At 40.3% G+C, this 109884-nt stretch overlaps 2 protein-coding genes and 3 long non-coding RNA genes across 6 annotated transcripts; all 5 read right to left on the bottom strand.

The window, feature by feature from the left end:
- Positions 1-3349: 3349 nt before the first annotated feature.
- Positions 3350-97844, bottom strand: LOC120433554 (platelet endothelial cell adhesion molecule-like). Its single transcript, XM_039599898.1, has 18 exons — positions 97739-97844; positions 95289-95324; positions 94684-94950; positions 93922-94188; positions 93765-93799; positions 80306-80435; positions 79924-79959; positions 79453-79719; positions 78684-78950; positions 78283-78561; positions 76429-76713; positions 41706-41822; positions 41551-41566; positions 41337-41422; positions 41115-41165; positions 4141-4200; positions 3693-3752; positions 3350-3591 (listed from the first exon to the last, which is right to left on the bottom strand). The coding sequence occupies exons 1-18, from the start codon at positions 97773-97775 to the stop codon at positions 3503-3505; spliced, it is 2385 nt and encodes a 794-aa protein (XP_039455832.1). The 5' UTR covers positions 97776-97844; the 3' UTR covers positions 3350-3502.
- Positions 38014-40687, bottom strand: LOC116309437. The gene is made up of 4 exons (XR_005612437.1): positions 40655-40687; positions 38623-38682; positions 38169-38228; positions 38014-38025 (listed from the first exon to the last, which is right to left on the bottom strand). It is a non-coding gene; the product is annotated as an uncharacterized LOC116309437 (long non-coding RNA).
- On the bottom strand, positions 61609-64890 carry LOC120439158. Its single transcript, XR_005612424.1, has 3 exons — positions 64767-64890; positions 61874-61909; positions 61609-61714 (listed from the first exon to the last, which is right to left on the bottom strand). It is a non-coding gene; the product is annotated as an uncharacterized LOC120439158 (long non-coding RNA).
- LOC116319896 lies at positions 72038-74821 on the bottom strand. The gene is made up of 3 exons (XR_005612426.1): positions 73400-74821; positions 73233-73298; positions 72038-73096 (listed from the first exon to the last, which is right to left on the bottom strand). It is a non-coding gene; the product is annotated as an uncharacterized LOC116319896 (long non-coding RNA).
- Positions 88148-93664, bottom strand: LOC116328437. Of its 2 annotated transcripts, none has more exons than XM_039609903.1 (6): positions 93521-93664; positions 91297-91575; positions 88813-88929; positions 88590-88658; positions 88380-88430; positions 88148-88282 (listed from the first exon to the last, which is right to left on the bottom strand). In XM_039609903.1, the coding sequence occupies exons 1-6, from the start codon at positions 93594-93596 to the stop codon at positions 88191-88193; spliced, it is 684 nt and encodes a 227-aa protein (XP_039465837.1). In that variant the 5' UTR covers positions 93597-93664; the 3' UTR covers positions 88148-88190. The 2 variants fall into 2 exon arrangements, with proteins under 2 accessions (XP_039465837.1, XP_039465838.1); XM_039609904.1 differs by having other exon boundaries at positions 88813-88926.
- Positions 97845-109884: the final 12040 nt, after the last annotated feature.

Here is a 109884-nt window from a genome sequence, read left to right as displayed (position 1 = left end):
CAGTTACTGAGTGCAATAACTTATTGGGTGTTCTTTCTAAGCTGAGACAGTCAAAACTTCATTAGAATATTATTATAATTTTAAATTGATGTACTGTAATTATTAGTGTTTTTATCTATTACCTTTGATTCATCATATCTGCTGTCTAGTGATGGGTAGATGAGGCCTCGTGAAGCGTTTCAGCACATTCCCCAAACTGTGTCGACACAGTGTTGCTGTTTTGCTCCATACTGACACCTTCTGGACCTTAAATATCATTGCAGACAACTTACTTGAGACTCACAACAGACACTGATTCAATGACCTAGTCGTACACTGTAAGGTATTGTAATTTCCATGGAATCATTTTATATCTTTTACATTGCAAATATTGTAGACATCTTTAAAATATATTGTGAATGACATTAAGTGAAAATTAAAATGAAAGTATTGTGAATGTAATATTACCCATTTGACTCAGAGTTTATTATAAAATTCTATTCAGAAAAATAGGTTTATCCAATGTTTTTGCATTCAGTCTATTGCGTTTTTTTTTTTTTTACACCATTTCCCCAGCTTTGGAAAACTCACAGGCACAGATGAAGCTGGGGTACACAAAAGCTGTAAAGTCAGGTGGAAAAAGTTCTGATAAGATGTCTTCCTATTCCCCCAGTACGTTAAAGGATCCTCTGATCTTGGAATGTTTCTCTCCGACACTCTCCACCATACTAAGGGGTTGGCAGTCCCTTATAATAAAATTCAGGACTGCCTGATCCCGAACAGTCTTCCTAGATGCTTGATTTGAAAATAATAAAACACATATTAATAAAAAAAAAAAAAATGATGATAAAGCTGTTCAGTGTCAATATAGGCCTGCCCGAGTTCATTCTCGGTGTTTGTCTCCTCATTTTCATGTTTGGCTCTGTAATGCCTAAACACTGAGGAGGTGCTTTTGTTTGTGTAAGAAACACAGAACAGATGCGACATTTAACCTGCATAAAATGAAATAAATAATTTATACTGCAAGTCACATTGCTGTTTTTCCTATTCTGATAGATTACACTGAAACAAAGACAAACCGTTACCTTATTTGCAGTTAAAAGATCAAAATGATCCCACACACCAGAAACAATTCTTTTTCTTTCGGGCTCCATTTTGTTATAGAGAGATGTGTTTTTTTGTTGTTGTTTTTTTATCTTTGCGAGAGTAATTTAGTGTTTTTTTGGTGGCGACTCATTCCATTGACAGATGCGGATGCGGTACTTTTTAAACACAGTTTGGCGCGTTGGCAATGAGCGATACAGCGGCTGTATCGATCACGTGACTTTTTCTTAAAGCGACGCACGCACCGATACAGGCATCGCTAGGTGAGCTTGATACATGCGTCGGTGCGTCAGTGTTGCGGGACCCATCACTACAAGAGAGTAATCTTTGGTTACCTCTGAAAATCAATATCTAGGCTCCAATTTTTAACAGTAGAGTAAATCCTGTAGTCAGACTGTACATAAAGTTTTTATTTCTGTCCTTCTCTTTCCATGTACAGTTGTGGAGTTTATGAACATTCCCCACTCTGAGCCATGTATGATGTGATACCACTTTACTTACTTTACCATTTTAGAACACAAGTATTCAAGTCAATTTGAATCTATTTTGTTTATTTATCAACAATTCACATTAACAGTTGCCTCAAAATGCTTTATTTTATAAGATAATCACCTTAAAATAAAAAGTCCACTTTAAACAAGCACCTGGTAACAGCTGAGAGGAAGAACTAAGTCTGACACTGACAGAAAATAAAACATGTGGATGGTAACAGTCATGTGTGAATTAGATCTGTCTGGAGCAATGAAGTGCAGAAACAAGACCAAGTGTGCAAACAACTTCAACATGTTTTTTAAACAAACACAACAAACGAGACTGTAGATGTAACAATATGTGAAGTTCATACAAACTGATTGAGTTTTCTTATAGGAAACACATATTCATATAACACAATTGCTCTCTCCAAGCAGCTTACATAAAATAAAATTTAAAGTTGATCTTTAAACATGGGCAATCGGGGCGATCGTGGCTCAAGAGTTGGGAGTTCGCCTTGTCAATCGGAAGGTTGCCGGTTCGAGCCCCGGCTTGGACAGTCTCGGTCGTTGTGTCCTTGGGCAAGACACTTCACCCGTTGCCTACTAGTGGTCAGAGGGCCTGGTGGCACCAGTGTCTGGCAGCCTCGCCTCTGTCAGTGTACCCCAGGGCGGCTGTGGCTACAATGTAGCTTGCCATCACCTGTGTGTGAATGGGTGGATGACTGGTTGTGTACAGTGCTTTGGGGTCCTTAGGGACTAGTAAAAGCGCTATACAAATACAGGCCATTTACCATCTTTTCCTGAAGCTGTTAAAAGAAGAAAATCAACTTTATAGAAAAATGTCAAGTGATGCTTAATTCATCCAGGGGAAAAAAACATGTATGCTTATCATACACATTGACTGATTTTAGAAACAACACAGGAAACGTCTGTAAACATGCACTGCTCAAAAGAAATTAAATGAATTATTTTTAATCAGAGTAAAACATCAGATCACTCAAACGTCTATCCGCGATGAAGTAGCAGAAAATGCAGTTAACACTGGGTACACTAGAGGGGCAACAATGAAACGACCCCCCAAACAGGAATTGTTTTACAGGTAGAGGTCACTGACATTTTTTTCCCTCCTCATCTCTTCTGACTATTTTTTTCACTATTTTTCCATTTGGCTAGTGTGATCATCGTTACTGGCAGGGTGAGATGATCCCTGGATGCTACAAAGGTTGTACAGGATGTCCAACTCCTCTAGGATGCCAATTCAATTCATGCTCAAGAGTTTGTCACCCACTGCCAGACCCTATTGTGCTGTGGGTCCTGGGTTCCTCCTGGTATGACGATGCCCAGCCTCATGTGTTGAGAGTATGCAGGCAGTTCCTGGAGGATTAAGGAATTGATACCACTGACTGGCCCCCACACTTGCCTGACCAAAATCCAACTGGGACATTATGCTTCTCTCCATCTGACGCTGCCAGGTTGCAGCTCAGACTGTCCAGGAGCCTGGTTCAGATCTTGGAGGAGATCCACAGGACACCATTGTCTCATTATTCGTATGCTCCAACATTGTCAGGCATGCATTTTTATTTGTTATTTATGTATTGAGCAATCTACATGTAATAACACTTGCAGTTCAATGAAAATCCATGTCTAAAAAGCATCCTAGTTTCAAAGCCAGATCATCAGTTGGTGCTATTATGATGAAAGAAAGTTTGTTTGACTTTATTTGTTTTACAAAACAGTGCATAATCTCATTTTCTCCAATGATCTCTTTGATTCTAATGGAATTAACTCAGTTTTGTCACTGATCCAGTTGGTTTTGCAGATCTTGTTATTAATCTGAAAGAAACGGTGCAGCATAATTCAGTCATTAAAGGTGATTTAGAACTAAATTTACTTCCTTTAAAAGTTATTTGAGTTCATCATTACAGCAACAAATCACAACATGTAAGCTATTTTATTTCTGCACAGTTACCCAGAGCTGTTTGTGATTTAACTTCAGAATAAACTGTTTCATCAGCTGCTGCAGGAGCTGGTTTCCCTGCAAATAAAGAAATGATTTGTCAAATGTGATTTCAAGCACCTCTTTGTTCAAAGTGACAACTTGATTTATTTATACAGTTTTCCTTGTTGTTTACTTACCTTTGTGTCTCTTAGGTTTTGCTTTAGTGTAATAGACCTGTGCGTACAACAGGCTGTCATCTAAAAGAGGATGGACAGATGAGCAGCATTAGAAACCTTGAGTAGCTTCAATTTCCTTTATATTTTCTGTCAATCAACACCTACAATAACTCATCACATGAAATGACTGAAGGAGGTTTTGAAGCTCTATTGAAGGTGAGATTTTATTACAAGCTGTTACTGTCATGTTTGAAAACCTGTTTCTTTCTCTGCTGATGTTGGCTCTGATTTTAGTGTCAGATCACTTCAACCTTCCTCCACCCTGGTTATTAAGGTCAGTGACTCTATAATACAATGATATCTAACTGAAATCATTGCTTAAAACGATGAAATAATGGTGTAGTCAATAATAATTGCTTGCTACATAAAAAACAAAACAAAAAGATACATATTATATTACTTTACTCACCGTTGTCTTTCTTGGTTTTAGCTCTATCGTGGGAGACCTGTGCATACAACACACTGTCATCTGAAAGAGGACGGACAGATGATCAGGATAAAAAAGCGTGAAGCGTGTTAAATTTGATTACATTTATATATCTGTCAGTCAACACCTCACTGATCACCTAAACGTATTGAAGGTCTATTAAAGATCAAATGTTTCTGTCATGTTTAAAAACATTTGTCTTTTTATGAAAACCTGTTAGACCTCATTTTAGTGTCAAATCAGCTCAACCCTCCTTTATCCCTGCTCAGCACGACCCTTCCACTGAGCTCAAATCCAAACTTTAGGGTTCACTCTTCACTTTTCCATCTTTTCCATTCCATACTCCTGCAACAGTTCATGCCATTTATGTCCTTTGAAAACAAGATAATGTGCTCTCATCAACAGACTCCTCAAATGTTTCTTCTATTCTCTCTTATCTCTGTTGACAACAGCGCTGAAATTAATTTCACATAATTCTTCTAGGTTAAAATATTAGAGTAACAATAATAATAATGATGTTTATTACATAACTTGGCATAGGAAAAACCAAAACAAATGTAATTACATTAAAAAAAACTATAATAAAATAAAGAAAAAAAAATAATCTCTGAAATGTAAAAACAACCAAACAAAATATAAGCATATAAGCAAAGAGTTAAAAAAATGAAGACATGAGGTTGATTTCTGGTTGTTGTTTCATACTGTTAGTAGTGACAGGAACACCAGCAAAAAGTGAAACTAGAGAATAATCAGTGAGGAGGAATGAGATGGATTCATAAAACAGATTCACAGTGGTTTACGTTTTGTAGGACAGATTGATGTCCTTAAAGTTGAACTGACCCTGTGTTGCACTGGAAGAACCAAGCATTCAGCTTCTTTTTTTCTTAGCTGTGTGCAGTGCAGCTGATTTCTTATACTAACTATACCATGTTTAAACATAAATAATCACACAGTCTACATACTTCTGTGCTACTGTATCTACTTTACCATTTTGTGTGTCATGAAGGTCTTTGATTGATTCATAAACACAAGCATCACCTACAAAAACAAGCCAATGTTAGGTTAAAAATTGAAATTCTTATGTATGGGTTTGATTATCTTCTAAATCAGCAAACTAGAAACAGATATATTGGACTTTGAGTTTTAAAATTGTCAGTAAATAAATTGATGAATAAAGCAACAACAACAAAACTTGTCATGGATCAGGCTGACCTTGGAGAGTAGAAGCATGTTGACTGTGTTGAGCTTCATCCTTGATCATGTGGTTCATAGCAGAGCTCTGATTTGTGCTCCGAGTCCTGGTAGAACAAAAAACGCAGTAAAACTGTAGGTTTAATAAGAAACACAGGATGTGGTTCTAGTACTGGAGAGGGGAGATTTTAACCAACCTGACAAAGAATGAATCTGTAAGAAAAGACAGTTACATTTTTTTTATTGTAACCTGTTGTGGTGCAGAAATAGTACATGCAGATGTAACCCAGTGAGTTTACACGACTCAGTAATGCACTACAACATGTTATTGTTAATTTTGATTCATCATTACTCTGTTAATCACAGAGTTGAGCTAAAGTAAATCAATAATAAAGGATAAATAATATAAATATAAAAATAAAACCCCAAAGAGTATATTTAACACCCCCTACTGGTTAGGAGGTAACAAGCCCCGCCTTCCCCTGCTCTGTACCGTCACTTGTGCTCAGACACAGAGAGACGGAGGTGCATGAGACCATCGCTGATTTTCACCGCCAAGCTTGTTGCTGGAAAATAACCATAAACTTGATAAATTGAGCGAATATCCATACCGGAGATCTGCATTGACCTTGGAGAACCGGACCTGATCTGTTGTGAACATTTTGGACTTTGAAACCATCGCGATCTGCACGGATGCGGATGAAACGGACAAGATCCTCTCTGAGAGTTGAACATTAGAAGCGTGCTGGCTAGGTTTTTTTGTGGGATTGTAAGACCTGGATTTCTTCCTGACGAGGAAGATGGCGAGCCTTTCCCTTTGAACCGAACCACAGCCATTCCGAGTTGGCCCAGAAGGGCAGGTTGCTCTTCTCTCACGAACAATTGCAACAGTGCGGTAGGACAAAATCGCACCAATCACAGACTTTTGACCTTTTGGATTTGACTCGACTGAACACTGACTATTAAGCCGGCAAGACTGACATATCTGAGCTCAGATAAGATTCTGATTGTTATTATTAATGCTGTCACTGTACTTTATTTTATGTTTTCATTCCTGTTTATGAAGTGCTGTTAAATTGTTGCTAAATAGTTTAATACAATTCAAAGCAACTTTACCTGTGGCTCCAGTCATTCTTCTCCACGCAACTCACTTTATCCCTCCTACGAATCTAGCTATTGGCCCATTCTCTCCATCTTGCTTTAACTTCCCCTACCCTATCCTGTACTTGGCTACAGAAAGTGGCGAGCCAGCCAGGAGGGTTTGCAGAGTTGTTAGTCCACCCAAAATTTGATAAAACATTTAAGAGTGCCTGGAGCTTCACAGTGACTTGTTTTTTTTTTACTACTGGTACTTTTACGTGTCCTAACAATGGAAGTTGTGAAAACAGAGAATGTTAAAGTTCAAAATGCTGTTTTGGTCAGTGGTTTAACTAACACAGACATTGATAAAGAAATAATTGAGTTTTTAGAAGCTTTCGGTCCTGTCAGTAGGCAGATTAAGCTACCAACTGGTGGTCAGATTATTGTGGAGTTTCAACATGAGGCTACTGCTAAAGAACTAGAGAAAAGATATTTGCCTTATGACAGACCTTGCACTGTGAAACCAGAAGTTGTCTATCACATTCGAGACCTAGCCAGTGCGTATAGCATTGAAACCAGCGCATCAGCCACTGTAACTTACCTGTCACAGCTTAAAGATGTGGCAGCACGAAGCAACCGATCGTTTAAAGACCTTTTGATGGATGAACTAGCCAAAATTGGGGAGTCATTGGGAGGGGATGTCCACACAGCTGAGCCTTCGACTGAACAAGAGCCAGTGCCCCACAGTGATGAGGCTGTACCTTCTCCCCTTTAACACCCAATAGCGACCATGTAAGTGCCTTGAATGATACTCACTCACCTGCAGAGGCCGAGAAACAAACCCTCAGATTCCCCAAACCTTTAAGCGCACCTGAAGTGCAGCGAGTTATTGTAGAGCACATTGTTAAAAGCAGTGAAGTCGTTCCCCACCAAACTCGCAATACAGACTGAAACCTTTTTCAGGAAGAGTTCCACATCCTCGTTTGAAACTGACTATGACACTTGGCGCAGCAGTGTCGAGTTTTGCTTGACTGATCCCTCGCTCACCGAAACTCAAGTTGTGCGAAAGATTGTTGAAAGTCTTTCACCCCCTGCAGCGGACCTGGTGAAAGCTCTTGGGCCAAAAGCAAGCCCCAAAACTTACCTTGAACATCTTGATTCTGCCTACGCAACTGTAGAGGACGGTGACGAACTTTTTGCTCGCTTCTTAAACACCAATCAAAATGGAGGTGAAAAACCCTCACATTACCTGCAAAGACTGCACACAGTGTTAAACCTAGTCATAAAAAGAGACGGGATTGCTTCTAGTGACATCAATAAACAGCTCCTGAGACAATTTTGTAGAGGGTGTTGGGACAGCTCACTGATTACAAACCTTCAACTTGAACAACAGAAAGATGACCCACCTCATTTTGCGGAGCTACTTCTCCAACTGCGCACCGAGGAGGACAAACAGGCAAGTAAAGCAACCCGCATGAAACAACATTTGGGGATCCAAAAGACTCGTGTGTATTCTAACATGCAAACCACATGCTCTCAAGGTAGGAACGATTATGAGCATGAAATGGACCGCAATTCGTCTGATCTCCAGAAGCAAATTGCTGACCTCAGGTCTCAAATCGCACAGCTCAGAGCTGACAAGACAGAGAAAAGATCAAAGAAACCTCAAAAGGAAGCTAAAAAGAACACAAGTACCAAAACATAGGACAAGCCGGAACAGATACCACAAATCGCTGCAGTGTCAGCCAAACCCAAACCTGGATACTGTTTCAAGTGTGGGGAAGATGGTCATATCGCTTCCAGCTGTAGTAATGATCCCAACCCAGCACTAGTAGCAGCTAAAAGGAATGCCCTCAGACAAAAGCAGCGAGAATGGGAAATATCCAGACCAGTCCATGAGTCCTTTAATTTAAACTAGAAGGAGCCCCTGTCGCGGGACAGATGGGTGCTAAATCTGAACAAAGTCCCACTAAGAAAAAGACAACAAAAGTCCAAGGTGAAACAGCTAATGTTCACTCAGTGCCTAAACTTCCCAAAAGACTTGTGGGTAGAAAATGCACAGCCAGAGTTGTTATCAACGGCGTTGAATGTAGTTGCTTGCTCGACTCAGGCTCTCAAGTAACCACTATTGCCAAATCCTTCTATCAAGAACACTTACCTGATCATCCTATAAAACCCATCAGTGATCTCCTAGAGGTCGAAGGTGCGAATGGTCAGACAGTCCCCTACTTGGGATACATTGAGACGAGTATCATGTTCCCCAAAGATCTCGATCAGTCAGAGCTTGAACTATCTACTCTTGCCTTAGTTGTCCCTGACATTTGCTCAAACTCAGACACACCTCTACTAATTGGCACAAATACACTTGACCCCTTATATGAGCATCTTTGTGAGAGCACCTTACCTGACTTTAAGGTACTCCCTTATGGATACCAACAAGTGCTAAAGACATTAGCATCCAGAAAAAAACAAACTGACAGTGGCAAGATAGGCTTGGTAAAACTTCGAAGTAGAACCCAAGAAGTCCTTCCTGCAAACCAAAAGCTACTACTGGAAGGTTTTATGCATGCAAGTCACGCTAAGCCTGAACAGTGTGCACTTATTGAACAACCCACTACCGGCTCCCCACCTGGTGGTGTGTTTGTAGATTGTTGCCTTATATCTCTGCCAAAGCACGGACCTTATAAAGTTCCTGTGTTGCTGAGAAACGAGACTAACCACGACATTACATTGCCCACTAACTGTGTAATTGCTGAGTTAGTTGCCCCTGACTGTGTCATGCCATGTCCTGAGCCTGAGAAAGGTGACCAAAAGGTGTCTGCAATGTGTAATTCTCAGCAGCAGACCTCAAACTCAAGGCCTCCTCTCAGTTTCGACTTTGGTGAATCACCACTATCTGAAGAGTGGAAAGAGAAGATAACTAAAAAGCTAAACAGTTTCTCCGATGTTTTCTCACACAATGATCTTGATTTTGGGCATGCCACACATATAAACCATCACATCAACTTAAAAGACGAAACCCCCTTCAAACAGAGATCTCGCCCGATTCATCCCCATGATTACGAGGCAGTTAAAAAGCACTTACAAGCCCTCTTAGATGCAGGCATAATCAGAGAATCTGAATCTCCATTCTCATCACCGATAGTGGTGGTCCGCAAAAAGAATGGTGATGTGCGGTTATGCATTGATTTTCGGAAGCTTAACTTGCAGACCATCCGCGATGCATATGCCCTGCCAAACTTAGAGGAGTCATTTTCTGCTCTTGCAGGATCTCAGTGGTTCTCTGTGATGGACTGTTGTGAGATTTTATGTTTTATGTGTTTTTATTCATTGTTTTATTATCTTTCATTAACAAGCATATCATGAAGTGTTCATATATTTCATAAGATTTGCTGAACTTTTCCACTGTTGTGCAAGCTGACATTTAACTCTACAACACAAATAAGTTAGACAGGAAACAGATGCAGCACCCAAACCACAAGAGTTCAAAAGTGCACCACGTTTCCTAGAAGAAGCCAGATACACATGTGACTCACACACACCCACACACACAACCATTGGTTTAGAGGAACTTGTAAAAGAGGAAATGTGATGTACTTGCATACGTGATGTAACCTATAAATAAAGAACTGATGCCGGCACTCAGTGTGGGGGTTCCGCCAGAATCCTCACCCGTGCACGCCGCTGTTATTATATTCTAACTGTCTGAGTGTCTTTATTCAACCTGAAGAATGTCTTATTAAAAATAAACTCTTGACATTTAATTGGTCCTCCGAGCCGGATGTAGGACATCAATTATAACTAATTTTATGCTCCAACAGAGTGACCTCGTCGCTTCCTGACATCGTGGAGAGCCGCGCTGAAGTCTGTCGACAGCCTCTTTCCTATGAAGGAGAAAAGACCAACTACGTGAATTCGGGGTTGGCCAGCGTTCTTAGTAAGAGGTCCACGATCCTGGGGAACGAGGAGGAATCTCTGACCGCACTTATATCATCATAACCAGGTGAATATTAACACTCAAAGACACATCGCGAATAATCGCTCTTTTAGATTGACACTTTTCTAAGGGAAAAAAACTCGTCCTGTAGGGACTGGCAGTTTAAAAAAAAAAAAAAAAAGACTCGCTTGTAAGACGAAACTGGCAGTCCAGAGGAGACTCGTTTCGCAATAAAAAAAGCTGGTAGTCTAAAAGACTCGCTTGTAAGACGAAACTGGCAGTCCAGAAGAGACTCGTTTCGCAATAAAAAAAAAAGCTGGTAGTCGACAAAATTTACTCCGGGAGTAAATGGGAAAAGGAAAGTGTCAATTAAAATAGGATTACACTGCCGCGTATGTGAATTGTTTGTATTTAAAAAGAGGAAGTGAGTGTCATTTGAAGAGGGACAGTAGGACCCTACACCACTTCTATTGTTTTCCTGTGTCGACTGAAATACTGGTGAGGAAGGGAAAAGGTTGCGCTTCATCGCGTAAAATTAAGGCCGCCCTTGACATTAGGACAAGGGTAGAAGGCTGCCTTAATAACCTCCCCTAACTCTAATACCAGAGAAGGTCACACAGTTCTGTTTGTAGTATTAATAACACAAAATCAAAATGGGAAATAAATCAACAAAACCAGAATTGACAGCAGATGAACAATGGTTAGAAAAGAAATGTCCTGGCGCTGGACAAATAAGTTCAAACCGCTGGAGGAATCCTGATAAACTAAAATGTCCAACTTGGGAAGGGAAATGTAGTCCCACATCAGTACAACAATTAGGTAAATGTTTACAGGAAGAAATAGGAAAATGTAAGGGTAAAAAGAAAAACCAATGTATGTCCGAGTACATAACTTTTTTCGTACCATGGCAGGAGGAGAGTAAAAGACGTGAAGAGAATAGAAGTAAAAAACAATCCAAGCAGCAGGATAAAGATCAAAAACAGGTGCCTATACCGCACCCAGCGTGTGTTCAACCTCCTCCTTATCAAATACCTAGTCAAGCTTCCGCCCCACCACCACCACCACCACAAAACCCAAAAAATCCGTTCCTGCAACCATCGGGCCCGTATGGGCCAGCCATTCACGCATTAAATCTTAGAAAAAATAATTATCCCACGCCACAAGAACAGGAAGACATAGGGAAAGACCCGTCAGGCAGGGATATGGGAGGCATTGTAGACCCTCCAGGCCCTTACGATGGGGGCATTTTCCCACTGATAGCAGTACCAAACCCCAGGTACGGGCGACCCACAGGCCCGCCCGGAGACAATGGTGTGACACCCACTGACAGGGACAGAATCATACACGCCTATCATCCCTGGAGTGCAGAGGATAGGAAGAATGTGTTAAAAGACGTTCCTCCCCTATCAGAGGGTTACCAGCCTTGGGCTGATGCTGTGACCCTAATAAGAACCAACTGGAGATTAGATGGTAGAGAAATGCTCCAGGTTCTCCAGGACCTGTTAGGCCTCCAATTCGCTAGAGTGCGAGGCAACTACACAGGTATGACTCAGGATGGCACCAGTGCAATACCAGCCCAGTCAAATACTCTCAGAGATGCAATAGACGGAGTCATGGAAAGGGTCCGCACTCAGCTCGCCCCAAAACCAAATTATGGGAAAATCGGTGAAACAAAACAAAAGCCTCAAGAATCACCAGGCGACTACTTAGATCGCCTGCGTCCGGTTTTTAGACAAAACTCAGGCTTAGATTATGCGGAAGACCTAAATTCTGCTTACCAACAACAACTTAAAAATGCATTCTTAAACGGCCTACTCCCTAAAGTAAGAGCTATGGTAGACAAACAGTGGATCACACAAGGCACAGGCAACCTAGTGGAGGCCTGTCAATATGCTGAGCATGCATTTAAGCAAATCAAAAAGAAAGAAGGAGCAGAGACAGGAATTTTTACAGTAGATGGAGAAACTGGGCTGATAGCCTTCTCAGGGGCTCTCAGACACCCAGGTCAAGGGACAGACAGAGGTAGACGAAGGCACAGAGCAGGAGACCGTAGAGATGATAAAGAAAGAAACACAAAATGTTATAATTGTGGAAAGGAAGGACATTTCGCACGTGACTGCAGACAGAAAAAGAGACAGTATAATGACAGAAGTGACAGAAGGTATGAGCATGAGAAACAGGACAGAGAAAATAGTATGTGACTAGATGAAGGGAAAGCAGAAGAGAAACCACCCACTGAGGCCGAAGTAGACGTTTTTAACATTCAACAGCTCCTACTCGGCTCAGAACATAAACCAGAACTCGTGATACATGTAAATGGCCAGCCCATAACCATGTTGTGTGACACTGGAGCGTGTATGACTGTCCTACACGACACACCTCCAGGCGTCACCTTCTCACAAGACGCACGCATCGTGACCTCAGCCACAGGACACACCGTGACAAAGCTATTAACAAACAAACTGCATTTCCTACACACTGACAGCGGCAGGTCCTGCAAAATACAGTGTATCCTTGACCCAACCTGTCCGGTCAACCTACTAGGGCGTGACGCACTGACAAAACTAAACATAGGCGTCGTGCCACAACATGACGGCATGCGCGCACAATTAATGTTAGCAGATGTAGAGACACTTATACATGAGGGCGAGGGAGAACCACATTACTATTGGACACTGGATCTCCCTGTTTCTGACAATTTACTTCAAATAGCTAGACGCCACTTACCTCTTTCGTCAGAAACAGTGCCAAGCAACGAGCTACATAACACACTGAGGTATAAACACGCCCCAGGCCCAGACCCACAGTATGATGCTCAAATACACAGGTTGGGACCCCAAAAACTAACTTTACAGCATCTATATGTGACCAAAAGCGGAAACGCTGTATGCTCAGTGATCCAGCCACCTAAGGTCAGAGATTTAAATAGAATGCCCACTCCACATGTTTCAGTAGCAAAAAATCCCGGAACACAGTGGAAAGATTTAGGCATGATTTTGAGAAGAGTGCAAGATGACCGCTATGAGAAAACTGAGGAAACACATGAAGGTTGGTTACAGGGTCGCAGAACAGGATGTCTGAGATACACCCTAGGGTGGATCCTGACTACGCAACCAAGCACACACCTAAGTGAATCACCAAGCTCGTGTTTTCTGGTTCAAGACACAGAATGACATACATTAGTGTCTGCAGTGTGTCCAGAAGTTGCTGAACTACCACAGTCATTATGGTCAGCAGGCCCTACTGATGTAGGCCTCATTAAAGGTGCTGACCCAGTTAAAGTCAAAGTCACTTCAAATCACAGGCCAATGAAACCACAATACCCACTGTCTGCTGAAGCAAAAGCTGGAATTCGCCCAGTTATAGCAGACATGGAAAAGGCAGGAATTTTAGTAAAGACAAATAAAACGACCTGTAACACACCCATCTTCCCAGTAAAAAAGGCAAACACCGGCAAATACCGACTAGTGCATGATCTAAGAGCAATCAATGACATCACAGAACAAATACCACCAGTAGTGGCTAATCCGCACACCATCCTAAACCAGGTTACGCCTAAAGAACAGTGGTTTTCAGTAATAGATCTGTCAAACGCGTTCTTTTCCGTGCCACTACACCCAGAGTCACAAGAATTGTTTGGCTTTACATTTGATGGCCAAAAATACACGTACACAAGGCTGCCACAAGGCTTTCAAAATAGCCCGACACTGTACGCAGAGGCCCTGAAGAAGTCAATGTCTCTTTGCACTCTGCCTGCTCCAGGACAGTTCCTACTTTATGTAGATGACATTCTGGTAACCGGAAACACGCAGGCAGACTGCAAAAACAACACCCTACAGGTGCTGAGACACCTAGCAGAACAAGGACACAAAGTGTCACAACACAAGCTACAACTCTGGCAACCAGAAGTGACCTATCTAGGTCATAAACTGACAGGGCAAGGACGCAAACTGTTAGACAGCAGAAAACTAGCAGTACAAAGTGCCCCAAAACCACTCACAAAGCAACAAATGATGAGTTTTTTAGGATTATGTAACTTCTGTAGAAGTTGGATTCCGGAGTACGCTGCCATGGTCCAGCCCCTGCAGAATCTGATTTATGGAAAGAGCTTAGCTTTAAAGGATAAAATAGAGTGGACAGATGAGGCGGAAAAAGCATTTAAAAATCTGAAATTAGCCCTGCAGACAGGCACCGTCCTAGCTCTGCCAGACTATGAAAAACCATTCCATCTACACGTAGATGGTGGCTCAGGTTACATGAAAGCAGTACTAACACAAGCTTTCGGAGACAAACAACGACCATTAGCATTCTACTCATGCAAGCTAGACTCTGTAGCGTCAGGTCTACCAACTTGCGTACAGGCATGTGCAGCAGCAGCAGAAGCAGTAAAGAAATCAGCAGACATTGTTTTAGGACACACACTGATTGTGAAAGTCCCACACGCTGTAACTTCAATACTGCTACAGGCTAATTTATCTTATCTGACTCATGCAAGACAACTGTCCTATGTAGGCATTTTGCTTTCGCAATCACACATCACCATCGAGAAATGTAGTCAGTTAAACCCAAGCACCCTGCTTCCAACAGAAGCAGATGGTGACACACATAGCTGCATGCATAAGCTAGATGAGGAAACGAAACCTAGAGCAGATATATATAGCTTACCACAGCCAGATTTCACAAATCTCTTTGTAGACGGTTCCGCAACAAAGGACGAAACAGGAAGAAACTGTGTCGGTTATGCAGTAACCACAGTGGACACAGTTATAGAGGCAAGGCCCCTAACTTCCTCACACTCAGCACAAAGTGCAGAGTTAACCGCAGTTATAAGAGCCTGTGAATTGTACAAAGACAAAGATATTAACATCCACACTGACAGTCAATATGTTTTCGCTGCAGTACACCATTTTGCAAGAATATGGCAAAACAGAGGCATGATAACGTCCACAGGGGCACCGGTTCAACACGGCAGCCTATTGAAACGACTACTAGAAGTCATAACATTGCCCAGAAAATTAGCCCTGTGTAAATGTGTAGCACACCAAAAAGACAATTCTGAAATTACAAACGGTAACAACTTCGCAGACAAGGCAGCCAAGGCTGCAGCGCAAAACACAAATGACATATTAACCCTAGAATCATGTACTTTGATCCCTCTAGAAGCGCTAAAGGATGAACAAAAAGCAGCATCACAAAACGAAAAAACATCATGGCTAAAAGCAGGCGCAATACTGACAAATGATATCATGACATGTAACGGAAAACCAATCCTACCAAAGTCCCTACACAAAACAGCAGCATTAGTGACACATGGGAAAACCCACGTGTCAACAGGCGGGATGGTAGAGATACTCTCTAAACAATTCTACACAAAAAATTTTGAAAACTCAGCAAAAGAGTTCATAAGAACATGCATGATATGTCAGAAACACAACTCACAGGGAAACATAAGACCCAAGAGAGGTCATTTCCCTACACCACCACATCCATTTCACACGATCCACATGGACTTCATTCAACTTGACAAACACCAACAAGTAGAATACGCACTAGTAATAATAGACGTGTTCTCAAAATGGCCAGAAATCTACCCAGTGAAGAAAGCAGATGCAATATCAGTGGCAAAATGCTTATGTAACCATTTTATCCCAACATACGGAATCCCAAGCTTGATAAGATCTGACAATGGCACACATTTTGTAAATGAGGTCATATCAAAGGTCTCAGAAGCTTTAGGATTCAGCATAAAACATCACTGCTCATATCACCCACAAAGTGCAGGATTGGTAGAACGAACAAATGGCACAATAAAGCAAAGACTAAGAAAATGCATGGAAGAAACAGGAAGACCATGGCCTGAGTGTATAGGCCTAGTAAAAATGTGGATGAGACTAACCCAATGCTCGCAGAAACTGACACCATTTGAAATTGTACACGGTAGACCTTTTCCTCTGCCTATCACCAGTGAACCAATAGACAAATCAGTTAGAGAAACAACCCTAGCAGAATGGATGACAAAACTGCTAGAGAACAAAGAAATAGTTCTGAGCAACCAACTGCCGAATGATTCTTCTCCAGTCTCTTCCAGGTTGAAACCAGGCGACTGGATCCTGATCAAGGTACTCCAGAGGAAAAACTGGAGCTCTCCGAGGTGGGAGGGCCCTTATCAGGTCCTGCTCACAACGCCGACAGCGTGCAAAATCGCTGAAAGACCTTCGTGGATCCACCAGAGCCACGCCAAAAAGTACAAGGGGACACAAGCCCAGACGCCAGTCCACCTATCATCTAGTGATCTGTAAGTGGAGGAGAGGGCAGATTGGGTATACCCGCCCTCTTGACTTCTCGCTTTCAGTCGACACACTAGGTGATCTGGTGAACTTGGTCGACCAGAAGAAACCCCATTGTAGCCCCGAGCACCGACTCTAGCCCCACCTGCCCGGTAGAGTAAAGGAAGATCAGTCCAACCTGCAAAACCAGAAGAGCAACCCATCACTCAAGTAACTACTCAGACACCCACAAACAATGCCTGACATAGACGTGCAAAATGAACATTCAGACATTTCAGATGGAGAGGGCCCAGTCCCCAACAGGACTCGGACGACGATGCTGGTCAGAGGAATGCCAACTAATGATAATCATAACATTATGCTTCCTTTTTGTAATTTCGACGTTTCTTGCAATAGCCATAGTATGCATGAATATTGCCTGCACAAGTAACACCTGTAACTCATATTGTCCAAAAGGTTACTCGCCCACAACAGATGACTCAGACCCATGTAATGAATGGACACAAAAACAGACAGTAAGTCGTGAAAAACGCTCCATGAAATCACACCTACAACCCCCAAAAGGTAATTCATGGTATGATCAACTTAATGCATCAGCTACTGATGCCAATAGAATAAATTGTGTGGTGTGTGCAGAAGCTCGCCCAAAATTAAAGATAGTCGGCTACCCTATCCCAAATGGTTCATTAACAGACGGAAACGGGGTGGGCTGGGGAGCCTGGGCAGCAAGAATGAATAGCGGAGCTAATATGACACAGGTACATCCGCTTGACTGTCTACTAATGCATAATTATGTACCCCATAACAAAACTGAAATGGCATTCCTTGTAAACCTACTACAAACTCTAGAAACAGTAATAAATACAAGTCTGCGTGCATGTGCTCCAAAAGAACCAATAAAGAACTTAATAACACTTCCGGTAACGCCGCCTGAACTAGCCCATAACATGACCATGGTCTGCCTATGGAGACTTAGAGTCCCAGAAAAGCAGGGTGTATCTTTTGTTTATCCAAATAAGACACGTCATTTCGATACTAACACAACACATTGTAGTGAAATATGGTCCGTGGTTGGGTATGGTAACGAGTACTCAAATTGGCGTAACTGTAAAAACGAAACCGTATGTTCAATATTAGGTCCAAAGATATACAAGGGGTCTAACATACACCTGCGCGCACCGAACAACACGCGCAACGACAGCCATTGGGGCAGAGCTATAAAAAGTATACTAGTGCCAAAACTGACGAGACCAATTCCTGGCCTATTGTGGCTGTGCAATGGCACCCTTAAGCAAAGGCTGCCTGCTAACTGGACAGGAATCTGTGGCATAGTAACCTTAGCCCAGGAAATATTAATCCAAATCCCAAAAACACATAGCCACGCTTCCCCGCGCTCACGCCGGAGCCTAGTGGAAGACTCAGGCAATAAGGCATGGATCGACGCAATAGGAGTGCCCAGAGGAATACCAAGAGAATATAAGGCCCAAAGTGAAGTGGCCGCAGGTTTTGCCTCTCTACTTCCAATTATTCAAGTAAACAAAAACGTAGCTTGGATAAATTATGTTTATTACAACCAACAACGCCACCTCAACCTGACCAACCAAGCATTGAAACTTCTAGGAGAACAACTGTCTGCCACCTCACTCATGACTGTCCAAAATAGAATGGCACTGGACATGCTTTTAGCTGAACGTGGGGGTGTCTGTGCTATGTTTGGAGATATGTGTTGTACATTCATCCCCAACAATACAGCCCCAGGAGGCTCCTTTGAACAAACTATGAAAATGTTACAAGATTTACAAGTTGAACTGAAGGAAAACGCAGGAACATGGTCAGAACTAGACGAGGCTTTCCAGAGCATGTTTGGGGGATGGGCAGACACAATCAAAGTCTTAGCAACCATTTTATGCAGTATTTTAGTGATGTTGGCCGTTATTGTTTGTTGTATTGTACCATGTTTCAAAGCTTTGATTAAGAAAGTTGCTAAAGACACTGCAACCGGAATCTTCCTGGCACAAGCTTATAGCCCGATAGCAACTGAGGAAGAAGAAGACTGTGTTTAAAAATTTCCTGTACTTCACATGATGTAGCAATTGAAAATGCGCGAGCAAGTGATTGTTACTGAAGTCTATAGAGTATGGATGAAATATATTAACAACAGGAGGGAATGTTGTGAGATTTTATGTTTTATGTGTTTTTATTCATTGTTTTATTATCTTTCATTAACAAGCATATCATGAAGTGTTCATATATTTCATAAGATTTGCTGAACTTTTCCACTGTTGTGCAAGCTGACATTTAACTCTACAACACAAATAAGTTAGACAGGAAACAGATGCAGCACCCAAACCACAAGAGTTCAAAAGTGCACCACGTTTCCTAGAAGAAGCCAGATACACATGTGACTCACACACACCCACACACACAACCATTGGTTTAGAGGAACTTGTAAAAGAGGAAATGTGATGTACTTGCATACGTGATGTAACCTATAAATAAAGAACTGATGCCGGCACTCAGTGTGGGGGTTCCGCCAGAATCCTCACCCGTGCACGCCACTGTTATTATATTCTAACTGTCTGAGTGTCTTTATTCAACCTGAAGAATGTCTTATTAAAAATAAACTCTTGACATGGACCTTAAGTCAGGGTACTATCAAATCGAAATGAGTGAAGAAAATAAGCCAAAGACAGCCTTCGTGTGCCCCTTCGGGTTCTACGAATTTAATCGTATGCCCCAGGGAATAACAAATGCCCCAAGCACTTTCCAAAGGTTTATGGAAAAGTGTATGAAAGACATTAATCTGAAAGAAGTGTTAGTCTTTTTAGATGATTTGATAGTCTTTTCCAGTTCCCTTGAAGATCATGAGACCCGACTCATTCATGTTCTTGAGCGACTCCGAGAGTACGAGCTCAAACTCTCACCCGACAAATGTCGTTTCTTCCAAACATCAGTCCGTTATCTAGGCCACATTGTATCTAGAGACGGCGTAAAGACTGACCCCGAAAAAACTGAAGCACTCAAAACCTGGCCGAGACCCCAAACCTTAAAAGAACTCCAATCGTTTCTTGGTTTTACTGGTTATTACCGGAGATTTGTCAAAGATTACTCAAAAATTGTCAAGCCCCTCACCTCCCTCACAGCTGGCTATCCTCCGAGACGAAAGCATTGCAAAAACCCACCCAGTGATCCAAAGTATCTTAACCCCAAAGAACCCTTTGGTGATCGTTGGGGACCAGAGTGCCAGAAATCGTTTCAAACGATTATTGAAAAACTCACCACCTCACCAGTCCTTGGGTATGCCGATGCAAAGCTACCTTATCTGGTACACACAGATGCCAGCACAACCGGACTTGGGGCAGCTCTTTATCAAGTGCAGAATGGAACCACACAGGTTATAGCCTATGCAAGTCGTGGTCTATCCCGTAGTGAAGCTCGATACCCCGCCCACAAGTTAGAATTTTTAGCTTTAAAGTGGGCCATAACTGACAAGTTTCATGACTATTTATATGGGAACACATTCACAGTCATCACTGACAATAATCCATTGACTTACCTTCTAACTACAGCAAAGCTTGATGCCACAAATTATCGCTGGTTGGCTGCATTGTCCACCTATAACTTTGACATTAAGTACAGAGCTGGGAGACAAAATCTTGATGCAGATGGACTATCTAGGAAACCACATGCCAAACCTGAAGACGATCCAGTTTTTACCCAGGAATGTCAGCGCATTGATAAGTTCAGATCCCATCTCTTGTCCTCAGTCAAAGATGTCGAGCTCAAACTTCAATCTGATATCGTGATGGCAGCCTGTCAAAGACATATGGCCATGGACCAGACTGAACCCTCTTGTGCTCTAGTCCAGTCACTTGCCATGTCTGCAGTTGCCATCTCAGACATGTTCCAAGAAGAAGGCATTGATAACAATCTCCTAGCCTTACCCAGATACACCCATACTGATCTTGTCAACCTGCAAAGAAAGGATCCAGCCATTAGTGAAGTCATCAAGCTGCTGGCAGCTGACTCATGTCCACCAGCCAATACTAAGTCTGAGTCTCGCGATGTTCTCTTATTGTTAAGGGAGTGGAAACGTCTTGACCTTCAAAATGACTTGCTGTACCGGAAACGCCAGTTGGGGCCAGAGACCTTGTTGCAGTTAGTCCTTCCTGATTCCTTACGCCCTACAGTTATGCTTAATCTTCATGACAACATGGGGCATTCGGTCACGTTTCTACTGGCCAAAAATGGCAATTGATGTCGAAAAGAAAGTGAAAGCTTGCGAGAGATGTGTCCGTAGAAAAGCCCTGCCAGATAAGGCTGCTCCTCTGGTAAATATTAAAACTTCCAGGCCCATGGAGCTAGTCTGCACGGACTTCCTCTCAATAGAACCAGACAGTAAAAACACTAAAGACGTCCTAGTGATCACAGATCATTTTACAAAGTATGCTGTGTCCATTCCAACCAAAGACCAGAAAGCCACCACCGTTGCAAAGAACTTATGGGAGAACTTCCTAGTTCATTATGGCTTTCCAGAGCGACTTCATAGCGATCAAGGGAGAGACTTTGAATCGCGTACAATCAAAGAACTGTGCTCTCTGCTCGGTATCCGCAAGGTCCGAACAAGTCCTTATCATCCTCGTGGCAACCTTGTTGAGAGATACAATCGCACGTTACTCAGTATGCTCGGTACCTTGAAAGACACCGAGAAACACCACTGGCGTGACTTCGTAAAACCACTTACTCACGCTTATAACTGTACAAAAAATGATGTAACAGGCTATTCTCCTTATGAGTTAATGTTTGGTAGACAGCCTCGCTTGCCCATTGATATTGCCTTTGGCCTGCCACAGCCAAACAAGCCACACTTGACTCACTCTCAATACGTCAAGCAGTTGAAAAGCTACCTCGAACAGAGCTACGAAATAGCCATCAAAAACTCCCAGAAAGTAGCAGACAAAAACAAGAAACGATTTGACAAAATCATCCATGAATCCACACTAGATGTGGGAGATCGAGTCTTGGTTCGGAATCTCCGCCTGAGAGAGAAGCACAAATTAGCGGGCAAATGGGAGCAAACAGTGTATATTGTTACCAAACAAATGGAAAACTTACCAGTATATACTGTAAAACCAGAAAACGGAGATGGACCCAACAGAACGCTCCACAGAGTTCTGTTTCTTCCCTGTGGATTTCTCTCACCAACAGAGCATGAACCTGAGCAAGTCACAAAAACTAACAGACCACGCACAAGACAAAGTTCAGCTTTGGAAGTTGACTCAGACCAAACACTTGAGGAAGAGGAAGATGAGTTTTATTACCCTGAACCTCCACAAGTGAAAGACAGACATTTTTACCAAGTATGTGCCATACCACCAACACAAGGATTCAAACAAAACAAAGATCCTGTAAATGATAATGAACGATCTAACACATTACCGGACATGACAGACTTACCTGGAAAGGAAACTGAGAACGAAACTGAAGCATACTTACCTGAGCAGGAAACTGAGAATGAAACTGAAACATACTTACCTGATGGCGGAATTGGAAGTTCAACTAACACCAACTTACCTCGAATGGACAGTGAAACAGACCTACCTTCGACAGAACGTGAAAGTGAAGCAAACTTACCACGAAGTGAAAGTGACACAATTCTACAAAACAACACACCAAGTGAGACTGAAACAGATACTCGAAAAGACAAAAATGTTTTGTCGACCAGTTTGTCAGATTCACTGTTGTCAGAGAACTCAACTCATCAACTTTCACCTGGAAGAGAAGTCGAAACCAATGTTGAACCTGAAATCTTGCAAACAGAAACACAGATCAGAAGATCTGAAAGAATTCGCCAACCGTCCCAAAGACTCACTTATCCTCAGCTAGGTAACCCACTAGTAACAGTGGTTAAATCACTCTTTCAAGGATTGAACAAAGCTTTCATCGACTCCCTTGCTAATGATGTTGACTATTCCACTAGAGCCATGCACGGGGACGTGCATGGGATTTAAGAGGGGAGGATGTAACCCAGTGAGTTTACACGACTCAGTAATGCACTACAACATGTTATTGTTAATTTTGATTCATCATTACTCTGTTAATCACAGAGTTGAGCTAAAGTAAATCAATAATAAAGGATAAATAATATAAATATAAAAATAAAACCCCAAAGAGTATATTTAACACCCCTACTGGTTAGGAGGTAACAAGCCCCGCCTTCCCCTGCTCTGTACCGTCACTTGTGCTCAGACACAGAGAGACGGAGGTGCATGAGACCATCGCTGATTTTCACCGCCAAGCTTGTTGCTGGAAAATAACCATAAACTTGATAAATTGAGCGAATATCCATACCGGAGATCTGCATTGACCTTGGAGAACCGGACCTGATCTGTTGTGAACATTTTGGACTTTGAAACCATCGCGATCTGCACGGATGCGGATGAAACGGACAAGATCCTCTCTGAGAGTTGAACATTAGAAGCGTGCTGGCTAGGTTTTTGTGGGATCGTAAGACCTGGATTTCTTCCTGACGAGGAAGATGGCGAGCCTTTCCCTTTGAACCGAACCACAGCCATTCCGAGTTGGCCCAGAAGGGCAGGTTGCTCTTCTCTCACGAACAATTGCAACAGTGCGGTAGGACAAAATCGCACCAATCACAGACTTTTGACCTTTTGGATTTGACTCGACTGAACACTGACTATTAAGCCGGCAAGACTGACATATCTGAGCTCAGATAAGATTCTGATTGTTATTATTAATGCTGTCAGTGTACTTTATTTTTATGTTTTCATTCCTGTTTATGAAGTGCTGTTAAATTGTTGCTAAATAGTTTAATACAATTCAAAGCAACTTTACCTGTGGCTCCAGTCATTCTTCTCCACGCAACTCACTTTATCCCTCCTACGAATCTAGCTATTGGCCCATTCTCTCCATCTTGCTTTAACTTCCCCTACCCTATCCTGTACTTGGCTACACAGCATTCAGGATACATCTGTGATTCTCATTAATAATGGTCTCACCCTTTGACTGTTTGAAGCGACACAACAGCAGCAGAAGAAGAATCAGTAAAACTCCACAAACGAGTCCAACGATCAAAGGAGTGAGAAATGAAGAGCTTTCAGGCTCAGGTGCTGCTGTAATAATAACAGGTTTTAATTAGATGTATTTATACAGATTATCAACATAATTTACATGGGAACATTTTAAAACATAAATACTACTTACAATATTACTATTCCTAATAATAACTGAAAAATATTTAATTTGCTTTACTGTCATCCTTCTCTGTGGTGATTATTTGTCTAAATAGTGATACAAAAGAAACTTCTGAATATCATATTACCTGTTCATCACTTATATGTCATATTATTTTGATTAGTTTGTCATTTCTATAGATAATCATATGAGAAAGCTTCTAATCTGGAGCTGTTCAAGCTTGAACAAATGTACACAACCACTCAGCCCCAATCTGTAAGACCATTTAAACATTTCTTTTATCCATGTTATTTATAGTCATTCCTGTTCATATTGTAACTTGAGCAGAGATCTTTAACCCAACAGCATATTTTGATTCAGGTGGTGGTGATCTATTGTGTGAATAGTTTACTCATTCAAAAACATAATGTCAGTTTTACAGAGACAAAAGTTTGTATTTCTTTTCATCACTTTGTATTTATACTGTAAAGCTGGCTATGTGCTAATAAACAGCCTAAAAATGTTTCAGCTCAGAAGAACAATTACGTTTGTCTACAGACAGTGTGAATTTTTATTAGTAATGATAGATAATGGTAGATAATGGGCGAGCATAGAATTAGATTCATGTCTTCATGTATTCTAAATTTTGTATAAAGAACATAATGAATAGTGACAAATTGAAGTGATCACTCCAATCTGTTGAACACTTGTCTGCGCTCTCCCTTTACACCTGTAGACTCCATCATGGGTTTAAAAAGCATATTTAACTTCCTGAAGTTATTTTTCTTTGGATGTTTTGCATCCATGGAGAAGACACACTCAGCGTCTTCTCCATGGATCTCACATCTGATAATTATCTTATCTATCACATTTTGGGTTCCTAGAAGAATAAAAAAACTCACCCCTGTGATCAATCCTGACTGACTGGCTGTCCTCTGTGTAGTAAACTGGGTTTCCTCTTCCTCCTCTGCACCTGTAGAGTCCTTCCTGTGAGACACTGATTTGTCCATTTGAGTGGAAAACTGCATCTTGTGTGGTCAGAGGTTTAGACGAGTTCTCATCTCTGTACCAGTAGTATTTCCATCCAGATGATGATGATGATGCGTTCACAGAGCAGTTCAGGGTCACACTGCCCTCTACTGGAAGGTCTCTCGTGTCAGAAGTTATTTGGGCCTTTGGTTGATCTGCTGTTGAGTTTAAACAAAGACAGAAAAGAATTATATGAATATATACACCACACACAGGTTAAGATCACGCTGCGCTGATGTTGTCTGCATTAATGTTAGCTCTTGTATACCTCCTCTCCAGTTTCCAACAACATGTAGGCAGGAATAAGACCAAACTGAAATCGTATGACTACTCTGACAGAGGCCTACAACGCATTTTATTCTTTTAGTGTTTATTTAGATTTACTGTTTCATTATGATTCTTCTCTGGATTTATAAAATAGTTCTTGTGCTTATTCTGCATGATTCCTTCTTATTACCACAACAGAAGACTCATGAAAAGACAAGGAACGTCTTACTAATGGAAGTTTATAATTCCCAAATCATGTAGCTGCACAGAAAAATTTGAAATAGGAAAACTTTAACTATGAGACTTTTAATTTCATGCTTTCATAAATGATCAGAAAAAAAACCCACATCACTGTTCAACTCTACAACAAAATGTATTAATTTATCCACCACTGCTCATGCAAAGTTCTTAAATAAAGTGTTTAAAGCATCCATTTCATGACAAAGAAAGAAGAAAAATCTTCACACAGTTCACCTCGGTTGGCAAAACAAACCACAAAGTCAGTCACTAAAAATGTTGATTGATACCACAAAGTCACTCTCTCTCTAGGATGCCTCATCCAATAGTAATGCAACTGAACAAGCAAAACATTGCATTACTTCTTTTAGCTCTATCAATCACAAAGACAACCAGTAATTAAAGAAAAAAAACAATTATGCTGTTCATGCTTGTTCTGATGTACACAATCACTCAGCCCCAATGTGTAAGACTATTTAAAGGTTTCTTTTGTCCATGTTACTTATAGTGTTTCCTATTAATATTGTAACTTGAGCAAAGGTCTTTAACCCAACAACATATTTTGATTAAAATCTTATTATCTCTAAATAATGGCAAATATAATATGGCTAATATACTACATCTCTTTGGATTGTTACAATAAATCTGCTCATCATCTGTTCATCATTTAAGTTCCGACAGTACCCATTACTCTTTATGTATTTATTTGCTGGGGTACGGACATCTACAACTGATAGGTTCAGCCCCTTTCCATAGGTGCAGAGCAAGTGCATAAACACACCACAAGCACACACCATGAACAACACAGGTAGCTCATGAATGATTGGCAGGTTCAGCCCACACATTCTGTCCACTTTCTATTCCCACAGAAATGACTTCAGTGTTTGTTTGCAAAAATAATTTTTTCACCTAATTTTTCCACCAATTTTCTGTTTATGTTTTTTTGTCATTATTGTCCTCAGGTGATGGAGCAGCAGGTCAGCATTGGCGTCTCTATACCAGCTGAAAGTTGATGACACAAAGTGGTGACAAACTGTCTACAATGAGGCTACTATCAGCTGCAGCTCTTTGTCTGACTAACAATGGAACATACTTTGTAGACCATTGAATTCATCCTGTGCTGACCATTATGACATTTGTCAAATGGAGATCACACAGCAAACATGACTTACTTGATCCTGACAATGTGAAGGCTTCACTCCACTCTGTTGAAGAATATGAGTCATCTCTGCGTCGACTCTTACACATGTAGTCTCCACTGCTGAACTCAGAAACTCTGAATGTCACATCATTATTGTGTGTCCACTGTGTGGGTGTCCTGGGTCCTCTCCATTCATACTCCCACTCAGTGGTTTCACCTCCTTCCTGCACCTCACATGTCAGAGTGATCGTCTCACCTCTGAATATCTGAGGCCAGTTGGGTTGTTTTACAACAACTTTATTGGAAACTGTTTACACATATTAACAGTTGAGATACAAATAGAAACATGAAATCAACACAGAAAACTTAACATTGTATGTTTGATAATCATGAGTGAATGTATATTTCAAACTAAATGACTGAACTCACAGGTTTTCTCAATGGTGACATCATCACTTATATCAGTGTAGTAAACTGGGTTTCCTCTTGTTCCTCTGCAGCTGTAGATTCCTCCTTGAGATACTCTGATATCTCTGTTTTGTTGATCTCTGATTTGAACTTCAGAGGTTTTTTGGGTTCGTCTGAACCACTCATATTTCCATCCATCAGAGCTCTGCACAGAGCAGGTCAGTGTCACACTGCCCCCTACTGGTATGATTGTTGTTCCTGCTGTCAGTGTGGCCCTGGGTTTATCTGCTGTTATGAAAAAGGAAGAAAAAAATATGTGTGATTCATTCTAACAACATAAGAACATTAAAAACAGTTAATATTTATATTTATATTTGTTGATCTCTAAATAACCACATTTATTTTTTTTTTTCATCCTCTGGCCTGTAGATGTCACAGTTAATGTAAACTAATGCAGTTCACTGTTGAAGGAAACACGATGATGGGTTAAAAGGGATCTTCCTAGTTTTTTGGTTTAGATAACAGAAACATCATCACTTTAAACTTTATGAAGCTTCTTCTTTTTTTTTTTTTAGAAATGTAATTAAATGTCACTTCATCCATGATTGCTGTTTTAAAACACACATACTAATGACAAATTGCCAAGTCTGTCAGTATTGACGCACTGACTTTACAGTGGTCGTGGTTAAAGCTCAAGTTTCAATGACAAATTTAATTAAATGTACTACATTTTATAATTCAGTTGAGTATTTGAATACAGATCATACATTTATGCTGTCAGTCACTGAAGACTTAGCTAATACAGTTATAGAGACAGTATTACTGTTCTTTGTGTCACGCGAGCTCACCCTGCTGCCAGAGCACTGATATTCACCACTGTGACCTGTAGATGTATTTTATAATTTGTGGTCTTTTTTTGACCTGTAGGACAGAAATTCTTGACCATCCTTCTTGATTTGGTATTCCCAGTCAGTGCCTTTTTCTTCATTCATGTCCAGAGATGGGCGCGTTACTGTAATCTGATTACTTTTTTCAAGTAACGAGTAATGTAAGGGATTACTATTGCAAAAACGGTAATTAGATTACCGTTACTTTCCCGTAGGAAAAATATTTTATTTTATGTGCTGGAATGTGCAGAAAATAGGTTTAAATGTTAAACAAATTTCTTCCAGTCAGAGAATGTTGCATATAATTTAATTTTTGCTTGATGCATAAAGTTAAAAGATTAAAACTAATAAAACAAGTTTTAAAAAGAGACTTTTCCATTTGATTACATTTTGTATGATGGATTATGCAGAAAAAGTAGAATTGGGCTGAAAGATCTATCGCTTTATCACCTATTCAGGTTGTAAATTGTGTTTTTAAAAAGTAACTAAGTAACTAAGTAATTAATTACTTTTGAAAATAAGTAATCAGTAAAGTAACGGGATTACTTTTTGGGGGAAGTAATCAGTAATTAGTAACTGATTACTTTTTTCAAGTAACTTGACCAACACTGTTCATGTCACATTTGAAGATAACAAACTCTCCAATGAAAAAACTGGACCAGTTGGGTTCAATAGATAGCACAGCATCTAGAATCCAACACAACCACAAAGTTAACAAAATTACTATTCAAGGCACAAACTGTGTTTATATTCATAAAATTATAAATATGGTGATGAATAATTAAATAAAAACAAAAATGTGAAGTGATTAAGACTGAAACAGTAGTTAAGATGAATCTTTACTGAATAAATAAAAAAGTAAAACTCTTCAGTCACCTTGAGCGTGTCCAGTGCAGAGAAGCGTACAGAGCACTACAATACAGACAGAAACTTCAGACATTATCAAACTAAAGACACTCACATATGTCTGTGTAGGTTGTCAATCATACAGGTCATGGTAGTGTATTTATGCCATATTTGAGTGTCTAAGGAGCTTGGTGAGAAACTGATTGGAATTCTTTAAGTTTCCTGAAGGTGTTTCATGTCTCTGCTGAGAAGCTTCTTCAGTTCTAAAACCAAATGGTGGAGAATCCCAAGTATTTAAACCCTAATGGTGGAATCCCTTAAGAAGGCTGTTAACTCAATATTGATCGTGTGCCTCATCACATGAGCCAAGGTGGGAAAAACACTATGTGTCATTGTCACCAGAGGTTTGACTTTTTTAATTTTTAAAATCCTGTCCTGTCTGAAAGTCTTTGCAATCAGAATTACAATCTAAATACATTTTTCTGTCAAACACATTTTGCCTCTCCAAGGTCAGCTATGAATTTTCTACAGGCTCCTCTGGTTCATATGTTTATCTGTTTATTACTTTATATCTATTTGTGTTATTTCAGTTATTACATTATATGTATACAGATACATTAATAAACAATCTTAATGTGGTGTGTGTGTGTGTGTGTGTGTGTGTGTGTGTGTGTGTGTGTGTGCGTGTGAGAGGGGTGGCCGAGTCTGACTGTGTATGTGTCTCAGTCACAAATTGTGCTTGATAATGAGGGTGGGGAGCCACAATAACAGACAGACTGAGATGGATCTGGGAGAAGTGGCCCATTTGCAGCCCCCCAGAGTACCAAAGACCTTCAAGGTTTCAAAATTATTTTGAGACCTAGCTTCACTCTATCCATGTGTCCTACTGAGGTCACCTGACACAAGATGGGAGTAGGGATTGAAGGATTTTCAAAACTGCATTGTAGGTGGCAGACAGTAAGTAACACCACTAGGGTTTTTAGGATTTGCATTCTCTATCTTTTGGTTTCAGAACTGCAGAAAATTCTCAGATGAGAGGTGAAACATCTTCACAAAACTTAAAGAAGCCAAGTCACCTTTTGTCAAAGCACCGTAGACACTCAAATATCTCATAAATCAAACACTTGTGGTTGTACCAGTGTCTACTATGATTTATATACATCAAATTATCACTGATGGAGAAACAAAGCTTTCTTAGATAAACTAAACCAGCTCCACTCTGATCTGAGTCAGTGCACTAAAATCTAATCCAGTCTACAAACAACCATGTTGGTAACAAACATGAGAGTCCTCTGATCACATGACCTGAAATGGTACAAATGACTGATGCTCTGTTCTTCTTACTAAAACATGTTTATGGATCAGTATGAATCAAACAATAGAAGTCAGTGATGTACTCACAGAATAGGCCCAGCTCACAGAGCAAAGTGGCTCCCATCCTCACATCCAAATAGGTACATAAAAACTGGAAGAACAGACGTTTGTCTTTGGAAATGCAAACTTGAAAAAAAAGTAGAATCCTAGGATTCAAACGAACAAAAAAAGGGAAATAAAGATCCCTATAAAGATTGTTTGTTTCCATCATGATTCCTGCCACATATAAAACACCAGGACAGGAACAGATAATGTACCACACACAACCATAAATGCTGCCAACTTATGTAGGTTACATCATAGGCTTTACGAAGATTCACCAGAGAAATCTAAATCAGCCATTATTCAGAGTGTCTACCATAAGGCAAAGTAAATGCACACACACACCATATAAAGACTGAATGCACTGTATGCTGACATGTGAAATTCACTTTGTCATAAACCATTACTAGCATCACACAAGTGTCTCATCTTTGCTTGCTAGCTTTGTTTGGTAGGAACTTTATCACCAAAAAATAATTACCCTCACAAGGGTTTGCTGTTGGGTCATTGAGGTAACTCTACATTTGAAGTCTAAAAAAAATACATATATTAGATGGGTTCAAACTGACATAGAGGTATAACTGCAAAGATAAAAAAAAATATTAGCAAGCAAGAGATTAGACTTATATTTCCCTCCTGCCATCGATGTGATCAACCAGTAGGCTACCTCTGCTGCCAAGAGTCATAAACTGCTGGTGCACACTAATCACCAGCACACAAAATCATTACCAAACACAGCAGCTGTTGGTAATCCTGCACTTTTTCATGCAAGAGTTAAAACTATGACTAAAAATACTTCCCTTTTGATTTTAAGCTGAGCTTCATTAATGTAAAGTCTCCCACAAACATGAACTCTTTTATAGTTCAGTTGTAGTTTTTCATAAATTCATCCTTAGGAAAAGAGTTAGCTGAAGCAAAACAGAAATTGAGTCCTTAACCAGAAGTGAACACGAGGTGAATTCCTGCCCACTCTTTCAGCTTATCGCTGTGCCCATAAAAGTAGCTGCAACTGTTGTAATCCTAAAGATTTTTTGATTTGTTTTGTTTTAGTTTTTTAGCACTTACCACTGGTCCACCAGTTCAAAAGGTTCAAAGGGAAATGCTGCTGAAATTTAAAAAAAAAAAAAAAAAAATTGGCGAAATTTAAAACAGGAAGCTGTTCAAACTACAGGACATAATTATTTAGTTATAAAGCACAGTGAAGCACAGTGAGCTACAAATGACAGAACACTTTTATTGAAATCCAAAACCCATTTGATTAAAATACCATGTGTCTCTTCTATATACTGTTTGTACTGAGAACAATTGGAATAAATCCAGATTTTACAGCTGTTTTGCTGACCACATACATGTGTGTGTACTGTGTTCATTTCTGTGCGTCTCCATGTGTGTGCAAGTATATGTGTGCATGAGGGTGGGAATGCATGTTTGTGACTGTGTGTTAGCTCAGATCTTAGACCACCTCTCTCAGAACCTCACCCGCTGATGCATTGGTCGTTCTCAGTGTCCAGGGCTGGGTGCTTTTAGTTTCTTTTTATTTTGTTTTCCTGTGGAAACTGTCAGATGGTTTTGATTACTTCTGTCACAAACGAAATTATATCTTAATGTTAGTTGTTTTGGGGACTTAATGACCTGAATCAGATCTGTGTCTTTTTACACAGCTGATATAAAGCTGTGCATAATCTGTGTCACGTGGTACCACATCACCATCTTGTGCTTTTACACTGAGTTTCAATAATTCCTGGCAATGCTTCGCTTAACTGCCACAGCAAAATCTAAAACATACAGCTCTGCTATCACTTTTAACATAAATGAAGACAGAAAACTAAACAGCAGTGGCGTTTGTAGGGTTACTGAAGTGGTGGCTAGCACCACAGCTATGTTAGCATAACATAAACAGTGAAGCTGGAGGATGAACGATAACATTTTTCCACTCAATGAAAGTTAACGTGAGCGTTCCTGAAGGTTAGCGACAAATGTAATTGCATGGCAGGATGCTGTAAACCGACCAAACTATAATCAGGAGAACAACTGAGATAATCCATCCACAATATGAGGTTAGTCATTAATATACTGCTGTATGGGCTGGGCTGTAGTTACATCGTAAGGTTTTAAAAACTGAGCTTTAAAATGAATAGTGGTAATGAAAACCGAGAGAGGTCGACAGTGATCAGGGACTGAATTTAGGGGCTTGTTCCAATTAAATAGAACAAGATACAAAGCATTAAAACATGTTAAAAACACAAAGCCTTAATAAATGCAGTTTTGACGTGGAAGAAGGGTTCATACGTCATCACTTAAAGACCGGATATCCCACCTGCTGTGAATGTTTTAATGCAGTACAGTTCTTCTTCTTATTATTACTTTTCACATCCTGTTTATGACAGTTAAAATAAACATATTCATATAACAAATAAATTTGTCTCATGTAAATGTATATGGTGTTAAATAGGCCTATACTACTGTACTTTAATGTCGGTCATAAGGGTGGTACTTCAAGAACCATATATTTTATGAGGTGGTACTCATTGTGAAAAGTTTGAGAACCACTGGTCTAATATAAAATATTTGACAAATCAAACACGTGCATCATAAATAATGTGATTTCCATGTCATATAGGTTGGGGCCTCCTCTGGTGCTGCAAGCCAACAAGGTGCCAGTAGAAACTGTGCTACTGTTTTCCATAGACAAAGGAAGGGGAGGGAGAGGTGGTGTGTTGAGGACAGCAAGAGAGGAAAGACAAGAGTTTGGAGAAGAGAGTAGGAACTTTAAATGGAACTCTGACTAGAAAAGGAAGACCGCAAGGAGATATGATGGAGGAAGGTAGATATATTGTACCCCAGGAGGACCACCTGTGTGAGTCAGCATACAGCCGAGCACCCGGCTTGAGAAAATACTTCACATCTTGTGTCATAATCTAATGAGTCAAATCAAACACAAAGCATAATTATAAGCTCAAGTACTTAAGTCACCAAGACTGAAAAATAAAGGTTGGAAATACAGAAATGTTTAAAATGTTACTGTGATAGAGTGAGTAGTGCAAGAAATGGAGCTTCCTACAACAGCATTTAAGTAATTTAATATTTATTATTTTAGTAGAAAAGCGATTAAAATAATGAGAAAAATGGGATACAGTTCAATGTGAAAAACTACTTAATACACTTTATAATTATATATATACAATATATTCATATTAAAACACTTCTACAAAATTCAAACTTGCTCATTTTTATATGTTTCTTATATATTTACACACAGAATTACTCATCATGATACTCATGAGCATGTTTATACTGGTGATCATGTCACATGATCACCAGTACAATTACGATACTTAGGAGCTTAGTATTGTTAGAGTTGGAAGTGTCTTGGTAATTTCCCTTTAGTTTGATATTAAACTCTGAAACATACTGTGAACATTTACACAATTATGCAAAAGCTGGCAAGAAAACAAACAACTGACAAGAAAAGTAACATGAGGTACAACCAAACGATCAACATTTATTAATTGATCATTTATAAACAAAATGTCGTGCAGTCTTGCAAACCTTCCCTATCACTCTCACTGCTGTCCTTCTGTCACAAATCACCCCTGCCCACTCTTTACCCACCCTTGCTGCACTCTCTTCTTCCCCTCTCATGCACTGTCCACTTCACCACATCTGTGACTCTTATCTTTGGCCTTCCTCGCTCTCTTTGGAGCTCTCAGTTGAACTTATCCACCTTCACTTCCTCTACTCCTTGTGCAGCGTCACTGTTAAACCTGTCTCCTATTCATACACATGTGTTCTGTCTTGCTTCTACTGAATTTCATTCCTCTTCTCTCCGGTGCATGCGTCCTCCTCTCCAGCCTCTCTTCCACCTGCTCCCTACTCTCACGACACATCACAATGTTGTTTGCAAACACCATAATCCACAGAGACTCCTGCATGACCTCATCTGTCATCCTGTCCATCACCCCTGCAAACAAGAGCTGGGCTTAGAGCTGATTCCTGATGTAATCTCACCCCGAGGTTGAACTTAAATTACAACCACACACCTCACTGACACTGCTGTCTCACTGTCCTCATACATGTCCTCCTCCACCTTCACATACTTCTCTGCTGCTCCTGACATCCTCATGCAGTACCCCACACTCTTGGCACCATATCCTTTCTCTAGATCCACAAAGACACAGTGAAGCTCCCTCTGACCTTCCTTATACTTCTTTCTCAGCATGAAGCCATATGCTGCCATATCACTGACTGTCACCTCTCTTCTTAACCTGGTTTTAACAACTCTTGCCCACAGAATCATTAATATCCAGCAGCTGTAAAAATGTTGATGTTTAAAAGTTTACGAATTAATGTTTTTTTTTGTTGTTGTTTGTTTGTTTTTCATGTTGTGGTCCACCTTCTCTTGTTTTGTTGATGCTGTGCCTCTCTTTAGGGACCTTCAAAAGTAAGTAAATAAATAAAATGAAATAAATGAAAACAGAATAAAGTAAAACTAACTAAAGAACAGGTTTAATGATACTGAAGACGTGTTTTTAAAAGGGCTAAAGATGATTTTCATTATTAGGACATTTCATTAAAGCTCCCTTGAAGTTAACACACATGTAGCCCAACACATATGTGTGATACATATTTTGTCCCTGAAACAAAATATTTGCTACAGTTAATATTTGTACCTGTAGCTGAGTTTGGATCTACATTATGGTAGTCAGAGGTTTCCTCTGGATCATCACGCTTTCCTGTAACATTAACACAGAAAATGTATGTGGGTATCACGTCTCTGAGGGGCCTTTAAAATTTAAACAGTACTGTATGCAAATTACATTTTATTTATTGAAGCTCATAATGTTATATATATTTAGAGGTATGATTTCAGAAGTGCACATGCTTTTGGCTGCATGATATATTTGCTTTTATATTTCAAAATCTGTTTTGTATTTTCATATTTTTTGTACTCACTTCTCTGTCCAACACTTCTGAGCTGAAGAGAGATATTTCTGTAGTCATCTGTCCGTCCACCTAAAATGAGGACAATTGCACTATTTTAATTTTTATTTCTCAGTAAAAGTACGATTTCAATCTAATCTTTAATAAAAAAATAAATTTAAAAAAACCCAAAGAAATATCTTATACTGTACCAGTGTTTTCAGGAGGTCTACATGACTCATAGACGTTCATGTCACCTTTGGGTCAGTGAGAATCAAGACAATGACAAAATAATCACTCTGTGTGCAGTAAACTTGCAGCTATATTATAACTGTGAACATGAGTATAGAAATGTTCAGCTATAAATGCTCTTATTTTGTAACAGGTGTGTGGCTGACCGTGAAGAAGAGAGGAATATATTTGCTGCTGATTTTCATCCTGGCTCATAGTTTGAACTGTAGCAGCAGTCTGACTGGTTTCCTGAGACTGGGCTGGTCTGAGGTTTTAAACAGGTTCAAGTTACAATGAATGTGTTACATAGTGTTTGTTCACTGAAGACAAGAAAAGAGTGATTTACCAACCTGATACAGAATGTACCCTTAGTGTTTTATCTATTAACTTTGAATCATCATATCTGCTGTCTAAACACTTTCACAATCCTGCTCCTTTTTTTTACAGCCAAGAATGAGACAATCTTTCTATATTCATAGAATAACCAGATGATGTATTTGTTGTAAAACTGAACAAATGAACAAACAAATAAATAAATACTGTATCACTGAGTGTGTTTGATGAACAAGTACCCTCATCAACACCCAAGGCATCAGCAGTTGCAAGATAGTAATCTGTGTATTTGTTGGTACCTCTGAATATCTAGGCTCCTATTTGTAAGAGTAGAGTAAATCCTGTAGTCAGACTGTACATAAAGTTTTTATTTCTGTCCTTCTCTTTCCATGTACAGCTGTGGGGTTTATGAACATTCCCCACTCTGAGCCATGTATGATGTGATACCACTTTACTTACTTTACCATTTTAGAACACAAGCATTCAAGTCAATTTGAATCAATTTGGTTTATTTATCAACAATTCACAATAATAGCTGCCTCAAAATGCTTTATTTTATAAGATAATCACCTTGAAATAAAAAGTCCGCTTTAAACAAGCACCTGGTAACAGCTGGGAGGAAGAACTAAGTCTGACACTGACAGAAAATAAAACATGTGGATAATATCAGTCAGGTGTGAATTAGATCTGTCTAGAGCAATGAAGCGCAGAAACAAGACCAAGTGTGCAAACAACTTTAAATTGTTTTTCAACAAACAAGACTGTAGATGTAAAAATATTTGAGATTAAATATCTTATAGGAAACACATATTCATATAACACAATTGCAGCTCTCCAAGCAGCTTACTTAAAATAACATTTAAAGTTGATATTTTCCTAAAGCTGTTAAAAGAAGAAAAGCAACTTTATAGAAAAATGTCAAGAGATGCTTAATTCATCCAGGGGAAGAGAAACATGTATGCTTATAATACACATCAAATGATTTTAGAAACAACACAGGAAACGTCTGTAAATATGCACTGCTCAAAAAAAAGTTAAAGGAATTATTTTTAATCAGAGTAAAACATCAGATCACTCAAACGTCTCTGCTCGATGAAGTAGCAGAAAATGCAGTTAACACTAGGTACACTACAGGGGCAACAATGAAACGACCCCCCAAACAGGAATTGTTTCACAGGTAGAGGTCACTGACATTTTTTTCCCTCCTCATCTCTTCTGACTATTTTTTTCACTATTTTTGCATTTGGCTAGGGTCATCATCGTTACTGGCAGGGTGAGACAATCCCTGGATGCTACAGAGGTTGTAGAGGATGTCCAACTCCTCTAGGATGCCAATTCAGTGCATGCTCAAGAGTCTGTCACCCATTGTCAGACTCTATTGTGCTGTGGGTCCTGGGTTCCTCCTGGTATGATAATGACCACCCTTATGTGTTGAGAGTATGCAGGCAGTTCCTGGAGGATTAAGGAATTGATACCACTGATTGGTCCCCACACTCGCCGGACCAAAATCCAACTGGGACATCATGCTTCTCTCCATCTGAAGCTGCCATGCTGCAGCTCAGACTGTCCAGGAGCTCAGATGCCCTGGTCCAGATCTGAGAGGAGATCCCCAGGACACCATTGTCTCATTATTCGTATGCTCCAACATTGTCAGGCATGCACACAAGCACATGGAGGCCTCTGTCAGTGCGCCCCAGGGCAGCTGTGGCTGCAATGTAGCTTGCCATCACCAGTGTGTGAATATGTGTGTGAATGGGTGGATGACTGGATAATGTAAAGCGCTTTGGGGTCCTTAGGGACTAAGTAAAGTGCTATGCAAATACAGGCCATTTACCATTTACCATGGAAGCCAAACGGACTACTTAATATCATTTTGAGTTGGTGCAATGAACATTTGACCAAACAGACTAACCTGCTGCAATATTTGGTCACTTTGATGTGTCTTTGCATTTAGCTCTCTGTAGGTTGATGATTTTCAATTGTTGTTTATTTTTATTTTTTTATTTGTAATTTATTTATTGAGCAATCTAGATGTAAAAAACACTTACAGTTCAGTGAAAATTCATGTCTAAAAAGCATCCTGATCTCAAAGCCAGATCATCAGTTGGTGCTATTATGATGAAAGAAAGTTTGTTTGACTTTATTTGTTTTACAAAACAGTGCATAATATCATTTTCTCCAATGATCTCTTTAATTCTAATGGAATTAACACAGTTTTGTCACTGATCCAGTTGGTTTTGCAGATCTTGTTATTACTCTGAAAGAAACGATGCAGCATAATTCAGTCGTTAAAGGTGATTTAGAACTAAATTTACTTCCTTAAAAACTCGAGTACTTGAGTTCATCGTTACAGCAACAAATCACAACATGTAAGCTATTTTATTTCTGCACAGTTACCTAGAGCTGTTTGTGATTTAACTTCGGAATAAACTGTTTCATCAGCTGCTGCAGGAGCTGGTTTCCCTGCAAATAAAGAAATGATTTGTCAAATGTGATTTCAAGCACCTCTTTGTTCAAAGTGACAACTTGACTTATTTATACAGTTTCCTTCTTGTGTAAAACCCAAAGCAAAAGAAATAAGGTACTTATTTTATTACATTACTTACCTTTGTGTCTCTTAGGTTTTGCTTTAGTGTAATAGACCTGTGCGTACAACAGGCTGTCATCTAAAAGAGGATGGACAGATGAGCAGCATTAAAAAACTTGAGTGGCTTTAATTTCCTTTATATTTTCTGTCAGTTAACACCTACAGTAACTCATCACAGGAACTGACTGATGGAGGTTTTGAAGCTCTATTGAAGGTGAGATTTTATGACAACCTGTTACTGTCATGTTTGAAAACCTGTTTCTTTCTTTCCTGCTGTTAAATCTCATTTCAGTGTCAGATCACTTCAACACTCCTCCACCCTGGTTATTAAGGTCAGTGACTCTATAATACAATGATATCTAACTGATATCATCATAACCCTCTTAAAATGATGAAATAATGATGTAGTCAATGATGATTGCTTGCTAAGTAAAAACAAGAAAAAAAGGTACGTATTATATTACTTTACTCACTGTTGTCTTTCTTGGTTTTAGCTCTATCGTGGGAGACCTGTGCATACAACACACTGTAATCTGAAAGAGGACGGACAGATGATCAGAAGTGTGTTAATTTTCATTACATATATATATATCTCAGTCGACGTAGTTAAATTAAAAATAAAAACTATACCAAAAAAAAGAAAAAATAATAATCTCTGAAATGTAAAAACAACCAAGCAAAAAAAAAAAGCATATAAGCAATGGGTTTAAAAAATGAAGACATGAGGTTGATTACTGGTTGTCTCATACTGTTAGTAGTGACAGTAACACCTGCAAAAAGCAAAACTAGAAAACAATCAGTGAGGAGGAATGAGATGGATTCATAAAACAGATTCACAATGGTCTACGTTTCGTGATAGGACAGATTCATAGCTGGACTGGCAATCGGGCATACCGGGCATTTGCCCGGTGGGCCGATGGTGATTTTTCGTTTTTATTGGCCGATGGGTTTTGTTTTTTGTTTGTTTTTTCGTTTTTTCCTCGTAACGGTATAAATACTGAAAGGTGGTGGATTGGCCAGATGCTGGGAGATGTGTAAAAATAACTCAATTGTTTGGTGGTGGCTATTGCGGAGCTTCCACAGATTCAGTAACATTAGCAAGTGGTGGAGGCCAGCAGATGCAACACGCTGGCAGGTGGATGACGGAAAGGCAGGAGGAGCAGAGACCCGAGGCGGTGAACTGAACTTCAGGTAAGAAGTTATGACCTGCAGTCTATCTGGGTCAGATATAAACCAAGTTTAGGTGGAGTTTATTTTCGTTATGCTGACTTTTTACAGTCAGTTACAATAACTCGTACTGTGTATTAGCTAGCATGACGGAGTTTATATACTGCTGGGCGGGTGCTGTGATATTATTGATGTTGAACTTGTTTTATCTTATTTTATTTATAAGGTTAGTTATTAGAGTTTCCAACCGTCCCGTAAAAAACGGAATCGTCCCGCATTCAGAGAAAATATTGTGCGTTTGGTACTGAGGTGAAAAGGAACACAGTTTGTCCCGGACTTGGCTGGGACAAACTGCTACAATGAAAAAGACACAAAGCTGGAGTTATTCTGCGTCTTTACGCTGCACAGCTGCCTCTTCTCCTCTCATTCTCTCCCCTTCTGTTTCTACTTCAATCATGAAACTGATCAATGATCAGCTGATCGGCTTTTCTCTCTTGTTTGTTTATCGCCCACTTTGCGCCAGAAAGAGGAAACCAGCGGATGTCGCGTTAAACAACAGCAGCACGTTTAAGCTTGATCAGCTGTTGTTAGAATTTATTTAATATTAATTTCTAGTATCAGCTGATGTTTGCTGGAGCCACAGCTGTAAAGCTGCTGGTCATGATATCGGTTTGGTTATCTGGTGAGAGGGAAACATGCAGATGAAACCAGGAGATGTCCTTACTGAATCATCAGAGCGTGATGGAGAAACAGGTTTACCTTTTAGGTGACATGAATGAGTTGAAGGGAAGTTATGAACTGTTTCTGAGAGAAATAACACCAGCATCCTTTTCACGTAGCTGACAGCTGGTAACTGTGCAGGGGCGGGTCTAGCAAAGTGTTGCCAGGGGCCAGGTAGGGCATTAACAGGGAAAGGGGGGCACAAAGAAATACTTTCTTATTCTCATTTAAAATGTCTCACTTTTAACAAATAATTATATGAATCTTACAACAAACGTTTTCATCTGATGTAAAATGTATAGAAATCCATTATTGTACATAGTAATTTTTTCAGGGTCCCATCATAATTTCTTCAGAAGTAGCTAAGTACTGTATATGATGCCAGTATTTTCCCACATTTTCTAGATTCTGTACCAGTACTGTGTGTAAAATGCCATCAAAAAGTCAATGAAGTTTTATTCTTTCTCACCTGTCTTTCTATCTCCTTTCACTTTTTAAAGGTTGCCATGTTAGAAAAAATATTTTGCCCTGCCATGCTGTTTATTGATGTGGCAAATGAATGGTTTATGAAAATATATCGAAATCTGTCATCGGTAATCGGTAATGATCATGTCTCACCTCTAGTCTTCTCTGTTTTAATTTCAGGTTTTCACCACGTGTTGTAGATAGTTCAGGAGGTTAACTCGACCAAGCAGTCTACTTTCGGGTACTGTTTAGAATACCAGAATAGGGAGGATGGTGTAGGTTTAAGTTTATTAGACTGATACATATATACCAACAAGACAGTGTACATCACTGTGACAACAGCGTTTGTTTTCATTCAAAGGATTTATGGTTTTTCCTATAATACCTGGTGGGCCGGTCTCTAGTCAAAATGCCCGGGCTGATTTTTTGTCCCAGTCCAGCCCTGGACAGATTGATGTCCTTAAAGTTGAACTGACCCTGTGTTACACTGGAAAGAGCAAGTGTCTAACCTCTTTGTTTTCTTATCTGTGTGCAGCTGATTTCTTATACTTCCATGTATAAACATTAATAATCACACAGTCTACATACTTCTATGCTACTGTATCTACTTTACCATTTTGTGTGTCATCGTGGTCTTTGATTGTTTCATAAACACAAGCATCACCTACAAAAACAAGCCAATGTTAGATTAAAAATTGAAATTCTTATATGGATTTGATCATCTTCTAAATCAGCAAACTAAAACAGATATATTGGACTTGGAGTTTAAAAATTGTCAGTAAATAAATTAATAAATACAACAACAACAACAAAACTTGTCATGGATCAGGCTGACCTTGAAGAGTAGAAGCATGTCGACTGTGTTGAGCTTCATCCTTGATCACGTGGTTCATTGCAGAGCTCTGATTTGTGCTCCGAGTCCTGGTAGAACAAAACAAACAAAAAAAAAATAAAATAAAATAAAAAACAAACAAAAGTAGTAAACCTGTAGGTTTAATATGAAACACAGGATGTAGTTCTAGTACTGGAGAAGAAAGATTTTAACCAACCTGATAAAGAATGAATCTGTAAGAAAAGACAGTTACATTTTTTTTATTGTAACCTGTTGTGGTGCAGAAATAGTACATGGAACATTCAGGATACATCTGTGATTTTCATTATTTACATCATATTCAGTTTAGTATCAGATGGATAATGGTCTCACCCTTTGAGTGTTTGAAGCAACACAACAGCAGCAGAAGAAGAAGAATCAGTAAAACTCCACAGACGAGTCCAACGATCAAAGGAGTGACAAATGAAGAGCTTTCAGGCTCAGGTGCTGCTGTAATAATAACAGGTTTTAATTAGATGTATTTATACAGATTTAGCACTCACACATACACACAGGTAAATGCATATAGTCACTCACGTGCACTAACATAGACACACGGGTAGGTGCACAGACAGGCACTCACGTGCTCGCACATACACACACAAACACAGAGTTTGCAACACACCATGGGGGTTTTATGATGGGGTCACTTCTATAAAGCTGACTGTAACAAACAAAGGAGTGGAAGATCTGCAGAGGGACACTGGCCTTGCACGTCTCCCCTTCTAGAAAATGCATGCTTAACTGAAGATGAATAGGTTTTGTGAAAATGACTACTGAGTTCCAGTGCCGTCTCTGGATGCCCGAGGAATAAAAAAGAACTGGGGTGAAACTGTTTCGTAACACTTACTTGACAATGTGAAGGCTTCACTCCACTCTGTTGAAGAATATGAGTCATCTCTGCGTCGACTCTTACACATGTAGTCTCCACTGCTGGACTCAGAAACTCTGAATGTCACATCATTATTGTGTGTCCACTGTGTGGGTGTCCTGGGTCCTCTCCATTCATACTCCCACTCAGTGGTTTCACCTCCTTCCTGCACCTCACATGTCAGAGTGATCGTCTCACCTCTGAATATCTGAGGCCAGTTGGGTTGTTGTTTTACAACAACTTTATTGGAAACTGTTTACACATATTAACAGTTGAGATACAAATAGAAACATGAAATCAACACAGAAAACTTCACTTTGTATGTTTGATAATCATGAGTGAATGTATATTTCAAACTAAATGACTGAACTCACTGGTTTTCTCAATGGTGACATCATCACTTTTATCAGTGTAGTAAACTGGGTTTCCTCTTGTTCCTCTGCAGCTGTAGATTCCTCCTTGAGATACTCTGATATCTCTGTTTTGTTGATCTCTGACTTGAACTTCAGAGGTTCTTTGGGTTCGTCTGAACCACTCATATTTCCATCCATCAGAGCTCTGCACAGAGCAGGTCAGTGTCACACTGCCCCCTACTGGTATGATTGTTGTTCCTACTGTCAGTGTGGCCCTGGGTTTATACACTGATAGAAAAATGAAGAAAAGAAAACACACAGCCATTGAACAACATTTTAAAATATGTTTTCATTTTATTTAAATTCCAACTTCCAAGAGGAGATATGCCGAGCACGCATCATTCTCAGGGTCTCCTCTCATCCTGCCAATAAACTCTTCCAGCTCCTCCCCTCTGGAAGAGGCTACAGGACCCTACACCCTAAAACCAGCAGGTTTATGAACAGCTTCTTCCCCACAGCTGTCACATTACTGAACTCAGTCCCCTGCTGAGCCTTTCCATCCACATCCCCTTTACCCCCACCCCCAGTGACCATGATCATGACTGTCATTCATTCTCAACATTCACCATATGCTTACTGCTATAGTTTAGGATGCTGACATAGTATAGTCTCTGGTATAGTGCGTACACTGTTCACAGTCTGCTCAGAGTGCTATGCTTCCACTACTATGAATATATTCATAGCACTCTGTAGATCTGTTTACCACATGTAAATGGTAAATGGCCTGTATTTGTATAGCGCTTTACTAGTCCCTAAGGACCCCAAAGCATCCAGTCATCCACCCATTCACACACAAGTGACAAATCAAGAGCTTTCAGGCTCAGGTGCTGCTGTGGCAAGCTACATTGTAGCCACAGCCACCCTGGGGCGCACTGACAGAGGCAAGGCTGGCGGACACTGGCACCACCGGGCCCTCTGACCACCACCAGTAGGCAACGAGTGAAGTGTCTTGCCCAAGGACACAACAACTGAGACAGTCCAAGCTGGGGCTCGAACCGGCAACATATGTAGCGCATATGTAGGTCATCCGTATATTTGGTCTCTCTGTATATAATCTGTTCATAACTATCCCACCATTTATTTATTCTACCCTTATCTGTATATATCAGTATATCTGTACATTTGCCTGTAGTACATCTGTATTTTTGCTCTCTATATCTGTATATTTGCTTAACTTTTCTGTATATAATTGCTCTTACTTTTTAACACTTACTACTCTTGCACTCTGAACTGTATTTCCTTACCCTGTATTTATACATGTGTAATGACAATAAAGTTAAAGAGTCCTAATCCTAACTTAAATTTAAAAAATTTTCCCTACAGTTTAAGATAATTTTAGTTTTTGCTAACATGGTGAGAGAGCTACAATTTTGAGGTTAGTCAGGTAATTCAGGTTGTAGATCTCTAAATAAACACAGTATAAATGTTTGTCCATTCTTTGGCCTGAAGAAGTCACACTGAATGTAAACTAATGCAGTTCACTGTTGAAACAAACACACTGATGGGTTCAGAGGGATCTGCCTGGTTTCACATTTAGACAACAGAAACATCAACACCTTAAATTTTATGGAGCTTTTGATGTTTCTTTTTTTCATTATTTAAATTGAATTTCATTCATACGGTGGCCCCTAGAGACAAAACACATGCAAACGCCAAAACACTTACAAAATCCAAAACACGTACAAAATTTGAGTTTGCATGTGTTTTGGAATTTGTGCGTGTTTTGTCTCTAGGGGCCACTGTACATTCACAGTTATTCTTGTAATACATTAAAACATGCACATGTTGTAATCACAAAAAAAAACAAAAAAAACATATTGTCTGAGTATTTTGGTTGTAGTGTCTACTATGAACAATGTAAGGTATAAATGCAATGGTCATGGTTAAAGTTTAAAGTTTCAATACACCAGAAATAAAATAGTTTAAATGAAACATTTATTAAACACGCATTTTTATATAATTCACATGAGCATTTTAACATGAATCATCACATTATTAATCACTGAGGACTTACCTAATACAGTTATAAAGACAGCACTACTAATCTTTGTATAATGTGACCACTTCCACCTGCCAGAGCACTGGTATTTACCACTGTCACCTGTAGAGCTAATTTTCAATCTGTGGAGTTTGTATTCGCTGTCGCGGACATACTCTAGACCATCCTTGTTGATAGTGTAGTACCAGTTAGTGTCTTTTCCGTAATTCATGTCACATTTGAAGGTAACAAACTCTCCAATGAAATAACTGGACCACTTGGGTTCAATAGTTAGCACAGCAACTAGAATCCAACACAAACAGACAATTAACAATCTGAAGCATGCATTTAATGCTCAAGGCAAAATGTTGATTGATTGATAATACTTTATATTCCCACAAAATGAAAATACAGTGATAAATAAATAACAAGAAACACAAATAGAATCTGCATTAGAGTCATACAGCTTGAGAATAATATTTACTAAATAAAAAAGAAGCAACAGAAAAAGGAAAAACTGTTCAGTCACCTTGAGCATTTCCAGTGCAGAGGAGTGTACAGAGCACTACAATAGAGACAGAAACTTCAGACATTATCAAACTAAAGACACTCAGATGTAACATAAATAAAACATTGTTGGTAATGATTTAGCTCATTTCTTGAGGCACATGATCAATAGTGAGTTAATTGTCATGATCTGGGTGAGTCTGACTAATTTTCCACAGCATCGGCCCTCCTCACCTGGGTGGAGCCCTCCTCGCTCCTCCCTGCCTACCGTATCAGCGCCTGGATACATCTTTCCAACTCTCACCATAATCACGCCTCAGGATTCTAGTCTACTGCTGCTGGTAAAGCTCATTCTCGCAAATTGCCATCCATACCTGCCTGCCTCCCTGCACACCCACATCGCACTCTGTACTTACCCGGATCTAGTTCACCTCCTCCTCCAGCTAATCTCCACCTGCAACCACGTAGGACCACTCAACTTTGAATCTTGGATTCCTTCACTATTCTGCGGACTACTCTGATTATTATCTCTTCTATTTCAGTGTTCCTGTTCTCCATAGCTTTCATTGCCCTGTGCCTGCCCCTGCTATTCCTGTGACCTGATTCAGCTTGTGCTCTGGCCCTTCTCACAACACCTGTTTCATTTAGCTTTTGCTCAGCCTTCTCTGTTTAAGACACCTGTAAAATAAAACTTTGTTAAAAGCCATTCAGCCTCCGGTTTTGGTTCTGCACTTGAGCTCAATCTCTATTCTCAGCCCATTGAGCCTTGACATTAATGACCTTCTTAAGGAACAATCCCACTTGGGTTTAAAGTGCAGTCGCTTTCTTACCAAGCTTCTTCAAACACTTGGAGTTTTTCAATGTCTACTATGATCTGAGTCAGTGCACTAAAATCTAATCCAGTCTACAAACAACCATGTTGGTAACAAACATGAGAGTCCTCTGATCACATGACCTGAAATGGTACAATCCATCATCTTTGGGCAGCCGATGAAAGACTGGGTTCCAAAAGGGAAATTATCTCCCCAGTATTTACTTTGTATATTAGAAAAAAATCTCAAAAATTGATGTCATTGACAAATTGCAGTGGGTCACTTCTGTCAACAAGAATTTGTCTAGAAGGTGGTATTTGTTGATCAACATTGACATATTTCATAATTTATATGTCTTCTACATTTAAACCTGCCTACTGGGAGGTTTTTTTTTACATCTCCATTTATGGCTGGACGAGCTCTAATCTTCTTTTAGGAAGCAAGTTTTGTTTAGTAAAGAGTAGGAAGGAGACTTCTATTAGTCTGCATTTAAATGCTGTTTAAATCTAGCACTGGCTTTAATAACTTTCCTTATGTGTTTCAATAGTGTCTACTATGATTGGTTACATTCTATATTATGATGTAAAAAGCATCAAATTATCACTGATTGAGGAACAATACTTTCTTAGATAAACTAAACCAGCTCCACTCTGATCTAAGTCAGTGCACTAAAATCTAATCCAGTCCTCTGATCACATGACCTGAAATGGTACAAATGACTGATGCTCTGTTCTTCTTACTAAAACATGTTTATGGATCAGTATGAATCAAACAATAGAAGTCAGTGATGTACTCACAGAATAGGCCCAGCTCACAGAGCAAAGTGGCTCCCATCCTCACATCCAGCAGTGACACGTCTGAAAACTTCTACAACTTTCTGTAAAGAGAGAGAGTGAAGCAGCAGCACAGCAGATACCAAAGAACTGTGAAGGAAACAAAGACTATTTAACTTCTTCTCTCTGCTTCCTTCCTTTTACACAAAAATACCAACTTAACATAGTCTGACTACAGCATCATGTGATGCATTTATACTCTCTGCTGCAGAAACATATCAAGCAGATTTTCATCAGAATGGCTGTAAAAACAAATATACTGAAACAAAACAGTAATAGACAGTTATATTGTCTAAGTTTTATACTACAGTCTTCAGATTGCTAACAAATATCTATCTAGCATTAGATAACAAAGTTACATGTTAGTAATAAGTTTTTCCTGGTTGCTTAGAGTGCTGTCTATGGACTTTTTGTATATACTGTAATAACTACATTAGAAGGCTTGTGCATTACATGCATTAAAATTTGACTGAAGTCTGACAGAAACAGCGACGGACATTTTGTTGCCTTTGTCTTCTGCTCGTATGCTTGTTTTGGTTATTAGGAGCTTTATCACCAATAATAATTACCCTCATAAACACTACATGCATACATCATTCAGATGGGTTTAAACTGCAGTAGATGCATAAATGAAGATGACTGATTAAACACCACCAAGAGAATAAACTTTTACCATTCGCTTCCTGTCACAGATGTAGTCATTGAGTTTGCTGCTGCTCCTTTACAAGGAGATCACGATACACTAAATATTGATGCACAAAATCATTACATTGCTTCAAATATACATTAAATACATTGGAGGTGAGCCCCCATACCAGCTGATAAACAGAGATGTCATACTCACTGACAGCAAATGTTCACAGCAGGTGTTGGTAATCCACACACTTTCTCACACAGCAGTTAAATCAAGAACTAAAAATACCTTTATTTTTATTTCATTAAACTAATGTAGATTCCTTTAACGTATCTTTCCAAGTTTGGTCATAAATTCACTCACAGAAAGTAAGCGTGCACATGTTAAAATAGAAATGTGTCCTTAACCAGAAGTGACCGTGAGACGAGATGAAGTCCTGCCCCCTTTCTCAGCTCGTCTCTGTTTTCTTACAAGTAGTTGTCACTGCTGTATTAATAAATAACGACAGTGCCTTTTAGCTACACTTGGTAACTAAAAAGCACACGTACACACTTAGTTACTCATTTCCATGGATACATGTTTAGATAGCAGAGCACAGCTGCAAACACAACAGCTGTTTATAGACTTGAATGTGTTTTACAGAATTAACGCTGTAATTCAAATAAAGGAAGCAATAAGAGGAAGCAAGCAGTTCAGCAAGGCAGAGTTACCATGGCAATCTGATAATGTACAGTTATTGGTGAAATACAGTTGTGCTTACTGCACCCCTAACTTCATAAGATGGTGGACTCCAGCTCATATTGAGGCGATTTGCTGCTGAGTGTGAAGAGGAGGGAATGAGAATCAGCACCTCCAACTCTGAGCCATGATTGACAGTGGAAAATTGTTGAAGTAGTAACCATGATTTAGGGATGAGTTCTGGCCCACAGCACAGGATTTGAAGAATCTTGTGGCAAGAGTGGAGTGGGAGATTGGCAGGTGGATTGGGTGATACTGGGTGACATCTGCAGTTATATGGATGCAGGACCAGTGTGTTGTGGTGAAGTGAGAGCTGAGTGTGAAAGTGAAGCTGTCTGTTGGCAAGTTGATTTATCTTCCTACCCTTGTGTGGTCACAAGCTCTGGGTAGTGACAGAGAGAATGAGAAGGCAGAAATGAGCTTCCTCTAAAGCAGAAGTATTCAACAAACGTTTAAAGAGGTGCAGTTAGAGAACATTTTGAAGCAAATCATAAATCATAATGTTATATACCCTAATACATACATATATATAATAATAAGGTTCCACATTAATCAGTGGGACACCACTAGCAAACATGTTGCATGTGTGGGGGTTCCCAGCCAGAGTTGCATGATCTCCACACTGGTAAGGCAGATTCTCTGTAGCTCCTCTCCCTGTACTAACTTATAAGTTTAAGTTTGGTGTTGCTTTACTAAGTGTTAGTTCTTAGAGCTAAATGTCCCCAAAGTGCTTTTGATTACTTTTAAAGGGAAAAATAGTAATTGAATCTGACTTTCATCCATTATACCACCCATTTATGTGTTTTTCACCTGTGCTAAACAGGGATGAAGAGAGGCCTGCTGCTGTGTGTTTCCCTGATTGTGCTGCTGCATTTTGTCTTTTAGAGTTTGTAGAGTTTTTGTTTTATGTGTATAATGAGTTTGTCATCTAAAGCTGCACATTAAATAGTATTTTCAGCCATGTTGGGAAAATTTACTCTTGTATCTATAGGTGTTTTGTAATTGATTTAAATATTATAAGTGATTATCAGTAGTTTTTTTCTAAGTATACTTTGCTTAAATGAGTTGATTGGCCTTATCGTATCATGTAGGATGTTAACTCGCATCCAACTGGTCTGTGTGTTTCTTCATATGGGACATTCCTTCTGGTTCTTCGTTTGATTATTATTTATGATGTTATTTATTTATTTATCTCCTAAGTATCTCTAGAGCTTAGGTCTCTGTTTCAGTTTCTGGTTATTGTCACTAGTATTCTGCTTCTGATTTATTTGTATCAATTCTTATTTTCCTAACCTCTCATTTGTTTCCTTCTGTTTCAAGTTTGCATGTTTGCATGTTTAACTTCTCTATTTGTTTCTGACTTGTGTTTTGCATTTAATTCAAGGCAAGTCAAGTCAAGTCACATGGCTTTTATTGTCATTTCAATCATGTACAGCGTTCCTCCGAGACCCTGGTGTTACACATGACATATAATAGACAAACACAGGACTATGTTAAAGTGCAATGTGAAAAAAATTGCAAAAATAAACAATACAAGACAGAACAGCACGATACAGACACAAGACAGTGCAATGGAAATGTGCAAAATGCTGAGTATTATTGTGCAAAAGTAACTTGGTGTCAGTAGGTGTGTCTGCGTATGTGTGTGTGTGTGTGCGTGAGATACTGCAGATAAGTGCTTAGTAGTGACGTGTATGAAGGTGTGGATGTGTGTGTGTCAGTCCAGTCACTGAGTGTTCAGGAGTCTGACGGCTTGTGGGAAGAAACTGTTCCATAGTTTTGTAGTGAGGGCCTGGATGCTCCAGTACCTCTTTCCAGAAGGCAGCAGGGTGAAGAGTGTGTGTGTGAGAGGTGTGTGGGGTCCTCCACAATGCTGGTGGCTTGCGGGTGGAGCAGGTGGTATAAGTGTCTGTGATGGAGGGAAGAGGGGCTCCAATGATCTTCTGACTTAAGATTTGCGTGATTGAAATCTCCGGTGATAAAAAACAGTCCATCAGAATGCTCGCTGATCGCCTAGTACAGCTCACAGAGTGCCTCCCTAGTATTAGCGCTGGGTGGGATGTACACTGCTGTCATGAGCACAGCAGTAAATTCTCGAGCTAGATAAAAAGGTCTGCATCTAACAGTCATAAACTCTACCAGCGATGAGCAGTAATTACAAACAAGCAGTGTTGGGAAGGTTACTTTTAAAATGTATTCCACTACAGAATACCGAATACATGCCCCAAAATGTATTCTGTAACGTATTCCGTTACGTTACTCAACGAGAGTAAAGTATTCTGAATACTTTGGATTACTTAATATATTATCATGCTGTTTACAACTACCTGAATGTACTATTGCTGTGATTTATTACTGTTACTGAAGGTCCATGCTCCGAACAGTAGTAAAGGGACCTCTGGCTGTCACGGTGGGTTCCGTGTCGGGCTGGTAGCGAAAAATAGCTTTACTTTGTTGTCTGGGTCACTTTGCTTCCGAGAGACAGAGAGAGGCGTTGAAAGGCTTCTCCAACGGAACTTATTTTTTTCCGGAGGAAAACACGAACACAGTGTACAGTTGAGTCTTAATAGTTTACTTACAACTGGGCTCGTCAGGCACTCTTCTTGGCTGCAGTGGTTATTATTATATTTACATGCTTCCAGCTCCGTTTTTGCTCGTGACAACTCTGACTTTTCCTTTTCTCCTCCCTCGCTCACAGACACATAGCGGGTACGGTAGTCCATTCTCGCTGCAGCACGGACTACACTGCCCATCAGGCTACATTCTTTAGGGCCATGCCTGTAGCATTCTGCCTATTAGCTTAGTACAACAACAACAACAAAAAGGCGCTCTCTCACCCAGGAAACACGCAGAGAGAGAGCGTCACCCTGTAACCATGGCAACCGTAACGCTGCCGCCTGGAACAACAGAACATAGCTGTCAAACAAACCCAAACAGTCCTGACCCGCGACAATATGAAACAGGGAAGTACCGCAGTGTAATCCATTTATTTCAACAAAGTAACTGTATTCTGAATACCACCTTTTAAAACGGTAACTGTAACGGAATACAGTTACTCATATTTTGTATTCTAAATACGTAACGGCGGTACATGTATTCCGTTACTCCCCAACACTGCAAACAAGCACAGAGTTCTTGCACCATTTCAAGCTGATGTAGACACACAAGCCACCACCTCGAGTCTTACCACACAGAGCTGCATTTCTGTCGGCACGAAATGCGGTGATCCTCTGAAGCTGAACGGTGGTGCCCGGGACTCTGTCGCTGGGCCATGTTTCTGTGAAAACAAGGACGCAGCAGTCTCTAAATTCCTGCTGTGTGGTCAGCTGGAGTCGGATGTAGTCCAGTTTATTGTCCAGTGAGCAGATGTTTGAGAGCAAGATGGATGGAAGAGCCGGTCGTCTTGGATTTGCTTTTAGCCTAGCACGGACCCCGCCGCGCTTGCCGCGCTTCCGCTTCCTTGTACACCGCTTTCGGCGACCCGTCCCCTGGCCACTGGCATCAGGCGGTAGCAACCCAAAGACGCTCAGCGCTTTCAGCAGTTCCGGGGTCAGTTTTTGTGTGATGCTTGTAATTTATAAGTGTTTGCTGTTGGTAAACCCGAACACCGATTGTTCTTGTTGTGGTGTCCATGTGGCTCAGAGGTCATGATGAAAAGGTGATAGAAAAAACACAAAAACGACACTGTTTGGTCCGGGGTGGGCGCAGCGTGCTGTTGCCGCGTCGCCATCTCACATCTCATCTAATTGTAATAATAATACTTGTAAACTTGTAATAATTCTAACTTAAACACGTTGTGGTTGTGGATATAGTTTCATTATTCCTCATCCTGAACAGAAACCATAGACTGGGCAGCATTGTTCCTCTTTGTAGCAGTCCTGTCAGCAATTTTTCTTTTCGTTTATAAAAATAGAACTTCCAAGCAAATTGTTTCTGTGGGGTCCTGTGTGTTTCCCCGTCCTTCACTCGTGTTCATTTGAAGAGGAAAAACCTTCCACAGGACATGAAAAGATACAAATAAAAATATAATTCAAAGCTTGTAAATTGTCTTACAGGAGTAATCAGGTCTAAGTTATCCTCAACAACAAACAAACTACGGTAGGAAAACCGCGTGGCTCTGCAGCGTCTTGCCTCTGCTGTGCTCCCCCCCCCCTCAGCACCGTGTGCAGTTATTTGCATAAATCCATGATGCAGAGTTTTAAACTATAAACCTAGCCTTTAAAGTGAACATATTCAAAGTTTTACTTTAGCAAGCCAAAACAAATACAATAAAATAATTTTAGTTTCACTATAAACATGAATTTACTTACTAAATTACTAATTACACAAAATAAGTTTAACAGTAAATATAAATTGAACTATATTAACCTGGCTCCCACACTGTGTGTCCTGCAGTGTAGACTTGCCTTTCTTAAGCTTAACATAGTTTCCTTGTGTTTCTCTTCACTTATTACAGCAGTTCTGGTGAAATCACACTTCTTATGCTGACTAAGGCTGCACAGAAAACGTGACATAGCAGGAGATCAGGGACTGTCATGGTGCTGCGTCTTCACACCCAGCTTTAAGTTACAGACCAAGATTCATATTCTTCAGTATCCTGAGTAATTAGGCCTAATTTTTGCTTCATGCATTTATGATACCATATTATGTTTTTTGTGTTTACGTCATCAGGCTATAGTTTAGTTCTTGGTTATAGTTTGTTTATGTTCTGCTTCAGTTTAATCTTTCCTCTGCGTTATGGATTCAGCCAGACACCTCCAGAAAGACCCTTTATATTGGTTCTGATTAGTATTAAGCATGATTAACTATCAGAACCCTACTTAATATCATTTATTCTATTTAAATTCATACATGATAATGATACACAGACTTCCACACTCTTATCTTCACCACATTCCTGCAGCCAGTCTCACACACAGAGACTAATCTGCTGAGGTTGGAGGTGAATGATGCCAATGCACACAAAATCCAGACATTAAATCAATTTTCAGTGATCAAACTAGGTTTTCTTATTCATCCTATTAATTAGGGTCATACTTCAATTAAAATTAGGCATGATTAATTATCTGGAGAATAGCATATAGATAAACATATAGATGTTAAATCCTCGTACTCCACTTTTGACAATGTGTTTCACATACCTTGTTAAGTCTTTGTCTCTGTGGTAGGTTTTTTTCATATATGTTAGTTGATAGGTTTGTAGCTTGAACCTATTCGCTGGAACGTTGAAGGCAATGTAATTACACAGCAAGCAAGACACGAGTAGGCAACATTCTTTATGTTTCTCGTGCACGGGAGAGAACTGGACAGGCGCCGTTCTTTCGCTTGACCCCAGTTGCTCTCGTCCGCTCTCCCGTAACACTGCTCTTTTATTGTGGTTACATGAATATGCATAGGTTCATTAACATATGATATCTTATATAGGTATACATGTGAACAAAGAATATGTTGTGTGTGTGTGTGTGTGCGTGTGTGTGTGTATCTGTGTGTGGGGGTCAAACTGTGACCCCAGGAAGACTCCCCAGAGCCGTCCATCTAAACAAAAGGCTCTTACACTCAAACAGATATACGTGTGTTTGCTATACCATATATCAGCAGGAGAAGATACGACCTCACCTAGGAGGTGTGTGATCTATGCCAGAACACTCTGAAGAGGAGTGAACGCACTCCCCTCTTCATGCTACACAGAGTTGTTACAGACTATTAAGGATCAAACCTCCTATCACTACACAATCAATTATATACTTCTAAGCATATATGAGTAAATATTTCTAAGCATAAATGACAATAAACAATACAAATCTAACATTTCCCCCCTTTTGACAATTATGCTAGAAAAGTACCCAGTTATGATCACCTCATGTCTGACAGTGTCAATGCAGCCATTTTCATACTCAACATATTTAAACGTATACAGTCTGACAAATGTATTAGCAGTTATCCAATTTCTCATTAATCTCATTCAATGGTAAACTGCATCCTACAAGTGAACAAATGAATTGTTAACGGTCAAAAGAGAAATTAACATTTTCAAGATCACTCCAGCTTGGTTGTGCTCCTCCACAAGACATGTAAATCACACGTCTCTCTGCAGAGTGGTTTAAGTTCTGCAGGGCGTCATAAATGTCTCTCCCAGTTGTTTCCATCACTGTCCATAGGATCAGAGTCCAAATGTATGTAGAATAGACATTCAAACATACCAGGTGGTTTAATTGTTTGTCAACATGGGTCTCAGCTATCTTGAAAGCTGCAGACCTCGTCACCACTCTAATTTTATGGCCTCTACCAACCCCCATCACCTCACTTCAGGCCTCCTTGTCCTGTGGGGGATACATATCCACCATTGCCCATCCTCTGCAGGAAAACCCTCTGTGGAAAGGGTGCTGGGTCCAGTTATCTTACTGCTGTTATGATTCCAGCAGTCTTCAGAGTGTCATCGTATGCACAGTACAGTGACACAGCATTAGGTGATGTTCATAGGAAACTGCTGTCATCACCCCCATAGCTTCTGGTTCCCGTGCTTTTCACAGAATCATGATGTCATCCTCGAACTCTCCCTGTGCTGTCGATGGAGCTTGGCACGCTCCCCTCATCCTTCAGGTGCCCGTCTGTCCTCCACAATCTCCTCTGTTGGCCTCTGGAAAGCCCCCTTGGCACAGCTCTCATTCCAACGCAGCTTCGTGGTCCTTGCTGTGGCTGTGGAATCTGATCTCCCAATGGGCCCCAAACAGCTTGACCTTTGACCTCACCCACTGCCTGGACTGTCCGCTATGCCTGGAATGGGTTCACTTCTCACTGGGCCTCTGAAGATTTCTCAGGAGATTCCTTTCAGCAATACTCTGACTGCTGCACCTGTATTTCCTTGCTAGGAGGAAAAACTCCTACTTGGAAAGCATGTCAATCATCATCAAACCACATTCTTTAGTTCAATGAACTTCACTTATAGGCCATCAAAAACCTCATCTGAACATAGATTTAATATCCGTCTGAACTGTTAATCACACAAATCACACAAAAATTATAAAAACATAGTTTAGAAAACATAGTTTCATGTAATTCTGGACCCCTCCTCTTGACGCATGGACACTCCCATGAGTCAACTCATCAAACCTAGAGTCCTATCTGAAAGAAAAAGGTTAGCTAGATCACGTCCCAGGCAACATCAGGGCGTCTCCCCCTTCTGGAGCAGCACCACCCCGGACCTATAACCCTGCAATAAAAGATGTTTGTGTGTTTTGAAAACCTGGCTCTGTCTGGAGCCATCATACACACCATCATGGCCTGGAAAACAAGACCTGGAAGTGAAATCAAACTCCACACTTATAAACAATTGTATCATTAGAGTAATAAAGCATTCAGCATCAACAGGACAAGTATCATGTGCAGGTTTTCTCAAATCAGAAAAATACAATTATTGCCATAATTTGCCTCAGACATGGATGATCCCATGTACTCAGTTAGCATTAATGGAATCGGTGACTTCCCTTAAGCAAAGTCACTCCATGTATTTAACACTAGGAGCTCAGTAGTGGCCAGCTAATGAGCCCCATATCAAACTATTCCACAAACACTGCATCTCTTATTTGCTTTCTCATGTTACTTGTCCGTCTCTGCTGAATCCTCTACATGCACTCTTAGACAAACAAACATTAGCAACACACATGAACAATCCTGGAGGTCAGGCACAAGTTGACAGGTTCCAGAGGTGCTGTAAAAAGACCATAAAGTTAGCCATCCATAGCTGTGGAAAGAAGTGACACTAGTTTCAACACAGGAAATGTCTCGCATGTTATTCACATCGTCAAAGTAACCTTTAACATTTTCCCAACAACACAGTGTAACAGCATCACCAACTCATAACCTGTAAACACAGTTTTCTTCAGACATGGACCCAGAAATCCTGTAGTAGGAAAACATCAACCAGCTATCCTGGTATAAATCACATGATCAAATCACATGAAAAACTGTAATGCTGTAGAAAAGTTAGCGCTGCGCAGCTGTACACACACTTTCTCACAGTTACCTCCGTGAACAACACAAGGTAGTGAATAACACCCCTGGTAGATGCAAAGACACAGAAGGTGGCATTTAAAAGGTTAAATCATCACGCAACCTCGATGTTGTTGTCATCTTCCTGCTCCTGTAAATAGAAACACACATAGATTCATCTGCACCTTTGTCAGGTGGGGGTTAACTTCGCACAGTGATGTCAGTCAGTCTGTCAGCTTCTGTCCGCTTTTACCAGTCAGTCAGTGTTTTTTCCTTTTTTTTCTCTTCCACTCATTCATTCATTCATTCATTCTTTCTTTGCTGACAGTGGAACCTATCGTCGCCTTTAGCATCCACTCACAGCAAAATGACGTCATTTCAAAAAGAAAAGAATTTAGACTGGATTTTCTCGTTGAATCCTTTTGGACAGGAACTTATTTTCTAATTGTCCCAGATAAGTGACTTTCTCCTGAGCCCATTTTAATGTGGAGAAACTTACTTGTAACAATTTTCTCGACGTGTCGTATAGCGCTTCTGTTCTAATCGTGCAGATCTGCTTCAAACAGAGATCATCAAACAAAACTTTCAGTGCACTGTGAAAGTATCAAAATAAAAAGGCCTCGTTAAGTCATGACACATGCTCCTCATCTCAGGAGGGTAAATCATACCATTTGCATGGTTCATCATACCATCATACTAATTGGCAGGCTCAACTTCACAACAAAAGAAAAATCATCAGCTAGATAAACTCCAAACCAACCATCAGCCACACAACACACAACATAAGCCTCATGTCTCATTAGCTATGAATTTAATCCCCAGGACTGTACTTTTTACTCATTTAGGCCACAAATTTTATTTAATTTTCCTTTTTCCCCGTCATCATAAAACATGTGACATGTTGTCATGCATTTCACAAAAGAAGTTTGTTCTTATGTATTCAGAGTTGTGTATCTGGGTGCAGGATTCACTCGCACATCACAACAGGAAACTCAGTGTTTTAGAGTCTCCACTCTAACAAACTCCAACACTTCCCATTCACTCGTACTAGAATTCAGTCACCTTTCATTAATCTAAGAACCATCAACTAATTTGCATATCAGCTATTAACCCACTAAGTTGACAGGACAACAGAAATGCATGTTCAAAATATTATCACAAAAATAGAATTTCCCTCATACAGTAAATTACTTGTGCTGCATCAATCAGGCAGAAAGCATCTCCCAATTTACTATATTAACAACTAAATTTATTGTCTGATCACTGGTTGGTCAAACCACAATTTTTTTTTTTTTTTTTTTTTTCCCCACAAAAGTTAAACTGTTGTCCTGCAACATAGTTAGTTAATTGTCAGCATTGGATAAATTCAGCATTTGATAACAAGCGTCTGCTAAATTGAAACTATTTTAATACTGATGAGAGATAACAAGCTGATTTTCATTGCATGTATATTTGTGTTATTAGGCAGGTTTAATCAATGTTTCTGGAGCTGCATCTCCAGCAGGGCATGTTCTTAAAGCTGCCTTTCCTACACACTTCTCTGCTATTAATTGATCATTTTTCAACTAATATGCTATGAGTCCACTGGTCTTTGCATCACACAAGATGATAAACAGACTCACATGCTCAGGATGGTGTCTAATCTTCATGAGCTCTCTTGTGTTTGTGATAGTAAGGTTAATGCATGTTCTGCTTGTGTGTGTGATTTTGTATATGTTTCTTTTTGCAGTGGTTCAGATTCCTTCTCAACTTTCCACTTAAGCAGTCAGTTTTCTTTTCCCCAGGTTTGCTAACCCAAATTTGATTTCCCACATTAAACAACAGCATTCCTCTGTGTTCTCACCTACTGCTCTCACTCTGTTGTCCTCTCCCACTTCAACAGTCCAACAGCCGGGAGTTCTTCTTCAGCTTTGTCCTGTGTTCCACTGTCTCTTCTTGCAATTTTACTCCAAAGGCGGCAAGTGTCAAACAGTCTCCTCAGCTCTCTTCAAAAGCACAGTGACTTTGCAGCTTGTTGGAAACACAGTGTCATTCATCCAATCAATCAGGATGATGGTTTGCTCTTCTTCTCCGATGCTGTTTGTCCACACTGCTGCTGCTTGCTGGGTCTCTTTGCTCAGGACTTTGCTGCTGTCTCTTTATCTGCCATGTTATTGCTCTTTGGAACTGCATTCCTTGTCTTCAGGGAGGAGTGAGAGCTCGCTTGTGAGGATGAGGAACACATGGTGCTGTACATAAGTTAGCCAAAAATTGCCCTGAACATTTCCAATAGTGTTAAACTATAACTTTCTTCCAACTGCTGCATGTGGAAAATCGATCCAGGTCTGCTTTTCATCTGAAAGTGACAAAACTAAGACATTTTCATTATTATCATCACTGCTTAACCAACACACAGAACTCTCCCTTCTTAAAAGCAGAAAATGAGATTGTAGTTGTTCTTGGCTGATAAACACAGAACCTTTTTCCTATAATTATTTTTCATCTACAATATAAATTTTGTCTCTTTTTTTTTTACTCTCTTTTTTTCTCTTTACACTAGCTGGTGACCTGCAGAATCACCGCTCTCACAATTGGAGACAATTACGTTTACACAGCGCACACACACACTGTGACGTCAGACACATTCACACTCACTTTTTTCATCTGCATAAATAAATCATATGGCTGATGATATGTGCCATGGTGATCCATAAGTATGATCACACGTTTATTTAATTATTTTTCAACCCAACAAAACAAATAAACAAAAACATGATGCTGATGCTATGAACACTCTACACACATGAATCAAGATACAGGAAAACTGCTGCGCATCTGAAAGACGAAGCTGAACTCACGGATACGCTACATACTCGAGGTATCATAGTTCTGTTTCTCTCTCTTTGATGAGTTCTCAGCCAGCTCCCGATCTGATAATGTGTAGCTTGCTCATCAGCTCAGAAGAGACCGCAACGCAACCTCACACAGTGGTTGCGTGCTCTGCCCACAGTGGCAAAGACTTACATTTTCATATTAAATTCAGCTTCTCCATCATGTAGTTTTCAGCTGTTTCACACAGGGTTCAGCATATTAGTTGTTTTCACAGGTGTGCTCTATATCTCAACAATGGCTCATATTAGGATGACAGTTTTCAAACAGGTCAAGTGCCTCTATGCACGTAATTAGGTAAAATATTTGCCTATTTTACTTCATCTCATATGTCATTGTACTGAATTTGAGCCACCCTAAGCTTAATGCAGGTTACTTTTAACAACCGGTTAAATTAATGGTCTGGAGCACAGGCTGTTGTTGATCAGGGCAATCTAAAGAATCATCTAAACATTTTGTGTCAGCACGGGGTGGGGGAAAGCCATTCACCAGAGCATAGCTTAACTGCTACTGATGTGGACTGGCCTTCTCCACACGCTCTTCAAGGCTGCTGTTTTCCTGAAAACTTCTAACATTTGACATTCTCCAACGACTAGTTTACGCTCATTACAGTTATGAGCATATAAATACCTCGCACTGCCGGGAGTAAATTCTTGCATGAATGTGTCATCTCCCTGTGAGGCAGTCTTACTTGCTCGGGAACCCATTATAACAACAACCGTGTCACAAACCACGCCTGCTCCGCAGCATTCACACAACAACAACAAATATCCTCGCTCACAAACAACAAAAATTAGGCCTATTTTCTCAACGCAGTCTCACACAGTGGCTGCGTGCTTCACCGCACACAGTGGCAAAGACTTTCAACGCAACCTCACACAGAGGATGCGTGCTTTGCCACACACAGTGGCAAAGACTTGAAACTTACTCGGTGTTGCTTAGCGTGTAATATCAGCCTCGGATCCCGCCGATTGTCATTTATCGAAGAGAGAAAACAGACAGCTAATCCACCGGCCCGATGACAAATTCTCACGTTTCGCTGACGTCAGGGTTCTCTCCTCGGTGAATGCCGACTCCAGGGATCCGGCTCGAAGGACCAATTAATGATAGGTTTGTAGCTTGAACCTATTCGCTGGAACGTTGAAGGCAATGTAATTACACAGCAAGCAAGACTCGAGTAGGCAACATTCTTTATGTTTCTCGTGCACGGGAGAGAACTGGACAGGCGCCGTTCCTTCGCTTGACCCCAGTTGCTCTCGTCCGCTCTCCCGTAACACTGCTCTTTTATTGTGGTTACATGAATATGCATAGGTTCATTAACATATGACATCTTATATAGGTATACATGTGAACAAAGAATACGTTGTGTGTGTGTGTGTGTGTGTGTGTGTGTATCTGTGTGTGGGGGTCAAACTGTGACCCCAGGAAGACTCCCCAGAGCCGTCCATCTAAACAAAAGGCTCTTACACTCAAACAGATATACGTGTGTTTGCTATACCATATATCAGCAGGAGAAGATACGACCTCTCCTAGGAGGTGTGTGATCTATGCCAGAACACTCTGAAGAGGAGTGAACACACTCCCCTCTTCATGCTACACAGAGTTGTTACAGACTATTAAGGATCAAACCTCCTATCACTACACAATCAATTATATACTTCTAAGCATATATGAGTAAATATTTCTAAGCATAAATGGCAATAAACAATACAAATCTAACATTAGTGGTCAGCTTTACTTTCCCCATCGTTTCCCCAGTTAGTCCCAGCTGTTCTTCCGCCTGTTTCCTCTTCCCACATTACCTTTTGCGCATTCATTGTTTGAGTCTCCCCTTGTTTCTCACCGCATTCGCCCGTCTTTGGTTGTGTGTCTTCTGTCTGATCTGTATCAGACCCCTACTGGTATGATTGTTGTTCCTGCTGTCAGTGTGGCCCTGGGTTTATCAGCAGTTATGAAAGAGGAAGAAAAATAAATATGTGTTTTTCATTATAACAACATAGGAACATTAAAAAACAATACAGTTATATTTATATTAATATTTGCTGATCTCTAAATAACCGTAGTCTAAATGTTTGTCCATTCTATTGCCCTGAATGTAAACTAATGTTGGTTAGTTGGTTTAGATAACAGAAACATCACTTTAAACTTTATGAAGCTTTTCATGTTTCTTCTTTTCTTTTAGAAATGTAATTAAATTTAATTTCATCCATGATTGACACTGTTGTTAAAGCTCACACACATACTAATCACAAATTTCAGAGTCTGTGAGTATTGTAGCACTGACTTTACTGGGAACAAAGTAACAGGTACAGTGGTAAGTTTCACTGACATTTTTTTTCAATGACAAATTTAATTAAATGTACTGTTCTATAATTCAGTTGAGTATTTGAACAGGGATCATACATTTATGCTGTCGGTCACTGAAGACTTACCTAATACAGTTATAGAGACAGTATTACTGTTCTTTGTATCATGTGAGCTCTTCCTGCTACCAGAGCACCGATATTCACCACTTTAACTTGTAGATATAACTTCTAATTTGGAGTCCCTGTTTACCCTGTAGGAGACAAATTCTCGACCGTCCTTCTTGATTTTGTATTCCCAGTCAGTGTCTTCTCCTTCATTCATGTCACATTTGAAGGTAACAAACTCTCCAATGAAAAAACTGGACCAGTTGGGTTTAATAGTTAGCACAGCATCTAGAATCCAACACAACCACAAAGTTAACAATCTGAAACACTTCATGTGCCATTCAAGGCACAACCTGTGTGTATATTCATAGAATTAAAAATATAGTGATAAATAAATAATAAAAAAACCAAAAAAAACCAACAAAAAAGTCAAAACTGTTCAGTCACCTTGAGCGTGTCCAGTGCAGAGAAGCGTACAGAGCACTACAATAAAGACAGAAACTTCAGACATTATCAAAGTAGCAACACTCAAATATGTCTGTGTAGGTTGTCAATCATACAGGTCATGGTAATCTACTCATGCCATATTTGAATGTCCAAAGAGCTCGATGAGAAAGTGACTGGACTTCTTTAAGTTCCTTGAAGATTTTTAACCGCTCTTTAAAGAAGCTTCTTCAGTTCTAAAACACTGTGTGAGTTGTCCCTTAAGGTCATTAATTCAGTATTGATCATGTACCTCATCACATGAGCCAAGGCATAAATAACAGCGTGTGCCATTATCACCAGAGGTTTCCATTTATTTATGTTTTTCAATCCTGTCCTGTTCGGCAGCTTTTGCAGTCAGATTTTTGATCTGAATGCAGTGTTGTGCCAAACACATTTTCTTTTTTCGAAGATCAGCTCTATAAATTCTCTACAGGCTCCTCTTGTTCAGGGTTTATCTGTTTATTTCTTCATTTCTATTTGTGTTATTTAAAATTATTACATTATGTAGTGCTATTGCTTTATGACAAGGTCTAAGGCAGAACAAGCAGGAGAAAAAAACAAGAGAGAAGGGACAGGGGAAGATGTAATAAATGGACAGAGTACAAATAGAAATTTATAATGTAACACCAGCCTTGCCTCATTGGCCTATTGAGGTCACCTGACCCAAGATGAGAGGGGGGTTAAGGCTCCTGGGAAGGGATCTCAAAACTGCATTGAAGGTGCAGACAGTAAGAGACACCACCACAGGGGTTTAAATTCCTGCGACTCTCCATCTTTTGCTTTTAGAACTGAAGAAGCCTCTCGGATGAGAGGTGAAATGTCTTCAAGAAACTCCTTAGACACTCAAATATCTCATAAAAAACAACTGGGGTTTTAACAGTGTCTACTATGATTGGTTACATTTTATATTAAGAATAAAAAAATAAATAAATTAAAATTAAAATAAATCAAATTCTCACTGATGGAGAAACAGATGTCACAGTCCTGAGTCGGTGACCCAGTGTTCTTTGTTATTATTAATCCTTGGTTTCATCATGGTTTATCATTACTAGTCTTATTGTTTATGGTTCTCTACTTCTAGCTTTAGTTGTTCTTTGTTTTGTGATTTCTAGTTCTTGGGTTTTGTTCCTGTGCCCCTCATGTTTAGTGCAGGTTTAGTTCTGTCTTCATGTTTATTTTCATGTTCCCCAGTCAGTCGTGTCTCATGTCGCAGTTTGTCACTCCTGTCCCTGTGCTCTGTGTTCCCTCTGTTCAAGGTCATGTCTCTGTGCCTGTTGTGTGTTTCCTCTTTTATTTTGATAGTCCCTGTCTTGTGTGCAGTGTGTCTAGTTTCGCTTCCCTTTTCTCGTTAGGTCTGATTTGTCCCGGCTGTGTTGCCACCTGTTCCCCATCCTCTCGTTGTCCTGCCTGTGTGTTTAAGTCCTGTGTTTCTCTCTGTTATTTGCCATGTCATACCCTCATGATGCTGTGTGTTTCTTTCCTCCCTGTTCCAAGTCAATTCCTAGTATTCAGTTTCTGGTTTATTTTCTAGTGTTTGAGTTTCTAGTTTTGCTTTGTATTTGGATGAGAAGTTTTCCAGCATTAAATCTGCCGTTTTGAGTTTACTCCTCTGTTTATGAGTCCAACATCCTGCCTGCCACACAGAAAACCATGACAACAAATCTTTCTTGGATAAACTAAAGCAGCTCCACATACAGACTCAGACTAGAGTGAACCATCAAAAACATGTTAATAACAGAATATGAGTCCTCTGATCACATGACCTGAAATGGTACAAATGACTGATGCTCTGTTCTTCTTACTAAAACATGTTCAGTGTTGGGAAGGATACTTTTAAAATGTATTCCACTACAGATTACAGAATACATGCCCCAAAATGTATTTTGTAACGTATTCCATTACGTTACTCAATGAGAGTAACGTATTCTGAATACTTTGGATTACTTAATATATTATCATGCTTTTTACAACTACATGAATGTACTATTGCTGTGTGATTTATTACTTTTACTGAAGGTTACTCGCCATAGCAATACCACCTAGATTTTTAAATCTTAATATAAATGAGTAACAGTAGGGTGGACATTAGGTAAGGCTGCACTTTTTGCAGCGATCTCATATAAAAAACTGTTCCGTGCGAATATAAAACAGGTCCGTGGCTCCGAACCGTAAAGAGACCTCTGGCGAGTACGTCGGGTTCCGTGTCGGGCTCGTAGCCGAAAACTAGCTTTACTTTGTTGTCTGGGTCAACTTTGTATATATATATATATTATATATTTACATGCTTCCATCTCCCGTTTCTGGTCGGTGACATCTCTTACTTTTCGACTCTTTTTCTCCCTCCCTGGCGCTCACAGACACATAACGGGTATGGCAGTCTATTCTCCCTGCAGCACGGACTACACTGCCCATGAGGCTACATTCTTTAGGGCTATGCCTGTAACACTCTGCCTATTGCCTTCATATTAAATCATTTTTGTGAATAATTTTTTAAAAATATTTCTTCACGTCATTATGTGGGCCGCAAGTAGAGGTGACATGGGCCGCGAGATTGAGACACAGACATGAGAGCCTCTTAATGCGTTTTGTTTGGGTTTCCACCGGTGTGGACACCAAAAATATAGAGTTCATAGCTTTATGAAACAGAAAAATACTGCCGTGTAATCCATTCATTTCAACAAAGTAACTGTATTCTGAATGCCACCTTTTAAAACGGTAACTGTAACGGAATACAGTTACTCATATTTTGTATTTTAAATACGTAACGGCGGTACATGTATTCCGTTACTCCCCAACACTGAACATGTTTATGGATCAGTATGAATCAAACAATAGAAGTCAGTGATGTACTCACAGAATAGGCCCAGCTCACAGAGCAAAGTGGCTCCCATCCTCACATCCAGCAGTGACACGTCTGAAAACTTCGACAACTTTCTGTAAAGAGAGAGAGTGAAGCAGCAGCACAGCAGATACCAAAGAGCTGTGAAGGAAACAAAGAGGTTTTAAAACGTCTTCTCTCTGCTTCCTTCCTTTTACACAGAAATAGCAACTTAACAAGATCTGACCACAGCACGACGTGACATCTTTATTCTCTCCTGCTGCTGCAGAAACATCAGACACTTTCTTTATGAAAAGGCCTGTAATACAAAAACTAAACCGAAAAAAACAGACATACAGTAAATTTTATTATACAAATATCAGCGTGACTGAGCAGCTAAAAAGGCAAAATAAGATCACAATTTTATTACAACTTTTAAATGTGAAGTGTTTAGGTTGTCTTACGTTCCAAAAACACAACAAGAACACAGCTCTGGCTGCACCTTCACACACCACACACACCAAATACTCTTTGTTATAAACCATTAGAAGCATCAAATCATAGCATCGAAGCATCATCACACAGAAACAGACATAAGAAGCCACAAAATGCTAATGTTGCACTAAAGGCTGCTGCACAAAATCATTAAATTGCTTCAAATATCCAATTAATACATTTCCATGAACAAATAAAGTCATCTGTCCAGGGTGTATCTCACCTCTCATCCAGCTGGGATAGGCTCCAGCCCACCTGAGACACAGAACTTTATAAACAACCAAGAAAACAGATTCATACAATATTAAGGTTTTCTTAACTGAGAAAGCTGACCATGATTTGTTTAAAGTATTTCATTACACTAATGCAAAACAGAAATGGTGTCCCTAACCAGAAGTGGGCATGAGGCAAGAGGAAGTCCCGCCCTCTCTCTCAGATTATACGTGCTGCTGTTTTCATGGTGATGTAAGCTGTGTCAGTGACCACACAGTGGGCTGGTTCCTGGGGAATGTGAGTAATGTTTTTAAAATCAAAACTGAAATTTAAAATAAAACACTGTATGACTCTTTTATAAACTGTTTCCACTGAGAACTATTAAAGCAAATCCAAAATGTACACCTGTTTGAACTGAACACATACAAAACACTGTCAGTCTGATGTTTGGACAGCAAAGCAAAACAGAGCCACTGTATGAATGCTATATTTGTGTTTCTTGTTTGGTTTCCTGATGCACATCTTTTTTACATATATTTATATATAACAGAGCACGCCTACTTAGCACAAACAGCACAACTCATGGGCAGTGGGCCCCTTTTCTGGCAAGAGACAGAAGCTCAAGATCAAATAACATCTCAATTTCAAAAGAAATACCACAGAGTGGGGTTTATGCAGCACTTTTCTAGTTTTAATGACTATTAAACATTAATAGTACAAGCCACATTTATAAAACAGTTTATTTTGTACACTTTAAATACTTTAAAAACCTCACATCCACAACAAGTTTTAAACACTGGATATGGTTTCTCGTCCACTAAAGAATCAATAGGCTGCTTCTCCAAAAGCTGGCGACTGTCCTTGAGCCATGCAGGCAAATAAAACTATTTTTTTTAACTTATTGTTACTGTTTCTTCAAAAAGCTCTATAGTTGACAGTTATTGTGTAGATTAATAATTACTTTCTTGAACTGTCTACTACATATGTCACATTTTCAGTGGCTTTACCTGCTTTCAGCCACCCACATCACACTATGGAGGTCTGCAATGATGACTCAAACTACATGGTGAAATTTAAGGCTACGCCCACACTAGCCAGGATAGATTTGAAAACGGCGTTTTCGTCTGAAAACGCTCCACGTCCACACTATCGTTTTCAGTCTTTTTCACAGAGTTGTGCGTCCACATTGAATCATCCGAAAACGCTCACATTCTAGTACTGCACATGCGTGAAACGCAAGATGATTCGACCTGCCTCATTTCTGTCTGCCGCTTATTTACTTTCCGGCTCTTTGAAATGTCGCAGCAAAATGTCGAGGAAAAGCACAGAGTTTTTTAAATGGACTAACAATGAGGTGGAATTGTTGCTGCGAGTAACACAAAAGTACAAAGTTGCAAAAGCGAGTGACGATTAAAGAATTTGAAGAAAAGCTATCTGACGCATGTACAAACTCATATTAATCTTTAATAGGGCTGTCAAAACTGAGAGCAAACAAAACAACTGCTGTATAATACGGAGCCCCGCAAGGGACATGGGAGAAAAAAGAATTAAGACGGACTTTTGCGAGATCTTGCAAAACAAACTCGGGATCTCGCAAAACTTTTGCGAGATCTCGCAAAAATTTTAGCCGCATTCTTCGGAGGCTGCCAGCTCGAAGCCGACCAGGAGGTCGAGGCACGATGTGCCGGGAGAGCGGTGTTCCTCCCGGCTGTAGTAGGTCTCGACCGCCCGTTAGCTTCGAGATGGTGGGTGTCAGATCTCCGAAAACGTCGGAGCATTTTTGCAAATATGTGATGTCTTGTAAACCGAGCAGATATTTGACGTTTACACAGCTACATTCACGCCTCTAAATATCTTAAAAGTTTATTTTGTGACCCAGAAAGAGTAATATTACAACTAAGTAGCTGCCGCCATTGTTGGAATTCAACTTTTGCGAGATCCTGAGTTTGTTTTGTGAGATCTCGCAAAACTTTTGCGAGATCCCGAGTTTGTTTTGTGAGATCTCGCAAAAGTTCATCGTAATTTTTTTTTCTCCCATGTCCCTTGCGGGGCTCCGTAGTATAATGCCCTCCGCTATCTTAGTTTAATTGATCACTTGACTGCATCACATGAATAAAATGTGTCATCGTTTTCAAAAAGTCTCCATTTTCACTGTCCACGCTGCGACGCGAAGCAGCGTTTTCAAATGTATGCGTTTTCAAGAGCGTTTTCAAAACGCTGCGTTTTCCTTGAGCGAAAACACCGTCTCAGTGTGGACGGGAGGCCACAAGAGGAAAAGATGTGCTTTCAAACGAAAACATATTAGTGTGAATGTAGCCTAAGACTACATTCACAAAGGACCTATCCCAATCTGTAGCTACACTCAACCATCAGTGGCTCAAATAGAATAGAATAGAATAGAATAGCTTTTTATTGTCACTGTTACAAGAACAGTGAAAGGTAGTTTGGCATCTCTCTGTGTGTGGAGTACACAATACCGTAAGTATTTACACAATAACAGACAAATTTACATTTACACAAGAAAGATATGTACAAGTTATACATACACCTGCAAACATACATCCACATACATACATACAGTGGCTTGCAAAAGTATTCAGCCCCCTTGAACTTTTCCACATTTTGTCACATTACTGCCACAAACATGAATCAATTTTATTGGAATTACACGTGAAAGACCAACACAAAGTGGTGTACACGTGAGAAGTGGAACGGAAATCATACATGATTCCAAACATTTTTACAAATAAATAACTGAAAAGTGGGGTGTGCGTAATTATTTAGCCCCTGAGTCAATACTTTGTAGAACCACCTTTGCTGCAATTACAGCTGCCAGTCTTTTAGGGTATGTCTCTACCAGCTTTGCACATCTAGAGACTGAAATTCTTGCCCATTCTTCTTTGCAAAACAGCTCCACAACTGCCCTGTGACGGCCTCAGATGTTGTCTCAGAAAATATTGGGAGCAACAACACCATGAAGTCCAAAGAACACACCAGACAGGTCAGGAATAAAGTTATTGAGAAATTTAAAGCAGGCTTAGGCTACAAAAAGATTTCCCAAGCCTTGAACATCCCACGGAGCACTGTTCAAGCCATCATTCAGAAATGGAAGGAGTATGGCACAACTGTAAACCTACCAAGACAAGGCCGTCCACCTAAACTCACAGGCCGAACAAGGAGAGTGCTGATCAGAAATGCAGCCAAGAGGCCCATGGTGACTCTGGATGAGCTGCAGAGATCTACAGCTCAGGTGGGGAATCTGTCCATAGGACAACTATTAGTCGTGCACTGCACAAAGTTGGCCTTTATGGAAGAGTGGCAAGAAGAAAGCCATTGTTAACAGAAAACCATAAGAAGTCCTGTTTGCAGTTTGCCACAAGCCATGTGGGGACACAGCAAACATGTGGAAGAAGGTGCTCTGGTCAGATGAGACCAAAATGGAACTTTTGGCCAAAATGCAAAACGCTATGTGTGGCGGAAAACTAACACTGCACATCACTCTGAACACACCATCCCCACTGTCAAATGTGGTGGCAGCATCATGCTCTGGGGTGCTTCTCTTCAGCAGGGACAGGGAAGCTGGTCAGAGTTGATGGGAAGATGGATGGAGCCAAATACAGGGCAATCTTGAAGAAAACCTCTTGGAGTCTGCAAAGACTTGAGACTGGGGCGGAGGTTCACCTTCCAGCAGGACAATGACCCTAAACATAAAGCCAGGGCAACAATGCAATGGTTTAAAACAAAACATCCATGTGTTAGAATGGCCCAGTCAAAGTCCAGATCTAAATCCAATCAAGAATCTGTGGCAAGATCTGAAAACTGCTGTTCACAAACGCTGTCCATCTAATCTGACTGAGCTGGAGTTGTTTTGCAAAGAAGAATGGGCAAGGATTTCAGTCTCTAGATGTGCAAAGCTGGTAGAGACATACCCTAAAAGACTGGCAGCTGTAATTGCAGCAAAAGGTGGTTCTACAAAGTATTGACTCAGGGGGCTGAATAATTACGCACACCCCACTTTTCAGTTATTTATTTGTAAAAAATGTTTGGAATCATGTATGATTTCCGTTCCACTTCTCACGTGTACACCACTTTGTGTTGGTCTTTCACGTGGAATTCCAATAAAATTGATTCATGTTTGTGGCTGTAATGTGACAAAATGTGGAAAAGTTCAAGGGGGCCGAATACTTCTGCAAGCCACTGTAGATGATGGCGTCCTCCACCCCAATGCCAGGCTGGTAAGCAAACTGTAGTGGATCCAATGAAGACCTCACCAGGGGGCGCAGATGGTTTAGAACCAACCTCTCGAGGGTCTTCATCAGATGCGAAGTCAGGGCTACCGGCCTGTAGCTGCTGAGGTCCTTGGGATGGGAGGTCTTTGGTACCGGTACCACACAGGATGTCTTCCACAGCTGTGGTAATTTCCCCAGTGACAGGCTCAACATGCTCCAAGGGCAAACACGCACTGTTGTTTGAAACTCAGGGGGCTCGATACACACAGAGAGACTGATTATTCCACTGACAGACAAACAAAAACTCATATAAGAAAGAAGCAGAGCATGTACCTCACTGACGCAATAATATGGCAACAACTGAGTATCTGCTTCTGTCTTAATACTCAGCTTGATTAGAAATGGTGAAGCAGGTGAATCTGATCAACTGATCCTCTACAGGACAGCAGCCAATGGGGCAGCAGAGAAAATGAGTGGAGCTCATGTCCACAAGCACACACACAAACACCAACAGGAGTGAGAGAGAGAGAGAGAGAGAGAGAGAGAGAAAGAGACAAAAGGTAGGCCATCACAAGGGCAACTCAGGGACCATGACAGGAAACTGTTGGGTTTATCTGGCAGAACCATGTTACCATGGAACTACATGGAAGACAAGGTATTCATGTCAGAGAATAACAGCATTTAACTTGACAGTGGCACTGCTGCATTAGAGTCTGCATTGGCTCTTTCTATACCTGTGTGGGTTCAGTCAGGGTACGTCTGCTTCTTCCAAACATATGCATGTTTGGTCAATCAGTGATTTGAAATTGGCTGGAGCTGTGAGTGATTGTCTCCTTGCTACTCTGTTGACCCTCTGATAGACTGGTGACCTCTCCAGGGTACACCCTGCCTTGAAAGGTTCAAGCCCCTCTGTGACTGAAGAATATGGAAATTTTAATCTACAGCAAAATGGATGGATGAGTTGATGACTCACACTGGGCATTTTGTAGTTGCACAAAAAGAACAGGATATTCCTGAGAAGACCAGTAAGAAATGATAAAGTAATCAAAGGGCTTTTACACTATGAAAGTTATTGAAAAGAGAAGTCTACGGGTCTACTTCAGTTACTGAGTGAAATAACTTATTGGGTGTTCTTTCTAAGCTGAGACAGTCAAAACTTCATTAGAATATTATTATAATTTTAATTTGATGTACTGTAATTATTAGTGTTTTTATCTATTACCTTTGATTCATCATATCTGCTGTCTAAACACTTTCACAATCCTGCTCCTTTTTTTACAGCCAAGAATGAGACAATCTTTCTATATTCATAGAATAACCAGATGATGTATTTGTTGTAAAACTGAACAAATAAACAAAAGAATAAATACTGTATCACTGAGTGTGTTTGATGAACAAGTACCCTCATCAACACCCAAGGCATCAGCAGTTGCAAGATAGTAATCTGTGCATTTGTTGGTTACCTCTGAAAATCAATATCTAGGCTCCAATTTTTAACAGTAGAGTAAATCCTGTAGTCAGACTGTACATAAAGTTAATATTTCTGTCCTTCTCTTTCCATGTACAGTTGTGGGGTTTATGAACATTCCCCACTCTGAGCCATGTATGATGTGATACCACTTTACTTACTTTACCATTTTAGATCACAAGCATTCAAGTCAATTTGAATCAATTTGGTTTATTTATCAACAATTCACAATAACAGTTGCCTCAAAATGCTTTATTTTATAAGATAATCACCTTAAAATAAAAAGTCTGCTTTAAACAAGCACCTGGTAACAGCTGAGAGGAAGAACTAAGTCTGACACTGACAGAAAATAAAACATGTGGATGATAACAGTCATGTGTGAATTAGATCTATCTGGAGCAATGAAGCGCAGAAACAAGACCAAGACCAAACAACTTCAACATGTTTTTCAACAAACGAGACTGTAGATGTAACAATATATGAAGTTCATACAAACTGACTGAGTTTTCTTATAGGAAACACATATTCATATAACACAATTGCTCTCTCCAAGCAGCTTACATAAAATAAAATTTAAAGTTGATCTTTAAACATGGGCGATTGGGGCGATCGTGGCTCAAGAGTTGGGAGTTCGCCTTGTAATGGGAAGGTTACCGTTTCGAGCCCTGGCTTGGACAGTCTCGGTCGTTGTGTCCTTGGGCAAGACACTTCACCCATTGCCTACTGGTGGTGGTCAGAAGGCCCGGTGGCGCCAGTGTCCGGCAGCCTCGCCTCTGTCAGTGCGCCCCAGGGCAGCTGTGGCTACAATGTAGCTGCCATCACCAGTGTGTGAATGTGTGTGTGAATGGGTGGATGACTGGTTGTGTACAGCGCTTTGGGGTCCTTAGGGACTAGTAAAAGTGTTATACAAATACAGGCCATTTACCATCTTTTCCTGAAGCTGTTAAAAGAAGAAAATCAACTTTATAGAAAAATGTCAAGTGATGCTTAATTCATCCAGGGGAAAAGAAACATGTATGCTTATCATACACATTGACTGATTTTAGAAACAACACAGGAAACGTCTGTAAACATGCACTGCTCAAAAGAAATTAAAGGAATTATTTTTAATCAGAGTAAAACATCAGATCACTCAAACGTCTATCCTCGATGAAGTAGCAGAAAATGCAGTTAACACTAGGTACACTAGAGGGGCAACAATGAAACGACCCCCCAAACAGGAATTGTTTTACAGGTAGAGGTCACTGACATTTTTCCCTCCTCACCTCTTCTGACTATTTTTTCACTATTTTTGCACTTGGCTAGTGTGATCATTGTTACTGGCAGGGTGAGATGATCCCTGGATGCTACAAAGGTTGTACAGGATGTCCAACTCCTCTAGGATGCCAATTCAATTCATGCTCAAGAGTTTGTCACCCACTGTCAGACCCTATTGTGCTGCAGGTCCTGGGTTCCTCCTTGTATGATAATGACCACCCTCATGTGTTGAGAGTATGCAGGCAGTTCCTGGAGGATTAAGGAACTGATACCACTGACTGGTCCCCACACTTGCCTGACCAAAATCCAACTGGGACATTATGCTTCTCTCCATCTGACGCTGCCAGGTTGCAGCTCAGACTGTCCAGGAGCCTGGTTCAGATCTTGGAGGAGATCCCCAGGACACCATTGTCTCATTATTCGTATGCTCCAACATTGTCAGGCATGCATTTTTATTTGTTATTTATGTATTGAGCAATCTACATGTAAAAACACTTGCAGTTCAATGAAAATCCATGTCTAAAAAGCATCCTAGTCTTAAAGTCAGATCATCAGTTGGTGCTATTATGATGAAAGAAAGTTTGACTTTATTTGTTTTACAAAACAGTGCATAATCTCATTTTCTCCAATGATCTCTTTGATTCTAATGGAATTAACACAGTTTTGTCACTGATCCAGTTGGTTTTGCAGATCTTGTTATTAATCTGAAAGAAACAATGCAGCATAATTCAGTCATTAAAGGTGATTTAGAACTAAATTTACTTCCTTTAAAAGTTATTTGAGTTCATCATTACAGCAACAAATCACAACATGTAAGCTATTTTATTTCTGCACAGTTACCCAGAGCTGTTTGTGATTTAACTTCAGAATAAACTGTTTCATCAGCTGCTGCAGGAGCTGGTTTCCCTGCAAATAAAGAAATGATTTGTCAAATGTGATTTCAAGCACCTCTTTGTTCAAAGTGACAACTTGATTTATTTATACAGTTTTCCTTGTTGTGTACTTACCTTTGTGTCTCTTGGGTTTTGCTTTAGTGTAATAGACCTGTGCGTACAACAGGCTGTCATCTAAAAGAGGATGGACAGATGAGCCGCATTAAAAAACTTGAGTAGCTTTAATTTCTTTTATATTTTCTGTCAATCAACACCTACAATAACTCATCACATGAAATGACTGAAGGAGGTTTTGAAGCTCTATTGAAGGTGAGATTTTATCACAAGCTGTTACTGTCATGTTTGAAAACCTGTTTCTTTCTCTGCTGATGTTGGCTCTGATTTTAGTGTCAGATCACTTCAACACTCCTCCACCCTGGTTATTAAGGTCAGTGACTCTATAATACAATGATATCTAACCAATATCATTGCTTAAAATGATGAAATAATGATGTAGTCAATGATGATTGCTTGCTACATAAAAAACAAAACAAAAAGGTACATATATTACTTTACTCACTGTTGTCTTTCTTGGTTTTAGCTCTATCGTGGGAGACCTGTGCATACAACACACTGTAATCTGGACAGATGATCAGGATAAAAAAGCGTGAAGCGTGTTAAATTTGATTACATTTATATCTCTGTCAGTCAACACCTCACTGATCACATAAACCTGTTGAAGGTCTATTAAAGATGAGATGTTTCTGTCATGTTTAAAAACCTTTGTCTTTCTATGAAAACCTGTTAGCCCTCAAGTCAGTGTCACATCAGCTCAACCCTCCTTCATCCCTGCTCAGCACGACCCTTCCACTAAGCTCAAATCCAAACTTTAAGGATCACTCTTCACTTTTCCATCTTTTCCATTCCATACTCCTGCAATAGTTCATGCCATTTATGTCCTTTGAAAACAAGATAATGTGCTCTCATCAACAGACTCCTCAAATGTTTCTTCTATTCTCTCTTATCTCTGTTGACAACAGCACTGAAATTAATTCCACATAATTCTTCTAGGTTAAAATATTAGAATAACAATAATAATGATGATCTTTATTACATAACTTGGCATAGGAAAAACCAAAACAAATGTAATTACATTAAAAAAAACTATAACAAAATAAAGAAAAAAAAATAATCTCTGAAATGTAAAAACGACCAAACAAAATATAAGCATATAAGCAGAGTTAAAAAAATGAAGACATGAGGTTGATTACTGGTTGTTGTTTCATACTGTTAGTAGTGACAGGAACACCAGCAAAAAGTCAAACTAGAAAACAATCAATCAGGAGGAATAAGATGGATCCATAAAACAGATTCACAGTGGTTTACGTTTTGTAGGACAGACTGATGTCCTTAAAGTTGGACTGACCCTGTGTTGCACTGGAAGAACCAAGCATTCAGCTTCTTTTTTTCTTAGCTGTGTGGTGTGCAGCTGATTTCTTATACTTCCATGTTTAAACATAAATAATCACACAGTCTACATACTTCTATGCTACTGTATCTACTTTACCATTTTGTGTGTCATGAAGGTCTTTGATTGATTCATAAACACAAGCATCACCTACAAAAACAAACCAATGTTAGGTTAAAAATTGAAATTCTTATGTATGGATTTGATCATCTTCTAAATCAGCAAACTAGAAACAGATATATTAGACTTTGAGTTTTAAAATTGTCAGTAAATAAATTAATGAATAAAGCAACAACAACAAAACTTGTCATGGATCAGGCTGACCTTGGAGAGTAGAAGCATGTTGACTGTGTTGAGCTTCATCCTTGATCATGTGGTTCATTGCAGAGCTCTGATTTGTGCTCCGAGTCCTGGTAGAACAAAAAGTAGTAAAACTGTAGGTTTAATAAGAAACACAGGATGTGGTTCTAGTACTGGAGAGGGGAGATTTTAACCAACCTGACAAAGAATGAATCTGTAAGAAAAGACAATTACATTTTTTTTATTGTAACCTGTTGTGGTGCAGTAATAGTACATGGAGCATTCAGGATACATCTGTGATTCTCATTAATAATGGTCTCACCCTTTGACTGTTTGAAGCGACACAACAGCAGCAGAAGAAGAATCAGTAAAACTCCACAAACGAGTCCAACGATCAAAGGAGTGAGAAATGAAGAGCTTTCAGGCTCAGGTGCTGCTGTAATAATAACAGGTTTTAATTAGATGTATTTATACAGATTATCAACATAATTTACATGGGAACATTTTAAAACATAAATACTACTTACAATATTACTATTCCTAATAATAACTGAAAAATATTTAATTTGCTTTACTGTCATCCTTCTCTGTGGTGATTATTTGTCTAAATAGTGATACAAAAGAAACTTCTGAATATCATATTACCTGTTCATCACTTATATGTCATATTATTTTGATTAGTTTGTCATTTCTATAGATAATCATATGAGAAAGCTTCTAATCTGGAGCTGTTCAAGCTTGAACAAATGTACACAACCACTCAGCCCCAATCTGTAAGACCATTTAAACGTTTCCTTTATCCATGTTATTTATAGTCATTCCTGTTCATATTGTAACTTGAGCAGAGATCTTTAACCCAACAGCATATTTTGATTCAGGTGAGTGGTGATCTATTGTGTGAATAGTTTACTCATTCAAAAACATAATGTCAGTTTTACAGAGACAAAAGTTTGTATTTCTTTTCATCACTTTGTATTTATACTGTAAAGCTGGCTATGTGCTAATAAACAGCCTAAAAATGTTTCAGCTCAGAAGAACAATTACGTTTGTCTACAGACAGTGTGAATTTTTATTAGTAATGATAGATAATGGTAGATAATGGGCGAGCATAGAATTAGATTCATGTCTTCATGTATTCTAAATTTTGCATAAAGAACATAATGAATAGTGACAAATTGAAGTGATCACTCCAATCTGTTGAACACTTGTCTGCGCTCTCCCTTTACACCTGTAGACTCCATCATGGGTTTAAAAAGCATATTTAACTTCCTGAAGTTATTTTTCTTTGGATGTTTTGCATCCATGGAGAAAACAGTGTGTCTTCTCCATGGATCTCACATCTGATAATTATCTTATCTATCACATTTTGGGTTCCTAGAAGAATAAAAAAACTCACCCTTTTTATCAATCCTGACTGACTGGCTGTCCTCTGTGTAGTAAACTGGGTTTCCTCTTCCTCCTCTGCACCTGTAGAGTCCTTCCTGTGAGACACTGATTTGTCCATTTGAGTGGAAAACTGCATCTTGTGTGGTCAGAGGTTTAGACGAGTTCTCATCTCTGTACCAGTAGTATTTCCATCCAGATGATGATGATGATGCGTTCACAGAGCAGGTCAGGGTCACACTGCCCTCTACTGGAAGGTCTCTCATGTCAGAAGTTATTTGGGGCTTTGGTTGATCTGCTGTTGAGTTTAAACAAAGACAGAAAAGAATTATATGAATATATACACCACACACAGGTTAAGATCACGCTGCGCTGATGTTGTCTGCATTAATGTTAGCTCTTGTATACCTCCTCTCCAGTTTCCAACAACACGTAGGCAGGAATAAGACCAAACTGAAATCGTATGAGTACTCTGACAGAGGCCTACAACGCATTTTATTCTTTTAGTGTTTATTTAGATTTACTGTTTCATTATGATTCTTCTCTGGATTTATAAAATAGTTCTTGTGCTTATTCTGCATGATTCCTTCTTATTACCACAACAGAAGACTCACAAGAAGACAGAACGATTTACCAATGGAAGTTTATAATTCCCGAATCATGTAGCTGCACAGAAAAATTTGAAATAGGAACACTTTAACTATGAGACTTTAAATTTCATGCTTTCATGAAGCGTTTTCATTTGTTTAGATTATTTGTTCATGGAAACAGTGATTAGGGAAAAGTCTTCTTCTTACATGATCAGAAAAAACCCACACATCACTGTTCAACTCTGCAACAAAATGTATAAATTTATCCACCACTGCTCATACAAAGTTCTTAAATAAAGTGTTTAAAGCATCCATTTCATGACAAAGAAAGAAGAAAAATCTTCACACAGTTCACCTCGGTTGGCAAAACAAACCAAAAAGTCAGTCACTAAAAATGTTGCTTGATACCACGAAGTCACTCTCTCTCTAGGATGCCTCATCCAATAGTAGTGCAACTGAACAAGGAAAACATTGCATTACTTCTTTTAGCTCTATCAATCACAAAGACAACTCATAATTAAAGAAAAAATAAACAATTATGCTGTTCATGCTTGTTCTGATGTACACAATCACTCAGCCCCAATGTGTAAGACTATTTAAAGGTTTCTTTTGTCCATGTTATTTATAGTGTTTCCTATTAATATTGTAACTTGAGCAAAGGTCTTTAACCCAACACCATATTTTGATTAAAATCTTATTATCTCTAAATAATAGCTAATATAATATGGCAAATATACTACATCTCTTTGGATTGTTACAATAAACCTGCTCATCATCTGTTCATCATTTAACTTCCGACAGTACCCATTACTCTTTATGTATTTATTTGCTGGGGTACGGACATCTACAACTGATAGGCTCAGCCCCTTTCTATAGGTGCAGAGCAAGTGCATAAACACACCACGAACAACACAGGTAGCTCATGAATGATTGGCAGGTTCAGCCCACACATTCTGTTCACTTTCTATTCCCACAGAAACGACTTCAGTGTTTGTTTGCAAAAATATTTTTTTCACCTAATTTGTCCACCAATTTTCTGTTGATGTTTTTATCTCATTATTGTCCTCAGGTGATGGAGCAGCAGGTCAGCATTGGCGTCTCTATACCAGCTGAAAGTTGATGACACAAAGTGGTGACAAACTGTCTACAATGAGGCTACTATCAGCTGCAGCTCTTTGTCTGACTAACAATGGAACATGCTTTGTAGACCTGAATTCATCCTGTGCTGACCATTATGACATTTGTCAAATGGAGATCACACAACAAACACGACTTACTTGATCCTGACAATGTGAAGGCTTCACTCCACTCTGTTGAAGAATATGAGTCATCTCTGCGTCGACTCTTACACATGTAGTCTCCACTGCTGGACTCAGAAACTCTGAATGTCACATCATTATTGTGTGTCCACTGTGTGGATGTCCTGGGTCCTCTCCATTCATACTCCCACTCAGTGGTTTCACCTCCTTCCTGCACCTCACATGTCAGAGTGATCGTCTCACCTCTGAATATCTGAGGCCAGTTGGGTTGTTGTTTTACAACAACTTTATTGGAAACTGTTTACACATATTAACAGTTGAGATACAAATAGAAACATGAAATCAACACAGAAAACTTAACATTGTATGTTTGATCATCATGAGTGAATGTATATTTCAAACTAAATGACTGAACTCACAGGTTTTCTCAATGGTGACATCATAACTTATATCAGTGTAGTAAACTGGGTTTCCTCTTGTTCCTCTGCAGCGGTAGATTCCTCCTTGAGATACTCTGATATCTCTGTTTTGTTGATCTCTGATTTTACCTTCAGAGGTTCTTTGGGTTCGTCTGAACCACTCATATTTCCATCCATCAGAGCTCTGCACAGAGCAGGTCAGTGTCACACTGCCCCCTACTGGTATGATTGTTGTTGCTGCTGTCAGTGTGGCCCTGGGTTTATCTGCTGTTATGAAAAACAAGGAAACAAAACATACACCTGTTGAACATATGCTTTAAAATATTTTTTAAGTGGATTCAAATCTCTCCTTAAATTAATGTAAAATATTTTCATCTACAGTTTAAGATCATTTGAAACTAGAACTAGGGCTCTGCCCAGTTCTGCCTATAACAGAATCATCATCACCTTAAATTCTATGTAGCTTTTGATGTTTCTGCTTTTCATTATTTAAATTTAATTTCATCCACAGTTATTCTTGTTACACATCAAAACATGCAGAAACTGTAATGATAATAAACAGATTCTGTCAGTATTTTGGTTGTTGTGCGTACTGTGAACAAAGTAACATAAAATGCAATCGTCTTGGTTAAAATTTGAATGTTTAAAGTTTAAATGCATCACAAATAAAATAGCTTCAATGAAACATTAATTAATCACAATCTGTATTTTATAATTCAGATGAGCATTTCCATATAAATCATCACATTATTGGTCACTGAGGACTTACCTAATACAGTTATAGAGGCAGTATTACTCTTCTTTGTATAAAATGACCACTTCCTGCTGCCAGTGCACTGATATTTACCACTGTAACCTGTAGATGGAATTTGAAATTCATAGTGTTTGTATTTGCTGTAGCGGATAAATTCCCGACCATCCTTGTTGAATTGGTATTCCCAGTCAGTGTCTTTTTTTTCATTCATGTCACATTTGAAGGTAACAAACTCTCCAATGAAAAAACTGGACCAGTTGGGTTCAATAGTTAGCACAGCATCTAGAATCCAACACAACCACAAAGTTAACAACCTGAAACACTTTTGTGTAGTGCTTAAAGCAAAATCTGTTCATAAAATTAAAATGTAGTGATAAATAAATAAATGGAAATAGAAATGGGATGTGCTGAACAGTGATGAACTAGGCTGAGAATAATCTTTACTGAATAAAAAGAAACAAACTTAAGGGAAACCGTTTCAGTCACCTCGTGCATGTCCAGTGCAGAGTAGCGTACAGAGCACTATAATAAAGACACAAACTTCAGACATGATCAAACTAAAGACACTCAAATCTAAAATAAATCAAACACTTGTGGTTGTACCAGTGGCTGCTATGATTTGTATGCATCAAATTATCACTGATGGAGAAACAAACCTTTCTTAGATAAACTAAACCAGCTCCACTCTGATCTGAGTCAGTGCACTAAAATCTAATCCAGTCTACAAACAACCATGTTGGTAACAAACATGAGAGTCCTCTGATCACATGACCTGAAATGGTACAAATGACTGATGCTCTGTTCTTCTTACTAAAACATGTTTATGGATCAGTATGAATCAAACAATAGAAGTCAGTGATGTACTCACAGAATAGGCCCAGCTCACAGAGCAAAGTGGCTCCCATCCTCACATCCAGCAGTGACACGTCTGAAAACTTCGACAACTTTCTGTAAAGAGAGAGAGTGAAGCAGCAGCACAGCAGATACCAAAGAGCTGTGAAGGAAACAAAGAGTTTTTATACTTCTTCTTTCTACTTCCTGTCTTTTACACAGAAATAAAACGTAAAAAGATCTAACTACAGCATGATGTATTTATACTCTGCTGCAGACACATATCAGGCAGATTTTTATCAAAAGGACTTCACTGCCCAAAGAGGCAACATAATTAAACACAAGTCCAAGACAAGTTTATTTTATTTTACAGCCCAGAAAAAGAACAAGAACAGCACTCTGAATTTACCTTTGCATACTGTCAACAACAGGTTCGGAGATTTTGTTGCCTTTGTCTGCTGCTCGTATGCTTGGTTTGGTTGGTAGGAGCTTTATCACCAATAACAATTACCCTCATAAAGACTACATGCATAAATCATTCAGATGGATTTAAACTGTATAGCTGCATAAATGAAGACCACTGATCAAACACTAGCAAGAGAATAAACTGTTACTGTTTCCTTCCTGTCACCGATGTAGTCACTGAGTTTGCTGCTGCTCCTTTGCAACGAGATGATGATACACTAAAGACTGATCCATAAAATCTATACACTGCTTCAAATATACATTGAATACATTTGGTGTGAGGCCCCGTATCAGCTGATGAACATAAATGTCATACTCACTGATGTTTATGCAAATGTTCACAGCAGGTGTTGGTAATCCATGCACTTTCACAGCAGTGAAATCATTAACTAAAAATACTTTTACATTGTAATCAACAGTGTCACTAATTCAAAGTATCTCACTAAACTAATGCAGACTCCTTTAACATATCTTTCCCTTATGGTGAAATTTTAGTTTGGTCATAAATTCACTCACAGGAAGTAAGACCGCTCGAGTTAAAAAGGAAATGGTGTCCTTAACCAGAAGTGACTGTGAGACGAGATGAAGTCCTGCCCCCTCTCTCAGCTCCTTTCTGTTTTCTTACAGTATTCGTAACTACTGTATTAATAAATAGTGAAATTGTTTTTCAGTATTCAGTAACTCAGTAATGTTGCTCAGATTGTCTAACTTTATAATGACAGTCTGTTCAAACTTCAGGAGATAATCATTTAGTTAAAAAACAGAATGAAACTCAACGACAAAAATCTGATTAAAGACATTTACAAACATTTCACTCTTGTTTAAACTGTTTTCAGTGAGATCAGCTGAAGTAAATTCAGATGATGAAACTCAGTTACACAGCTACATTTTTGGATTGCAGAGCACAGCTGCAAACACAGCAGCTGTTTATAGACTTGAATGTGTCTTACAGAATTATAGGTATAAGTATCACAGATCAAATAAAGGAAGCAATACGAGGAAGCAAGGCAGAGTTGCCATGGCAATCTGATAACGTACAATTACTAGTGAAATACAGTTGCGCTTACTTCCCTCCTTGCTTCATAAGATGGTGGACTCCAGCTCATACTGAGGCGATTTGCCACAGAGTGTCAAGAGGAGGGAATGAGAATCAGCACCTCCAACTCTGAGCTGTGATTTTCAGCAGAGAAACGTTCAAGTAGTAACCGTGGTTTAGGGATGAGTTGTGGCCCAAAATACAGGATTTTAAGTATCTTGTGGGAAGAGTGGAGTTTAAGATTGGCAGGTTGATTGGTGATAGTGGGTGGCATCTGCAGTGATATGGATGCAGGACCAGCGTGTTGTAGTGAAGTGAGAGCTGAGTGTGAAAGTGAAGCTGTCTGTTGGCAGATAATAATAATAATAAGAGTCAGTTGTGTCTCGTTAGTTACTTCCTGTTTTATGTTTCTATTCATTTCTCATTTGTGCTTTGTATTTAATTCTACTTGTTCCCACTGTGTTCCCCACCTGTTTCCACTCACCTCATTACCACTTGTAGCTATTGTCTCAGTCTCCCCTTTTTTTTTGAATTGTCTGTCTCTGTTTTGTATTTCCTAGCATAGCTAAGTTCCCCAGATACTTAGCTGTGTGTTTTCTAGTGTTCCCTGGATAATTACATCGCTTGTGTGTTCATAAATCAGTTTTCCTAGTTTTCCCTGGATTCCTTTTGAACTTTTTAAACCTCAACAACTGAAAGCAATAAAAGCTTTTCTTATTTTGATTTTGTCTACACATGAAGTTCTGTACAGTTTGTAATCTGTCCATTTAAACATGTTGTGGTTATAGGCTGCACAGAAAACCTGACATGGCAGGAGATCAGGGACTGTTGTGGACCTGCGTCTTTAGACCCAGCTTTAAGTTAGAGACTAAGATTCATATTGTTTAGTACTCAGAGTTAGCAGGTCTAATTTTTGATTCATGCATTTATGATATTATATTATATTTTCTGTGTTTACATCCTCAGGCTATAGTTTAGTTCTTGGTTATAATTTGCTTATATAATTTTTCAGTTTATTCTTCCCGCTGCATCCGCAAAACACGAAAGTCTGGAATGAGTTCTCTGTTTAAAAAGTCCAAGTCTCTGCTCATATGATTATCACTCAGTAGCCAATGCAGAGCTTGCATGGAGCCAGGGAGGAGACTTGCCGACCTCTAACTGCTTTTCATCCAACCAAATACCACTCCTACTTCCACTAAAGGCATTCTTGCCAGCATGGCCTTGCCTTTCAAGCATGACCTCTTGGTTTGCGTGGTTCGCACATTCTTTTTGCTAGGCCCCCCTTTGTTTTAGAAGAAAATCTTGGACAGCCCAGCGATGCTCCCGTCGCAGGGGAAAAAATTCTGTCGGGGATACCTACCTTGGCACCACCGTTGTGCAGGTGAAGCCAAAGGCAAGATATCATCATACTTTCTAGTCTTTGGCTATTTGATTTGGAAGCATATGTGGCAATGCTTCATCGTCTGCTTTGCATTTGTGTGGGAGCCCCATCAAAACCTGTCGATTATGCTACCAGTATGCAAGCATTCTTTTTTTTATTCATACCGCGTCCCCCCTAGGGGGCGTGCCCCCCACTTTGCGAACCACTCTCTTAGCCAGACCCGTTATCAGCAGCTCTCCTCTTAGTCTGTGTACTTCATAAGTAACTAGGTTAAAATTTAGTGACCTGGAAAATAGACCCCCAGGGACCTGTTATTTTTTAAGGCTAGATTACCCTGTAAGAACCCTTTAAGTAATATAATAATAATACACAAGCTTTTGTCCTTACTGGAGGGAGATTGGAGGAGAGAACGGACACACCTCAGACACCGATGCACTTATCTCCAGTCCGTGTTGATGTACTTCAACAGGAAGGAAGCCAAATCCTTGGAAGTTATAATTTGTGGGTCAACAGTGTTCAAATTAGCGTGGTTGCTACTCTGGCACTTTTTGCTCTTATTTCCATCTGTGAACTCCCAGGGCTGGATCTATGGGTGATGTTCTCTCCCATCATACGAAACAAGAGGAAGAACTGTAATATGACTTTTGTTTTTTAACTTTTGTTTTTTGTTTTTTAAATCATACATTTTAAGTCATCAAAATCATGCATGATAACAGCCCACAGACTTCCACACTCCTATCTACACCAAATTCCTGCAGTCTCACACACAGAGACTAATCTGCCGAAGTCAAAGGTTAATCATGTCATTGTACATAAAATCCAGACATTAAAATAATTTCCATTGCTCAAACTACATTTTCTTAATCAACATATTAATAAGAGTCATGCTTTGATGTAAATTAGGCAGGTTTAATTATTTTTAGAATAGAATGCAGATAAACATGTGGATGTTTGGTCCTTTTATTCCACTTTTGGATGGGAAAAGTGGAGGTATCTGAGTCTCTTTGTCAGTGTTTCCTGTGCCTTGTTAAGTCATCATCTCTGTGTTAAGTGTTCTCCCGTGTTAGTTACTTCTTGTTTTATATTGTGTTATGTTATTAATAAATTGATTACAACAAACAGTAGTTGTCACTGAACTCATTTTATTTACAGGTATTTCTAACATGTATGAACATAATGCCAACTTTGGATGCTAAATGGACATTTGATGACAATAAAGTAAATAAAAATAACAATTAAACAAGAATATTTCTAATACACCAACAATATTTAAAGAAGGAAAAACAATATTTACAGTTGTTCGCACAGGATTAACCTGAGTGACCTGTTCCTGGACCGTTTCTTTAACAACTTTAATAGATTACAGGAAGTCTCTGGCAGTGTTGCTGAATCTGCCGAAGCAAGATCAGACATGGATGTGGTGCTGCAACTGAGACCTGCGGTTTGTCTTTTCTGGTTGGCAAGTGGAGAATCACACAGGGTGGTCTGCAAAGGGAGCTTTAGGATGCTTCCCCCACTCAGTAGAGGTTTTTGATATCGGTGACATGGGCTGTTGCCCAGGGCGGCATCGTGGTGGCAGCGGCATCACGGGTATTGGCAAAAAAAAGGTGCTCGTACTCATGCTGCCCCGACATCATGCCAGCGCATTTTGGGGATGGCATAGGCACCAATCGGTTTTCTATCGCCCATTTGCTGGGAGTAAGGCGCCCTCCGTTTTGCGGTGCGCCTGCTGCTGCTGCGGCACAGGGAGGAGAGGGCGGGCGGCGGGGATTCTCTGGCTTTCTGGAGCAGCATCTAATAACCAACTTGCAAAATAAAAACAAACCAACAAACATGAAAACACCAGCCATTATGATACAGACTTATAATTTGCACCGATGTTTTTTCAAAATTCTCTCTCTCTCTCTCTCTATATATATATTATATATATTGCTGCTGTGCTGAAGTCAAAGTAAACTTTATTGTCATCTCCGCTACATACAGTCCAGTATATAGAGAGATGAGACGATGAGGCTCCAGTTACAGCAGTGCAAGTAAACAAACAAACTAAGAAGAGTAATAAATATACACTTTAGGACTGGGGGTAATGGGATCAATAACAATTTAAAATTTATAATTTACAGTTTGATGATTTAAAGTCTCACACACAACCCATCGAAAGGGGAGGGAGACCTGCTGCTTCCAAATAGAGCACATTTCATTCATAATGTTGTGAATCCAAGCCCATTATGTATTCATGATTTGAATCCTGGGTTGTGTGAAATCCCAGAAATAAACCCTAGACAAAGTAAATCTGTGAACTAAGGTTTAGGTCTATTAGGTTATGTTCCCACATAGCAAGCCGGTCTGCCCTGGACCTGGTATCAAGCCAGCACTGCTGGCTGACTTCTGGCATGATAAGACGTATGTCATCCAGATATCTGCCAGGCCTGGCATAGATGGGACTGTCAATGTGAGTTTGGTTTGGTTTATGTGGCCCAGGCCTATAGAAAACATGTCTGGCCCAGATCCCGCATCAAGCTGGCACTTCTGACTGACCGGTGTCATGGCAGGGTGTATGTCAACCAGAACATACCAGGTCTGGCAATGATGGCGCTATTTATGCTCCTATTTCCCTATTTTAGTAAGAAGACCCAAATGCCATGTTGCAATACTAAACTGCTATGGTAGCCAATGTTTCAAATGCAGGTTTGACAGGTTTGTGAATGTGCACTTTATCCAAACCCTAGTGACGGTTTACTCATCTTTGCAGGCGGGTGGCTGTAGCTCAGGAGGTAGAGCAGGACGCCTAATGATCGGAAGGTTAGAGGTTCGATCCCTAGCTCCTCCACTCTCCGTGTCAAGAGTGTGAATGTGTATGAATGTAGTTAGGAAGCACTCAGTTTAAAGAAAGTATGGGTGAATGTGGCATGTTGTATAGAGCACTTGGAGTAATCTGCGAGAGTAGAAAAGTGCTATATACGAATCACTGGCTGAACAGAATTTAGCCATATTACTTTTCCATTATTATGTTCTGGCACATGTTGTTATTACATGGCTTGATTAAGGTACACATTAGGCTGACACCTGGGGCCAGTACAGGTCCACCAGTGTGTCTGCAAATGGCCTTGGCTGGCCCATGTGTGGGCCACCTCTGGCAAACCTGATCTGGGCCACCAAAGTGTCGTCATTCTTTGCGTTATGTGGGCCATGTTCAAGCACATTGTGTGGACCAGATCCGCGCCATACCAATTTTGCTATGTGGGTCATGTATCCTGAAACAATCAGAATCATAATCAGAATACTTTATTAATCCTTAAGGAAATTATGTGGGTTACAGTTGCTCCAAGAAGAAATTGTAAAAATAGTAACAGTAACAGACTAAACTCCAAACAATACTTTATGCTACAGATTTTACACATTTAAGAAATAGCACTAATATATACAGATCACACAATTATAAATATCAAGGATTAACAGAGGGGATTATAAATCAATATCAAGAAAATTGACAAGAATATTACAGAGTAGAAAAGAGCGTGTGTAAAAAGCATGTAACTATTGCAGTGTTTACAGTGTATTAGATGGAGGAGTTCCACAGGGTGTGGAAGCAGCTTTCTTTTCTCATGTATTAATCACATATTTTATTCATATCACATTAGGGATAGTAATGTCACTTTCACACTTAGTTGTATGCATGTGCACTGCACACAGTGAGGCTATTGTGAGACTTCTTCTGCTTATCAGGGATGTAAATCCTTAGGTGACGATAATACAGTAAATGTGTAGGAACGACTGTCAATCATTCAGTCACTGAAATTATCCATGAAATTAGTAATTCCTAAATGCATGTAGGTTAAAGAAAATTATTTTACCTGGATATGATTGTCTCTGATAAGCCTAAGGTACAAAACATGCCGGCGACGATGATAAAGGTTTTCTAGCTCCTCAAGAATTAAAAATGTACAAAAAAACGGAGCAACATTTCTGGGTCCAGGTTAAAGTTTTCGGGTTGTAGCAGTAGCGACCGGAAAAAAGCGGAAGTAAGGGCGGACTTGAACGAAGGCTAGAAGACTGTCCAATTTGACAGCCGCTCACTTCTGTCCTACCCGGCCATCGAAGGATCCTACCTACATGACGCAGGTAGGTAGGATCCTTCGAAGCATCCTTCCCCTGAATTTGGACAAAGCCATTGTCTGAATCTCCCTTGTTCCTTGCTGCATCTGCCCTTCTGTGTTTGTGTGTCTTCAGTCTGATCTGTTTCACTTTGTTCTGTGAGTTACCAGCATTAAAACTGAGTTTACTCTCATGTTCTGCATTTGGGTCCTGCTCTGTCTGCCACACAGTCATCATATAACAGAAACAGAAAGAACAGATTGTTCTATTACTTTGAAAAAAATTGGTAGATAACCACTATAATGAATTATAAGAAAACACAGATTTAAATAATATAAGAGGTTAAAATAAAATAAATGTCATGAAAAAAACACATTTTTTAATGACACAAAACTCATTTTGAACCTTTTAAAAAGATGATTAAAAACATTTACAATAAAAAATCAAATTTGTTTGATTTATAAGAAATCAAACAAAATGACAGGAGAAAAGAATATGTACAGTTATTTACACTGCAGGATTAACCTGGATCTAACCAGAAATACAAATGAAGATTTCCATATGATCATCATTTTGCACAAGTTTCGTACACTACTCACTAAACCTTACAGTACATGATATTAATTGCCAATACACCCAATAATGCTATATCACGGAACACCAGGCTAACAAGTGTGTAACATAACAGCTAGCATTAGCAGCATGAACTAGCCACATAGCGAAAAGACATTTAAAAAGACTTTAAAGAGAAAAAACAGCTAAAGAGCTGCTGTTAAGATTTTAGAGCTGTGGCTGAATTTGGATTGACATCATTGTAGTCAGAGCTCTCCTCTGGTTGCCCTGTTGAGGTGATAAAATAAAAGCATTTCAAAACAAACTTCCTCTGTTTTGTCCACAAATACATTTATTATCAGTGAGAATAATTACCAATGTATATTTTGCATTTCAAATCTCACATTTTGTGCACTCACTTGTCTTGTTAATGACTTTGAGCTGAATCACAGATGTGACATTGGTGTAATCACCTTCTGCTGGACCTGAAATAATAATCTGATTGACTTTCATGTTAAACACAGTTATTGTATAATCATCCAGCTTCTACAAGCTCTATATTAATAAAAGTGTAAACTTCACCATTTTCAGTGTTTTCACATCTTCTGACTGTCTCATAGACACAACGATCACCTGCAGGTCAGAGAAAATCAGTCACCTCATGTCTGTGATACTAATTTAAACACAAATATTCTTGCAGATAACATTTATATTAAAAGCTGCAGCAGATGTAATCAGTACAGTCTTGTTGCAAATAGCATCAGAATATTTGAAACTACATGAAAAACTAACCATGAAGAAGAGAGGAGTACACTTGCTGCTGATCTTCATCCTGATTGAGCGTCTGGTCGTTAGCAGGACCTTTATTATAATTTATAAACGATACGTTTGTTTTATGTTGTTGTGGATTATACATTCTTGTGAACAGTTTGCACTTTATGACCCTATGTGCATCTGTTTATTTAGTAATTTAAAAAAAAATCTAATATCAGAAGAAAAGAAACTAAAGTCTCACCTTTGAACTTTTTGCAGCAATACAACAAGAGCAGGAGGAAAATCAATGTAATTCCAGAAATTAGTCCAACGATCAACAGAACAGGAAACAAAGAGATTTCAGCAGTGGGGACATCTGCTGTAGTTGAGAAACATATTTAAAAAACTGGACTGAATAAGTCTGGACTGGACTATAAGTTATTATAATAACATCAGAGAAACAGATAATACACCAATGTCTGCCAGGTGCAGCCCACACACTCTCTCCTGTGTAATTTACTCCCCATAGAAATGTTAAGCTTCTGTTTCAAATAATACTTGGGTATTGTGTCAGCATTGTGCTCTTTTTTTTAGTAATGATGATTATACAGTACATATTGAGCCAGCCTAGAAGTGGATTCATATCGTCATCTATTCTAAATATTGTATAAAGAACATAATGAATAGTGAAAAATTGAAGTAATCACTCTAATCCAGTGGTGGCCAACCCGCGGCTCTCGAACCGCATGCGGCTCTTTGCCTAGTTTCATGCGGCTGTTACGTTCATATAGAAGTTTGTGTTTGTGTTTTGGAGGCGTTTTTTTGTGTTTTTTTAAATGTGCGTGTTCGTTTCGTTTGAGTTCAATACGGTATTTTCATCAAATGCACATGTGCATGAGATGAAAATACCGCAAAGTTTCCCAGTAGGGGCAAGTTCGCCCTCAAAATGGCAGGAAAAAAATGCACAGCAAAACAAAAATATGAAAATGAACACAGGACGTTTTTAACAGAGTGGGAGAGTTTATATTTTTTTTGTTGAACGCATTGGCAAGCAATTCTGCCTTATATGTCAGACGTCATTAGGGCATTTCAAAGCTTCAAATCTTCAGCGCCACTTCAGCTCACTCCATGCCAACATCGACCAGGTATTTCCAAAAGGGACTGAACTTCGCAGGCACGAGTTGGCCACTTTGAAAAGTCAGGCAGAAAAGCAGATACAGTTTTTCCAAAAATTTACGAAAGCGCTCAGAGACCGTAATGTTCACATCGTATCAGCTGGCTTGGAACGTTGCACGGGCTAAAAAGCCATACAATGAAGGGGAGTTCGTTAAAAAATGCCTCAGTGACGTTGTTGAAATCTTGTCTCCTGAAAACGACAAATTAAAACACATGGTATCAGACTCCAACTGTCCCGCCACACTGTTGAACACAATATAGGCCAGGTACTCTCTCACTTCTTTGAGCTTTTGGATGCCGTGAAACTGTTTATGGAAGAGAAGGACAAGGACTATCCCGAGTTCTCGGACCTCAAGATGATTATGGATCTATCCTTTTTGGTCGACATGCTGTGTCACTTGGACAGACTGAACCTGACCCTGCAGGTTAAGTTCAAAATGCTGTCTGACCTGGTGCAAAGGGTGTTTGCATTTGTCAACAAACTGAAGCCGTTCAAAGCACATATTCAAAGTGGAGATTTAATGCATTTTCCCACTCTGCTAAAAGCCAGCAGGCAAGTCACCAGTGCTGCCCTGAGTAAGCAAAGAGCCAGATATGCAACACTGATTGAAAGCTTTGTGACCCGGTTCTGTGATCTACAACTGAAAAGGACACAGATTACTTTCCTCGTCGACCCATTTAATGCAGAGATGGACTGTTTGAAAGTCCCGCTAGTCACAGATGAAGCTGCGGCTGAGTTGGAGATGATCGATCTTTGTGAGGAGGACAAATTGAAACCTGCTTTAAGAGAAGGGACCATTGAGTTCTGGAAAAGCGTGCCAATGGAAAGATACCCCAATGTCAAACAGGCTGCGCTTAAGATACTGTCAATGTTTGGGTCAACATATGTCTGCGAGTCTGTGTTTTCTACCCTAAAACATGTGAAATCAAAGCATTGATCTGTTCTGACCGACACTCATGTGAAAGAATTGCTTCGAGGTGCACCAACGGAATACAATATATTTTTGTTTGTGGACTTGGTTGAACTGAGAGTTTGTGTGTGTGAGACAGTGAATGTTCATTGTTGAAAATGACTGGCCTGTGGTTTTAGTACTGTAGGAGTCCATTTCTGTCATTATCATGTTGGTGTGTGACATTTACAATAAATCTGGCTGAGCAGAGGTGTGTGGGTTTTTTTGTGCGTGTGTGTGTGCATGTGTGTGTGAGAGAGAGAGGGAGAGAGAGGGAGGAAGGGATGGGTGATGTTCATGTGTGCCCATGTGTATGATGTGGCTCTTTGCGGTAACACAGTAAAAAAAAGTGGCTCTTGGTCTCTGACTGGTTGGCCACCCCTGCTCTAATCTGTTGAAGACTGCTTTACTGCTGTCTTTACACCTGTAGACTCCATCCTGGAGTTAAAAAGCATGTTTAAATACCTGAATTCATTTTTTTTAAGTTTTTTTTAAGTTTTTTGAAGTTTGGTAGTTTTCCATTCATACTCCCAGTCGGTGTCTTCTACATAGATCTTAGATCAGATAATTATCTTATCTATCACTTTTTTTTATTTCCAGAAGAAAAACAATAAACTCACCCCTGTGATCAATCCTGACTGACTGGCTGTCCTCTGTGTAGTAAACTGGGTTTCCTCTTCCTCCTCTGCACCTGTAGAGTCCTTCCTGTGAGACACTGATTTGTCCATTTGAGTGGAAAACTGCATCTTGTGTGGTCAGAGGTTCAGAGGAGTTCTCATCTCTGTACCAGTAGTATTTCCATCCAGATGATGATAATGGGTTCACAGAGCAGGTCAGGGTCACACTGCCCCCTACTGGAATGTCTCTCATATCAGACGTTATTTGGGTCTTTGGTTGATCTGCAGTTGAGTTTAATCAAAGACAGAAAGAAAAAGAAAATAAAGCCTGTGTGTGGGGTAAATATATACCCCACACACAGGCTGGGATCACACCACCCTGATGTTATCTGCATATGTCTGTTGTATACATACTTTTCTGTGTCCAGCAACACAAAGGAAGGACTAAGACGAGATTTAAATGGTATGAGTACTCTTACAGAGGCCTGTAATGCATTTTATTCTTTTAGTGTTTTTTTTTTTTAAATTTCACTATGATTTTCTTTGGATTTATAAAATAGTCATTGTGCTTATTCTGTGTGATTACTTCTTATTACCACAACAGAAGACACAGAACTTCTTACTAATGGAAGTTTATAATTCCCAGATCATGTAGCTGTACAAAATAATTTGAAATAGGAACACTTTATTCATTTTTAATTTCGGACTTTCATAAAGCATTTTCATTTGTTTATATTATTTGATCATGGAAATAGTTTGCTTTGATTAGGGAATAGTCTTCTTCCTAGATGATCAGAAGAAACATATCAGCATATCTCTCTGTATCTATAAACCTCCTGTCGAACACATACATACTAATATCAAATAGCAAAGTTCTTAAATAAAGTGTTTGAAAGCATCAATTTCTTGACAAAAAAAGAAAGAAGAAAAATCTTCACACAGTTCACCTTGGTTGGCGAAACAAACCAAAAAGTCAGTCACAAAAAATGTTGATTGATGCCACCAAGTCACTCTCTCTATGCCTCATCCCACAGTAAAGCAAGTGAACAAGAAAAACATTGCATTACAGTGGTCCCTCGCTATAACGCGGTTCACCTTTTGTGGCCTCGCTGTTTCGCTGATTTATTTTTATTTTTTTTACAGCGCATTGTGTTCTTCGTCCTGATTGGCTGTAGACAATTGTCAATCAATCTTGTGCCATGTGTACAGTACAGAATGCGTTCAGCTTATCAAATTTACATAAATCTTGGATCGCTAGCAGTGTGACTCTGAAGTGCTGTACTGTATGTTTGTAAGTTTTCTCACCAACAAACACAACAATGTTGATGAAACGTTTTGTACCGTATCATTCTATAATACTAGACTTATTTTGTTACGAAGGTTTGAACTTTGAGGGTCTTTAAACAAGAGAGAAAAGTGCTAAAATTTCCATGCCTGTCTGAGAAAAGTGTATAAAGTGTGTAGTGGGTAGTTTAACAGCCTTAAAACATCTATAATAATTGTAAAATAATAAAGTTGGCTACTTTGCGAATTTCACCTATCGCGGGTTACTTTTGGAATGTAACTCTCGCCATAAAAGAGGGACCACTGTACTCCTTGTAGCTCTATCAATTGCAAAGACAACTAGAAATCAAAGAAAAAACATAAGTCTTACTATCTCTAAATAATAGCTAATATAATATGGGTAATATACTACATCTCTTTGGATTGTTACAATTAACCTGCTCATCATTAGTTCATCATTTAACTTCCGACAATACCCATTACTCTTTATGTATTTATTTGCTGGGGTACGGACATCTACAACTGATAGGCTCAGCCCCTTTCCATAGGTGCAGAGCAAGTGCATAAACACATGCACATGCCAAAAACACAGGTAGTTAATGAATAATTGGCAGGTTCAGCCCACACATTCTGTTCAGTTTCTATTCCCACAGAAACGACTTCAGTGTCTGTTTGCAAAAATAATTTTTCCACCAATTTTCTGATTATGGATTTATCTCATTATTGTCCTCAGGTGATGGAGCAGCAGGTCAGCATTGGCGTCTCTATACCAGCTGAAAGTTGATGACACAAAGTGGTGACAAACTGTCTACAATGAGGCTACTATCAGCTGCAGCTCTTTGTCTGACTAACAATGGAACATGCTTTGTAGACCATTGAATTCATCCTGTGCTGACCATTATGACATTTGTCAAATGGAGATCACACAACAAACATGACTTACTTGATACTGACAATGTGAAGGCTTCACTCCACTCTGTTGAAGAATATGAGTCATCTCTGCGTCGACTCTTACACATGTAGTCTCCACTGCTGGACTCAGAAACTCTGAATGTCACATCATTATTGTGTGTCCACTGTGTGGGTGTCCTGGGTCCTCTCCATTCATACTCCCACTCAGTGGTTTCACCTCCTTCCTGCACCTCACATGTCAGAGTGATCGTCTCACCTCTGAATATCTGAGGCCAGTTGGGTTGTTGTTTTACAACAACTTTATTGGAAACTGTTTACAGATATTAACAGTTGAGATACAAATAGAAACATGAAATCAACACAGAAAACTTAACATTGCATGTTTGATAATCATGAGTGAATGTATATTTCAAACTAAATTACTGAACTCACAGGTTATCTCAATGGTGACATCATCACTTTCATACATCTTGTAAACTGGGTTTCCTCTTGTTCCTCTGCAGCGGTAGATTCCTCCTTGAGATACTCTGATATCTCTGTTTGGTTGATCTCTGACTTGAACGTCATAGGTTCTTTGGTTTCGTCTGAACCACTCATATTTCCATCCATCAGAGCTCTGCACAGAGCAGGTCAGTGTCACACTGCCCCCTACTGGTATGATTGTTGTTCCTGCTGTCAGTGTGGCCCTGGGTTTATCTGCTGTTATGAAAGAGGAAGAAAAATAAATACATGTGATTCATTATAACAACATATGAACACTGAAAAACAATACATTATATGTTTATATTTGTTGATCTCTAAATAAACACAGTTTAAATTTTTGTCCATTCTTTGGCCTGAGGAAGTCACACTGAATGTAAACTAATGCAGTTCACTGTTGAAGAAAGGTTTATATAACAGAAACATCATCACTTTAACTTTATGAAGCTTCTGATGCTTCTTCTTTTTCTTCAGAAATGTCATTAAATTTTATTTCATCCATGATTGCTGTGGTTAAAACTCACACAAGTACTAATGACAAATGTCAGAGTCTGTGAGTTTTAAAGCTTTACTGTGAACAAAGTAACAGGTACAGTGGTTCAGGTTAAAATTCAAGTTCAATAACAAATTTAATTAAATGTACTATATTTTATAATTCACTTGAGTTGTTGAACAGGGATCATACATTTATGCTGTCGGTCACAGAAGACTTACCTAATACAGTTATAGAGACAGTATTACTGTTCTTTGTATCACGTGAGATCTTCCTGCGACCAGAGCACTGATATTCACCACTGTCACGTGTAGATATAATTTCTAATCTGTAGTCTTTGCGTTGATTGTAGAGGATAACTTCTCGACCATCCTTGTTGATTTTATATTCCCAGTCAGTGTCTTTTCCTTCATTCATGTCACATTTGAAGGTAACAAACTCTCCGATGAAAAAACTGGACCAGCTGGGTTCAATAGTTAGCACAGCATCTAGAATCCAACACAACCATAGCATTAGCAATGTGAAACAATTTATGTACTAATTCAAGGCACAGCCTGTGTTTATATTCATAAAATGATAAATATAGTGGTAAAAAAAAAATTAATAAAAAAAAATGTAAAGTGCTTAAGACTAAAACAGTAGTTAAGACGAATCTTTACTAAATAAATTAAAAAGAAACAAACAAAAAAGTGAAAACTGTATGTAATGCTCAAGGCAAAATGTTGAGTGATTATTAATACTTTATTTATGTAGAGTCATACAGGTTGAGAATAATCTTTGCTAAATAAAAAGGAAGAAATAGAAAAAGTGAAAACTGTTCAGTCACCTTGAGTGTGTCCAGTGCAGAGAAGCGTACAGAGCACTACAATAAAGACAGAAACTTCAGAGATTAAAAAAGTAGTGACACTCAATCCAGTCATGGTGTCTACTTATGAGATATTTGAGTGTTTAAAGAGCTCGGTAAGAAAGCGACTGGACTTCTTTAAATTCCTTGAAGAATTTTCACCGCTCATTCAAGAAGCGTCTTCAGTTCTGAAACACTGTGTGAGTTGTCCCTTAAGGTCATTAATTCACTACTGATCGCATACCTTATCACATGAGCCAAGGTATAAATAACAGTGTGGTCCATTATCACCAGAGGTTTCCATTTGTCAATGGAAAATTGTACTTAGTAGTCAGTATAGTCTTTTAATGATATAAGTTTCCATATATGCTTAGAGGTGTATAATCGATTGTGTAGTGATAGGATGTGTGATCTTTAGTAGGCTTTGTGTGATTCCAGAGTGTTCTGGTTTTCACACCCACATCCTGGGAGCATGGGAGAGGTCGTACCTTCTTTTATTGTTTTATAGCAGGATAAACGTATCTATGTCTGTTTTACTCTAAGTGCATTTTGTTTAGATGAACTGCTGGACGTCCAGGCCAGCAGGTTAGGAAGTTGGTTATGGACACACACACACACCTAAACATCCACATTCCAATGTAAAGAACAAACACCCACTGATGTATAAATAAAGGCCAGGGCAGTTTCAGAGCGCGTGTCACAGAGCCATCACTCTCACTGTGGATGCTCTGTGCTGCCCTTGTATGCAAGTAAAACTGTGTTTCTCCTCTCTGATTCTCAACTGAAGAAGTGTTTTAGAATAAATCTCCTGACACCATTTATTTATTTTTTTCAATCCTGTCCTGTCTGGCAGCTTTTGCAATCTGAATGCACTCTTGTGCCAAACACATTTTCTTTTCCCAAGATCAGCTCTATAAATTTTCAACTGCCTCCTCTTGTTCAGGGTTTATCTGTTTATTTCTTGATTTCTAAGGCAGAACAAGCAGGAGAAAAAAACAAGAGAGGAGGGACAGGGGAATATGTAATAAATGGACAGAGTACAAATAGAAATTTATAATGTAACACAAACCTTGCCTCACCCTATCATGTGGCCTATTGAGGTCACCTGACCCAAAATGAGAGGGGGTTAAGGATCCTGAGAAGGGATCTCAAAACTGCATTGATGGTGCCGACAGTAAGAGACGCAACCACAGGGGTTAAATTCCTGCGACTCTCCATCTTTTGTTTCTAGAACTGAAGTCGCCTCTTGGATGAGAGGTGAAATGTCTTCAAGAAACTCCTTAGACACTCAAATATCTCATAAAAACACTCTGGGTTTTAACAGTTTCTACTATGATTGGTTACATTTTATATTAAGATGTAAAATAAATCAAATTCTCACTGATGGAGAAACAGATGTCACGGTCCTGAGTCAGTGACCCAGTGTTTTGTGTTCTGTGTTATAATTAATATTTGGTTTCATCATAGTTTATCATTACTAGTCTTATTGTTTATGGTTCTGTTTTTCTAGCTTTAGTTGTTCTTTGTTTTGTGATTTCTAGTTCTTGGGTTTTGTTCCTGTGCCCCTCATGTTTAGTGTAGGTTTAGTTCTGTCTTCATGTTTATTTTCATGTTCCCCAGTCAGTCGTGTCTCATGTCGCAGTTTGTCACTCCTCTGCTCTGTTCAGTGTCAAGGTCATGTCTCTGTGCCTGTCGTGTGTTTCCTCTTTTATTTTGATAGTCCCTGTCCTGTGTGCAGTGTGTCTAGTTTTACTTCCTTTTTCTCATTAAGTCTGATTTGTCCTGGCTGTGTTGCCACCTGTTCCCCATCCTCTTGTTGTCCTGCCTGTGTATTTAAGTCCTGTGTTTCTCTCTGTTATTTGTCATGTCATACCCTGACAATGCTGTGTGTGTGTGTGTGTGTGTGTGTGTGTGTGTGTGTGTGTGTGTGTGTGTGTGTGTGTGTGTGTGTGTGTGTGTGTGTGTGTGTGTGTGTGTGTGTGTGTGTGTGTGTGTGTGTGTGTGTGTGTGTGTGTGTGTGTGTGTGTGTGTGTGTGTGTGTGTGTCCTCCTCCTCCTGTTCCAAGTCAATTCCTAGTTTTCAGTTCCTGGAGTATTTTCTAGTGTTTGAGTTTCTAGTTTTGCTTTGTATTTGGATGAGAAGTTTCCCAGCGTTAAATCTGCCGTTTTGAGTTTACTCCTCTGTTTATAAGTCCAACATCCTGCCTGCCACACAGCAAACCATGACAACAAATCTTTCTTGGATAAACTAAACCAGCTCCACACACAGACTCAGATTAGAGTCAACCATCAAAAAACATGTTGGTAACAAACATGAGAGTCCTCTGATCACATGACCTGAAATGGTACAAATGACTGATGCTCTGTTCTTCTTACTAAAACATGTTTATGGATCAGTATGAATCAAACAATAGAAGTCAGTGATGTACTCACAGAATAGGCCCAGCTCACAGAGCAAAGTGGCTCCCATCCTCACATCCAGCAGTGACACGTCTGAAAACTTCGACAACTTTCTGTAAAGAGAGAGAGTGAAGCAGCAGCACAGCAGATACCAACGAGCTGTGAAGGAAACAAAGAGTTTTTATACTTCTTCTTTCTGCTTCCTTCCTTTTACACAGAAATAACAACTTAACAACATCTGACCACAGCATGACGTAACATCTTTATTCTCTCCTGCTGCTGCAGAAACATCAGGTACTTTCTTTATGAAAAGGCCTGTAATACAAAAACTAAACTGAACAAAAATAGACATGCAGTAAGTTTTATTATACAAATATCAGCTAAAAAGGCAAAATAAGATCACAATTTCAGGATAATTTTTAAATGTGAAGTGTTTAGGTTATCTTACGTGTCAAAAACACAACAAGAACACAGCTCTGGCTGCACCTCCACACACCACACACACTGAATACTCTTTGTCATAAATCATTAGAAGCATCAAATCACAGCATCGAAGCATCATCATACAGAAACAGACATAAGAAGCCACAAAATGCTAATGTTGCACTAAAGGCTGCTGCACACAATCATTAAATTGCTTCAAATATCCAATTAATACATTTCCATGAACAAATAAAGTCATCTGTCCAGGGTGTATCTCACCTCTCATCCAGCTGGGATAGGCTCCAGCCCACCTGAGACACAGAACTTTATAAACAACCAAGAAAACAAATTCATACAATATTAAGGTTTTCTTAACTGACAAAGCTGAGATTGGTTCATTTATAGTATTTCATTACACTAATGCAAAACAGAAATAGTGTCCTTAAGCAGAAGTGGGCATGAGGCAAGAGGAAGTCCCGCCCTCTCTCTCAGATTACACGTGCTGCTGTTTTCATGGTGATGTAAGCTGTGTCAGTGACCACACAGTGGACTGGTTCCTGAGGAATGTGAGTAATGTTTTTAAAATCAAAACTGAAATCTAAAATAAAACACTGTATGTGTCACGATCCTGGGTCTTATGACCCAGTGTTTTGAGTTTTAGTTCTTTTGATGTTTATAGTGTATGTTTAAGCTTATTAGGTTTCCTATGTTCATTTGTTATTAGATTCCCCTTGTGTCTTCCATCCCATGTTAAGTCTCCCTAGCCCTTCATATGTTTCATGTCTGTGTCTTGCGTTGTCAAGTTCATGTTGTCATGTCTGCGTCTTATGTTTCCTGTTTTATTTTGAAGAGGTCTTGTGTTCCTGTGTTCATCGTGTTTAGTTTTACTCTTCCACTGAGGTCGTTATGTTCATGTGTGTCAGCTGTTCTCCCATGTGTTCCCACTTCCCTCATTAGCCTCCTGTGTGTATTTAGTCTGTGCCTTCTCATTCAGTCTTTGTCGGATCGTCTGTGTTATTCCCATGCCATGTCCTGCGTTCAGGTTTTCATATATCCTCATCGCCATGTTTAGAGTTTTGTTTGTGTTTCTGTTTGCCAGGGTTTTCATAGTTTGTGCTTCCTTTCTAGTTTCCCCAGTTTAGGTTATTGCTTAGTTTGCATTGTTTTTGCCCTTTTATTTTGTACTGTTCAGTCTGCCTTAATAAACAGCTCATCAGTTAAGTTTTGAGTTTTAGAATGTCTGCACCTGGGTCCACTCTTCACACTCCACGCAGTTTGCCTCGGCAAACTGTGACAGAACGATCCGACCATTACATGGACCCAGCAGACAGTGAAGTGTATGAGCGCCAGGAGGCAGCCATCGCCCAGCTGGAGGAGGAGCTCCGCTGGAAGCCGTGGCGCGCTCCGGATTTTGAGCATATATTCCGTGGAACTCGGCTGGCTTTTGGAGGTCCCCGAAGTTGCCAAAAGCCTCCGCCGGTTGCCCCGCTCGCACCCAAGCCTCGGCCGCTTCAGGTGGGAGTGCTCCGTTTTTGCTCTGATGCTCACGCTCCAGCCTCTGCATTGCCGTCCCGCACGTCAGAGGCTCAGCTGTACGCCCCGTCAGCTTCCTCTCCTCAGAGGAAGCGACGCTCACGCCGCCGTCACTTTTCACCTGCTGAGCAACTCCCGGTGGTGAGTTATGACTGCCTTTCACACATTCCACCTGAAGCCATAACTGAAAAGAACAATAAACTCACCCCAGACACTGTTGGAGTCTCCCTGTTGGATGATGACATAGACTGGGAAAGGTTTTTTCGTTTTGCTCCCTCTGAAGGAGAAATCAAAGACAATAAGCACTTGCCAAAGGCTGTAAATACTGTTAAAGGAAAGACTGTGAGCAATGTTACCAGGTCTAAAACACGCAGTTCAGGTTCTGTCAGTTCAGGTTTTGTCAAGTCTGGTTCAGTCATCCCCAAGTCAGCTCACTTTAAGACTGTTAACCCAAGGACTTCAAACACTACTAAAACAAAGAAAAATGCAAAATTCATTTTTGATAGGTCTGTTTTTGTTGACCCGGTATGTATTAACCCTGAGCCTGCCCATTCTAAGCCTACTCATGTTCCTGCACCCAGGGCAGCTCAGGCCCAGCTTACCCCTGCATCCGTACCAGTTCCTCGGGTGAGGGAGGCTGGGGCCCAGTTGGTCCCTGCTCTGGTTTCCAGGCCGGCTGAGGCTCTGTCAGTCTCTGCACCCGTACCAGCTCCTCGGGTGAGAACGTCAGCTGCCCAGCCGTTGCCGGTGCCCGTCCCGGCCCCCAGGGTGAGGGCGGCCATGAACCCGTCTACTTCTGCACCCGTACCTACTCCTCGGGTGGAAGTGACGGGTGTCCAGTCCACCCCTGCACCCATGCCGGTCCCCAGGGTGAGGTCAGCCAGGACGCAGCCTACCTCTGCACCCGTACCTACTCCTCGGGTGAGAGCAGCTAGTGTCCAGCAGGTGCCTGCACCCGTTCCTGTCTCTGCTGGAGGCTCAGCTGAGCCCATCCAGCATTTTTTCTTGTGTTCAAGAGGCTCAGGAGAGTTAAGTCCACAACCACCATCACTACTGCATGCATTTCAGTCCATAGCTCAGTCATTAGCTCTGTTAGCAGCCCAGTCCATAGTTCAATTCCCTGTGTTACCATTAGCTCAGCTATCTCCCCAGTGTTCAGCTCAGTCATTTGTTCCACCACCCGCTCAGCCTTCTGTTCAGCCAGTGGTCTCTGCCTCTACTGGTCATGCCACGTCAGCTGGAGGGCCCGAGGAGCCCGACCAGCCTCATGCCACGTCAGCTGGAGGGCCCGAGGAGCCCGTCCAGCAACCTTCCTCGTCAGCTGGGGGTTCAGGAGAACCGCACCAGCCTCATGCCTCGTCAGCTGGAGGGCCCGAGGAGCCCGTCCAGCCTCATGCCTCGTCAGCTGGAGGGCCCGAGGAGCCCGTCCAGCCTCATGCCTCGTCAGCTGGAGGGCCCGAGGAGCCCGTCCAGCCACCACCTGCTCTTCCACCTGCAGCGCCTACGCCGTCGCCTGGTCCAGCCTCTGCCTCAGCCTCTGCCTCAGCCTCTGCCTCAGCCTCTGCCTCAGCCTCTGCCTCGGCCTCTGCCTCGGCCTCTGCCTCAGCTACGCCTGGTCCTGCCTCGGCCTCTGCCTCAGCTACGCCTGGTCCTGCCTCGGCCTCTGCCTCAGCCACGCCTGGTCCTGCCTCGGCCTCTGCCTCAGCCACGCCTGGTCCTGCCTCGGCCTCTGCCTCAGCTACGCCTGGTCCTGCCTCGGCCTCTGCCTCAGCTACGCCTGGTCCTGCCTCGGCCTCTGCCTCAGCTACGCCTGGTCCTGCCTCGGCCTCTGCCTCAGCTACGCCTGGTCCTGCGGTTGCCAGGCCACCGCCTCGTCCACGTCCAGCTCAGCCTGCTAATCATCGCCCACGCCTGGTTTGGCGTCAGCGGCCACCTTCCAGGCCGCAGACTGGACTTCTTCGCCGGCGCGGCCGGCCTCCTGAACTGCTTCCACGCCGCCGCCAGCCAAGCCGCCTGAAGGTCTTCGTACGTGCCCACGCCGCCGTCGGCCGCCAGCCAAGCCGCCTGATGGTCTTCGTACCTGTCCACGTCGCCGTCGTTGCCGTGCGCACGGTCGGCCCCCAGAACTGTTTGACCATGACCTCCTGTGCCGTCACCCTCCGGGTCGGCCTCCTGAGTGGTGCTTTTGAACTTTCTTTGCCTGGAGTCATGGTCGCCACCCTGAAATGATTATAGACGGTTTCTTCTGCTCCAGTGCTTTTCCTGGACTTTTGGTTTGGACTATTTTGTGACTTCCAGGTTTTCTTATGGACATTGTTTTTGTGGCTTTGTTTCAGGCCCTCCGTCCTGGGCCCCCGCCGCCCGCCCTGGGTGGGTTGCTTTTGGTTTGGTTTTGTTTTTCCTGGTTTAGGGCGTCTGGAATCCGCCCTTGAAGGGGGGGGCTCTGTCACGATCCTGGGTCTTATGACCCAGTGTTTTGAGTTTTAGTTCTTTTGATGTTTATAGTGTATGTTTAAGCTTATTAGGTTTCCTATGTTCATTTGTTATTAGATTCCCCTTGTGTCTTCCATCCCATGTTAAGTCTCCCTAGCCCTTCATATGTTTCATGTCTGTGTCTTGCGTTGTCAAGTTCATGTTGTCATGTCTGCGTCTTATGTTTCCTGTTTTATTTTGAAGAGGTCTTGTGTTCCTGTGTTCATCGTGTTTAGTTTTACTCTTCCACTGAGGTCGTTATGTTCATGTGTGTCAGCTGTTCTCCCATGTGTTCCCACTTCCCTCATTAGCCTCCTGTGTGTATTTAGTCTGTGCCTTCTCATTCAGTCTTTGTCGGATCGTCTGTGTTATTCCCATGCCATGTCCTGCGTTCAGGTTTTCATATATCCTCATCGCCATGTTTAGAGTTTTGTTTGTGTTTCTGTTTGCCAGGGTTTTCATAGTTTGTGCTTCCTTTCTAGTTTCCCCAGTTTAGGTTATTGCTTAGTTTGCATTGTTTTTGCCCTTTTATTTTGTACTGTTCAGTCTGCCTTAATAAACAGCTCATCAGTTAAGTTTTGAGTTTTAGAATGTCTGCACCTGGGTCCACTCTTCACACTCCACGCAGTTTGCCTCGGCAAACTGTGACAGTATGACTCTTTTCTAAACTGTTTCCACTGAGAACTATTAAAGCAAATCCAAAATTTACACCTGTTTGAGCTGAACACATACAAAACACTGTCAGTCTGATGTTTGGAGAGCAGAGCAAAGCTGCAAACAGAGCCACCGTATGAATGCTATATTTGTGTTTCTTGTTTGGTTTCCTGATGCACATCTTTTCATATATATTTATATATAACAGAGCACACCTACTTAGTACAAACAGCACAACTCATGGGCAGTGGGTGTTTCCCCTTTTCTGGCAAGAGACAGAAGCTCAGGATCAAATAACATCTCAGTTTCAGAAGAAATACCACCGAGTGGGGTTTGTGCAGCACTTTTCTAGTTTTAATGACTATTAAACATGCGTGAAACGCAAGAGCAAACAAAACAACTGCTGTATAATGCCCTTCGCTATCTTAGTTTAATTGGTCACTTGACTGAGTCACATGACTAAAATGTGTCATCGTTTTCAAAAAGTCTCCATTTTCGCTGTCCACACTGCAACGTGAAAGCACAGTTTTCAAATGTGTGCATTTTCAAAACGTTGCTTTTTTTCTTCACTGTGGATGGGAGGCCAAAACAGAGAGAAAAAGATGTGCTTTCAAACGAAAACGTATTAGTGTGGACGTACCCCAAGACTGCCTTCACAAAGGAAGGTGCTTAGAGAGTGCTTTGTAGTGAATCAGTCGACTCCCATTGAGCGAGAGACGGCTCCTCACTTAATTTTCTTTCGCTGCTCAGCTCTCACACAGTGGCTCAGCTACGCTCCAATCCCTCCATATTGTGGCCAATCACATACGAGGACATAGGATAATATCATTATGTGAAAAACAGAAAGGGTGAGAGACGCGACAATCAAGTGGAGCGTGCGTCTGTCCTCTCCTGAGTGAGACAGCGGTGAGGAGGGCTGTGCGAGTGCATCGCAAAAACACATAAATATGCCTGACACCCGTAAACGAAGCAGCATCTGGCTGCAGTTTAACGACTTTTTTGTCCTTTTTTGTCTTGGTCTTGTCTCGACTTTGTCTTGGTCTCGATACCCTCTGGTCTTGGTATTGTCTTGGTTTAGGCAGTCTTGACTACAACTCTAGTAGCTACACTCAACAATCAGTGGCTCAAATAGCTACTGTGCTTTAGCCACACTTTAAGGATTTAAAGTGTCTTGCAAGGGGAGAGCAAGAAGAGGTTTGGCCCAGCCTTGAGGCCCTGCTGCAGGAACAGTGTAAAGATGCCACCACAAAGGAGCCAACAAAGACAAAGAGCCCCCTCCTCTGTCTTCAGACTCTGACTCAGTTGAGGAAGCCCTGTGTAAAAGCGCCCTGAGTTTGTACAGAGCAGAAACCGCCATCAGCGAGACAGACTGCCCGCCGCAGCGGTGGGCCAGTTGAGCAGGGACCCACCCACAGCTGTCTGTCCTGGCCTGCAAGATTTTGATTAGTCCTGCCACTTCTGTCCCATGTAAGAGACTGTTCTCACTCACAAGTCACATAGTAACAAAAAAGAGAGCTGCTGAGCTCTGAAAATCTGAACAGGCTAGTTTGTCTAAATAACTGGCTGAAAGAGATGGCATGGAGTCCATTTTTTGCACTAAAATGTTGGATGATCACACTGTTTTAGCCTCATGTAAAAATAATGTTTGCTAAGGTTACTTTCAGGCCAATATGACCTTTTTTTTTTTTTAATAGAAGTTGAAAGGTGAAGCTGGTCAAATAACCTTTTATGTTTCTGCTGTGGAAGAATTTCTTTTATTTATGCATTATTCACATTATTTTATTGTATAATGCTTTGGTGCCACTGGATGTCTCACACTCATGCAGTTAGACAGATGGTTGGGGTCTGGTAAGGAAGTTGGGGGAAGCAGACAACTCCACATGAAAAGTCTTTTGACTCTGGGAGGAAGCAAGGGAGTGTGAACCTTACGGTGTGAAACAGCCGTGTACTACCTTTTGTTCCTGTGGGAGGTATTGAAACGAGGGCCATGCTTGGCTCAGTTAGGCTACGTCCACACTAATGCGTTTTCATTTGAAAACGCATCGTTTTCTCTCTGTTTTGGCCTCCCGTCCACACTGAGACGGCGTTTTCCTCAAGGAAAAACGCAGCGTTTTGGAAACGCTCTCAAAAACACATACATTTCAAAACGGAGCTGTCTCGTAGCAGTGTGGACGCTCGAAAACGCAGACTTTCTAAAACGATGACGCATTTTAGTCATGTGATACAGTCATGTGACCAGTTAAACAAAGCTAGCGGAGTGCATTATACAGCAGTTGTTTTGATTGCTCTCAATTTTGACAGCTCTAAAAAAGATTAATATCAGTTTGTACATGCTCCAGATAGCTTTTCTTCAAATTCTTTAATCCTCACTTGCTTTTGGGCATGCGCAGGACTGGAACGTAAGCGTTTTCAGCCGTTTCAATGTGGACGACGGAAAACGCTAGTGTGGACGCGGAGCGTTTTCAGACGAAAACGCAGTTTTCAAATCTATCCGGGCTAGTGTGGATGTAGCCTTAGAGACTCTGCTGATCGTCTGCCCCGCAATGATGCAGTCTCTCACTAAGCTTGGTTTAGCTCAGAGGCTCGCAAAGTGTGGGGCCCGCCCCCTAGGGGGGGCGCAGAGCCATTGCAGGGGGGGCGCGGTATGAAAAGAAAAAAAAAAGAGCGCTTGGACACTGTGGAGAAGTTTTTGACGGGGCTCCCACACAAACGCAAAGCAGGAGATGAAGCATCGCCAAATATGTTTCCAAACCAACTTCCTTCCAAGTCAAAGACTAGAAAATATGGTGAAGCATATCTTCCCTTTGGCTTCACCTGCACAAGTGCCAAGGTAGGGCTCCCCTGCAAAATTAGTTTCCCTGCGTCGGGAGCACGCTGTGCTCTCCAAATCACGGACAAACAGTATCCCACATTCTTGATTTTTAGTTCGCTAACTACTCCTGACATTTAATGTCAGGAGTAGTTAGTTATTACAAGAAGTGTTTGTGAACTAAAAATCAAGAGCTAACATGATGTTAGCTCTTTATGCAGTAAAGTTACAGTGGGATACAAATAATATGAGGCTGATCCTGCCGTAATTTGTTCAAATCACGGACAAACAGTACCCCACAGCTGTTTTTGTTTTTAAACCCATTTTGCACAGAGAGGCATTTTTTTGAAAAATGTATTGACAGCTTTGCCTTGTTTGGTATCATCCTTTTTAGCGCAACCTCACGTGCCTGAATTTACAGTTATGTTCTCATTTTGTCATACTGTATAACCAGAATTGATCTAAAATCAGACAAAAAACAGAAAATCACAGTAGAAAAAGTCATATTTTTACTGTAACAACCATAAACATGTTTAATGAATCATATTTCATAACTTAAAATGTAAATATTAATTGTCAATTTTAAAATCCTATGCACAAGTTTTGCAAACAACAAAGTTATTTGCATCCATTTACCTTTTACCCTTTTTTTAAATAACCATTTCAAACTATTTAAAGAACAATCAGCTGTTCTTTTTTTTTTTTTTTTAACCTGTCCCGTTTGGTTCTTTTGCCATATAAGGGACAGACTTAACTGGGGGAAAGAAAGGGGAGAAAGAAAGAGGGAAAGAAAAACAGCGGGGAAGAGGGACGGGGAAAAAGGGCAAAAAACCAAAAACCAACAGAATAAGCAGACAAAAAAAAAAATCAGCTGTTCTTAAATAAGATGCCACACAAATTATTTGTGCCACTCCAAAAAAATCATTTCTGTCCACTATAAAGGAGAACATCACAGCCTGATACCTGCAGGTCTGACAGCAGCAGGTGTATCACTCCTGTTTCTACCTGGAGACAGCAGTCGCCTCATTGTTCTGACACACAACACAAACCTATCCACAACACTACACACTAACTACACAAGACAACACATTAACTACACACTCCAAACACGCTAAACGTCACAAATCTCTCACATCTCAAAACTCGCTCTCTCTCTTTTCCTGCTCTCTCTCATTCTCTCTCTCTCTTTCTCTCTCCCTCTCTCTTTCTTTCTCTCTCTTTCTCTCTCTCCCTCTCTCTTTCTCTTCTCTTTCTCTTTCTTTCTTTTTTGCTTCGGATTCTACCCCTAAGGGCAGGTGGAGGGTCCTGTATAAGCCTCCTGTTGAAAAACGGATGGTTGACCTCCAGTGGAGGATTGTACATGGAGCAATAGCCACGAACAGACACAGAGCCCACCTGGACCCAAGCATTGGGGAGGGTTGTCCTTTTTGTTCAGAAAGGGAGACACTGGAGCACTTAGTGGTCTGTTGTCCGCGGCTAGTGGGTTTATTTTCTTTGTTGCAGGAGTGGGTGGAATCTTTAGGGGAGACTTTCTCTGTACCTTTGTTTGTTTTTGGCCCTAAGTATTCAGTGCAGAAAAGATGGACCTTGGTTCTGATTAATTTTTTGTTTGGCACAGCTAAGCTGGCAATATGGAAGACTAGGAAGAACCAGATGCTAGGTCAGGGTTGGACTGATGTTGTGCAAAGTCTAAAGGGCCTGTTGGCATCCCGTCTGAGAGTAGAGCATGCTTTTTACTCTCTGACTAATAGTCTGGACTCCTTTGAAACTATGTGGGGGATTGGACGGGTTTTGTGTTCAGTAGGAGCAGATGGGACACTTGTTCTTAACTTTTAAGTGTGTGTGCTGGGTACCTTAGTTAATGGTTAGTGTACAATGAATGTTGTGATTATGTGGTAGCATTTTTGTGTTGGTTTTTTTGTTTTTGTTTGTTTTGTTTTAATTCGGTGTAAATAAAGTTGTGTGAAAAAAAATCTCTCTCCCTCTCTCTTTCTCTCCCTCTCTCTCTTTCTCTCGCCGTCACTCCTAAAACTTTTTTTTGTTTTGTTTTTTTGCTCATAAGCAGAGAGTGCTTGCTAGCGCTAACGTGGCGAAACAATTGAGGAAAAAACGCCGCGTATATATTGTTTATCATGACTCTGGTTTTACGTGGCCTATCGACACAATTTAAAAACTGGCACCTTGTTGCTTTGTCTTTAAGTGGTCATGTGATTGACTTACCACGACTACTTTAGTCTTCCTCAGTCAAACAGCAGCACTCGATTGTTTTGCCCCCTTAGCTCCAGGTGTTGTGCTAGACAGTGACCGTTTACCGTCCGCGGGAGCGCGCAGCTGCTTAAAGCTGTAGCGTCCAGATTACTTACAGCTACTTCCGTGCAGCTGATATAAGATGCAGTAAGCTGAAGACAGCTTCAACCGTCTGTTTGTTGAAAATAGTAACGGACCGCGTTTCTTTGTTAGTAACTGTAACGGCGTTGTAACGATAGGAATTGTAATTAGTTAGATTACTCGTTACTGAAAAAAGTAACGCCGTTAGTAACGCCGTTACTTGTAACGCCGTTATTCCCATCACTGCTCATGAGCTGCTGTGACATGAATCAAATGGCTGAATTGCCACCTCAGCATGTTCTATAGTCTCTTGCTAATGACTTATTAATTTTATTCAGGTGTGCTGCAGCAGGGACACATGGAAATGTTTGGATGACTGGAGTTTGACATCCGTGCATTAGATATTTGGGAGTGGCGGTGGGAGTATTGCAGGCTTTCCAAGGGCAAACATTCACTGTTGTTTGAAACTCAGGGGGCTCGATACACACAGAGAGACTGATTATTCCACTGAAAGACAAACAAAAACTCATATAAGACAGAAGCAGAGAACGTACATCACTGTAGCAATAATATGGCAACAACTGAGTATCTGCTTCTGTCTTAATACTCAGCTTGATTAGAAATGGTGAAGCAGGTGAATCTGGTCAGCTGATCCTCTACAGGAGAGCAGCCAATGGGGCAGCAGAGAAAATGAGTGGAGCTACCTCTGAAGGGAGGTAACACATGTCCACAAGCACACACACAAACACCAACAGGACAGAGAGAAAGAGACAAAAGGCAGGCCATCATGAGAGAAACTCAGGGACCATGACAGGAAACTGTTGGGTTTATCTGGCAGAACCATGTTACCATGGAACTACATTGAAGACAAGAGCTGTGTCCAAATTCATGGGCTGCATCCTCCTGAGGCCGCATTTGTAGACCGATTACGTCACAGTGACGCGCCGAAGGCTGTCCAAATTCGTAGACTCCTCCGAATACAGCCGACAAATGCGTCCTCCTTTTCCCCGAATTTGAAGGATGGGTCGGGTGTGTCCTTCGTGGCCCACCATATCCCAGAATTCATAGCGCGGCCCAGCCAAACTGCAGTTTCCGGCAATGGCGGCCGCTACTAAGTTTGAAATATTACTCTTATTAATCTTTCTGGGTCACAACATAAACTTTTAACATATTTTCAGGTGAGAATGTGGGTGTGTAAACTTCAAATATCTGCTCGGTTTATCAAGACATCACATATTTGCAAAAGTGCTTTGACGTTTTCGGAGACGTCTGTTACCCACCTGCTTGATAGCTAGCTGAGAGCTCGAGGGTCACTGAAGCCGCCGAGAACGGCACAACTCCCGGCACATCATTTTCAGATCACCGCGGACTTTCGCTACTCAGGTTAAACGTAATATATAAGTCACTTAGACAACCTAAAAATGATATTGTTTGGCTTTTTTCAGTGTTTTATTTGTTCGTGAGTAAATCTTATTGGCTGAGATTAAAGTTATTAGATTAGATTAGATAAAATAAAACTATTAATCCCCCGGGTGGTTTTCACACAGCTGAATAAACGTCAAACAGAAAACTGATTAAACAGAAGTGTGAGATGGTCGAGAGTTTACGCCAGTGTCCTGTTATAATTTAGATAGCAAGGAGCAGATGGCTGAGTTTATTAAACTCCACCGAGACAACGGTGACGTTAATCAGAAGGCTAGACCGTCCAATTTCACAGCTGTTTACCCGACCTTCTGAGGACCCGGCCCACGTAGACCGCGAAGGCCGGGTCCTCAGGAGGATGCAGCCCATGAATTTGGACACAGCTAAGGTATTCATGTCAGAGAACAACAGCATTTAACTTGACAGTGGGTGGCACTGCTGCATTAGAGTCTGCACTGGCTCTTTCTATACCTGTGTGGGTTCTCTCAGGGTACGTCTGCTTCCTCCAAACATATGCATGTTTGGTCAATCAGTGATT

Source organism: Oreochromis aureus, linkage group 3, assembly GCF_013358895.1.
Source record: "Oreochromis aureus strain Israel breed Guangdong linkage group 3, ZZ_aureus, whole genome shotgun sequence".
Taxonomy (NCBI): Eukaryota; Metazoa; Chordata; class Actinopteri; order Cichliformes; family Cichlidae; genus Oreochromis; species Oreochromis aureus.
Note: the sequence above shows the minus strand (reverse complement) of the source record. Positions and strands in the feature narration are given on the sequence as shown.

Bases quoted from the DNA above. Each gene is read 5' to 3' on its own strand.
- LOC116328437 (XM_039609903.1), bottom strand. From the start codon at position 93,596: ATGTGTAAGAGTCGACGCAGAGATGACTCATATTCTTCAACAGAGTGG. The intron at 91,576-93,520 runs GTAAGTCATGTT...ACTCAACTGCAG, and splicing joins CTTCACATTGTCAGTATCAA to ATCAACCAAAGACCCAAATA. The intron at 88,431-88,589 runs GTTAGTTTTTCA...TCTGACCTGCAG, and splicing joins GTACTCCTCTCTTCTTCATG to GTGATCGTTGTGTCTATGAG.
- LOC120433554 (XM_039599898.1), bottom strand. From the start codon at position 97,775: ATGGGAGCCACTTTGCTCTGTGAGCTGGGCCTATTCT. The intron at 94,189-94,683 runs GTAAGTCTTCTG...CTTTCATAACAG, and splicing joins TGTCTCTATAACTGTATTAG to CAGATAAACCCAGGGCCACA. The intron at 41,823-76,428 runs GTGAGTTTTTTT...TTATTATTACAG, and splicing joins AGTCAGGATTGATAAAAAGG to CAGCACCTGAGCCTGAAAGC.